General features: G+C 47.0%; 1 protein-coding gene and 1 pseudogene across 1 annotated transcript; both read left to right on the top strand.

Annotated features, from left to right (window-relative positions):
- The first annotated feature begins 54,186 nt into the window (after positions 1-54,186).
- On the top strand, positions 54,187-115,641 carry VAX2 (ventral anterior homeobox 2). The gene is made up of 3 exons (XM_053402206.1): positions 54,187-55,058; positions 102,704-102,891; positions 114,850-115,641. Exons 1-3 carry the CDS (start codon positions 54,749-54,751, stop codon positions 115,333-115,335), a joined length of 984 nt encoding a protein of 327 aa, XP_053258181.1. The 5' UTR covers positions 54,187-54,748; the 3' UTR covers positions 115,336-115,641.
- On the top strand, positions 108,504-108,970 carry LOC128420577 (gamma-aminobutyric acid receptor-associated protein-like 2; annotated as a pseudogene).
- Positions 115,642-121,858: the final 6,217 nt, after the last annotated feature.

Below are 121,858 nucleotides of genomic sequence, written 5' to 3' on the forward strand. Positions count from 1 at the left end.
TAATTCATATACTTCTTCCAGTCTTCTGTAAATCTCTGGTCCCGCAGGTTTCGAATCCTTCCTGTCATTTTGTCGAATTCTGCGTAGTCCATTAATTTCATCTGCCATTCTTCTTTCGTTAGAATCATCAGATTTCATTTTTGATGTTTGAGTGGGCCAGGCAAAAATGAAGGAGGGGGTGCAGCCTTCCACTGTAAGCCTTTTTTCCCCTCCTGCGCAAGCTATTCTGAGCAGGAGATCCTCTTCTGCTGACCTCCAAGTTGGGCAGAAATAGGAAGGGGCCACAGCTCAGTGGGAGAGTGTCTGTGTTGGAAGCAGGTCTCAGGATCAATTCCTGGCAGCTCCAGGCAGGCTCGGGAGACACTCTTCCCTGAAACCCTGGACAGCTGCTGCCGGTCAGTGTAAACAGTACTGAGCAAAATCAACCAATGGTCTGACTCAACGTGAGGCAGCTTTCTATAAGGACCATGTCTTGAAAGACCTACACTGGCTCCCAGTATGTTTCCGAGCACAATTCAAAGTGTTGGTGCTGACCTTTAAAGCCCTAAATGGCCTCAAAGGTCCAGTATACCTGAAGGAGCATCTCCACCTCCATAGTTCTGCCCGGACACTGAGGTCCAGTGCCGAAAGCCTTCTCAGTAGTGGCACCCACCCTGTGGAACGCCCTCCCACCAGATGTCAAAGAGAAAAACAACTACCAGACTTTTAGAAGACATCTGAAGGCAGCCCTGTTTAGGGAAGCTTTTAATGTTTAATAGGTTATTGTATTTTAGTGTTCTGTTGGAAGCCACCCAGAGTGGCTGGGGAAACCCAGCCAGATGGGCGGGGTATAAATAATAAATTATTATTATTACCATGTGCATGTAGAACAGACTGGGTCGTGCCATCTGCCTTGTCAGCAAAACTTTAGATAATCCCATGAGGTGCCAGCTTGCCAAATCCCATACTTTTACTCCTCAACCAATGGCATCTGGGTCAAAACCAGTGTCCTCATCGCCTCCTTGCCATAAGAAGTCAACATCAGCGCTACACAGTCAACACCTTCCCCGCCAGAGTCATCTCGCCGCAGCTGTCTGTGCTATTAACACAGGTCCTGAATGGGGTAACTGTGCCCCTGAAGGACCGGGTGTGCAGCCTGGGAGTCATTTTGGACTCACAGCTGTCCATGGAGGCACAGGTCAAATCTGTATCCAGGGCAGCTGTTTACCAGCTCCATCTGGTACATAGGCTGAGACCCTATCTGCCTGCAGACTGTCTCGCCAGAGTGGTGCATGCTCTGGTTATCTCCCGCTTGGACTACTGCAATGCGCTCTACGTGGGGCTACCTTTGAAGGTGACCCGGAAACTACAACTAATCCAGAATGCGGCAGCTAGAGACTGGTGACTGGGAGTGGCCGCCGAGACCATATAACACCGGTCTTGAAAGACCTACATTGGCTCCCAGTACGTTTCCGAGCACAATTCAAAGTGTTGGTGCTGACCTTTAAAGCCCTAAACGGCCTCGGTCCAGTATCCCTGAAGGAGCGTCTCCTCCCCCATCATTCTGCCCGGACACTGAGGTCCAGCTCCGAGGGCCTTCTGGCGGTTCCCTCACTGCGAGAGGCCAAGTTACAGGGAACAAGACAGAGGGCCTTCTCGGTAGTGGCGCCCGCCCTGTGGAACGTCCTCCCATCAGATGTCAAAGCGATAAACATCTACCTGACATTCAGAAGACATCTGAAGGCAGCCCTGTTCGTGGAAGTTTTTAATATGTGACATTTTAGTGTATTTTTCATCTTTGTTGGAAGCCGCCCAGAGTGGCTGGGGAAACCCAGCCAGATGGGCGGGGTACAAATAATAAATTATTATTATTATTAACACTGTGCTGTCTAATAAATAATGTCACCAGCAACACAGTTTCCAGCACCCCAGCTTCTTCTCTAACTTTCTCTGAGGCATGAGTGAGGAACATGAGAAAATAAGAAGGGACTGCTGGATCAGGGCAAAGGCCCATTGAGTCCAGCATCCTCTCCTCACACTGGCCGATCAGGAGGCTGCGGGAATACTCACAAGTAAGACCTGAGCCCAAGAGCCCTCTCCCCTCTTGTGTTTCCCAGCATTGCTGCCTCCAAGTGTAATAATAATAATAATAATAATAATATTATTATTATTATTATTATTATTATTATTATTATTATTATTTATATCCTGCCCTCCCCAGCCAAAGCCGGGCTCCGAGCGGCTAACAACAATAAAAGTAACACAACATTCTAAAATCAATTCAAAATCAAATCAATGGCAACCATTGGGCTAGAGTTCGGTGAGGATTACCAAAGGAGGGGGTCCGACTGTGCCTTGGCCAAAGGCCTGGTGGAACAGCTCTGTCTTGCAGGCCCTGCGGAAAGATGTCAAGTCCCGCAGGGCCCTGGTCTCTTGTGACAGAGCGTTCCACCAGATCGGGGCCACGGCCAAAAAAGCCCTGGCTCTGGTTGAGGCCAGCCTAACTTCCCTGTGGCCCGGGATCTCTAAGATGTTTTTATTTGAAGACCGTAAGGTCCTCCCTGGGACATACCAGGAGAGGCAGTCCTGTAGGTACGAGGGTCCTAGGACGTATAGGGCTTTAAAGGTTAAAACCAGCACCTTAAACCTGACCCTGTACTGAACCGGGAGCCAGTGCAGTTGGTATAGCACCGGGTGAATGTGATCCCGCGGCAAGGACCCTGTAAGGAGTCTTGCCATGGCATTCTGCACCCGCTGGAGTTTCTGGGTCAGTCTCAAGGGCAGCCCCAAGTAGAGTGAGTTAGAGAGACACAGTAGAGCCATTTTGGCTAGGGGCCATCCCAGCCCTCTCATCCTCCATGAATTTGTCCAATCCTCTTTCCATCCATTCCATGTCTCCCCTTCAGCAGAAAGGAACAGTTTTGGTTGAGAACAACCTTCTCTCTCTGCTATGCAGCCCAAGGGGAGGGCAGAACTTCTTTATTATTTATCCATTTATTTATTTATTTATTTATTTATTTATTTATTTATTTGCATTTGTGAATGGAGAAATCTGAGGGTTCCCTTGGACAAAAAAAAAAGGACACCAGCCAGGAATAGCAGAGCAAAACAGCAGCCAGTAGGCTTGGTCATTATTGAAGATTGTTGTGACAAGACTCCCACCTGCCACAAGGTGGAACAAGATGGAAGCCCCAAACAAAAGCCCCAAACAAACTTTTATTACGGTAGCTGCTAATCCCCATGTTACACCCCCCTCAAACTACATCATGGTTACATCATGAAAGGGGAGGTTTGGTGGCAGTAATCTGAGCATCCTGGACCCTGCCCCATGGTTCCCCTTGCCCTCCACCAAACACCCATCAAGTGGAACAAAAGAGATATTTACATTTCCCTGTTTCCCAGCCAAGTTCATCACACCCTTTTGTCGTCTTCTGGGTTTGTTATTTCTGGAATGGCTACCTGTCTGGCACTCAGGTATCAGGAGGCCAGGGATTATCCCTCAGGCAGAGGGGTTGCTGAGGAGCTGAGCTCACATGTCTATATGAATTTCTGAAGTTTTCCCTGTGATCCAGTACAGAGATACATTGATCAGTGAATTCTTACATTTGGTATTGTGCAGCAGAGGCCCTTTGAATAGATAGGAAGAAACTGTGATGAAGTGTTTTGTGGGGACAAGTCACAAAAGTGATTGTGCTGATTTTGGTAGTGGGCTGCATGTGCATGATCTCTGCAGGAGGGGCAACCCTCCCCCCAACCTGTACATAAATTCCTGCGACACATTCATATCTCACTTTTTTCTTCAAGGAGCTCAAAGTGGCAGACATCGTTCTCCCTGCCCTCATCTAACCCCTACAACAACACCCCTGTGAGGTAGGTCTGGCTGAGAGGCAGAGACTGGACCAAGCTCACCCAGTGAGCTACACGGCCGAGTGGGGATTTGAACCCAGGTCCTGGTCCAATTCACTAGCCATGCTGACTTCCCTGCGAGACTTGGCTCAGTCTTGTTGCAAAGGATGAAATCACACCTTCCTTTTCAAAGTACTTTAGAGTCACTTGAGAGTCTTCCTTTGCTTCAGTTAACACACATCCCCACATTCTCCAGCTACACCATTCCATGTGCAAAAGCCGCCTTTTCGGAAGTCCGGAAGACCCAGTTTGAAAACTGATGAGGGTGACACCTGGTGGAAAACGGGTAGAAAGGCAACAGGCTAGCCTAGCCTTCAACAGCTCTTTCCAGCTGATAATGGTGGGTGTGCAATTTGGTGGGGGGCGCTGTGGGTAAAAGCCTCAGCGCCTAGGGCTTGCCGATCGAAAGGTCGGCGGTTCGAATCCCCGCGGCGGGGTGCGCTCCCGTTGCTCGGTCCCAGCGCCTGTCAACCTAGCAGTTCGAAAGCACCCCTGGGTGCAAGTAGATAAATAGGGACCGCTTACTAGCGGGAAGGTAAACGGCATTTCCGTGTGCGGCTCTGGCTCGCCAGATGCAGCTTTGTCACGCTGGCCACGTGACCCGGAAGTGTCTCCGGACAGCTCTGGCCCCCGGCCTCTTGAGTGAGATGGGCGCACAACCCCAGAGTCTGTCAAGACTGGCCCGTACGGGCAGGGGTACCTTTACCTTTACCTTTAGGACTCCAAATGGAGATTGCATGAGGAAGCTGGGACCAGCTGGCTTTGCATTCAGCCGACCCAATTCCTATTTTTTGCAGAAACGAAGTCAGCTGAAGGGATTATGGTTTCTATGATGACGAGTTGCCTTTGCTCCCTGGAGTTTGCAGTACTGATTTGGTATCGGAAACGCTATGTGCATGTCCAGATGGTGACATACTGGGTCCCACTCACTCAAAATGCTTTCAGAATATATCTCCCACTCGATCTGCCCTCACAACCAGTGAAATTCCTATAGTTCTGGGGAGTTCCAGCTTGTACAGGCACAATGCTCTACCTCCTGATAGCAGCAAGATGCCCAAGAATGCACCATGTTGGTGCTCCATCATTTGAATTGCCATCTGGGCATTACAAGAGGCACCTATAAAGTCCTAAGATGTCTTAAATCCAAGGCACCTGACATTTCGAAAGCACGTCAAAGTGCAAGTAGATAAATAAGTACTGCTCCAGCGGGAAGGTAAACGGCGTTTCCATGCACTGCTCTGGTTCGCCAGAAGCGGCTTAGTCATGCTGGCCACATGACCTGGAAGCTGTACGCCGGCTCCCTCAGCCAATAAAGCGAGATGAGCGCCGCAACCCCAGAATCGGCCGTGACTGGACTAATGGTCAGGGGTCCCTTTACCTTTAGGTCTAAACCACTGAGCCTAGGGCTTGCCGATCAGAAGGTCGGCAGTTCAAATCTCCGTGACGGGGTGAGCTCCCGTAGCTCGGTTCCTGCTCCTGCAAACCTAGCAGTCTGAAAGCACGAAGTGCAAGTCGATAAATAGGTACCGCTCTGGCGGAAAGGTAAACGGCGTTTCCGTGTGCTGCTGTGGTTTGCCAGAAAGCTGCTTAGTCATGCTGGCCACAAGACCCAGAAGCTGTACGCCGGCTCCCTCAGCCAATAAAGCGAGATGAGCGCCACAACCCCAGAGTCGGCCACGACTGGACCTAATGGTACCGTTACCATTTTCCTTTCCAGTTACCTTTACCATTTTCCGTTGTGACACAGCACACAGTTTGGCTGGGGAACTCCCTCCAACTGGAGACACTGATGGCCACCGACCTGGGTGGCTTTAAGAGAGGCTTGAACAAATTCATGAAGAAGAGGGCTATCAACGGTTACTAGCCAGGATGACTCTGCTTCAGGTGTGCCAACTCTATGTCCACTGGAATGGGGCTCAGCCCCCACCCACCCCCAATCTTGAGGGGACAGAGGAGGCCTGGCAAGATGTCACCCCGACATGGCACAGCCTGGCAGCATGCTGCCCAGGGCTACACAGCATCTCTGGATGACAGATGGCCTTCTGGGAAGTTGCCCCGGGCCAACCAGCGCAGCCTGGCATTTGAATGTTGCATTGGGAAGGAACCTGGCTGGCCTCTCCCAATGCGACAGAGACAAGGTAGTATAACCTAGAACAATTTGTCGTGGAATGCTACTCAATATTTATCAGATCAGATTCAAACATATATAGTGGGATCTGTTCCAGAGGCCCGTTCGCAACATGAAAAGAGCACAACCCGCAGTGGCGCGTCTGCGCACGCGCGGGTTGCAATTCGGTGCTTCTGTGCAAGGGTGTGGCGTCATTTTGCACTTCTGCACATTTTGCCCTCCATCTTTCCCAACATTAGGGTCTTTTCCAGGGTGTCTTCTCTTCTCATGAGGTGGCCAAAGTATTGGAGCCTCAGCTTCAGGACCTTTCCTTCCAGTGAGCACTCAGGGCTTATTTCCTTCAGAATGGAGAGGTTTGATCTTCTTGCAGTCCATGGGACTCTCAAGAGTCTCCTCCAGCACCATAATTCAAAAGCATCCATTCTTCAGCGATCAGCCTTCTTGATGGTCCAGCTCTCACTTCCATGCATCACTACTGGGAAAACCATAGCTTTAACTATATTTACCTTTGTTGGCAAGGTGATGTCTCTGCTTTTTAAGATGCTGTCTAGGTTTCTTCCCTGGCCATTTTGTGCACCATTTTGTGGGTTTGCCTCTGGCGCCAAAATGTCCTGAGCTGGCCCTGACAAAGACTTCTAGTGGACTCACGAAAGCTTGGTGATGTTTGAAACCTGATTTACGTATAAGCTATACAAGCTATAGCTTAGGGCCCCACTTTCTTGGGGACCCCCCCAAAAAAAATTAAAGGGGGGGAACTGGATGTACATTTCCAAAATATAAGATAAGAAACAAATAAAATAAAACCTACATACAGCAACAGTGTTTTGTGTTGTGTAGGCTCCTGTGATGTAAGTCATGGTCCCCGCCTGCTAGCCTGCTCCCTAAAATATCAGTGGTTAGATACCTATTAGATCCATAAATGACCATATAGCACATATTCAACTCAAAAAACAGCGACAATTTGTTGTTGACAAAGGACAGCTGGACATATAAAGGGTCCCATTACCTTCAGTAGCTTAGGGCCTCATCAAACCTAAATCCGGCCCTGGATGTTTCCATTGGTCATAATAAAGAGACTTTGGGGTTTTTTCTAAAATAAAAGTAGCTGTTTAACCCTTAGTCATGCGTGCTAAGACCATCTATTTCTTCCTCTGCTTACTTCTTTTTCTTTGGCATGCAAAACATTAGCAAGTAGTGCTCCAGGAAATGACATCATTCTATCATATATCATCATATAAGCCACACACCCTGGCCATTCCTGCTCCACTGAGTTGGGTTCCACCTTGTAGTACCAAAAATGCCATAGTTTTAACTCTGTTTTCTTCTCTCTGCCCTGGATCTCCCAGCACTCCATCAGATGCCCTCATCGGTTTCTAACATTATGAGAGAGGGAGAGAAAAATTCTACCCACTTTCTCCACACAATAATAAATAATAATAATAATAAATTTTATTTATATCCCGCCCTCCCCAGCCGAAGCCGGGCTCAGGGTGGCTAACAACAATAAAACAATACAAAAGTACAACACAAACAACACTCTAAAATCATTCATTATAAAATTAATTAAATTCAAGCCACTGGCCACCATTGGGCCAGAGCTCCGCGAAGATTGCCGAGGGAGGGAGTCAGGCTGTGCCCTGGCCAAAGGCCTGGCGGAACAGCTCTGTCTTGCAGGCCCTGCGGAAAGACAACACAAAATTGCATGCGTTTCAATCATTTCCTCCCTTGCTCCCCCCCCCCAACTAAAAAGCCCAAGCATCACAGTTTTAATAGTTAATTGGTTTTGTTCAAAGGTGTTTTTGCAGGATACAGTATGCCAGTTAATTGCTGTAAGCTGCCGTGCGAGGGTTATGCATTAAATATAAATACATTAAGTGAACAGATCAGATCAGAATTAACAGATGGATCTGTTCAAAATTCATCAGCTTAAGTGACTGACTGGATCTACCTTATCTTTCTCCAGCCCCAGCCCTTCAGCCTCCCTTTACTCATAGGGAAAACAGGATTCTGTCTAATACCTAGCCAGACCACTGCTCCATCTAGCTCAATATTGCTTGATCATTGCAAACCGCTGCTGACATTCCCAACTTGTGGGAATGTTCAGGGATGCAGGAGAGGATATATTGTCTGAATTTAGCCTTTCCAACTTGTGTTAACAAGTTCACAAGCCTCTATAATAACTGTTCTGGTATTTCCGCCTTATTCCCTCATAAAAGATAAGACACGACATAGTCTTCTATAAAAGTATAAAAGGTTTACTCACACATCATTCTGTTTACAATAGGATCCCAGAAGGCAGACTTAGCTTAGAAAAATAACATACACCTAGAAACTATCTCATAAGGAGACAGTCCCTTTGTCCTCTCTTGGCTGGAGGCCAAGAGAGCATCTTTGGCTAAGCAGATGTTGCTTCTTTGATGCATGTAGTCATAGAGAGAGAGAGATGGCTGCCCTGCCCTGTGCTTTTGTCATTACCTGCACAGGTGAGGCCACGCCCACCTCTAGTTACATGCAGAGGAAGTCTGTCCCAGCCCAGAAGGAAACAGGAAGTTTACCTGCTGGCTGGACAAACATTCTTCCCCATGTGTAAACATGTTCACTCCAGGAATGTTGTACTTGACTGCTCTTGTGTTTCACATCCCACACAACTAAACACCAAGAAGAACTTTCTGGCAGTAAGAGTAGTTTGACAGGAAACGGCCTCCTTCGGGAGCTTGTGGACTCTTCTTCCCTGCAGGTTTTTAAGCAGAAGCTGGATGGACATCTGTCATGGATGCTTGAGTTGAGATTCCTGCATTGCAGGGGGTTGGACTAGATGACCCTTGGGGACCCCTTCCAATTCTACAGTTCCAATATTCTAGGATCTGGTGGCAATACAGTCATACCTCGGGTTACAGACACTTCAGGTTGCGTTGGGTTTTTTTGGGTTACGGACCACCGAAACCTGGAAGTACCGGATCGGGTTACTTCTAGGTTTCAGCGGTTGCTCATGCACAGAAGCACCGATTCACAACCTGCGCGTGCGCAGATGCGGGTTGCGAATGCTGTGAGTTGTGAACATGCATCCCGCACAGATCACGTTCGCAACCTGAGCGTCCACTGTATACATAGTCCATGTACAATTACAGATCAGTATTGAATAAAACAGGCATGAAATAAAACCAAAGGCATGCATGAGGCCCAGCTAAGGAGCAAATGTCCAGAAGAGACCGGAGGACCACACCTGTGCTGCAGGTAAGATGATGGAGACCAGCAGGCTCCTTTCACCTGCCCCCTGTGGAAGACCAGGGGATGGCTGAAAGTGACTGGAACATACTTCCCTGCTGTTCAGTAATGCAGTGATACCTACTTGCTTGCCCTCTGAAACAAACTTGTTAAAAAAGCAAATTGGCCAGGCATATTATTTGTTTATATTTGTCCTGATAGTTCCTGCACAACCAAAAGCCATATCTAGGTGGCAGTGTTGGAGCAGAGATTTAGACGTTGAGACTAAAATGTAGACATTCCTTCCACAATGAAACTGTCTTGAATCTTGATGAACGGATTTTTTAAAAAAATTAATTATTATTTTTTATGCTCACACGGGGCTGATCCTCCCGTAGGAATCTCAAAGCAGCAAGCTAGTGAACTTTGTGGACCTAATTATTTCATTTGTTGTTGACTCGATTGATATAATTATGACCTGGCAAGGGTTCCAATTGGGCTGGCTTCCCCCAAAGCCATCCCCACCTGCCCTACACATGCCATCATAGGGGCAGCATCCATCTATCAATGCTGGCCTGCAGGGGCTGGAAAAAGCTGGAAAAGAACTGACTGAATCCAGTTTTTGTACAAGAGCAACAGGTTTCCTCATCTAAACGTGATTCTCTCTCCCTCCCTCTCCCTCTCTCTCTCTCTCTCTCTCTCTCTCTTCCTCCCTCCCTCTCCCTCTTTTTTTTTTTACACCCTTCTTTCCTCCAAGGAGCTCAATGTTGCTTACATAGGTCTCCTCCCCATTTTATCCTCATAAGAACCCTGTAAGGTAGGTTGGGCTAAGAGCAAGGCAGGCCTTGGGGATTTGAACTCTGGTCTCCCAGGTCCTTGTCTGATACTCTAACCACTGCACAACACTGCCCCTCACAGACCAAAGGAATCACAGGCCAGCTCTCTGGTGCTCTGCAGTGCCATTCCTGCAACTGCCATTTACCTTCCCGCCAGAGCGGTACCTATTTATCTACTTGCACTTTGACATGCTTTTGAACTGCTATGTTAGCAGGAGCAGGGACCGAGCAATGGGAGCTCACCTTGTCGTAGGGATTCGAACCGCCGACCTTCTGATCAGCAAGTCCTAGGCTCTGTGGTTTAGACCACAGTGCCACCTGCATATGAAAACATTTAAAAATGTTTTTAAAGCAATGAAACACAATAAAACAACCAGATAGTGTGTCTGGGTAGACAACCTTTTCTGCAAGGGTCTTGCTGTAGCTGCAAGCAGCTCAAGGGGGCATGAATAGTTGCCCTCACTTCGCATTTTATCCTCACAGCAACCCTTTGAGGTGTGTTATGCTGACAGAAGGCGACTGGTTCAAGATCACCCAGTGAGTTTCACAGCTGAATGGGCATTTGAACCCAGGTCTCCCAACCCTCTAGCCTAACAGTCCATCCGCTGCAACACACAGTATCTCCTCCTTAGACCCAAATCATTTTATGATGTCCTATACAGCAGAACAAGATGTTTTCCTGAATATTCCCCACATATTACTATTTTTCGATCTAATCTTATTTTATTTCGGTGCTGGATGTTTGACGTGTCCATATCTGGAAGTGTTTGGTTGCTGTTGTGCCACAATTAAGAATTTCGTTTAACAAGTGTTTGAAAGCTGACAAGGCAATGGCATTTAACATTTGACAATACTGGATGGTTAAGAATTTATGGGATTACATAATTGGCACCTGACTCCATCATTTTTTTTATAAGATATTTATTAAGATTTTTTAAAGTATTACAATAAAAATGAAAAAAATAACAAAAATACAAAATAAAAATAGTTAAAAACACACAGATTTTCCTTTGCTTATTTTCCTTTAGCTTGTTTCCCGGACCTCCTCATACCTCCCTTTTTTGTATTCCACTTCAAATTGTTGGTTCAGCAAATCCTTACCATTAGATTTTTACCTATTTATAACCCTTTTTTCACATTCTCTTAAAGCATTACAGCTGGAAACCACTTAATTTCTATCCAACATCATTCTAACATTCATTAATTTTACAATATTTCTGTAGATAGTCTTTGAATTTCTTCCAATCTTCTTCCACCGACTCTTCTCCCTGGTCTCAGATTCTGTCAGTCATTTCTGCCAATCCCATATAGTCCATCACCTTCGTCTGCCATTCTTCCAGAGTGGGTAGTTCCTGTGTCTTCCAATACTTTGCAATGAGTATTCTTGCTGCTGTTGTAGCGTACATAAAAAAAGTTCTGTCCTTCTTTGGCACCAATTGGCCGACAATGCCCAGAAGGAAGGCCTCTGGTTTCTTCAGAAAGGTATATTTAAATACCTTTTTCATTTCATTATAGATCATTTCCCAGAAAGCCTTAATCCTTGGGCATGTCCACCAAAGGTGAAAAAATGTACCTTCAGTTTCTTTACATTTCCAACATTTATTATCGGGCAAATGATAGATTTTTGCAAGCTTGACTGGGGTCATGTACCACCTGTATATCATCTTCATAATATTCTCTCTTAAGGCATTGCATGCCGTAAACTTCATACCTGTGGTCCATAACTGTTCCCAGTCAGCAAACATAATGTTATGTCCAACATCTTGTGCCCATTTAATCATAGCAGATTTCACCGTTTCATCCTGAGTATTCCATTTCAACAGCAAGTTATACATCTTTGACAAAATCTTAGTTTTGGGTTCTAACAGTTCTGTTTCTAATTTTGATTTTTCCACCTGGAAGCCAATTTTCTTGTCCAAATTATATGCCTCCATTATCTGATAATAATGAAGCCAATCTTGCACTTTGTTTTTTAGTTTCTCAAAACTCTGCAGTTTCAGTCTATCTCCCTCTTGTTCCAAAATTTCCCAATATTTCAGCCATTTGGCCTCCATATTGAGCTTTTTCTGTGCTTTTGCTTCCATTGGTGACAGCCACCTTGGGGTTTTATTTTCCAATAAGTCCTTATATCTTATCCAAACATTAAACAATGCTTTCCTGACAATATGGTTTTTAAATACTTTATGCACTTTAACCTTGTCATACCACAGATATGCATGCCATCCAAATACATTGTTAAAACCTTCTAAGTCCAAAATGTCTGTGTTTTCCAGAAGCAGCCATTCTTTCAACCAGCAAAAGGCTGCCGATTCATAGTAAAGTTTAAAGTCTGGCAGGGCAAATCCACCCCTTTCCTTTGCATCAGTTAATATCTTAAATTTTATTCTGGGCTTCTTGCCCTGCCAGACAAATCTAGAAATATCTCTCTGCCACTTCTTGAAACAGTCCATCTTGTCCACAATTTGCAATGTTTGAAACAAAAACAGCATTCTAGGCAATACATTCATTTTTATCACAGCAATATGACCCAACAGTGAAAGCTTCAAGTTTGACCAAATTTCTAAGTCTTTTTTCACTTCCGTCCAACATTTTTCATAATTATCTTTAAATAAGTTCCCCTTTTTAGCTGTCATATTAATCCCCATGTATTTCACTTTCTTAACCACAGTCAAGCCTGTCTCATTCTGAAACCTCTCTCTTTCAATCGGTGTTAAATTTTTCTCTAAAACCTTAGTTTTTAACTTGTTCAGTTTGAATCCTGCCACTTGACCAAATTCTTGAATTAGTTCTAAAACCCTTTTAGTACTAGATTCTGGCTCCTGTAACGTCAATACTAAGTCATCTGCAAATGCTCTCAGTTTGTACTGTTTGGCTCCAACCTGTATACCTTTAACCAACCGGTCCCTTCTAATCATATTCAGCAGAACCTCCAGGACCGATATAAAAAGCAATGGGGAAATTGGGCACCCCTGTCGTGTCCCTTTTTCTATCTTAAATTCTTCCGTCACCACATTATTTACAATTAATTTAGCCTTTTGTTCAGAGTATATTGCACCTATACCATTTTCAAAACCTTGGCCTACCCCCATCCCCTGTAGGTTCTTTTTCATAAAACTCCAAGAGATATTGTCAAAAGCTTTCTCCGCGTCCACAAATATCAGAACTGCTTTAGTGTTTATATTCACTTCTAGTTTTTCCAAGATATCAATTATGTTCCTCAAATTATCAGACAAGTGTCTTCCCGGGAGAAAGCCCGCTTGGTCTTTATGAATCTCTTCCATCAATACTTTTTTCAATCTCTTGGCCAAAATGTCAGCAAAAATTTTGTAATCCACATTAAGTAACGATATAGGGCGGTAGTTCTTAAGCTGAGTCTTTTCAGTCTCTGTTTTCGGTATAAGTGTAATATACGCCTCTTTCCACGACTCTGGTGCCCTCTTCCCTTCCAGAATTTCATTGCAGACTTCCTTCAAAGGTTGTAATAGCCACTCTTTCAAAGATCTATAATATCTAGAAGTCAGCCCATCCGGTCCTGGAGATTTGCCCAATTGCATATTTTGAATGGCACCTTCTACTTCCTGTTCAGATATTTTATAGTTCAACATTAATTTGCTTTCTTGGGAGATTTTTTGTAATCCATTTGTCTTCAAAAATCGGTCTATGTCCATTTCTTTCTGTAGCCCTTGTGTGTATAATTGTTTAAAATACCTCTGGAAACAGTTTCTAATCTCAATTGGGTTATGTATGTTCTTTCCTTCCACTTCTAAGTTTGTAATAGTATTTAATTTTTGTCTTTTTTTCATTTGCCAAGCCAGCAATTTCCCACATTTGTTAGCTGATTCAAATGTTTTTTGTCTCATTTGTTTAATTTTCCATTCTATTTCCTGATTCATCATTTCCATATATTGTACTTGATATAATTTTATTTCTCTCAAAATCTCCTGCGACTTTGGTTTTGCTCTCAATTTCTTCTCACTTTCTTTTATTTTCTCCAAAATTTTATCTTTCTTCTCATTTTGACTTCTCTTCTTTATTGCATTCTGTTGTATCAAAAACCCTCTCATAACAGCTTTGCTTGCGTCCCAGATTACTCTTTTTTCTACATTGGTATTCATATTTATTTCAAAATAATCTCTCAAAGTTTTTTGGGCCTTTTTATACACTTCTTCATCTCTAAATAAGGTGTCATTCATCCTCCACCTGAAGGAGCCAGTTGATATTTGCTTCATCTCCATCCTTATAGCGTTATGGTCGGAGCAAGTTTTTGGGCAGATTTCCACTTTCTTTATCTTTGGTGCCATTCCTCTAGTTACCCATATTTGGTCAATTCTAGTCCATGTCATCTTGGCTTCAGAAAAGAAGGTTCCCTCTCTTCCCAAGGGGTTCTTTATTCTCCAAATGTCCACTAAGTCCATATTGTCTGTCATCTCAAAAAATGTTTTTGGTAGTCTACCATCCTTGGTAACTACCTGTCTTTGTGCCTTGTCCATGTTTGTAGATACTACTCCATTCATGTCCCCCATCAAAATCAGATTGTAATCCAAATAGTCCAGTAAGGTCTCATGCAACTTTTTAAAAAATTCAGATTTCCCCTCATTCGGTGCATAAATTCCTACAATCAGAAATTTCTCTCCTTGAACTTGAATTTCAATTGCCAGGAATCTTCCTTGTTCATCTTTAAAGATTAATTTTGGTAATAATCTCTCCTTTGCATATATCACAACTCCTCTTTTTTTAACTTTGTCAGATGAGATAAACTCCTGTCCCAATCTCTTATTAATAAGTAGTTTCCTGTGTAACCTTGTTACATGTGTTTCTTGTAGACAAATCAAGTCCAATTGTTCCTTTTTTAGTAAATGAAAAACACTTTTTCTCTTCCGAGGAGAGTTCAGACCGTTACAATTCCAACTTAAAAGTTGCAAAGCCATGATGGGGTTACTTCACTTTGCCTCCGACTGCACCAAGTGTCTGTTCTTGTTCTGTCAATGGTGTCTCTTTCTCTGGACCGTGCAATCCAAAAGATAAGTTTGCTATGTCTAGTATTCCTTTTTCCAGTGCTTTTGGCTCTTCTCCGGATTCCGCTTCTTTCTGTAGATCTTCTTCGTGATCTTTCAGAAACCTGTCTTTATCGTTAACTGATCTTATTTTTATCTTTCTTCCTTTGTATTTAAAGGATAGGCCTTGAGGAAATTCCCACCTAAAGAGAATTCTATTTCTTCTCAACAGGGCAACTAGGTTTCCGTAGTTAAGCCTTAAGTCCAGAAGATGTTTTGGAATGTCCTTAAATATCTCCACACTTGAGTCGTGAATTTCCAAAGTCCTTTGATAGTGCAGGTTCAAAATTTTGTCTCTCTCCTCTTTTGTTCGAAGCGTAATCAAGCAGTCCCTCACCTTGTTCCTCCTTTGTCCTCTTCCAAGTCTAAATGCATTCACTATCTTAAATTCTTCCTTCCCCAAGTCCTGTTGCCAAAAATCTGTAAATTCCTGTGTAAGAAAGTCAGCCAGATTATCTTTCTCACATTCTGGTACAGCCCTGATTCTTAAATTTCTTTGTTTCTCTTTCAATTCAATCATAGACAATGTCAAACCGTGGTCCTCCAATTGCTTATATACTGGTGGTATCTTCTCTTGAGTAGCAGTTGCAATATCTTTTGCTTCTTCAGCTATCTTTTGAGTCGAAGCAGATTCCTGTAATAATTTTTCAATAGACTCTGTATTGGTATTCACCTTCTGTCCCAAATTATTAATGCTTGTAGTATTCAAGTCAATTTTAACTGTTGCTTCAGCTACTTGTTTATTTGTCTCAGCTACCTGCTTAGCTAAATTTTCCAAAGATTCATTAATTTTTCCAAGTGCATGTGCCAAAACATCTTCGGACGACATAACTTTTGGTTTGACCTGTGGAGGAGCAGCCCCTGATGTTCCAGATGCTCCAGATGTTGAAGCCCTTCGCTGCTGCGCAGTGTCTGTCCGATAGTGTCTGCCAGACCTAGTAGTTTTTTCCTGCGCCAGCTCTAACTTTCCTCTCCCATCTGCCATAACACTCTCATGAGAATTCAAGGTCGATCCCACAGTTGAAAGTTTGTTTTGAAATGGAATTTTCCTCTAACCCAGTTGTTATTGTAACAATGTCAATCCTCCTCTAGGGGGACACAGTAACAGCCAAAGCTTGCAACTTTTAAAAACAAAGATAGTCCTTACAAGTCCCCCAATTCACTTAAAAACAACAGTTTCAGTACACTTAGACAGTAACTTTAAAACCAGGAGAAGTCCAGAAACACTATCTCTTTTGCAGAGCTAGCTGTCAAAAGTCCTCTGCTTACCGATAGGCTTTCCACTGAATGGCTTTCCTTGTCTGGGGGCAGTCCGTTCCCAGGTTTTAGGCAGCAGATTTTAGCTTCCTTTCCCCCCCTTTTTTTGCAGGTAAATACAACTCAAACCTTCCCCCCTCCTCTCCTGCAATCTGGAGGGGAGATCGCTTTCCTGATGTAAGATTTAAGTCTTTTTCCAAAAGTCTTTCCAAGTTTCCGCTTTACAGTCTCTTTGCTTTGATCTGTTTACAAGAAAAGAAGGCAGACTTCCTGTTTATACCTTCCCGTTTCGGTGTCGAATTAACTTGTTCTTTCTCCTTTTAAATCCAATTTAATCCTACTCACGGGTAGTTGCTTTCAAAGTCCAATTGTCCCAGGAAAAAGTCAGCGCTCTCCGATAACGGCTGTGTGGCTTCACTACGCGGAAGAAGCAGTCGACTCTCAGCACTGCGCCGCTCACCCCATCCCACTCCGGAGCCCTTAAAAGGGTCCCTTCGCAAATTGGGGGGGCGCAAATGGTGCCCGCCGAGTCCCCATGTTCACAGGCTTCCCGCACCTGTGATTTTTAAAGGGCCTCCGCTTTGCCGCAGCGGTAAGACCTGATCCCGCGGAGCTGGTCCCTCCGAGACTCAGAGGGAATCCGCCATTAACAATGGCGCTGACCCGGAAGTCCTGCACCTGACTCCATCAAAGCAGCCCAATGATGCCAAGAAGTCTGAAGTCTTCTAATTCAGAGGTGGGTGGAATTTCACAGCCTTGACAAATATTCATTTCAGGTTTAGCATAATGAAGATTATAAAAAGAGTATAAGGAGGCAGCACACTGGTTAATTATCATTTATTACTGGTAGCTTCTTCATCTACCAGCTCAGAATATTGGTCCATCTAGCGCAGTATTATCTACACTGACTGGTAGCAGATCTTCAGGGTTCGAGACAGAAATCCTTTCCCAGCCAGGGGTTGAACCTGAGCATGTGCAGAGTGTCTTTTCTCAACCAGCCAGGAAGCAAGCCCAGCTCCTTCCCATTCAGAGCAGAGATGAAGCATCAGTAATTGAGCTCCAGTGCCTGTTGATTTATGAATGAATTCCTGGAGTGAGCAGAGGACCATCTATGTCTGAATGAGCTTCATAGACTGGATGAACAAGGTGGGAGGAAGTTTGTTACAGCACTCATGTTAGCAGTAGACTGGAGGGGTGTAATGGAAACCCCACTTCTCCAACTTGTTCCCCTGAAATCTCGCTGTGTGCTCCCTGTCGGATGGATTTAGATGAGTAGGAGAGGATATTTTATTTAGTAATTATCCTTTCTCTTTCTCACTTATGTGAGAATGCAAATATTTATTACAGTAAAGTTTAAAACCACCATCTAGGCACAGCTTATCTTTAGGAGCTATGAGGACAAGGTTGCAAAACCTTCTAGAACAATTATGATATTTGAGGATGTTTAGGGAAGCTTTTAATGTGTAATAGGTTATTGTATTTTAGTGTTCTGTTGGAAACTGCCCAGAGTGGCTGGGGAAACCCACCCAGATGGGCCGGGCATAAATAAATTATTATTATTATTATTATTATTATTATTATTATTATTATTATTGGCAGACTTGGGTTATTTTCTCTTGTTTATGTTTCCCTCATAACAAAGAACTCTCAGACTGTAAAATAAACAAGAAAATCCAATGTTTACTCACATCAAAATCTTGCCAGGATTCAGCAGCTACAGTGATGAAAATCAGGCATGCAATAACCCTTAAACGTTACAATATCCAAAGTCCTTCCTCCCAAAATATGGGCATGTAAACCTGTGTTCTTTTCCTTCTTTTCATCTCTTCCCCTATTTGCTTGTATGACAGTTCAGTAGTTACTGAGCATTTACATGAACATATACATTAATATATGCCATTCATACGTCAAAATAAGCATCCAAATGAGACTGCCAATGGTAGGATAAACGTTCAGAGGTGGAAAGAGAAGTAAAATCTTCAGACCACAGAGCAACAGATAGTGGGTATTTACCCTTCCAGTCATAAAGCACAAGTCTCTTTGCTCACAGGATCCACTTTCATTGTCCACCTGTTAATCCCCACATCACATCACAGGTAAAGTCATGGGTCGGCAAACTAAGGCCCGTGGGCCAGATCAGGCCCAATTGCCTTCTAAATCCAACCGGCGGACGATCCGGGAATCGCCGCGTGGATTGACAGCGTGCGCGTTCTTTCCCTCTCTCTCCCATGGCAGCGCCACCACTGCCTCCTCCCTCCCTCCTCCTGGCTTCTCCCTGCCCTGCCTAGAGGAGGAAGGGGGCTGGGCTTTCTTGGTGCCAGCAGCAGCCCCTCTCCAGAGCCCTTTCACGCACCTCTCATTGCCTTCCGCCACCAGCCCCTGCCGCTCACAAGACACAAAGGAAGAAGCCACTGGGGCTCGTGGGGCTCTTGCATCATTTCCCCTCCCCCGAAATATAGTCCAGCCCCCCCACAAGGTCTGAGGGACAGTGAACCGGCCCCTACTGAAAAAGTCTGCTGACCCCTCTGATTGAGTAAGGTTGTGTCTTACATTGAAATCAAAGTGCCTTTTAGTATGCTGTGGCCATGCTGTTCTGCTGTGCAAGATCTACCTGCTTCGAGGGATGGGACTTGCCTGCACATTATATTTTCTGAGAATCCTCCGGAAAAACAATCTCTCAAAGGACCTGTTGATGGCATTTTACCATTGTACTGTGGAGAGTGTATTAACTTATGGTCTGTGTGTGGTTTGGGAGCTGCACGATCAGGGGAAAAACAACGCTGTCCAGGGTTGTAAAGACTGCGGAGAGAATAACTGGGTGCACTCTTCCCACCTTGGATCAAATCTATGCTTCCAGGTGCCATAAGAAAGCTGCAGAGATAGCGCAGGACAGTGCGCACCCCGGAAATGATCTCTTTCAGCTTCTGCCTTCTGGAAGAAGGTCCTGGGTTATAAAGACTAGGACTAGCCGCCTGAGAAACAGTTTCTATTCAAATGCAATTTTGGTTTTAAACACAGTGTAAGGTCGTTTCTGTGGGACACGGTTGGTGCTGTGGGTTAAACCACAGAGCCTAGGACTTGCCGATCAGAAGGTCGGCTGTTCGAATCCCCGCGACAGGGTGAGCTCCCATTACTCGGTCCCTGTTCCTGCCAACCTAGCAGTTCGAAAGCACATCAAAGTGCAAGTAGATAAATAAGTACCGCTCCAGCGGGAAGGTAAATGGCGTTTCCATGCGCTGCTCTGGTCCGCCAGAAGCGGCTTAGTCATGCTGGCCACATGACCCGAAAGCTGTACGCTGGCTCCCTCGGCCAAGAAAGTGAGATGAGTGCCGCAACCCCAGAGTCGGTCACGACTGGACCTAATGGTCAGGGGTCCCCTTGACCTTTACCTAAGGTAGTCTCTATGGGAGTATATTGTATTTAATTATGGGGTATCAGAGTTTTTAGGCTGTGATAGATGGGATAGCAGGCTTGTTGGTTTCTAATGTCTGATGTAGATTTTCAATTTCGTTGTTCTGTATGGGACAATGACAATAAAGATTATCACATCGTAACGGCTATTTCAAGTTCCCTCAACTGTACCACACTCGGTCGGTCGGTCTGCTGTGGGTGGCATGGAGTGAGGTTGAGAGGAACTTGGCCAGAGAAAAAGAGACAGTAACACTTCTACAGTTTCAGAAGCTGATCCTCAGAAGCTGTCTGTGTTGAATTCTTTGGGTAGCGATGCTGCCTTGAGACAGCTTTCCAGTATGGCTGGTGTTGCCACTTTGCTTACAGCTTGCTTTTCTGAAAACAGAGCATTCCAGAACATGTTGCTTGACCAAACTCATGCCTTAAGAAATGCCTTTATTGAGCTCATATTCCAGGTGAAGCCCACAGCAATCTTGGATGGTTGATGCAATAAGGTCCCATATGACGACACACTCTGCCTATGTGGCCGACCTCAGGAGGAAGGCATCAGACATGACTTGGTAATCTGCCCTTTATGTAGGGATCCAAGAGATCAACTCCATTGCTAATTCCTGGAAGCAGGCTTACTATGGTTCGCTTCATTTTCTGTGACGCTAACAGATTTGTGGCACATAAAGTAGTGCTTTATGCTCCAGCTGCAAGGAAGATTAGAGAGAGCTAGACAATATTGCAACAAATTGTGCTGGAATTTCAGAGGTCTAGTGGAAGTTCAGCTAGGTATGAGGTAGCAGATGATGATGATGATAAAAATGTGGTTTAAATTTGCGACCTTTCAAACATTAGCTTTTAGGATATCGCTGCTGAAACAGACATATGGTAAAATGGAACGGGTGTGAGTGCCTGCAGAATTTTAAGGGAGTGGCTTATACTCGGGTATTGTCTCCCCCCCCCACCCTGAAATTTTAAAGGTGTGGCTTATATTCTGGTGCGGCTTATATTCAGGCCAATAGATGACTTCAGTTTTATTGCAGTGTAAGGATAGTATCGCTATTTGGGGAGGCAGAGACACATACCATTGAAACAAAATGCTATAACAGCACAATCGTACAAAACGTCTACTCACAAGAAAGACCCTTTGAGTTCAGTGGAACATACTCCTGTATAGGATTACAACCTAATTTATCCTTCCTGTCTGTGACATTTTGAAATGGGCACCTAGACAGAAGTCCTATATGGAAGCTGGCCAGGTTGGACCCATGTACGTCAGTGGGGCTAATCATGTTAAATCCAAGCTTAATGGCTTGTAGATTGGGAGACTCGGAGGCGGGGAACGTGCAAGACCCCAGTTCCCCTTCTTCGGCTTCCATTAGGGTCCTTCATTTGTTAGCTACACATTTCAGGCTGGGTAGATTTCAGTTAACTACTGTGGGGCAGGCCCTCTTGGTTGGGCCATTTCCAGCTTTGGAGGATCCCTATGCATCATAAAGGTCCATAGAGTTAAAGCTCTGGTTTTCCCAGTAGTGATGTATGGAAGTGAGAGCTGGACCATCAAGAAGGCTGATCGCCGAAGAATGGATGCTTTTGAATTCTGGTGCTGGAAGAGACTCTTGAGAGTCCCATGGACTGCAAGAAGATCAAACCTCTCCATTCTGAAGGAAATCAGCCCTGAGTGCTCACTGGAAGGGCAGATCCTGAAGCTGAGGCTCCAAGACTTTGGCCACCTCATGAGAAGAGAAGACTCCCTGGAAAAGACCCTGATGTTGGGAAAGATGGAGGGCACAAGGAGAAGGGGACGACAGAGGATGAGATCGTTGGACGATGTTCTCAAAGCTACCAGCATGAGTTTGACCAAACTGCGGGAGGCGGTGGAAGACAGGAGGGCCTGGTGTGCTCTGGTCCAGGGGTCACGAAGAGTCGGACACAACTAAACGACTAAACAACAACAAATCAATCATAAAATTAAAAACGACAAGTGAAAACTTAATAAGGCACCCCAAAAAGAGAGTGAGGGGTTTGATTAGACCAGTGGTTCCCAAATTTTGGGGGGGCCACCACCCACTTGGTTCCAAACACCTATGCCCATAAACTCATCCCTTATAACAAACGTTATTCAGAACAGCAGTTTGCATGACACACTAGATAGTAACACAGTGAAATTTAAAACAGTGCCAATTAATTGCATATTTATTCACAATCCAGTCAAAACTCTTTAGTTTAATTAATAACAAAATGGATGAACTTTTCAGAGTCTGATAATCATTTACACCTCCAGCACCCAGCTGCCTCCATACTGTGAGTAAACTTCTTTTTACTGACTTTAAATAAGATTGTCATGTCTATTCTTTTAAGAGGGACAAAAGGGAATGACCAGGAATCCTATATTTAGAAGCTCAAATGAACTTGCAACAAGCAAACCGCTGTGCATTTAAAGGGGAATGTTTAAAACTCTGCTAAGATACAGAACTTGCTAGCGCAAATTAGGAAGGATATTATTAATCAATATATCCTCTCCTGTCTCCCTGAACATTCCCACAGGTACTGTCCCCTGGAGGTATTCCCTAGGGGGGGCTAAGAGGCAAGGGAATCATCATCATCATTTATTATTTATACCCCGCCCATCTGGCTGGGCTTCCCCAGCCACTCTGGGCGGCTTCCAAAAAAATATTAAAATACTGAAATACATCAAACATTAAAAGCTTCCCTAAACAGGGCTGCCTTCAGATGTCTTCTAAAAGTCTGGTAGTTGTTGTTCTCTTTGACATCTGGTGGGAGGGCGTTCCACAGGGTGGGTGCCACTACCGAGAAGGCCCTCTGCCTGGTTCCCTGTAACTTAGCTTCTCGCAATGAGGGAACCGCCAGAAGGCCTTCGGTGCTGGACCTCAGTGTCCGGGCAGAATGATGGGGGTGGAGACGCTCCTTCAGGTATACTGGACCGAGGCCGTTTTGGGCTTTCAAAGTCAGCCAACACTTTGAATTGGTCTCAGAAACGTACTGGGAGCAATGTAGGTTTTTCAAGACCAGTGTGATGTGGTCTCGGTGGCCACTCCCAGTCACCAGTCTAGCTGCCGCATTCTGTATTAGTTGTATTTTCTGGGTCACCTTCAAAGATAGCCCCATGCAGAGCACATTGCAGTAGTCCAAGCGGGAGATAACCAGAGCATGCACCACTCTGGCAAGACAGTCTGCAGGCAGGGAGGGTCTCAGCCTGAGTATCAGATGGAGCTGATAAACAGCTGCCCTGGACACAGAATGGACCTGCGGCTCCATGGACAGCTGAAAGTAAACTGAAAGTAAAACGGAGTCCATTGAAAGTAAAATGGATCAGTTCATCAGTTCACAATTGGATCCCTGAAGGCAGACTTAGGTTACAAAATATCTACACGTGGAATCTATCCCATAAGGAGATAGTCCCTTTGTCCTCTCTTGGCTGGAAACCGAGAGGGCATCTCTAGCTGAAGAGCTGTTACTTCTTTGACAAAAGCAAGACGGAGAAGAGAGAGGAAAGAGGAGTGGGGCTGTGCGCCTTTTGGTTTTGTTACCTGCACAGGTAAGGTCATGCCCACCTCTAGTCACATGCAGAGGAAGTCTTGTCCCAGCGCAGGAGGAAACAGGAAGTTTGCTACTGGCTGGTACAAAGCATCCCCTTGCATGTCTACTCTAGGAACGTTGTACTTGTCTTCTCTGTGTTTCACATCCCATAGTACCCCCACTTTGGGAACTTCTGATTTATAAAATGAGAGGAAACCTTCATTGTGGCCTGAACTGCTGCCATCAGAACACGCACGTGTTATTTCTTTCATATGACAAGACCTGTATCAGTTAACCCCCAAAAATGCGGTTTACCAAATCACATCTCTTAATCGCTTAGATTTGCCTCTCTAAACTGAGAGAGAATATGTGGCATTTGGGTCTGGTGTGCATAAAAACAGGTGGTGAAATGCCAAAAAGAAATTCAAAAGTGTCTAAATATGAGGGTCAGACTCAGGGAAAATGACCCACCTACCCAAAAATGACGTGAGGTTGTTGGGGTTTGAACATATTTTATTTGGGATCTGGACCCTTAAGTAATGTTTAGCAGAGAGAGAGGGTGGCGAGTTTTAATCTTTCAAGTCCACTATCATTCTAAATTTCCAATAGTTTTGAATTATTGTCGTTATTTTTTCTTAGTTACAATTTTATTGTTTTATCCTTTCTGTAAACCGCTTTTAGGCTTGTTACAATCAAGTGGTGCATAAATTTCATTAAATAAATAATTACTAATAATAGATAGAAAGATAAGATGCTTGGTCCTCCAAAAAGGAGGAAGGTATCTCACTTCAGTCAAGTTTAAAAACGGTTCCGAGACAGCGGTGGGATTCTGCAATGTTCTTAAATATTTCCTCATGGAAATCGAAGTGGGACTCGAAAGCGTTTTAATCTTGCATCTCCGGCACCAACACCTCTCTTAAAACGGGTCATGGGATTTGAAAACCGTTCCGGCCATTGGAAACCGCCTTGGATAGCATCGGGTTAGCAAACCGGTCCAGCCACCCCTATGGGCGAACAGCTCTTCAGAGTCCCAGAATAAGCTCCTTTTAAAGGGGGGTGCTGAGGAGAGGACCTGGGTGAGGGGGATTTTGCAGGGACTCATCCGGCCCCAGAGCAGCTCCCCCAAAACCCTCGTGTAAATCCCCCGAGATTTCTTGAGGATATTGTGGACTGCGGCTCAGCTGGGGCTCATGTCCAAGACATGTTGAAGCAAAACAGCAAAGGCGTCTCCCTGCTCCCCAGTGTTGAATGACAGGGTCCCCAAGACCAGTCAAGTTTGTTTGTTTGTTTGTTTGTTTGTTTGTTTGTATATTGCATTTGTTGTTGTTTAGTCGTTTAGTCGTGTCCAACTCTTCGTGACCCCCTGGACCAGAGCACGCCAGGCACCTCTGTCCTCCACTGCCTCCCTCATGCTGGTAGCTTCGAGAACACTATCCAACCATCTCGTCCTCTGTCATCCCCTTCTCCTTGTGCCCTCCATCTTTCCCAGCATCAGGGTCTTTTCCAGGGAGTCTTCTCTTCTCATGAGGTGGCCAAAGTATTGGAGCCTCAGCTTCAGGATCTGTCCTTCCAGTGAGCACTCAGGGATGATTTCCTTAAGAATGGAGAGGTTTGATCTTCTTCTAGGTTTAATATTGCATTTATATCCCACCTTTTCCTCCAAGGGGCCATATATTGCCCTCCCCTTTCCTCATTTCATCTCCACAACAATCCTGTGAGGTAAGCTAGGTTGAAAGGCAATAGCTGACTCCCAAGGTCACCCAGTGACTTGCATCATGGTCCATTGGGAATTCGAACCCTGGTCTCTCCCAGGTCCAATTCTGACACTCCAGCCGCTGCCACACTGCCTCTCAGAAAGAAAATGTTCCTCTCTTAGGAGGAAAATCCCACAGACTCCTCTCCTCCGCCTGTCTGCAGTAAATACCCAGACAGAGTAATTCAGGGTAATTCACACACGAATAATTCAAGGGATAATTAACCATTTTTCACAAACACAAAATTTGCTGCCTGAAGCATCTCTGCCTAAGGATAGGACCGGCCCTGTGGAGTTCAGCCCCATAATTTATCAGCTGCAACGGGAGCTTCTCCTGCTCAAGCACGCTTCCCAAGGAGGCCCTTTCAGCTGGATCATGCCCGTTGTGGTTTCTGCAGCTAATACCGTATCGAACCACTTCGGGTGTCACACGCTTTTCTGTTGCCGTCCTCTTCCTACTTACCTCGGAGTAAGCCTCATGACGCTTAAAGGGGCTTCACCTGTGAGTCTGCACGCTTTGAGCGCTTCCCGTGTCTGCTCAGAAGCTGAGTCCCGTGATTCTCACGGGAGCTTACTTCCAGGTAAATATAGAGTTCCACTTTCGTAGAATCAGGGAGTCATAAAATCATCTAGTCGAACACCCTGCAATGCAGGATCCCTGACAGATGGCCGTCCAACTTCTCTTTCAAACCTCCGCTGAAGGAGAGGTCGCCACCTTCCGAGGTGTCCCGTCCGCTATCCAACGAGATTCTTGCATGGCTGGGGGGTTGGAACAGATGACCCTCGGGAACCCTTCCAACTGCACAGTGTTGTGGTCCTATGGTTCTGTGCTCGAACACCTTTGTTTCGTTCCATGAATTGAACTTGCTGCAGCAAGGGTCTGACAGGTCGCACCTACCTGACAGGTAAGAGCGCATCCTTTGGGGCCCTTGGTATTCCATCTCAGGATGCCAGAATCATAAAATCACGGAACTGTAAAGTTGGAAGTGGCTCTGGAATGGAATTCAGAAGTGAGAAGCCTGGAGAGCAAATCCCAGGAATAAGATCTCCTGTGCAGGCCCTCTGTGGAAGCCAATGGGGCTTGCGCAGGAGAACTTCCGGGTTGGTTCTCTGCCACATCTCCTCGGCGCTCACAGTTTGTTCTAATAAAACTAAATACCATAACGGTCTGTTTAGTTAAAGCTATGGTTTTCCCAGTAGTGATGTATGGAAGTGAGAGCTGGACCATAAAGAAGGCTGATCACCAAAGGATGGATGCTTTGAAATTCTGGTGCTGGAGGAGACTCTTGAGAGTCCCATGGTCTGCAAGAAGATCAAACCTCTCCATTCTGAAAGAAATCAGTCCTGAGCGCTCACTAGAAGGACAGATCCTGAAGCTGAGACTCCAATACTTTGACCATTTCATGAGAAGAGAAGACTCCCTGGAAAAGACCCTGATGCTGAGAAAGATGGAGGGCACAAGGAGGAGGGGACGACAGAGGATGAGATGGTTGGATAGTGTTCTCGAAGCTATGAACATGAGTTTGACCAAACTGCGGGAGGCAGTGGAAGACAGGAGTGCTTGGCGTGCTCTGGTCCAGGGGGTCACGAAGAGTCGGACACGACTAAACGATTCAACAACAACAACCATAAAGGACAGGGCATGTGGTGTAAAATAGAATGGGGGGTGCGCCTTTCTCCGCTGTTTCGCATTCGCTTTCAAGCTCATCCCCACCCCGCGCAATAATCGGTGGGAACTATAATTTACACCCTCGAAGATTCCTGGGAACTGCAGTTTACTCCTTCAAAAAATCTTGGAAAACCGTAGTTGATCCTTCGCAGAGTTGCAATTCCCAGCACCCTCGGCAAACTACAATTTCCAGGAAGCTTTGGGGCACGTGTGCGCGCTTGGAACTGCTCTGCGGTTCTGGTTGCGCGCAGACGGGCGTGCTCTCTGTGCTGGCGAATATCAGAACGGGTGACACATTTGCCCTTTTTGTCCCCAAAAAAGGAACAGATCCATAGCTCAGCCGCCTGCCCCCACCCCCACCCCCACTTTCCTAATAAATGCAAGCCTACGCGCACCTGTTTGCAATTGAAATATATGGATTTGCTCCCAAAAAGCGGGGGGGGGCGAGAAATGCGCACTTCATCGTGTTGTAGTTCAAGGGCTGGCGAGAAGCGCCCCCGGAAATTTAAAGCGTTCACATTGCAACCCTGTATCTACTCCGCTAAATTCAATGAGACTTGCTCCCAGATAAGCGTGCACGCAATTGCAGCCATATAAACTCCCCCCTAAAATATGTCTCCGCCGCAATTTGTATCCCTGACAGGTTCATCCTATAGAACCCTACTTCGAAATTATGTCTCACTGTGTTCAATGATATTTATTACCAGTATTGCAGCCGAAACCACTTACTTCTGCCACACACGGACACACACCAAAAAATCTATTATCCGTATCAATATATTCCTATAAAGTGTGGGGGGGAGAGAGAGGGGTGATGGGAAGACGCCCTACACTTAATTCTTCTTAAATTGTAGCACAGTTCCACATTGAGCTCGTAAGGGATCTTTCTGCGGCTTTTAAATGAATTATTCCGTTAAAACGTCCTCCTCCAAGGACGAATTCGTTTTAAAAACAGCGTCGCTAACCAGCAGCGACAATAATAATCCCGACACTGTTTAGGACGGATCTCGAAGAAGGAAGTGGAAAGGAAGCAGATTTTCACAGCTAATAAAACAGATTTCAGAGAAACTGTCCAGCGGTTGAAGATACAGGGTTGCTGTTTTATATCTATATACGCCTTTTGGAAATATAATCTTGCACGGTTCTTGCAAACGTTCCTCAAAGAAGTATTATACAAAATTCCATTTTTCTTTCGTCCTGCTAGGATAAACATGGAGAGCTTTTCGCTTTCTCCCTTCCAGTCAAAGCCATTAACTTTTCAGGGCGCCCTTGATTTAAATGGGGGGGGGCTGAAACCCGTGATAATTTCTCCCGCCGTAATCCCGGAAAAATCACCTTTATAATTGCCGGATTGGGGTCTCAGGCCGAGAGGCATCCTCACAGAAAACCACCTTCCCAAATTGTGGCGGGGCACACACCATAGGAGCCAACTCCTGGGCTCCGAAGGGCTTCGCCTCCCCTAAAATATTTGATGGGGAGCCCCCCCCCAATTGATGGGCATTGTCATTCAAATAGTGTGCGTGCATCGCGTCATGTGATGGAATATGTGGGGCGGGGCTTACTTGCCTGCCTGCCGCCCCCCATATATTTTATTCAAGTTGGCACCCCAGCCACATACTATACCTCTAAGGCACATTGCCTCACCCTTCTTCTCAAAGAGTTATGGGTACCGGAGTTTGTTGTGGGAACTGCGACCCTGTAAAATCACAGCACCCCCAATTATTTGAGGGGTGGGGGAATGTGCTTCAGGTTTACACACCCCTTCGTTTCTGTCTCGGAGAAAGGATTCCCATTTATGGTGTTGGTGTTGTTTATTATTCGGCTTTCACCTTAAAGTCCCATTATGGATTTTTGTTTGTTTGTTTGTTGCATTTCTACCCCCCCCCCCCTCACAAGGAGCTCAAGCCCTCCTCCTCCTTTAATTCCCGGGTCTTCTCCCGGGTCCTCCTATTCCGTCTCCCTAACCACTATGCCACACACACACTCTCCCGCTCTCCCAGGTTTTCTTCTTCCTGTTTCGAAATTCCCTCCTTTCCCATATATTCCATTTTCTCTTCCTCTTTTTCTCCCCCACCCCAGTACCCTCAATAAGATGGGGGGGGAATCTGACGCGTTCTGGGCCAACCCTCCCTCTCCCTGCGCCATCCTCTGGCCAAGGGATCCACAAAAACTATTGAGAAGCATTGAAAGTATTCAATTCTGCCCCCCTCCCCTTAAGAAAGCTCAACAAGTTTGGTGCGTGATCTCCTTAAAAAAAGGGGGGAAAGATCAATAGCTTTGGCTGCCCCCCCAAAAAAAATCCTGGCTACGCCCATGCCTCTGGTCCTTGAGTGGGGCTGGGGAAACGCTTCACCCCACCCGTGGCATGACTATTGAGAGCCCCTCCTCTCGCGCCCAGCTGCGCCTCCCACCGCAGCGCTGCTGTCCCGCCGAAGCCGGCCCCTCCCTCTGCCCCCCCCGCAGCCGCAGAGCGAGACCAATGTTAGTAAACACGCTCAATGGGGGCTTTCATCGAAGACAGACAAAAGTGCTTCTTGTGCTGCTCCGGAGCACCTGGGACGAGACGCCACTGGAGACGCCACGGGGGGGGGTAGGAAGGGGGAGGGGGAGGGACCTTCTGTGTCTGGAGGTCTGGGCGAACGGGGGTGTGGAGGGAGCAAAAAGGAGGAAGGGGAAGGGGGAAATAGGGGGGGTTGTTCCTCTCTTCCTGCCTCCCCCCCCCCATTTACTTGCACTTTCTCCCAGCCCCCCCCCCCGCTCCCCACTAGTGCATTTAGCGCAATGACAGGCCTAGACAGCATCTTGAGAAGTAGAGACGTCACCTTGCCAATAAAGGTCCGTATAGTTAAAGCCATGGTTTTCCCAGTAGTGATGTATGGAAGTGAGAGCTGGACCATAAAGAAGGCTGATCGCTGAAGAATTGATGCTTTTGAATTCTGGTGCTGGAGGAGACTCTTGAGAGTCCCATGGACTGCAAGAAGATCAAACGCATCCATTCTCAAGGAAATCAGCCCTGAGTGCTCACTGGAAGGACAGATCGTGAAGCTGAGGCTCCAGTACTTTGGTCACCTCATGAGAAGAGAAGACTCCCTGGAGAAGACACTGATGCTGGGAAAGATGGAGGGCACAAGGAGAAGGGGGTGACAGAGGACGAGATGGTTGGATAGTGTTTTCGAGGTTACCAGCATGAGTCTGACCAAACTGCGGGAGGTAGTGGAGGACAGAGGTGCCTGGCGTGCTCTGGTCCATGGGGTCACGAAGAGTCGGACACGACTAAACGACTAAACAACAACAACAACACACCCACACACCACTTCAGACTTGTAGGGTTTATTCCCAAGAGCAAAACCTTCCCACCAGGTGCCAACCTGAATAAAATAGGAGGGGCAGGTAAGGTCCCAACTCTCCTTCCTCGGGGGTTTCTAAGTAGAGGTTGGGTGGCCCTGTGTCAGGGATGCTGGAGCTGAGATTCCTCCCTTGCAGGGGGTTGGACTAGATTGCCCCTGAGGGTCCTTTCCACCTCTACCGTTCTCCGATTCCGTGATTCTATAATCGATCACAAGACACCATTAGAATCATCACCATCATCATTTTAAATTTGTATACCGCCTTTCTGCCTTGCAACCCTCAAGGCGGTTTACAAGCTGAAGAAACAAAAAGATGTACATCTTATAACAATCTAGAGCAATACAGAAACGTGATAATAAAACAAAACTTTAAAATAAGCAACCTACGTCAAAAAAGTAACATTCAACCATTATTAGAATAGTATAAAATAATAATGTCAACGTATAAAAGTTAAACAGAAATCCACTCAGCAGGTACAATAAATAATTTCTAAACTATGATCAGTAAAACAATGGCAAGCCACGGTACATAAAATAATACAATGCAAACTGAGAAGCAGAGACTAGAGGGTGGGGCATGGCAGATGGAAGGATGCCTTGCCTGAGGTAGTCTCCCCCCTCAGAGGTTTTCCTCCAATGCCTGTCAACTTGGGGGGGAGCCCCCTCAAATATTTTATTGGAGGGACCAAAGGGACCTCGTCCCCTAGGACTTGGTTTCTATGCCACTAGGTGACCTTGGGCGGACAGTCCTGGCCTCCCAGCCTGAAATAGGAACCTAGGAAGCGGCCTTATCCCGACCACAGGGTTCATCCACCTAGCTAGGCATTGTGGACACTGGCTGGTAGCAGCCGACCAGGGTTTCAGGCAGGGGGCGTCTCCCCCAGCCATACCTGTTGCTGAGCTGAGAGCCTGCGGGCCTACATCGCAGGGCTGTTGTGGGATTCACTGGAGACCAGGAGACCCATGTAACTGCCACCTCCTTTATGCAGAAAAAGGTTGACTATCAATAAAGTAGTGATGTATGGAAGTGAGAGCTGGACCATCAAGAAGGCTGATCGCCGAAGAATGGATGCTTTTGAATTCTGGTGCTGGAGGAGACTCTTGAGAGTCCCATGGACTGCAAGAAGATCAAACGCATCCATTCTGAAGGGAATCAGCCCTGAGTGCTCACTGGAAGGACAGATCCTGAAGCTGAGGCTCCAAGACTTTGGCCATCTGGTGAGAAGAGAAAACTCTCTGGAGAAGACCCTGATGTTGGGAAAGATGGAGGGCACAAGGAGAAGGGGACGACAGAGAAGGAGATGGTGGGACAGTGTTCTCGAAGCTACCAGCATGAGTTTGACCAAACTGCAGGAGGCAGTGGAAGACGTGTGCCTGGCGTGCTCTGGTCCAGGGGGTCACCAAGTGTCGGACACGACTAAACGACTAAACAACAACAACATAAATCAAACAACTCCGGCTCGGATTATTCCTACGAGGCCAAACGACAGCAAATGCTCTTCGATGCTCCCTCGTCGTTTTGCAAATGAATCTTGAAATATCTCCAAGAGCTTATTTTGGGGCGGAGATCCCTACGTAACGCCCGGCCTCCGTGCCGGGACCAGGTCAACCCAGTGGCTTTTGCTTTCATACGTTCTCTGCAGTTTGCAGGAGATTATAATTTTTATTTGCCTTTTACTTGCTACATTCAAAGTGGCTCGCAAAACATGACACCCCCCGCCATCCAGCAAAAAAATATAACCATTCATTCCTTCATTCCTTTAGATGGAAAAGCAGAGGAGCCATTCACACAAAACGCGCGTCCCTTTCCCAACCACACCTGTTTTTCGTGGGATTCACAGCGGTCCTCAACACCCACCCACACAGGGAAAGATGGTCTTAGTTTTATTATAAACAGCCATTCATCAAAAGCTGCACCCGGCTATTATTTTCCAGCTCCCTCTGACATTCTCTAGGGTCTAATATTAATCCCTGCGCACGTGTGAATAGGGAACTGACGCGCATGGATTGAGGGGCAAAGGAAGGCGCGAGGGGGATGTTGCTGTAGGGCTCGGGGAACACAAATGCGTCAGAGAGAGAAAAGGATAAGGCAGAAAGGAGAAAGGAAGGTCACATCCGGCGTTTAGCTCCGAGGCTCTCTAATGCTTCGACTTAAATCTTGAGAATTATTATATTTTCTTCCGGGATATAATTCTGCTGCTAAGAGAGCGGAGAAGAGGCTCTGCCCAGGAGCCAGCGAGGCTGTGGCTGAAAATAAAAAGGGGATTATTATTTTTGGGTGTTTTCGTTTGAAGTAAATCCTGCGAGGCAGATTTTAACCTGGAGTCCATACATCGCCGGAAGCGTGTGGCTGGGAAAGGAAAGCGGGGAGCAGCGGCGTGGCCGGGATTTTTGTTTGGGGGTGCTAGGACTTTTGTTAGGGGGGCAGAACCGAGCTATCTGCAAAGAGATCGGTCAGTTAGTTAAGTATTTTTATTTTTTTACTTCATGGGGGGGCAGCTGCCCCCCTCTGGTTACGCCCATGGCGGGAGGTATTTTTATGGGGGGCAAATCTCAGAAGAAAAGTGGGGTCCACTTTCGCGCCCTCCAACCAGCCCATCTTATTCCTCTTTTCCGAAGGGCGTGGGCCCGATTCTCCTGCCCAAGTCCCCTTCCCCTAATCCGACCCATTTCCAGAGCCTTAGTGCAGGAGAGGGCTGGATCGTACCCCTCACACCTTTCCTCCTCCTCTTCTGCCTTTTCGGTGGGGATCTTCCTTTCCTCCGAGTAAGCTCCCAACTCCTCCCCGCCCTGCGCGGTCCCGATTCACCTCGGAAATACAAACAGAAAAACCTTTGTTTTGTTTGTTTAGAACAGAAAGGAAAGACATCATCACACGCCCAGGGCCAATTTCGAGACATTTGTCGGGGGTGGGAGCGAGGCCCCACAAAAAGCTACCTGCTTTTTAACCTTATTCCCCACCACCTCCGATATAATATTTATTTATACCTCTTCCTTGTCCCTCCAGGCTTATTGTATAGTCTTTTAACGCCTTCCAAGGATCCTGCACAGTTTACATTACACAGAAAAAAGCACTTTGTACAAAATAACTCGCAGATACCCGCTGCCCTGCTCTGTCCCTTGATCTGTTTTTGTGTGGTTCGGTATTATTTTTTTTGCTAATGAGTAATGATGTTAATTTCCTTGATTTTTAGCCACGTTGGCATCCAGTGAGATTCACACGGTTGCCTGGGCCCCGATCCTCCAGAGTCACTGGACTATTCAGTCCGGACACTAAACTCTTCGCAGATTTCAACGCGAGCAAGAAAAGCGTTTTAAAATGCACCTTTACAGACGTCTACTCGGAAGTAAGCCCCACGGAATTGCTTGCAGGAGCTGCACTTCCCTGGGAGTAAATCCTATCCTGAGCTAGACGGAGCAAGGGTCTCTTGACAATGAAGAATGAATAAGAAATCTCGAGGGATCCTTGTGACTTTGAAAAGTAATACTTTTCCTTGTTTAGGGAAAGTCAGAACAAACATAAAGCCATATATATGTATGTATATATCTTTTGGTGAGGGCGCGTGTGTATTTAACGTATGTATTACATTTGGCTGCCGCCTGCCCTCCAAAGAGCACAAGGCTGTATACCTAGTTCTCCCCGTCCCCAATTTCGTCCTCACAACATCCCTGCGAGGCGGGTTGAGAAAGAGCAATTGCTCAAGCGCCACCACTTTAGCTTGGCAGCCCCTGCACTTTGGAACTCCCTGCTGATTGAACTCTTTTCGGGGCCTGCTAAAAACGTTCTTGTTTAGGCAGACAAGATCTTGTTTAACCCAGATCCTTAGAAAGTTGATGCGTGTTTGTCGTTTGTTGTTATTTTAACTTCTTGGAAATTTTACATTATTGTTGCTGATTTTTCTTATTGATTATTGCTTTATCTCTTTTATAAACGTCTTTGAGGTGTGAGTTTCTACAACCAAGTGGCAAGTGTGTGTGTGTGTGTGTGTGTGTGTGTGTGTATACATGCCAGCTTCATGGCTGAGCATTGACGGACAGAGTGAAAAGAATGTTTTGTTTTGTTTTGTTTTGTTTTGTTTTGTTTTGTGATGTATACACTTTGACACTTGAGATATGTGTGTGTGTGTGTGTGTGTGTGTGTATCTCTGTGTGTGTGTTCGACCTTATTTATGTGGTTGTAAGTTGCTTTAAACTGTTTCTAACATTGTGTTTTAACTGTATTAAAACAATTATTAAATTTGTATACCTTCCTTCATCCCTAGATCTCAGGGCGATTGGTTGTATCAATCAATACGTTTATTGTTCTCTAGCCAAAGGCCCTGGCAAGTTCAAAGCAATAATATTAATAAAATAAGGCAGAACATACACCCTTAATATAAACCGATTTCCATGGTGTTAAGAGAAAGAAGATACTACAGGCACCAAGGTGGAGCTTAAATCTAGTTTAATTTCAAATTAAACCTCCGAATCACCGCAACAACTTAAAGTGATTTGATTTAATTCATTTTTCCTTATCTTTTTTGTGGATTAAGTTTTAATTGTGCAAACCTTGCATTGGGACCTTAGGGGGCGGGTGAGTAAATTAACGATGGTGATTGTAAAATGTCCCCAGAACCTGCAACACCGCAAAGAATGTTGGGTGGGGCGTCACCTATGCAAAGAAGGGGGAAATGAGAGCCAGTATGGTGTAGTGGTTAAGAGCGGTAGTCTAGTAATCTGGGGAACCGGGTTCGTGTCTCCGCTCCTCCACATGCAGCAGCTGGGTGACCTTGGGCTAGTCACACTTCTCTGAAGTCTCTCAGCCCCACTCACCCCACAGAGTGTTTGTTGTGGGGGAGGAAGGGAAAGGAGAATGTTAGCCGCTTTGAGACTCCTTAAAGGGAGTGAAAGGCGGGATATCAAATCCAAACTCTTCTTCTTCTTCTTGTCGCACGACAAGGGACTCGGCTACATTCGTAAAGGTAAAGCGCTTTATATGCATTATAACACTGTGACACCAGAGGGCGCTGTGGAGTCCCCGCTTTTGCCTACCGGATTTCCCTGTATGAAGTTTACCACGCGTTTAACTGAAACGCTTCTTTAATGTGTATAGATCCAGCCAAGGTCTCCAGACCAGGCTTGCCAGAGTCAGACACCAAGGACCCCTGGCTGGAAGAAATCCGGAGTCTCTCTCCTCCCGCACCCAAATTTCTCAGGGGGAGCTCTGGGTGGGTAGGCGGTCAGGTCCTGTTGGCGGGCCTGATCCAACTTCCAGGCTCTTCTGATGGAAAGAGCACCGGGGAGTGGAGAGGGGGGGCGCCACTCAAGTGGCTGCAGCCTGTGTTTAATAGAGGCCAAAATGCGCTCGCAAAGAATGATCATAGATACTTGGAAAGGTCTTACTATCTGGGGGGGGGGCGGATATCAACAACCTCAGATATGCAGATGACACAACCTTGATGGCAGAAAGTGAGGAGGAATTAAAGAACCTTTTAATGAGGGTGAAAGAGGAGAGCGCAAAATATGGTCTGAAGCTCAACATAAAAAAAAGCTAAGATGGTGGCCACTGGTCCCATCACCTCCTGGCAAATAGAAGGGGAAGAAATAGAGGCAGTGAGAGATTTTACTTTCTTGGGCTCCATGATCACTGCAGATGGTGACAGCAGTCACGAAATTAAAAGACACCTGCTTCTTGGGAGAAAAGCAATGACAAACCTAGACAGCATCTTAAAAAGCAGAGACATCACCTTGCCAACAAAGGTCCGTATAGTTAAAGCTATGGTTTTCCCAGTAGTGATGTATGGAAGTCAGAGCTGGACCATAAAGAAGGCTGATCGCCGAAGAATGGATGCTTTTGAATTCTGGTGCTGGAGGAGACTCTTGAGAGTCCCATGGACTGCAAGAAGATCCAACCTCTCCATTCTGAAGGAAATCAGCCCTGAGTGCTCACTGGAAGGACAGATCCTGAAGCTGAGGCTCCAGTCCTTTGGCCACCTCATGAGAAGACTCCCTGGAAAAGACCCTGATGTTGGGAAAGATGGAGGGCACAAGGAGAAGGGGACGACAGAGGACGAGATGGTGGGACAGTGTTCTCGAAGCTACTAACATGAGTTTGACCCAACTGCGGGAGGCAGTGGAAGACAGGAGTGCCTGGCGTGCTCTGGTCCAGGGGGTCACGAAGAGGCGGGCACGACTAAACGACAACAATCCTCAGGCGGGGAGTGGGCAAAGGAGACCGGGAGGGAGGTCCAAGAGGTATGTGTGTGGCAGGAGTGCCAGCCTGGCCCCGGGACTATGGCGCCATGCAGCGTGCATGACCCTGGCACCAAAATTTGTGCCCGGCCCCTTCATGGGGAATTTTGCGATTGCTGGGGCACGACTAAACAACAACAACAACAAATGATCCGTGCCAGAACAGTGCTAAGAGTAACAGTAGTGACACGATCTTTGCCCGTGAATACATCTCAGTATGTATATGAATGCACAAGGAAGCCAGGACCAGGCAGGCGAGCGAAAGACCCAGCGACACGCTTGTGCTCCGTACACACGTGCACGCTCAAGGGGCCTACTCTCTGCGTGTCGGACGCATCAGTCCTGCATAGCCATTCCGAAGCGAAACCTGCATCGCGCCCTTGCTTGCTACAACCCGCGTGAGCGCGGGCGCGCACCACCAGCGGTAGCCTTTGCCTCTTGGCCTGTCCACGCTGCTCTCTGTCTCCGCGTGATCAGCACCGTAACTCACGGCGCAGACACCCCTGACCTACGCGTATCCCTTATTTTAGACGGGTGGGGGAGTCCTGCGCGCATGCGAAGCGGCCCCTTTCACCTTTCAAAACCAATTGCTATAACTCGCTCCCCTCCCCCACCCGCCAGCTGTTTGCTTAAACAAATAAAGCACATAACCCGCTGCAGCCAAAGAATCTGCTAGGCGCTTTCCAGGAAAAGAGTTTTCTGGGGCAGCTTGGAGGCTTCCGGAATCATTTGATTCATTTGGTTCTTTCGCTGTATTTCCGTCGTGGACACAACAGCTGTAAGGTAGATGAGACTGAGAGCGTCATCGTTTGCACTCTAGCCATTGCACAGCTGGCTCCTCTAGCGCTACTGAACAAGAAGACGCTGGAAATTCCTCCCTTTGGACTGCAAGAACATCAAGAGGGGCCTGGCACGTCTGAACAGCACCGTTTTGCACGGGATCCAAACCCGACGCTTCTAATTGTTTGCTGATGCGTCCTTCAGGTATATTCACTCCAAAGAAAAAAATCAGTTCGCATTTTGGGCTGCCAGTAAGTAAAGGAAGTGAGGGAGAGTAAAAGGAGGGGTCACTTATCAGATGCACGTGTGAATCCACCTCAAAGTCCTTTTGGCATCGGGCTGTGAGTCGATCAGTTTTCTTCTCTGTCATTTATCAAAAAGAGGGGAACTTGGCGAAGAATAAAACGTTGCTAGCCAGGAAATGAAGGCTGAGAATCACAGCCCATCACTGAAATCTAGAGCAATTGGAATATAAACGGCCTCGGTCCAGTATACCTGAAGGAGAGTCTCCATCCCCATCCTTCTGCCCGGACACTGAGGTCCAGCGCCAGGGCCTTCTGGCGGTTCCGCTGCTGCGAGAAGCCAAGTTACAGGGAACCAGGCAGAGGGCCTTCTTAGTGGTGGCACCCGCCCTGTAGAACGCCCTCCCACCAGATGTCAAAGAGAAAAACAACTACCAGACTTTTAGAAGACATCTGAAGGCAGCCCTGTAATTTAGGGAAGCTTTTAATGTTTAATAGGTTATTGTATTTTAATATTCTGTTGGAAGCCGCCCAGAGTGGCTGGGGAAACCCATCAAGATGAGCCGGGTATAAATAAATAAATTATTATTATTATTATTATTATTATTATTATTATTATTATTAAACAGACGCAATGCTGTATCACTGCTAGGTAACACAAGAGACGCATTTATCTTTTACGTGCGATGTGTACGTATAATAAATCCGTACATGGGCAACACTGATGAACCAGTCTTAGGAACATACGAAGAGCTGGATCAGGCCAAGGGCCCATTTCGTCCATGTTCTCACAGCATCCTGTTCTCACAGTGGCCACCCAGGTGCCTATTGTGGGAAACCCGTAAGCAGGATCCGGACTCCAGAGGCCTCTCCCCTCCGGTGACTTCCAACTGATATTCCCAAGCATGGCTGCCTCAGACTGTAGAGGCAGAACATAGTCATCGTGGCTACAAGCCATGTAGGTTGGCGGCAATCGTTGCCTCCTGTGGGAGGGAGTTCCACAGTCTAACAATGCATGAAAAGGAGCTTCCTTTATCTGCCCTGACTCTTCCAATAATCAGTTTCTTTGAATGCCCAAGAGTTCAAGTGTTACTCAAAACGAAAAGTACTTTTCAATTCCTTTGGTTGCGATGGAGGGAGAGAGATTATTTAGATTGCAGTCTCCTGCCCCAACTGTCTCTTCTCAAGGCCTGTGCCTCGTCGAACCGCTAAAATGTGGGGGTGGGGGGTGGGATGGGGTTCCTCGCGTGGAAATCTTTCCAGGAGAGGGCTCTCTTCCCACCTCTGGGGAGTCTTTGCTCACAAGTAATGAGGACGCGGGGAGCGTGTGAATAGCCCAACACGCAGACGTGTACAAGGCAAACGTCTGAAGGGAGTGAGGGATCTTTCCCATATACACGGTGGAAGGGAGGTGATCTGGTGGGAGGAACCACAGGACGATTCACAAGAGGCTTTGGATACTGGCAGGATACAGCCCGTTACAAAACTCTGGTATGAATGCTCTTTTATGTACAAACTACTTGGGGTTTTTTTATTATTATTTTTAAGCTGTTAAATAAAGAAAAGCTGACTCCAGCGTTTGACAACGCAGATATATCATCATCACCATCATCAGAACTATGGAGCTGGGAGATTAGGGTTCAGATCTCCACTCAGCCAGAAAGCTCACTGGTTGACTCTGGGCCAGCTATTATAATGCTCGACCTAGCCTACCTCACAGGGTTGACGTGAGGATAAAATTGAGAAGCACGAACTACGTGTACTGCTTTGGAGAAAAGGCAAGCTATAAACATACTGAAAAAATAAATAGAAATAAGAATTATATTTGCACCCACTTACTCTTAACCACTTAGGGAAGTGAGAGCTGGACCATAAAGAAGGCTGACGGCCGAAGAATTGATGCTTTTGAATTATGGTGCTGGAGGAGACTCTTGAGAGTCCCATGGACTGCAAGAAGATCAAACCTCTCCATTCTGAAGGAAATCAGCCCTGAGTGCTCACTGGAAGGACAGATCCTGAAGCTGAGGCTCCAAGACTTTGGCCATCTGGTGAGAAGAGAAAACTCTCTGGAGAAGACCCTGATGTTGGGAAAGATGGAGGGCGCAAGGAGAAGGGGACGACGGAGGACGAGATGGTGGGACAGTGTTCTCGAAGCTACCAGCATGAGTCTGACCAAACTGCAGGAGGCAGTGGAAGACAGGAGGGCCTGGCGTGCTCTGGTCCAGGGGGTCACGAAGAGGCAGACACGACTAAACGACTAAACAACAACAACAACAACAACAACTCACAAACCATCCATGCAGAGCTTCCGAGTTGAGCGATCTGTTCCTCCAGGCGTTTGCCGGAAGGGCAAGAGAGAGTCTGGAGATGGTGCGATGAGCTTTCGGGGTCTTCTTCTGGTCCAGATGAGCCTCCTGAGGAGTAGGACGTCCTCTCAGGGAAGGAGGAACCTGCAGTGGAGGCTGCCCCCGCTCCCCGGAGAAGGCCCCAAGTTGCCAGCTTGCCCCGTCCATCCAAAGCCTTGCGCTCTTGCGCGATCCCGAAGCTGCACCTGGCAACGGATCTCTGCCCTCCCGCTGGGAGCAAAGTTCAGGAGGGGTCTTCTGCAGGAGGAGGGGCCGAGCACAGCCGAGCCTGGCAGCAGGCGGCCATGTCCTTTTCACAACCCGGGACGCGGTTCATTCACCTCCTGGCATCTGGAGTGGGGGGGACGTCCCTCCCCGGCGGTTTTTATTGAGGGTGGCAGCAGGTGGGAGGAGGAGGAGGAAGGGAAGGGATCATGTTCCTCAGGATGAAACCTGGATTAGCCCCAGCAAAGGGGCCTCGTGGGAAGGAGGAAGCGCGCAAGGCTGGCTGATCAGTGCAGAGAAGCGGCTGTGTCGCACAGTGGTTAAAGCACCCTTGAACCCGGACATATTCAGACGCGCGCGAAAGCCAACCCTGCTGAGTTGCCTCCCTCCAGCATGTTGGGCATTGGAGACGGAGGGACGTTCTCCTGCGAAAGCCCCCTGGAAACGAAGGGGACCCCTCTGAGTCTAGTTTCGCCCCGTCTCTTGCCATAACTCCCAGCACTTCGAAGCATATGGTTGGGGGAAGATTCCATAAAGCTTGTGGAAGAGGAAGTTTGCAGCGGTTTGGGACTTTCTAGTTGAGAGAAAAGGGGGTGGGATGATAGAAGTTAATGCAATTCTGCATGAATGCGGCAGCTAGACGGATGACTGGGAGCGGCCGCCGAGACCACATAACACCGGCCGGTCTTGAAAGACCTACACTGGCTCCCAGTATGTTTCCGAGCACAATTCAAAGTGTTGGTGCTGACCTTGAAAGCCCTAAACGGCCTCAGCCCAGTATACTGAAGGAGCGCCTCCACCCCCATTGTTCTACCAGGGCACTGAGGTCCAGTGCCAAAGGCCTTCTGGCGATTCCCTCACTGCTAGAGGCCAAGTTACAGGGAACCAGGCAGAGGGCCTTCTCGGTAGTGGCACCCGCCCTCTGGAACACCCTCCCACCAGATGTCAAAGAGAAGAACAACTACCAGACTTTTAGAAGCCATCTGAAGGCAGCCCTGTTTAGGGAGGCTTTTAATGTCTAACAGACTATTGTATTTTAATATTGTGTTGGAAGCCGCCCAAAGGGGCTGGGGAAACCCAGCCAGATGGGCGGGGTATAAATAATAATAATAATAATAATAATAATAATAATAATAATAATAGAGAAAAGTTTCTCCTTAACACTACAACTGTTGGATAACCACTGATGCCGAATGTTGGGAGATTCAGGAATGCCAAAAGCAAGCCTTTCTTCATGCAGAGGATAGTTAAACTGTGGAACTCTCTGCCACAGGAGACAGGGGTGGACACCACATTGAATGGCTTTAAAAGAGGATCGGACAGATTCCTGGGGGAGGAGAGGGCTCCCCATGGCTACTAGCCACTAACCCTTTGCTCTGACCTTCACGATGAGCTGCAGCAATGCTTTCGAATACCAGCTCCTGGAAACCACGGGCGAGGAGGGGGCTCTTTTGCTTTTTGCAATTCAGGTCCCTCTTGGCGTTTGGGTGACCCTCTCCACCGGACAAATTAGGTAAGACTTGCCCCCGCTTTAAAAACTATAAAACCTTGCGTAACTGCCCAACTGGTTTGTTTAAAGCCCAATGGATCGGGTTGCTCCCACACACAAAAATGTCACTTAGCCACCCTGGATTTATTCTTCTTCCGTGACAGTGAGCAGGATATAAATTAAGATACATATATGCAAAAGGAAAAAATAAATAAAAATAAAACGGAGGCAGGTCAGGTTAGGAAATGGAATCAGGGACATTTTGTGTCCCCGGACACATTTGGCTCGCTTGCCCTCGGGGTCATAGCTGTCAACTTTTCCCTTTTCTTGCGAGGAATCCTATTCGGAATAAGGGTATTTCCCTTTAAAAAAGGGAAACGTTGACAGCTACGCTCGGGATTTGCAAGGATAATAATAAAATAATAATAATAATAATAATAATAATAATAATAATAATAATACCCACCATTCTGACTGGGTCGCTCCAGCTTCTCTGGGCAGCTTCCAGCATATACAGAAACACAATAAAACATCAAACATTTGAAACTTCCCTATAGAGGGCCTCCTTCAGATGTATTCTAAAGGTCGAATAGTTGCTTTTCTCCTTGACATGTGAGGGGGAGGGCGTTCATCAGGGTGGGCGCCACCACCGACAAGGCCCTATGCTCAAAGGCTACAGTAGCTCAGTTGATCAGCAGCAGTTTTACACCCCAAAGGCCCCAGGTCCAGTCCTCAACATCGGACTGGGAAGGCACCCCTCTCAAACCCTGCAGACCCAGTCAGTGTAAATTAATGGTCTTCAACTGGCGGGTCGGGACCCAGTTCCGAGTGATGGCTCGATCTAGGGTGGGTCTTAACAGCATTGCTACCATCCTAGTAATATATGGTTTAAGACATGGGGATTTGGATTGAAGTTGGAGCCTGGTTTTAAAAAGATTGAAAAGTGTAGACCAGCTTTTTCCAACTTTTTTTGTGGGGGGAGGGGCTGCCACCCGCTTGCTTCCATAAACTCACCCCCCAACTGTATAAAAAGCATTATTATTTTTTGTTTCCCCGACCTGCTAAGGAAGGTAATAACACAACGAGATTGAAACCAGTCATAATTGAAGACACATATATTCAAAATCCCATTAAAACTGTTCAGTTTGATTAGTTTAGCAAAACAGTGACTGGCTTTTCCATGCCTGATAGACATTTACAACTCCAGCCCTGCCCCACCACCAGGGGGCAGCACCGTACACTGGGGTAGTTACCCAAAGAGGCCGGTGGTCTGGTTCAGTAAAAGGCGGGTTTTCTCGGCCACAGGACCTTTTCTGTCTAGCTGGTATCAGCCGAGGGTCGCCTCCTGGCTCTCAAGAGCGACTGAGCAACCCTCTGGCCTCTTTCTGTCAATTAACTATAACATTTTGAGAGTATTTTTCCCTATTCCCTGTAAATTTACGTCCGCCTTTCCTCGTCTTCTCCTTTTTAACCAGCTTCTCTCACCTCAGAATTAAATCCACTTTAAAACCTTTGGGTGTTTTTTTAAAAAAGCTATCTCGTTCAGAATGGCTAGGGCAACCCAGCCAGCTGGGCGAGGTATAAATAAAAAAATCATTATTATTTCAGTTTGGTTCCCAAACAGACCCACGAAGGTAAGCATAAGAAATTGCAAAAAGCAATTTGATTCCATGTCTGAGTTCTGAAAGAGAAGATGACGTTTCGTTTTTAAGCATTTTTTTTCAATAAAGAGCTCTTGATTTCGATGGAAATAACTTTCGAGTAAGCACGTGTAGTTTTGTAGTTTAATTTTAATCTAATTGTTTTAATTCCCAGGTATGTTATGTTAGACATCTCAGTAGTGCTTGGAACACGTTGTTCCCAGAGATCCATCAGCGGGCCGCTACCTTCAGACTAAGACCTGCTACATCTGATCTACAGGTCAGGTGAACGTGTGAACACGCTGGTAGAGTTGCTGTAGTTCATTCCCTCCATTTTGAAACCATGAGCTCTCTCTGTGTGTTATTTTATTCCCCTTAACTTCTCCCTACCTTCGCTTGCCCCCCGCCCCCTTCTCCGCGTGGAAAACCCCCAACAGGAAAATCATGAACAATGGGATTTCCCAGTGATTTAAGCATGTCTGGATCCTGTCCCGCGCTTCCTTCCAAATAAGAATTCTTAGTACGGTAGACCTAAGGCAGGATGCTCTCCTGCGCAAGACCTCCAGTGACTGGGAAGTTCGCCTTCATTGCAGTGGGGCTGGCGCCCAGCTAGTGTAAGGTCTACAGACAGATCTTCTCGCGTTTCGTTCGTTTCAAGCGGACTTGCGCAGGAGAACTGCCTGTCTCATCCTCATTGACCGTTCCTCGAAGGAACCTCGCTGCCTGCCTCTGATCCATCTCAAAATATCCTGCCACAATAAATCTCTGTATTTCCAATTTTTTAGCAGACGCTTCTATCCCTCCTTTCTTCCTTCAAGGAGCAGCAGGGCACGTGGTTCCCAAGCGGTCGCCCCCCCCCAGGCCCTGATGCTTTGGGAAAGCGGGGGTCCTATTCTGCCTTCAGACCCTACTGCGGGCGCGTCAGTCTTCTCAGGTGAAACGCACACAATTTCAGACAGCCCCGTTTGTTGGTTTAAAATCTACGGTGCCTGTTTAGGATATTTCATAGTCAGTTTTACAGCTGAAGCCTGATCCCGTTCACTTGGGCAATTTACTCCCATTGACTCCACCCGGACCTTCCCTTCCAGCAATTCGGGTTAAGATGGCAGCCTCTAAATCGCTTAACGTGAACCAGGATCGTTTCCATGCAACCTCCGCCTCAGCTGTGGTTCTTGCACCGCAGGGGATTGGACTAGATGACCGGAGGGGGGTGGTCTCTTCCAACTCTACAATATTATGATCCCGTGATTCAATCGCAAAGTCAGTTGCTGGCATAAACCACAGGTCGTCTTTCCCACGCCTTGCCCATCACTTCCGGGGCGCTGCGATTTGTCTCTCTTGGGTGCAGGATTAGCGAGTTTTCTAGTATCTCTCAGTGGTATCTCTCAGCAAAGCAGCTCTGGCGAGTTAACGCGGCGAAGTGCTTTTTAAAAGGCTCCACAGTGCTTGCTGTTAAGACAGAGGCTCTTGTACCCATTTTACAGACGGGGGAACCGAGACGCGTTGGCGGTCGGGGTGGGAATTTCAAGCGCACACGAGGCAGAAGCCGGAGGGAAGGGAGAATGCAATAGTTCCCCCCTGGTTACTATTCAGGTCTCTAATAATCAGCGTCGCTGCTTTTATTTTTCAGGGTTAAACCTGAAAGGGGTTCGGTGGATAATAGGACGACGCCCAGGCGAACTTCCCAGTAGACTGGGCCCTAAATATTGACACCCAGGAGAATTAAGGTCACCCTGCCTTGGAGAAGCTGAAAGCAGCAAAGGGTTGTAAGCAAGATTGCGGGGGGGAGCGTCCTGGATGACGAACCCGAGGCACGGGTATCCTTCAGTTAAAGCGGCCTAACCCCAATGCCTGTTGCGCGCGCACCAGGCATCTAAAGCATATTTAAAGCGCCCGGCTCCCCGCAACGAATCCTAGAAACCACAGTTAGTTTAGGGTGCTGGGAACTGTAGCTCTGGGGGGGGGCTGCGGTTCCCGGGACTTTTGGGGGCCACTCGGTGTGCTCTAAATGTGATTTATGAGTATTGCTTTCAATGAAAAATGCAGTTCAAGCCTACGCACTGGACTTACTCAGAGGCAGGTCCATTGAGGTCAGTGGGACTTACTCTCAAGAGTAAGTGTGCGTAAAAGGGGCTGCTTAATTTGCACCCAGGCTGCTTAGTCAACACCACCCAGGATGTGAATGGATGAGGCACGTCTACTGTTCGGCGGCGGTGACACTTTAATCCTTTTTCTCTGCCTGGATTTTCCTGGAGAATATTTTTCTCTATTTAGCAGCACATTAGCGTTCTCTCTTTCTCCTTCCTGCCCCTGCAGCAACCTCCCTCTCAGAGCCGAAACATCCTATAATCTAGCCAGATTGCTTTCAGTTTGTTGGGGGTTTTTATTTATTAAAAACCATTATCCGTCCCAGCGCTTTCTCAAAACCCGCAGCCCAGTCAAGGCTCTCAGACCGGCTTTTCTCCCAACAGAATTGCAGCTCCATCTGCATTTGCAGGGTGGCTAAAACATCCCTCCGCAAGATGAATTCTTCCCCAAATCTTGAGGAATGCCGCCATTCGAGCGACTTTGTTCTTTTGGCCCTGCAAAAGATCTCATAATTAAGACACTTTCCAGGTCGGCGTTTTCTAGGCTGCGAAGTAGGCAGCGAGAGGGAAAAGAAGGGAGACGTTTGTCAATTTCTTGCCCGCCCCCCCCCCCAACTGTAATTGACACCAATCCGTCGACAACGTCTCCCACTGCAGCGAACGGCGGGCTGCGGTGCTCTTGCGCGGTGCTGTTCATTGCAGCAAGGCTGTGCGCAGGAGACCTTCCGGCTGGATCGCGCCCGTTCAATGAACCAGCAAGCCAGATTCGCGCCTCCGGATCTTCGGGGGTTTCTGGGAAGGGGGGCGAGCAAAACAAACCCCCTGTTCGACTGCATTCCTAACATTACAGAATTCAGAAGAGGTTTTTGCAGCACCCTGTTCTCATAGTGGCTGAGATGGTTGTTGTTGTTGTTGTTGTTGTATTACGACTACTATTACATCGGTTCTGTCCTCACGGTCTGCCTTAAAATGAAATCTATCTTGAAGGGTAACGCTGCTCGTGAGGACCGCCTCTCCCTCCTCGTTTTCCTGCAGGCCACTGGCCTCGGCTTCCAGGCTGGACAGGCGGAAACGCACTGCGGAGGGAAGGGCGCGTCTCCTTTCCCGGCCAGCTCCGAGGCCTGCTGCTGCGTCCCTTCCTCCGCTCCCCCAGCAGGATCCTACCCGAAACCCCTCACTCCTCTCTTCGCTCCAGCAGCGCTGGAAACCGGGAGAGTTCTATTATCTGCCATCTTTTCGTCTTCCCCTCTTTAAAACAGGAGCAGCGATGGCGAATCGGCGAACCGCAGCGACTGCAAAGAGGAGCTTCTTTGGAGAAAATGCGAAGATGGACGGGGAAGAGGGGGGGCTATGCTCATTCCCACCCATCTCCTCATCTCAGTGGCTTTAAGACCATAATTTGACAGGAAGCAGCCAGCATCCCAATATCAGAAAATGCTGAAAAGCCTGATCGGGGCTCCGTCCCAGCCTCGTCTTGAAGCTGCCTTAGTCTGGCAATTCGGACTGGCGAGCGCTTTGCTGGCTGGGCAGCCAGGCGGAGCGAGGCCGCTTTCTCGGCTCTTCCCTACCTGGACCTACTGTTTGAGCTCGGGGAAAACCGATTTCTTCGCCCCCTGAGCTAGCGGGCTTCCCTGCCTCTCTCTCCGTAAAGCTTCGGATAAAAAATATTTTTTGCCCGGAATTCTAAGAAAGAATTAGGCCTCCAGAACAGGCACCGCCTTCTGCAGTGCGTGGAAGAACAACCCAGAATCTGGTCGCATCTTTAAAGGCTCACGCCATTTTATGGTGGCGCAGGCTTCCGAGAACCGGAGTCCGCTTTCAGTCCACGCAAACTTATACTGTATCTATTTATTGAATTGTTATACCCTCCTTCGTCCGTAGATCCCAGGGCGATTCTCAGCATAAAAAAGCGAGATAAAAACACAAAACACATAATAAAAAACAAGAACAAACTAAACCAATAACCCCCTCTTCCATAATCAAACAATGTGATGGCGTTTGAGGCGCCCCAATATTCCTGGGCGGTTTAGCTACTACAGGATTCTAACACAGCGATCTTTAATGCACGCCTTTCTTTTGGGCAAGTCTCTCCTGCAAGAGTTCAGCCTTTATAAAGTTATGTGCGGAACACGGTGTATAATCATAATTTTATTTGCCCAGGCGTACAGCTCAGACGTGCAACAGGCGCGTTATACCATCAGCCGTAAAGTTACCAGCCTAGAACATCTTGTTGCGCGTGTGGACAGGGCATCATCGCGCTAAAAACTCCAACCTCCCTTATGGCACTGAGAGGCAGGTATACCTGGGCGCACCGGGCTGCTCCTGTTTCCTACGCGGAGCAGGCGATTTTGTCCGAGTTCACTTTGCTTTGGCCTGGTTTGTTAATTGCCTGGTTAGCGACCTGTTGCCTCTCTGAGCAGTCCATTTTTGGCCCACAAAGCAGGGACGTAAGTTTGAAAAGTGATCTGCACACAAACGATGCAACTGAACATAGTGAAACATTCAGCAGAACGGAAATGCCACGGGGGCACCTTTCTAATTTACAGAGGAACGCTGAGATTTCCTGGGTTTTATTCCAGGTGGGGCTCAGGTTCCTCGCGTTGGCGACCCTCCACACCTGAAGATCCGAACATTACCCTGAACGTCTCTTATGCCCTTACATTTCTGTCCACAGTTTCGTCCAGGCGGCTTCCCGGCGGTCAGGCACTGACCACCCCCCCTGCTTTAGCCAGGTGGGGGCCTCAGATCTTCTTGGACTCCCCATCTTGTCTCCATCTCAGATGAATTACCGCTGGGGTGCCTCCTCGGCACATTTAAGCCTCAGTCTGCCCAAACCGAGGTCACAGAAGGGACACAGGCGATTCCTGAACAGGAGCGCAGCCAGATCCTATGATTGTTTTCAAGACTGCCTTAAACTTCCTCTCTGTGTGTATACGCCCTGAACATTGAAAACAACAGCAGCTATGGGGAGGCATAGAAATGTTTTAAATCAATCCATAGCAATCCTACACATTCTGGTTCACAGTCCCCACCAGCCTATTGAAATGTGTGAGTGGATGGCGCACCTAAATTAAAGAGCCAGCGCACCTAAATTAGCATTTTAGGAACCGAAGGTTTGCTTAAGGAGCTACGTGAAGTTCTCTCCATGTCATCCAACCGGTTCCCACTGTCTGCCTACACAGAGGGAACTCGTGATTTTGAAAGAAGATACAGGCAAGAGACGTTATGTGACCTCATTCAGACGCCATACCGGAAATACACCAAAACGCAGCCGAGGCGAGGTCGGTGTGCTCCGAGAAAGTGACACACCAAACTTCCTTCTGCCCAGGCAACTTCTGCTCCGCGCCTCTTCTTCAGGCTCGACCTCACCTTGGCTGCTGCCAAGGTCAAATCCAGCAGCGGTCAGAGAGACAGGAGAGTGTGTGTGTGTGTCACTGACTTTAATGAGGCCTGAGCTGGTCTCTTCAGAATCACAATGAAACCCTCAGAAAAAGGCGTTTATTTTCACTTGGAGGTGTGGATCGCTGGGGATCCGGGTCTCCCTGGATCGCTGTTGCCTGCCGCTGACTCGAGAGGAGACCTGAGTTCCACCTGAGACTCCTAATTCCTTTTCAGTGTAGAGCGAGGGTCACTCTTGCCCCGAAGGAGACCCCGTTCTCCCCCTTCTCGGAAGTCTTTCCCCTGTTGCATTCCAAGAGGATACAAAGTTTAAAATTAGTTCTAGTTACAGGTAGGTAGCCGTGTTGGTCTGCCGTAGTCGAAACAAAATAAAAAAATTCCTTCCAGTAGCAGCTTAGAGACCAACTAAGTTTGTTATTGGTACGAGCTAGAACTATGGAAGGCACCACATTGAGCCGCATGAAACGAAAGCCCATCAACCGGTACCTGAAGAAGTGTGCAGGCACACGAAAGCTCATACCAATAACAAACTTAGTTGGTCTCTAAAGTGCTACTGTAAGGATTTTTTTAAATTTAAAAATTAGTGCAACGGAAGCAATGAATGAACGTAAAATTGCAAAGAGGTCGCATCCAGTTTCGCACGAGAAAAGGAAATGAACGAGGGGTCCCTAATGCTGTTTTCTTGGCAGCGTTGAATGGGGCTAGTAAGAAATACTAGCTTTCTTTCTTTCTTTCTTTCTTTCTTTCTTTCTTTCTTTCTTTCTTTCTTTCTCCAAACCTTTATTAGGCATTACAGATACAGACCATCTTAAAACATCCATATATGTACAAATAAACAGCCATATAAGATTTTTAGTAACAGAAAATTTCATTGGAGTGTCTTCCTGCTAAACTGTGCCATTCTCCACTCTAAGAGATACTATTGACAGAAACTCAGCCACCTCCGGTTTAAGATCAGACAGGTAGAATCTGATATTTTAATTGTGCCATGATGTTAGACTACCCAAAAAGAGAGATAACACGCGTATATGTAGCTGGTTGTACAGTGGACAGTAGAAAAGAATATGTTCTACAGTGTCCCGCACATTCAAATAACATCAGCAATGTTTATCATTTCTAGGGATGCTTAAATATCCGCCCTTAACAAAAGCTGAGGGGAAAACGTTCAGTCGGGCTAACGTAAATGTCCTGCGTTGGGCTGGAATTATTAACTTTGAGATAGAAGTGATCCTGTTATCGGTTGTATTTAAACCACAGAACTTGGGGGAGCAGATTTTATTTAGAGCTGACTGAATGTTTTGTTTTTCAATGTCCCTTAATCTAATTTGGATATGGCGATAAATATATTGATCACTAGAATTATACAGTACAGTAATTCCAAGTCAATACCAAAAGGTCTAATTTTGCTGTGCATGAGTTGGAGCCATCTGGATTTATGGGAGTCCTTAAGTAAATCGGAAAGCAGACTGGAAGGCTGGGAACGACAATGGCAACGCAGCCAGTATTTTATAGTGCTAGCCTACACTTACTTACTATATATTAATATATATTCTGCGTTACCTATTATAGATTAGTAACTAGTATACTCACCAGTATGTTTCCTGTATATTAGCATATATTCTGTATTACTTACTACATATATGTTCTATATTACTTACTACAAATTAGTATCTAGTATACTTACTAGTAATTTGCTTACTAGTACCTATGAGTAAAAAAGGCTGCATCAGAAGGTTAGCATGTAAGTAAAACTTCAAGCTAAACATGTATTTAGCTAAATGTGCCTTCTCCCAAAAAGACTGACGGGCTAAGAGGAAGGAAGAGATGGACCGTGATTAATAGATGATATACAGGGAGATAATTGTTTTTCTTCTGAGTCATTTTGTCCAACAGAGCAAACAAGTAAATAGATTCAGGATCGGGGCATATTTGGGAACACTTTGCTTCGATATAGGGTGCGGTTGGCAAGAGGCGGCGATGGGCGCCTTGCCAAAGAGATTTCTGGTACATCGATGCCGCAGCTGCAGCCCTCACGTGGAAGGCTAACTCGCCCCCCCCCCCTTTGCTATTAAATGTCTAAGAAAGCAGCCCCGTCTGACAGCTGAAAATGTTTATCCTTTTAAAAAAAAATTCTATACATATATTCCACCGACCGACCGTTCCAGCTCCGGGAAATAATCAGCAGGTGAGAAGCATTCAAACGTGAAGGGGATGGGATGCCATCCTGCAGACACGCGGGGTTATGATCCTGCCAGCACTTTCAAGCGCCGTTCACTTTAATGGGAGAGCTAAGCGCGTGCGGGAAGGAACGACGACGGCAGAAGGAAACAGAAGTACGTTTGTTCCTTTGCTGTTGCCACACATACGTTTTTTAAAAGCGAATATTTTCTAGAAACTGATATTCCAGGCGGGCACCGTCTCGACTGTAAGGCGTGCAAGCAAACTCCCTCGGAATCGGTAGTCACTCCGGATTTAGGTCAGCGTCCCTGAAGTTACCGCAACTGACCAAAACTGTAATAGATCAAATGCTGACCTCCAGCTAGAAGAGCGGCAGACGGTGGTCTTCGGTCTGGGTCGGTGTCCTCGGGGGGCCTTGACTTTTTACCTGTAAAAGAAGCGAGTCGTTTGCGTCTCGACGTTTCCCGTGACTAATAAAAGCTGATCTCTGCCTAAACCAATATCTGGAATTTTCTTCATTCCCCCTCTCCTTCCCCCGCTCTGCCTGGTAAACACGTTGTGCGGGGTTTATTTTGATTTTATTTCCGATTTCAACAAGTGACTTGAAAATAAAATACGTTATCCGACGAGGACGCATTCAAGCATTCCAAGTGGCTTTTAAAGCGCTTGAAAAATGAAAGGAAAACGGATCTCTTTATGTCTTGGTTTATTTTGGTGTGTGTGTGTTAAATCTTTATTAATAATAATTATTGCCTTTCTTTCTCTGCAAGGATACAGGGAAGGAATAAAGTAGCAGGGAGAAGCTTGAGCGCCCAAGTCCTTACGAGGCGATGCAGCCTTTGGGCCCAATTTAGAGGGAAGTTCTCCTGCGCAGTTCTCCCTCCGTCTTCGGAGGAAATGCGCTGGAGCTGTGGGGGACCCGGGTCATTGCATCGGGGCTTGCGCAAGAGAACTTCTTGTTGGCGAGAGCCGGGTTTGAAACCGGCCTGCCTAGGTTTGGTTCCCTCTTTCCCGGCGCGCTTTTTTACACCATCCAAGTCAAGAACGAAGGCAGCCTCTCCCCGCTTTCTTTCAGTTGGAGAGTTTTAACTGGTCTGGATACGCAAAGAGGCCGAGATTGTGCTCTGGGCTATACATTCCTGTGCACAATTTGGTCTTACACCCAAGTAGACTATCGTAGGCTGGCGGTGCAACTTGGGTTCCAGCGTCATCTCCAGCAGAGTTTTTCGCATATCTTTTAAATGCGCAAAACGTAAACACCCGCACGCTTCCAAATATTTTATAATTTTTTTGTGGAGAAACCATCCCAATCTCTGAAGTTAAGAATAATACTAGTAATTTAAGGCAGCCTTTTGAACCACAGTTCGCTGCAACGGGCCCGCTGCCTTGAATGCTGCGGGCAGGTCAAGCAAGGGCCATCCTCGGACATTTCCTACCATGCAGCAAAAGCCCTCTAATAATTTCTAGGGCCTGAGGGAAGGGAAGGATCCAGGCCAGAAAGGGATTCTTGGGATATAACCCTGGGAACGCTTACCAGGAAGCACGTAAGCTGGATTTGCTTCTGAGTAAACATGCAGAAGAAACATGCCCTGTTTATTTGGCGATCGGAAAGTGAAATCTCCATGATCCTCAACTTGGCCCGCGCCTGCCACGCCAAGCCAGCCAGCGGAGGGTCCCAGTCTAGGTAAACCTGCCCCTTACTGGCCTCCACTGAAAGCAATGGGGCTTCAGGAGTCGAGACTGGCTTGTTCCCTCGACTGGGTCCCGAGTCCCGTTAGCTGGCTCTGGAGTCAGTCGGTGGAGGAGCGTTGCTGAGAATTACACCGGTGAAAGCAAGTTCAGATAATGTATTTTTTGGCTGTGGCTTTTACCGCTCTCTAGATACGCAGCCGGGGAGGCCATACAAATAAAATCAGAAGCGGGCGGCTGGACCTAAGAGGCTGTATCATTTATTTCCAGAGTTGCTCATCTCTCCTTTCCCACCACCCACAGTCCAGAAAGCAAATCACTCCGGGTGGAGGCGAAGGGGAGGGGAGAGGCACACATCCCAGGATCATTTGTCAGTCAGGTGGAAGGCTGTCACTCGAGAGGAGCAGGGAGGAAAATACACACAAGCGGCCCATTTCGGTCCTGCAAAAGCGGCTCCCTTGTGTTGGAGCAACATTTGCAGAGATGGCGGGAGACGTTTGCGGGGGCTTAGAGAAATCACTCCTCTCTATAGACACACAATTCAATCAGCTCCCCACCCAAATAAACCCGCCTCACCCACATTATCCTCCTACCAGCCCCCTTATATATATATATATATAAAAGGTTGCTTAGAAATCCGAAAAGCACCCTCGATTCCTCTGTCTCTTTTCCTCTCAAAAGCAAATGCTTCAGGATCACGCCAACCCTTCCATTTCCCTTTCAACCGCCCTGCTAATCATAATAATCAGCGCTCCCCTAATGAAGCGGGAACAGAAGGCACCTTCCAAAGTGGGCGAGACGTTTTCACCCGTCTGTTGAAAACAGCGACAACAAAAACACCCAGAAGCGCCATTCACCTCTCCATCCATCCATCTCTCCGGAGGGGCCTTCCTCGCCCTTGGCGAGAGCAGAGGAGCGCGCGCCTGGGCCTCGCTCGGCCTGCTGAAACGGACTTTGCCCAAACTGGCCAAGCATTCAGAGCCTGAAACGGACTAGCTCCCATGTATTTGACAAGAGCAACAGCTTGAAAGTGGCGCACTTTAATTCACTTTACAGTGCTCACAGTTGCCCGAAAGGGAGAGCTTTAAGCAAGCCCACCAATTGTTCCTTACGCTGCATTATTATTATTATTATTATTATTATTATTATTATTATTATTATTATTATTATTATTCCTTCCCTGGCGATGCTTCTTTTGACAAAGTCCAAACCCGGGGGGAGTTTTCCTTTGCGGAGCGGGGGGTGAGAATGCGTGCAGAGCCGAGTGGCGATTCTTTGTTTTGCCAATGAATGGCGAGGGACTCGCGAGCAGGAAATTACGTGTGTGGCCGCCAGTCCATTTGAAATCGCTCCTTTCCCTTCCACGCCTGGCTCGTTATCCCCAGCTCGCTCTGCTTCCCTCCTCCCCCCCCCGCCCCTCAGAGGAACATTAAAGTGCCAGGGACGGAATGTGTGTGCGTGTAGGGTTGGGGGGGGGGAGAGAAGGATTTCCTTTCTTCAACAAATAAATGGGAATTGGGAATAGGAAAAAACAACAACAACCAAGCGGTGGGTGGAGAGGAATTATGGATTGTCTCCTTGCCTTCCCTCTTCTTTTTCTTCCTCCTCCTCCTCTTCAGCGCCGGATCCCTCCCACCTCCCCACCCCCACCCTCCTCTGCCCGCCCCCGCACGCCGAAATTCTCTCCATCCACGTTGCCAAAGACGCATCGATCTCCCATCCGCGGAAGGTCCAACCTGGAAGGATGTGAAGTGCGGGGGGGGGGGGGAGAGGCCGGAGGGAGGGGGAGGGAGAGGGAGGGAGGGAGGGCTCGCTTAGCTGCGCTCTCGCCTCTCGCGCCTGGTCCTCCTTTTCTGCCTTTGCTCATCAGAGGGAGACGGAGGGAGAGAAAGAGAAAGAGGGAGAGGGAGAGAGAGAGAGGAAAGCAAGAGAGGGATGGAACCGGGCGGCAGGGAAGCTCTCGCCAGCAGGCCGGGCCGGTGAAGTTTGGCCGGGGCTGCCGAGCCGAGGGGCAGCGGCAGTTCCAATGGGGGTGGGGGCAGCTCAGGAGCCTGGATCCGAGCGGGGAAAGTTTTTAACTCTTCGCCTGCCCGATTGACATCCTTTGGCTCCGCACCTTTTGCTAAAGGAGAGCATTCCCGGGAAAACAGCTCGGAAAAGGAAGAAACCAATCGAGGCGAGGGGTTTCTGGACACCTCAAGACGGGGGAAACTGGGGGGCAGACCCGCCTCCCAGCACCATGCTGCTGCTGCTGCCGGCCTGGGTCGCCTGGCTGGGCTTCCCGGCCCCCGATTGCTGACCCTCCACTTTCGGGGAGCGCAAACGGGAGGCAGCAAGAGGAGCGGGGGAAAGTGGAGGGGGCAGCCGGCGGATGTTCCATCCCCGGGCCGGGGCGCCCCCAGGCATGAGCGATGGGGGGAGCGAGGCTGGCCGACGCGCCCTCCTCCTGGGGGACCCCGGCGGCGCCCCGGAGCGAGCCCGGGACAAGGAGGCGCGCGCAGCCGCGCTGGAGAGCGCAAAGTTGCGCGGAGGGGCTCCTGGAGGAGGAGGTGGAGGAATCAAGGACCTGACGGCGGGGACCTCGGCTGCCAGCCCCGGCTCCTCCAAGGAGTGCGCCCCGGAGACGGAGAGCCAGCCCTCGGCGGGCGAGGCGGACTACTGCCGCCGGATCCTGGTGCGAGGTAAGGGAAAGGCTCCCCCGACTCGCGGAGGGGCGCGCGGCGGCTCTTGTACCCCGGCCTTCCACCCGATCCCAAACCCAAGTCCTTCAACCGAAACGCACACCTGCTGCATGTATCCCGACCCACCCACCGCGCCGTCAAGATCTGCCTTCCCCTTCTCCACATCTGTCGCCACAGTCCGGCTCCAGAGACTTCTTCACCCAACCCCACGTTGGACCCTTTTTGCACGCTTCCTGCTCCACCTGTTCTTTTGGGGGGGGGGGATTTTAAAAACCAGAACACCTCTGTCTTTCTGCAAAGATGCGCGCCAATCCTACCATCGCCCTCCAGCTACACTCTGCCCCCCATTCCTTCTCCCTCTGCCCCTCTCTAAACGCTTCCTGTCCTTTCCCCCTGGCTCTCCAGACCCCAAACCCCGCTGTGCGCTCGCTTCTCCTTGCCCCAGCCTGCTCCGGGTCACTCTCTGCTGCCAGTCTCCTTCGCCCTCTTGAGACCCGGCCGGGTCTCGGCTGCCCAGTTCACTGTCTCCAACTGCGGCTGGGCTGCAATGGTGTCCTCCCACCGCCCAGCCAGCCAGCCAGCCAGCCAGCATCTCCCTTCCCCCTCAGCATCTCACCCCTCCTTGAACGCTTTCCCTTCTCCAAAAAAGCGCCCCCCCCATGAATCCCTACTTTCCATCACATCCCTCCCCCCCCCCAAATCTGGCCCCATATGCTCCTTTCCAGGACCCTCCCGATGGAGCAAGGAAGGGGCACAGCTAGCGACAGGAGTCCGATCGCATGGTTACTGCTAAGGGCGCGGGTGGGGGGCTGATTTGGGCTGGAGGTTTTCTCTGGCGCGGGTGGGGGGAGGTTGGGACATTCCAAGCAGGCAATGGCACGGGGGTGGCATTTGCAACAGAAGCAGCAGATGGAGGCGATTATTTTTTAAGGGAATCGGTCTTGCCCTCGTCTCTTTCTCCCCGGACCTGACCCCTTCCCCCGGAGCTGCCCGTCTTTGGGGGGCAACGCGTGTGCGCGCGTGATAATAATTCCAGGTGGCTGCCTTGGCTGGCAAGCTGTTGTCGCAGGAAAACAGCGTCACTGCAGCACCAGCAAGTCAAAAGCTATTTTCTCCCCGCTTCTCTCTCTCTCGAGCACACACATCCTGCACTGAGCTCTTGGAAGGAAGGCAGAGGCTGAAAACGTTCCCCTGGGTTCCCTCTGCTCGTGACCCTCCCCGGCTCTGCCCGCTCCAAAAGGGGCTCAACCCTTTGCCCAAGTCTTTCGAGGATGGGGACGGGACCCCGCAGAAAGGGGGCTGCGCAAGGGGGCGGGGGGGGGGAGAGATCCTTTCACTGGAATCCAAGCCTGAGATTTCAAGATGAAAATGCTTCCCTCCCCCGTTACGAAGGCCGAATTATTACCCTGTAGACGCACAATAGACTGAATCCAAAGGCAGCACAAAGAATATTCTCTCAATTCAGAGCTGCTTTTGCTGAAGATGGCAGTAGCAGTTATGCAGGACTAGAAGAGTCACACAGCCAGCAATTTCTCTCTCTCGATTATCTTTCAGTCTATTGGTCTTGGGTGTGTGTGTGTGTGTGTGCGTGCGTGCGTGTGTAAATCCTAAAAACCATGGCAATCTTTATTAGATGCACGCCATAAATCATAAATCTCTGTCTTGGTTTGGCTTGTTTTTTCCCCATTCTTTCTCTCGTTTTTCCCCGATGCTTATCAGATATCCTTGTTATGAGATTTAGTCTGGAGGCGCGTGAATCTATTTCTCACAAACACAATATTTCAGGTACAATTGCTATATTTTTTACTCGATTGACCCGTCCTCTTTTTCCGCCCGCCCGAATCTAATTATTTTCGTTTCGTGACGTTTCGTTGTTTTTCTCCTTCGTTGCGTTTCGTGATGATAGATAGATGAGTTGTTGTTGTCGTTTGTCGAGGATCCACGGACTCCTCTCGCCCACAGTTGTGCTCAAAGCAGGTGGGCAAAATTAAGTAAAAGGAATCGCGGGTGATAACTGAGAAATGCATCCATGCAACTTCTTGCTTTTCTTCCGAGGCCTTCCGAGGCCTTTGGAGACTCTCGGAAAGAAATCTCGGGCGGGCTGGAGGCCTGGCGCCTGGCGCGGGCCGGCTGGTGACTTCTACCGCAGGGTCCGGATCCTCTCTGGAGTTGGCCCGTTGATCTTTGCAAAAAACACCCCAAAGGGCTGCGGTGGTGGAGGAGCCATAGCCAAGATGCATCTCCAAGAGAGCAGGGAGGGAGGGTAGGAAGGAAGGAAGGAAGGAAGGAAGGAAGGAAGGAAGGAAGGAAGGAAGGAAGGAAGGAAGGAAAATCAAGGGCCGAGAAAGCCCTCCTTGTCTGCTGGGCCTGAGAAACCACGGCCCTTCATTGTTTGAGTTACTGCCGGGTTTTGCGCCCTAGAGCCATCAGTCCTTCCACGTACATGCACGCGCCACACACAACTGCTTATCTCCTTTTGCAACGAGGTCTTCCCAACGAAACCTCAAAATATCTGAAGCGAATAGGCGTATTCTCCTTGCAAAGATTTTAAATATATTTTTGCAACGGCGGGAGCGAAAAGATCGGAGACCTGTCTAAAGTGGCGACCAGCCCTGTGTCCCTCTCAAGCTCGCCCGCAACCCCTATGTCTTTCTGGCACCCACCCAAATTGAAGAGGAGGGAAAAGGCGGGAGAGGCTTGAATTCTGCAGATTTGAATTGTGTGTATGTGTCTGTGTTAAAAGATAATTTGCCCCTGAGAGATTGGCACGAAGCCTGGGCCTAAACGGCGAATATTTGCAGAAAATCCCACAGGAGAAAAAGGAATCTGGGCATTTCTGCTTCCTGGGTCCTGCCTATATCCCTTGTTCTCCCGTCGCCGTCTGGCCCACCCAGTGAAGCCTCCAGCCATCTTTTTTCCATGGCGCCCTCGCTCTCATCCGTTTCTCTTTCCGTTTTCCCAGCTTAGCCTCGAAGCCTGCGCGAATTCAAGGTGGTTTTTTAGAAAGATTTCCGCGTCACCGTCTCTTTCTCCGTCCTCCTCGCCTGCTTGCTGGGAATATATGGCTGATGGGTGTTTGAATTGGCGGATGGATGGAAGGATGGCTAGATAACCGTAGAGCCATAGGTCTGAAGGCAAGTACTGTGCGTTTGTACACACCGCCGAGTCACTCTGGATGGTCAAACAGGACGGATCCACGCGGCCGTGCAGACTCCCTGACATTTGCACGGAGAAAATTGCAAAAAAACAAAAACAAAAACCGTGGCGCGTTCCAGAGTCACTGCGAGAGGAACGTGCATTATTTGTTTAAAATAAGTGATTGATTTAAATTCACATGCACACACATATGGAAATAAATTTAATAGGCAACAGAGAGAGAGAGAGGCTCGCTTGTACCCCGAGGCCTGGCCGTTTGGCACGCTTTGTTTGAAGTTATTTTCAACGGGAGTTGAAATCAGCTTAGATCCAGATAACCTCAAATGGGTGATGGGATCTGGTCAGAAGGGGCAAGATTCAGTCGGATTGCCCAGGCACTTGGGATAGTTTCGTTGGTTTCGGTGGGAGAGTCGAGGGTCTCCTATCGAAATCTACGCGAAGGCGCTTACTTTGGGGCTGGATCGTGCCCTGCTTTGGTTAGGCAGCTTACAGTGCAATTCTGCACGTGTCTACTCAGAAGTAAGTCCCATCGTTTCCCGTTAGGTTCTTTACCCTCAGGAAAGCGTGTGCGGAACTGCAGCCTTCGCATTATCTAACCCTGCAGGGTGCGGTGGCTTTTGCCAAAGATAGTATTTGTACCACTGATGATTTTATTGTTGTTGTTTTTTTAAAAAAGTAGGATTTGTATATTTGTATGCGTTGCTCACGTAAGAAAGCAGACGGGAAGGTGAGGGAAATGGCAGGGGTTTGAGTTGACCTTCGCTGTCATTTGAGGACGCAATCGAGGCTAAAAGAAAACAGCTTTGAAAGTCATATTGATTCTAGGGCACCAATCCACCGGGAAGGTCTCCTGCGCCAGAACCGGTGGAAGTAACTGCGCTTGTCTGCGCAGGAGATCTTCCGCGCTGACCTGCCCAGAGTTAACGCTCGGATCCCTTACACTGGAAAAACAGAGAGGAAATCTGGCCTTGATCAATAGAGCAGTTATAAAATATAGCTGGTTGCGCAAGGGGTGTGTGTGTGTTTGTGTGCGTATTCGTAAGCCCCTCTTGCACCTTCCCCTTCTCTCAATTTCGCTCTCCACCTACATGTACGACCATTTGCGAGAGACAGTTGTGTAACCCGACCTCTTAGGCCCATGATCTTTTTATGTAAGTTGCATTAAAACGCGCGCGCACATCCTCCTCCCTGAGGTCCCCGAGTCTCGCTCACCTCTGTTTCCCCCCTAACACGGAGGCACCCCTTAATTTTCTTCTCTAGAAAAATGCCCCAAATACCAACCAACCTTCCTTCTTTCTCTAAGGCTTCCTCTTTTAGTTCCTCGCTTCCCTCTCTGAAAGACCCTTGTTTAAAAGCCACCACACGTCCCCTGTTTCTTTTCCTACTGACAGAGAACAGTAATGATGATGATGATGATGATGATGATGATACAGTAATAACAATACAATACAGTAATAATAATACAGTAATGATATTGTTATGTATATGCCGCCCATCTGACTGGGTTGCCCCAGCCACACCGGGAAGCTTGCAACAAAACGTTAACACACATATATCCTTAGTAGGACCCCCACTCTCCCTCCCCCGACGTGGTCAACAGATGACCTGCTTCTGAGGGCATCTGGCCTGGCTCTGGCATCACACACAAGGGCGGGGGGGGGAGCGCGGAACAAGCCAAGGAGGCCTCTTGTATGTTTCAGTTTCATCATGTCAATTTCGCCCTAGGAGCTTATGGGGAGGTGGGGTTTGTTTAGTTTCCGCGAGGCACATGGCTTTGTGTAAGCGCAGATCTCAAATTTTGCATCTTGCGGGGGCGGGCTGCTGCTGCAGGGAATTTAGGGCGGGGAGGAAAGGGGACCCGCGTGTGTTTGTGTGTGTTTGCGTGCCTACGTGTGTGGAACTGGAGTGTGTTCCAGGGTTTGGCCTTATTTTAAAGCTGACGTTTGGAAGATGCACCGGATACCTTGAGAGAAGCCGGGGTCATCCCGAGGGCACCGGGACGCTTATACTACAAGCTCCTGCGCTCCCTTGCCAAACACTTTAGCAAGCAAAAGCCTGGACGCTCGTTGGGCTGGGACGTGCCTCATCAGATCCTAATCAGCCTGGCTTGAAACTAAGTTATCGAGACAGATTAGGCCGGTAGGTGGGTCGGCAGGTAGGCTGGCTGATTACTGCACAGTGGAATTAGAGGGGGAAACGAGGGTCTCATTGGTAGCTAGAATCCGCACAGGGCAAGCGGTACAGGCCGCAAAAGAGCCGGGCGGTGCTAAGTACTTCCAAGTCACATTGATTTAAATGAGAGGGTTAAGCGCGCGTTGAAATCCCAGCCGTGGAAAGCGCTGAGCTCTGGATGGATCGGGCCCAGTGCTCGCTTGCCAACAAAGCCAAGTGCATTCGCCTACTTTCCTTGTCTACAACACGCCCCCCCCCCACCGCCCAGGACACGAGATGCGGTTTTATTTCTGCTCAAATTGTGTGCTATCTGCCGTGTGTAAGCAGATCGGTGATTTATTTGCAAATATCTAACACTGCCTTGGCGAGGTTTGGGTGGGGGACACACGACTTCTTTAATTTATATATAATTTATAGAGGACCCGTCCTATATCCACTGGCGTAAATCGCTTACAGTTCATAACTTTAATATGTGATTTTAAAAAAAATGATAAAATGGAAATATTTAGGCCTTTTAAAATCACACACCATTTCCTTCCCGTGGATTGTGGCTGGACTGGACTTTACATCCGAGGAACCCAGCAGCGGTAGGCCCCTGGCGTCCGAGAAGACCCTGCTCAGGAGCCCGACCAGCTGGATCGAGCCCCATCTTGGTGTCGGCCGAAGAGGAATAAAGGAACAAACCCTAATTCTGACCATATAACGATTTCTAGGGCGCTTTTCTCTGTTGCGCCAACGCCTGACCCTTTTCGAAACCTGCTTCCAGGCGCCCGCGGTGCCATTTTGAGGACGCGCAGCCGCGTTTGCTCTTCCAAACAAGCAGCCAGAGGCCTTCGTGGACCATTTCTCCCACGCCACTTGCCTTCCCAACTCCTCCTCTCCTCCCCCTCTTCGAAACCGGAACGCGCTTCCCTTTTCCTGCAGCATCTGATTTTGATCCGGATTGCAAAAGTTAAAGGAGAAATGAAGAACCGGAGGAGATTCCGCTTCGCGCTGTCAGATTTCCTCCATTTTGCCGCAAAGGCACCCCCCCCCCCAGCTCTGACAAAATGGAGGCAAAAAGGGTGGTAATTCCATAAAAAGGACCAGGAGAGACAGTCCTAAGATCCCTTGGGATCAATGCCCAGAACTCTGCCGGATTGTGATCAAGGCCCGAGCGCGCAAACGCAGCTCACGACGCTTTTACGCAGAGACGAAGACCCACTGATTTCGGTCTTAGATTCACTTTCAAAACCACCGCAGGTTTATATGTGTGTATCTGAGTGTGATTTATATTTATAGCCTTTTTTGGCCTAGCGACTCTAATACATGATCACTATGTGTCTAACTGCTTCGGTCTCAAAAATCGAGATTTGAGGATGTTTTCCTTTCCGAAATCCGGCCTGGAATTTTCTTCGGGAAGCAAATCCTCTCACTCTCTCGCAATTTCCGCCCCTACTTTCTCTCTTTTAATTCCGATATAGATTTCTTTGTTGCTGCTTTTGTGAGAAAAATGGAAAATTGTTGCGGATTCGGGGGCTAAATGTACAAATTTCATATTAGCAAATATACACCGGTGTCCCGTCCCCCCCAAAAAAACTCAAAAACACTCGGAGCGGATCTGTCCTCGAGGCCTGTTGCTCAACCCCACCCAGGGAACACCGTAGCGCTTTTGCGCAGTAATTTCCGCCGGGCTTGCGGAGACCTTCCCGCTCGGTCGCTTGAGAGCGCCGCTTCCTTATTTATCTCAGACAATATCATGAATTTCATATTTTTATTATTACCTCAACTTCGAAAACTGTGTAACAATAGTCACTATTAAATGATAGATCCCAGATAGTGTATTTCTTTGTTTTTGAAATGATATGAAGTGTGCATGTGTTTGTTTATGTGTGTGTCTCTGTGTGTATGTATGTGCGCTCCTACTCCTTCCTGTGGAGACATTCTCCCCCTAACATGCTTTGCGGGGGGGGGACGAATTGAACACAGTCCAGGGATGCAATTTATCCAGGGATAAATTATTGGGCGTCACCGAAATAAACAGGAATTCACTGAGACTCGCTTCATGCCTGCCTTTGTGGCATGAAAACAGAGCTTTAATTACTATCATTTATTTCGAAATTATTATTTTTTTCTATCTTCAAAAACTGCGGGTAACTGCTAAGAGAAAGTCGACTCCGCCTCTTCCCTCCCCCGTCATGTTATAACTGTTTTTATTTCACATTTACAAGGGCACTATGAATATTTCTGGATAATTAATACACCCCAGTTTTGAAGACTTTTACTGAGTGATCCAAACGCAGCAGAGCAAAGAACCAAGCGGCTAGATATTCCTTCGGAACATAAAGAAGTCCAGTCCAAGATCAGTCAAAAGGATGGGGATATTTTCGTGGAAGCGAAGAGGGCTGATAGCCATGGGTATTCACATGTAATCAGAACCGAATAAAATAAAATTTGGTAGGATCCTGCCAGTTACGACTTTGCTTTTTAATATACACCAGCAACACCCGTAGCGGGGCAGTCCATTGCCTTATCTTATACTGTATTCCCATGTGCCCGTGTATGTAATCATTATATGGATAAATTGTGTGTGTTGAGAGAGAGACGTTATCTATCTATCTGGTGCTGGAGCAACATGAAAAGTGCTATACATATGATAATGCAGGGAATTCTGTAACACCGCGCTGGTAGATAATATAGACGTAGCGCACACACGACCTACAGGGTTCGCGCACACGTATAATTTGCGAGCGCAATTCTTCAGACGAGGCATCCACGCAGAACCGAAAGGACCCGAGGCGCAAAAATAAGCGCCAAGGGATCCAGTCGATCCAAGGCCTCGGGGCCACTTCTGCACGAGCCGGAGGAGCGTTTTGCTCCGCGAGGGGGTCTCTGGGCCTCTGCCCGGTCCACGGACTCGTCGGGATCTTCCGCCCTATGGCCTAGCCCATCTCCCACAGAGGAACACCGAGGGCTGAGGACCCGTATCCTGCAAATCAGCTCTCCAAACTCCAGGGCTTCGGCTGGACTGATAAAAAACAGAAACCCCCAAGAGTTTGGCGGTACCTAGAAAATGACATATATTTATTAGGGCAGAAGTTTTCGGGGATCTCGTTCCCCTTCGGTCAGATACAAGAGCCGAGCGGTGCTGGGAATCTACAGGCTCCTCGCGGGAGAGAGATCTTTTCAGAGCCCACCCTAATCTCCAGACTGTAAACTTGTTTTAACAGGCTTGAATCTTTAATTTTGATATTGTTGTCGCCCGCCCTGGGGCCTGATGGTGAAAGACGGGGAAGAAATCCATCAAATGGCGTTATTATTTATTTATTCATATTAGGATTAGGATTAGGATTATTCACAGGTGCCACGTACCACGTTCTGCATTTGTAAGAACTCCGTATTTTAGTGTGGCAGCACCTGCACTTTGGAACTCCCTGCTTATTGATAATCAGGCAGGCGCTTTCTTTGCGTTTTCGGCGGCTGCTAAAAACATTCCTGTTGAGACAAACCCACCCGGATCCTTAGAAAGTTGAGCGGAGTTTTAAAGCGGCTTTTAGTCTAGTGTTATTTTAACTTTTTGAAAGTTTCATGGTTATTTTAAATAACAAAACTGCGGTTTGTTTTTAACAATCAAACGATGTGTAAAGCTTATGAAATTTATATTAATAATTATAGAGATAATATTTGTAATGATAGATAGATAGATAGATGATAGATAGATGATAGATAGATAGATAGATAGATGATAGATAGATATAGATAGATAGATAGATATAGATAGATAGATGATAGATAGATAGATAGATAGATAGATAGATATAGATAGATATAGATAGATAGATAGATATAGATAGATGATAGATAGATAGATGATAGATAGAGTGGTTCAACCCTTTCCCTTTCATCTGGAAATACCACTAGAGTTTCCTTCCTTCCCAGAGAGGTGATTTCGATCACAGGTGGGAAAGAATAGAGATATAATAGACGACAGAAGAATAAAACAGAACCCACAGACGAGGCGCCCTTTTCGATGCGCGAATATGTCAAGATATGGTCCGCTGTCCCGCCACGTTCCTTGCTTTTTCTCGAAAGCGGATACCCTTGATGTCTCTGGACTTTCTCCTCAAAGGCAGATGAGATCTGGCTGGCCGTTGAAAGGGCCTGTGGATCGAGGCCTTTGCATTCTCCTCCCCCTCCGGCTTCAAGGGATCTAACTAGATAGCTGCCTGGGTTTTGCGCAGCGACCGCGTCATCTCCTCGTCACGGCCCGATCCCCTGGAATGGCAAGATCGGCTTGCTAGGGGAGTTTTCTCGTCGCCTCCCTCGATCCTCGGCTTCAGCCGCCTCCAGAAAGCGGCACCATATTTCTCGTTTGATGGGAAACTGATACCAGGAAAGAAGAACGAGGGGCAAATCCAGACACGCGGATCACCAGCTTCCAGCAAGCGGGCGGGTGTGGATGTGGACAGGAACCTGTGAAGGTACCAAAGCCGCGGTCAGAGCTCTTTTACTCCACGGACCTCCGTTCCAGGAATTTTGCATTTTTATTTTTATTTCACACAAAGTCTGCCCAGCGCCCGCTGCGCTAAGCGGCCCCTTTGCCCATAAAATGCTCCTGTGTGTGTGTAAATAACACACGATCTGTAATTTATCAATCGATCGATCGATTTTTCCCTCCTCAAAAATCAAAGTTTTCACTGATCCTTCTGCCATAACTCCGAAATGCAAATTCCTTATTGCAGTGGTTGTGTTTCCCACCACCGAGAAAAAACACCTCGTTTCTACCGCAGAAACCATTATTTAGGTATTAAAATATTTGTATACCGCTGGGTCATATCTCTCTCTCACACACATATACATACATACATACATACACATAGGCGATTAACTGCAATTAAAACATCAAACCATGCAATAAGACCAGAAAAAAATTAAAAACATCAATTAAACATTGTGGAGAGATGTATTTTGAATTGCCTGCCCAAGCCTGGTGGAAAAGACAAGTTTTCAGCAGTCTTTAATAATAATAAGTTGGCACGATAAAGTGGGATAAATCAGTTTCCTTCTCCTCTGTTGTTACCAACCCATAGATCTCCCTAGACAAGTTGAATTCTAGAATTCGCTGGGAAATATCAGAGAAGCTCTGCCGCCTTCGCGGTCCTGCGAGGGGAAAAATCTGCGCGGCCATAATTCCGGTTGCACAGCCGAATCCCACCCTTTCCTGCGCCCCTTACGCTGTCTCCATTCCCAATGTGGAGGAAGAACCCGCAACAATCACGAAGAGAAGAGAGGGAGGGAAAAGGAGGAGAGAAAGAGAAGCCAAACTGAAAAGACTATTGCGCCATCACCACGCACGAACACTCTTGGCGCCCCTACTTTTGAAAGATCTCTGTCTGGTTCTTGGCCCGGGGTGGGAATAGCGGATTCACACGTGCGCTCGTGACCGCTGAACCTGGCGCATTCCCCCAGCTGGGAGACGATGGCTGCCGCTGGGTCGTTTCTAGTCCACCCCCCAAAAAAGTGCATTTATGGTGAAACGGCTTCCGGAAATTTTATTTCATTTTATGGGAAGCGTTTGATAAATGACACTTGGGGACGCTGGACTTCTCTGGGGTATTCCATTACGTGTGAAGCGCACCATTCAAATTTCATTCCCCGCTTTACAACTTCCTGATATATTTGGGGCGGGGGGAGGGAGTGTCACTGAGAAGGGAGGTGCGGGTCAGCTCGCCAGGCCCGATCTTATTTTACTTTTTAAGAAGGGCGTGGGGAATCCTCTGAGCATGTGCAGCTTCGCCTTTTAAACTCGCTTAAATTATACCTCCATCATGACTGTGGGAATAAAAAAAGGGTCGGTTTCTGCAGCCCCGAGGTCGAGTACATTTCCTTTGGAATTAAGAGCCGTTGTGTTGCTCTGCAACAGTTGCAGGGCAGGAAAATATGTTTTAAAAGGAAAGATACTAAAAGGAGCGTCTGTAGCTATATGTGCATTCCTGGCTGCAAACCGAGATGGCAAAAAGGTAGAATTCAGGCCGCAGCTGCACCGGTGTGCCTAGCCTGGAGTGTCCGTCCGGAGCTGCTGGCCGCTGCAAATTTTGGAAACGGCTGGGCTGCGAGGTCCTGAGTTCAGTCCTGTTGTTGTTTAGTCGTGTCCGACTCTTCGTGACCCCCTGGACCAGAGCACGCCAGGCACTCCTGTCTTCCACTGCCTCCCGCAGTTTGGTCAGACTCATGCTGGTAGCTTCGAGAACACTGTCCAACCATCTCGTCCTCTGTCGTCCCCTTCTCCTTGTGCCCTCCATCTTTCCCAACATCAGGGTCTTTTCCAGGGAGTCTTCTCTTCTCACGAGGTGGCCAAAGTCTTGGAGCCTCAGCTTCAGGATCTGTCCTTCCAGTGAGCACTCAGGGCTGATTTCCTTCAGAATGGATACGTTTGATCTTTTTGCAGTCCATGGGACTCTCAAGAGTCTCCTCCAGCACCAAAATTCAAAAGCATCAATTCTTCGGCGATCAGCCTTCTTTATGGTCCAGCTCTCACTTCCATACATCACAACTGGGAAAACCATAGCTTTAAATATACGAGTTCAGTCCTAGGGAAGAGTATACGGTAAAGGCCCCGACTTTACTCGAAAGTAAGTGCAAGGTGGGGTGCTTCTTGTGTTTTCTTTTGACCGTCTTTCTCACGAGCAAGCCCCCTTGAAACGAATGAGAGACGCAGAAGGTGCATTTCTTTAATACTTACATCGATATAGCCCGACTTTCCTCCCAAAGGAGCTCCAGGCGGCGAACAACCCAAACTTCTAAAAACAGTACCAGCCCAGATAGGCAGACATGGAGGGACCACTCCTTTTTTAAAAAAGTCATTGTGCAAGAGGCAGATCTTCTTCAGTAGTCTGGAGAATTGAGCAATTGGTGTGCCTCTTGCGAGGAGAGAGGTGGACACTTGACCTGGCGTCCTTCCTTCACACGATCTGTCCCCTCCAGGGCGGGGCCGTTTCTGGATAACACCCAGCGCTGTGATCTGCGCCCTCGGCTCCGCGGCCTGGTCCAGATCATCTGCCCAATACATTTAATAGCAAAAGAGGATGCGGAGGTTGGGTCCGCTCCCACCACCAACTTCTCTGCAATATCTTGATAGTAATGCTGGCCTACCAGGCAGAGTTGGTGTGAAGATAGCTCAGATGAAATACGTTAAAGCTTGAGATGCGCGCGTTACAGTTGGTACAGCTGCAGCCCTGACCCCCCGCTAAATAAATCGTATTTAGCGCTGCGCCGCGCGCCGCCGCCCCTCTGTTTTTCCGAGAGAGACTTGGCTCTTTCAACTGCTCTTACCAGCAAGCATAAAATGACCGTTGCTTCCTGCTAGTCGCCTCGGAGTATGCAAAAAGAGGCCACGCTTTTCCAGGAGGGGTGTGTGCGATTTATCTTCTTTATCTTCTCTATATCTCTCTCTATATTAGCATTCTATTTAGCTATATATTTGAGCTTTGATTCTTGCACTGCTTCAGGGGTTTGGACCAAGCGATCGTTGGTGGAGATCCCTTCCAATTCTACAGTTCAGTGATTCTATATCCCACCACAATGCATCCCAACAGGAAAAACAACAACAATTGCAGCATAATAATATCAGCCACTTACGACACAGAATGTCTCAATATGACTTATGCAAATGCCACACCTACAATCGGCACAGGGAACTAACCACCTTCATTTACTAAGAGTGCCCATCTTGCAATATTATATAAAGGAAAAAGCCAGCCACACCCTGCTAAAATATGAACCCCCAAACAGGCAAGGGGTATGGTCCCAATTAAAATTCTAGCGTTTTTAATCTTGTATTTTTATGTTGTGAACTGCGCTTAGGGCAGTATATAAATTTAATAATGGTGATGATGATGATGAATAAAGAGGAAGAAAGTCCTTGCCTGGCAGCTAGAAGTGGAGAAGGATGGCTGGGGAGAGCACCCCAAATATTATTATTATTATTATTACTATTATTATTATTATTATTATTATTATTATTATTATTATATTTATTTATTTATTTATACCCACCCACTCTGGGCAGCTTCCAACAGAACACTAAAATACAATAACCTATTAAACATTAAAAGCTTCCCTAAACAGGGCTGCCTTCAGATGTCTTCTAAAAGTCTGGTAGTTGTTTTGCTCTTTGACATCTGGTGGGAGGGAGTTCCACAGGGCGGGTGTCACTACCGAGAAGTGAGCCACTCCTGAACAGGCCTGTTTCTGCTCTCCAGCTTCAGAGGGGGCACATGAAGAAGAGGCTCCACAGGCACACAGGGGCTAGCTTCCTTCATGTGGGGATAAGCAGACCTTGAGATCTTGGGCTCCTCAGGCACACCAAAGCTTTCCAGATCAAAACCAGCACTTTCAACTGAAGCCAGAAACCAGTCATTTAACTCATGCTATTCAAGGTTGCTCTCTCTAAGCAGATATAGGGTAGGATGACCAGGTTTTATATCACATCCGATATATATGTGGGGTGGAAGGGGCTTCACGAAACGACACCTTCCACACCTCCAGTTTGGTATATCTGGGTTGTTGATTTTTTGACATGTACTGCTGGAACTGTGTAGATGAAGAGGTTAATAACGTATTTTGCAAATCTGCCTCTTCATGCATCTTTCTGTTCTTTACAGATGGCAAAAGCCCCACAGTAATTTTCAGTACATAAAATGCCAGTGGACAGCGTCTATTGGGAAGGTCTCCTGCACAAGACCCATTGCTATAAATGGGAGATGTGTAGTAGTAGCACTTTCCACATGCATAGCATCCAGTGACTTCAGAGGGACTTGTGCAGGAGATGCTCCCAATCAACCATAACCAATGATTCCTTCTTAGATACCACGTGGAACACTTCAAGATGATTTGTTTATCGAGCGTTCCTTAGGATCTGTTTGCAGGGAATTTAGATATTTGCTCCTCGATGGGCATTTGTTCTGATAAGTTTGCAGGGAGGTTAGACAACAAAGAGTGTTAACTTCACACTTTCCAGTGTGGTTCTCCATCACATCCCTTATTGCAAAATTCTGATCTTTTGAGACAGCAGGTTGGTTGTGCAAGACCTCCTAATCAATGGCTGGTATTCCAAGAAAAAAGTGACAGTCTGGAAGCCTACGAAATTTCCTAGTTTGTAGCCAGTCATCTGTCTTCCTCAACTCTGAAGAGTGAACAACAAAATGTCCTGTTGTCTAGGCCAGACAAATAGCTGCAGAGGATTTTCTTGCTTCTGGAAACAACATTTGGAATCAATGGCATTTTTTTCTGGGTTGTGTCTTTAGGATTGGAAGAAATGGAACTTTAGTCCCACTAAAATGATCTGGGCTGCTCTCGATAGAGATGGCATTCTTTGGCTTCCTCCAAAAATATTCTCTCTCTCTCTCTCTCTCTCTCTCTCTCTCTCTCTCTCTCTCTCTCCCTCTCCCTCCCTCCCTCTCTCTCTCTCTCTTTCCCCCTCTCTCCTGCCCATTAAAACAAATTAGGTTAGGGGTTAGAGACATTCTTCTTCCCCACAAGTTCATCCTTTGCACCCACATCCTTCCTATGGGGACTTGTGGGTGCTGCCAAGTCATCGCTCACCTGCCGTCCTCTCACTCTTGCATTTTAAAATATTTTGTGTTTTTATACAGTGGTACCTCGGGTTACATACGCTTCAGGTTACAGACTCCGCTAACCCAGAAATAGTGCTTCAGGTTAAGAACTTTGCTTCAGGATAAGAACAGAAATCGTGCGGTGGCAGTGGGAGGCCCCATTAGCTAAAGTGGTGCTTCAGGTTAAGAACAGTTTCAGGTTAAGGACAGACCTCCAGAACGAATTAAGTACTTAACCTGAGGTACCACTGTATTGTATTCTTATGTTGTGAACCTCCCTGAGATCTAGGTATGAAGGGCAGTATACAAACTTAATAAACAAACAAACATGCAATTTATGGACTTCCACGATGTTAAGAAAACCAGCAATTTATTTAAAAAAATTCTTTGTCACTATAAACAAGAGCAGGCAGGTAAGAGAAGGGTATGATGAACATTCCAACCCAGATGCAGAGTTCTGAAAAGCAGGTGCAAAACTATCCAGCAGAAAAGAGGGTAAGTCATAGAATCATAGATTTGTAGAGTTGGAAGGGGCCCCCAAAGGTCATCCAGCCCCACCCTGTGCAATGCAGGAATTTCAACTAAAGCATCCATGACAGGTGGCCATCCAACCTCTGCTTAAAAATCTCTGAGGAAGGGGACTCCACTACCTTAAACAATGCCTCTGTTACTAGGCTGTGGCCACTGAGGAAGGATAGAAAATCCAGTATTTGTTTTCAGGTAGACGGAGGCAGAAAATAACAAGCTAGATAAGGAGGATAAAACAGGGGGTGGGAATAGATGGGGAGGCTCAGATGGGAAGGGATGTTTTGGGGCGTCAGCTGAGCAAGGAGTCTGATTAACAGGTGGCAAATTGATGGACTGGTCCACATTCTTCTTCTTTATTTGCATTTGTTCGTAACTTTATGCAGAAGAATCTGGAGGCAACTGAGTAACAAGATAAAATGCAAACAGGTGTAATCAATGCTGCAAAGCCACCTCAAAGCAACAGCATGCAATGATAAATTCCTTTCCCCCCCCCAAATTTTTTTTATTAGTTTTTCAACAAAGTTTTAAAACAAACAAATAGACAAACAATACAAACAAACATAAATCTTCACTCTATTCAAACCAAACTTCAGTAACTTTGTTAAGTGACTTCCTCGTATCTCCCTGGTTGAATTTCAGTGTAAATTATTTTAACGGTTTCCCAACACCAATATTCTTTAAAAATTAACTTAGTCATTAACATCTTTCTTTCTTTCTTTCTTTCTTTCTTTCTTTCTTTCTTTCTTTCTTTCTTTTCAATTAAGCATTACATCATCTTAATTCATCACTTAACATATTAAAATCCCAGGCCTCTCTGGTATTTACAAGCTTTTTCCATTAAATTAACTTAACATGTTTAGCTAAATAATCATTAAATTTTGTACATTCTTCCTGGTAGTCCTCCTCCTTCTGGTCGCGGATTCTCCCAGTCAGGTCGGCTAGCTCTGAGGAGTTCATCATCTTCATCTGCCAATCTTCCACTGTTGGTATTTCTTGTGTTTTCAAATTCTTAGCTAGTAAAATTTGAGCAGCAGTTGTGGCATACAAAAATAATTTAACATCTTAATGCTTCCTAGGATGCTCAGCCAACAATACAAGTCCTGCCCCCATCCTATTAAAAGAGGTGGAGAAGCTAACTTAACCCCCACACGGGATTCTTCAGCTATGATTCCTGCATTGCAGGGGGTTGGTCTAGATGACCGTTGGGGATCCCCTTCCACCTCTACGATTCTACGATTTTATGAAAAGCCCGAGAAGATGAACATATCTTAGCTTGTTGCCAGGCTTGGAGTCATCACTGTACTCCTTTTGGTGCCTGCTTAAAACGTTTTTGCTCTCAGCATGTAAAACTTACGTTTGCTTTATTTCTTTTTGGCTACTGCTGATTTCAATAATCTTTCCGATATTTTAAAGACCCGCTTTAACAGCGCTTTAGCAATATTTTTCCTGTTTAGTTTTATGTTCTTGCAAACCACTGAGAGGTATTTGACACGCAAGAAGTATATACACTTTGTTAAATAAATAAAACTAAATAAAATAAATGGCTGTGGTGGGGATTTTCAGTTAGTCCAAGCGGGTCTGAGTGAAATTTGAGGAGCTGTCTTTGTTTGGGAGATCTTTGGGGGGGGCAGGAATGAGAAATGGGAGGGGGGAAGTCAAGGTGGTGGAAGGGAAAGGAAATAGAAAACTCTCTAAATTTGTTTTGAGGAGATGAACTGAGAGCCCTTGAAGGTGAGACGAAGCTAATATTTCCCTAGAAAGAAGAAGGAAAGAATCTGGGAATAATTCAGTGCGGAATATTGTGAGATAGTTGGTGTATGAACTTGAATTAAGTTCTTGTGCCTGTTTGTTCTTTCTTTTACTGCACATTTTAATTGCAAGGTTTGCTTATGGAATTGTTTTCTTGCTTGCTTTAATTATGCACTTTTTTGTTAATTGGTATTTTATATTGGTAAACTGCTTAGAAGCCACTTTGGCACTTCAGGAGTATATATAACAATAGTCTGAACATACGCAAGTCTGAGAAAACACACCATGCAGAACTGAATATCTGAAAGCTCACCCTTATTTATTTAGTTCATAAAATCTGTACGCTGCTTAATTGTCAAAAAGCAACAACAACCAAATCTCAAAAAAGATAAAACAGTAAATAATAATAATAATAAAAACACAATAATTTGAATGAATGAATTTTATTATTTCGGTCACAGACCAGTTCCAGCCCACATACAATATCAATAATTGAAGGCTTTTGGAAAGCTAAAATAACAGTAGACTGGAAACAGATTAAAACTCACACCAACTTTCTACCTACATAGGTGAGCAGGCTTGTCTGAACAAACATGGGAAGTTCAGGATGGTGGTGGTAGCAACCTAGGAGAGGCTACTGTTTTTGGCGGCGGCTGAGCTGTGGAATTTCCTCCCCCAGATGTCTGTCTGGTGCCTAAACTGTACAGCTTTAATCATATTCTGAAGATGCACCACTTCAGCCTGTCTCTTACCCCTGAGACAACCTATTTTTAGAGACCACCTTAGTCTTCCCATCGCAAATGGTTTTAACGGATCTTAATCTTGTATTTGTATATCGTGGCAACTCTACCTGGGACTTTATGGAGAAGGGCAGGTAAGAAATCAAAATCAATGATGATGATGATGATGATGATGATGATGATGTAGATTTGAAGATGCAAGCACATGGCTTGAACCTTTCCAGATCATCTGCCTCTTACGAACTAAATGTTGTCCCTAAACCCAAATCCTGAGACAAAGAATTCTGCCTCAAAGAATTCCCCATGCTCACACACCCTCCAACATTTCTCTGATGAAAATAGGGATGTCAAATATCATAATAATGTTAATAATGTTAATAATGTTAATAATAATAATAATAATAATAATAATAATAATAATAATAATAATATTGTTATTTATACCCTGCCCATCTGACTGAATTGCCCCATAAACTCTGGGCAACTTCCAATATATAGCTATCTCCTTAAAGAAAACTTCCCTCTACAGGGCTGCCTTCAGATGTCTTCTAAAGGTTGTATAGTTACTTATCTCCTTACTTATCTCCTTGACTCGGGGGTTGCATAACTCCATAGCCTCCCACATTTCCCCGAAGAAAATAGGGACATCCTAAGGAAAAGCAGGACATTGCTGGATCAGATCAGAAACCGGAGCGGCTTCTGTAAATCTGGTAGTGTCCCTGGAAAACAGGCACACTTGGAGGGTCTGTGTTCAACTTGCTAAGGGCATTTCTGTCTGAACTCTGGAATCTTTGCAGTGAAGTTCTGGTGGGGTTTCCAAGGCAGCTTATGAAGGTCTGATGATGAATAAAAGGGTTGTGTGCTTTGCACACCGCAGTTCACTTATGTAATTGTTGATTTCTTCCCGTAAGAATGGCTATCCCCCATAGCTCTTGAAAGCTGCGTTTATCAATTATATATCTCCTTCAAATCGCATCAGATTTTCCATTCGCAGAAACCCTCCCTCTCTCCTTTCCTCAGCAAAATTACCTCAAATGCTCAGCTTATCTTTTTCTGTCTCCCTGGACTGGCCGGGCCATCATACATAGCTGGAGACATTTTGCAAAGGCGCAAATTCGTATCACTAAAAATCTTCTGCTGTTGCAGCGAACTGAACCTGGGCTGATCTCATGTGGCGTCTCTGTTCATTCTGAAGCTTCGGTGTCAATGGCTTCAATGTACACACCTCAAATTTGCACAAGGCCCTCAGTGACATTTGTAAAGGAGCTCCACCTGCATGATTTACTGACACGTCTTGTTTATATCATTTGTTTCTGAAAGTTTTATAAACAACTTTTAGCCTGGTGCTGGTTCCTGGACTGCTTTTCTTTTGCACATTAAAACTTCTTTTTTGGCAGCAGATGAAACTTACTTCCAAGTAAATGGGCTTAGGGGCCATATCTGGTGTACTTTCTCCTGCTAAAGTTCTTTCAAATGAGTGGGAAAGTCAGAAAAACTCAAGAGAGTTCCTTCATGGCTTCATTTCCAAAGAGCTTCAGGAAAACCATTATTTGGAGTTGCAATCATGAATAAAAAAACAACTCCTGTATATCAGGATTGGATTGGATTGGACCCAGACTTTGCTGAGCTTAGAGTAGGCCTATTGCATACCCTCCAAGTGTCCCTATTTCTTTCTTTCTTTGTTTCTTTCCCTCCCTCCCTCCCTTCTTTTCTTTCTTTCTTCTTTGGGCTTCCCCAGGTCCCACCTATCTGATTTTCATTTTACTTCATCTTTAGCAGTTTACATATATCATAGTTTCTAGCCATCTTTTTTTTAATCACACTTATAAATAATACTATTTTAAAATACACTATCTTCTACTTCTAACCCTACAGTCTAAATCCACTTCCAAAGCTATTCAAAGATTTAAATATGAACATATTTTTTCAAATATTCCTTAAACTTCTTCCAATCTTCTTCCACTGTCTCCTTTCTCTGGTCTCGGAGTCTCCCGGTCAGTTCGGCAAGTTCCATATAGTCCATCATCTTCATCTGCTATTCTTCGATAGTTGGTAAATCTTGTTTCTTCCAGTTCTTCGCTAACAATATTCTCGCAGCTGTTTTTCCTCCTCCCTCCCAGGGGGTTGGAAGTGGCCAGGGCAGGGTGCGTTGCGTGAACCGCCTCTCAGCTGTAGGCTGAGGCGGTGGGCAGACACAAGCCCTCGAAAAAGCAGCACAGAACTTGCAGGCAGTTCACTCACCGCCTCCCCCTTACAATACTATAGTAAAGGTAAAGGGTAAAGGGACCCCTGACCACTAGGTCCAGTCGTGGCCGACTCTAGGGTTGTGGCGCTCATCTTGCTTTACTGGCTGAGGGAGCCGGCGTACAGCTTCCGGGTCATGTGGCCAACATGACTAAGCCGCTTCTGGCGAACCAGAGCAGCACACAGAAACGCCGTTTACCTTCCCACTGGAGCGGTACCTATTTATCTACTTGCACTTGACGTGCTTTCGAACTACTAGGTGGGCAGGAGCAGGGACTGAGCAACGGGAGCTCACCCCGTCGCAGGGATTCGAACCGCCGACCTTCTGATCGGCAAGTCCTAGGCTCTGTGGTTTAACCCACAGCGCCACCCGCGTCCCATGTGCAGAATGTAGGCACTCTATATATAGAAATGAGCAAGCCAGTGATATTTTAGGGAGCAGACTAGCAGGCGGGGCCCATGACTTACATTATAGGCGCCTACACAACACACAAACACTGTTGCTGTAGGTAGGTTTTATTTTATTTGTTTTTTTAATCTTATAATTTGGAAATGTACATCCAGGATTTTTCCCCTTTAATTTTTTTGGGGGGCCCCAAGAGAGTGGGGCCCTATGCTATAGCTTGTTTAGCTTATATCTAAATCCGGCACTGACAATGCCAATATGTGCGGGAGATCAAACATGGGAGAAGCTTCTTGATGTAGAATACGATGTTCCTATTTTCATTGCAGAAATGTTTTTTGGGGGGGAGATGCTATTGAAACCTAACTGCATCTTAAGAGCCGCTTCTGAGGCCCCAGTTAGCTGCCTGCATACAAAGGCAACTAGAGTGAGGAGCCCACAGAACAGGACCTTTTTGCTGGTGGCCCCACGGATCTGTTATTTGATTCTGCTTGAAGTTTGGCAGGTTGCATCTTTCTATCGGCCTTAAAATCCTTTCTTGTAAAGGCTAGTCTGTGATGGTGCCTGGGTGTTTTGTTATGGTCATGTCACTCCATGCTTGTTTTAGAAATATTTAGCACTGTTTTGAAATGCCTGTTCTCAGCTTGCTTTTAAAAATTGTACTATGGTTTTTATTTGTGTATATTTTTGTAATCCACTTTGGGTAACGTTTAATTTGAAAAATGGTCTACGCACACACGTATGTATATGTGTGTGTGTGTGTGTGTGTGAATAATTATAATAATAATAGGAGTTAACAAGCCTACTATTTTCAAATACTTATTTAATGGCATCAACGAAGTGCTTTACATAAAATATCTCAAGGTCATTTCACAATAAAATCATCAGCTGTAAAACGATTACACAGCTTCACACGTAAAAACAATTATAACAATTTAAAAACAGAAACTTTTCATTGGTTAAAACAATTTAAAAATAATTTCATACATAAAAACAATTAAAAAAAAACAAGTTCATATGTAAAAGCAGTTCCAAATCCAGTACAGAATACAGTTTGAGATGAAGAGCTCCACTTCAAAGGATTTTGGGGAGGCTAGCCATATTCTAAGCATGGCAAAATCAGGACCCAACCCTTTATCATTAATTAGTTGTGGCTACCTTTCCCCAAAAAAACATACGATATCCCTTGAATGTTACGTTAGAGTGACGATCCGAATCCGTATCTCCCTACTCAAAGCGCAGCACTGTAACCATTAAATCCCACTGGCACTACAAAATACATTGTCATTGCATACACACAGAGAGAGAAATATGTTGGGCATTTTCAGAATTCACACATGCCCCAAACAGAAACGAAAGGCGTTCTGCTTTCTAGTGTCTCCTATGAAAATGGCTCTTTCCCACAATCAGTCCATCAGTTAATCAATGTTTTTATTGTACAGCATCACACAATTGTTTTCTTTTAAGAATAATAGATCTGTCAGCTCAGTCCAGGGCCTTTGCAATTCAGCATCTCAAAACGAGGACAAATGCCAGTAGCATACAACCCACCAACATATTCCTCAACTTTTGCTGCTGACAAAATTCCCTTTTATCTGAGAACAGAGAAATCCTGGCACAGCCAAAAGGCCATATCAGCGAGGAATGAACCCCAAGAGGCTAAGGAATGCAGATACAGATCAATATATTCATCACAGCCTGATCAGCAACTAAGCCCAAAACTCCCACCAAACACAATGTTATTATTATTATGAATAATAATGGCAAGAGTAAACTGATTATTTTTATATCTGCCAAATTTTACCTCTGAATCCATTTTTCTGAGGACAAAATGAACTAAACCATTTTAGAAACCTGCCCAATCTTAAATATAGGTAAAATGTAACTCGCGAGGTAGACGTTCAAACATTTTTCTTCTTCTCCAAAATATAAAATCTGACTCACCATGAAATCTGCTTGAAGTACTGGCCTGTTGACTGGCCTGTTTTTCAAAGAGCGTTTTAGTTTTCATTCTGGCTCAACCAGAATTCCTGCAAAAAGCTCCTCATCTGTTCATAATTTTGTGGATCTGCCAAAAGAAGGAAGAAATGGATATAGGTTGCTCCTGTAGATCATTTCCTTCCCGAACCTTCCACAGTTTAAATGAATAATTTGCCTATGGTTATAACGAAAAAGGTGTCAGTTTTCAGGCCTGACATGTTTCCAAGGAAGAATAAGAATAATCTTAGGAGCTAAACTTGAACCTCTCCAGAAATTTGGTTGTTTCCTGCGTCCAGAAATGGCAGCCCCTTTTCCCAACCTTGTGTTCACCAGGTGTTTTGGACTACAACTCCCATCAGCCTACCTGGCACCCAGTTGGAAAAGGCTGGACTATGGAGCCTTTTGGGGAAAAACACAGGTTTCACCAAACTCCACAGGGTCAGTTCCCTCCACTCTTCTGCCCATCACTCTGGAAGTAAAACCATTTTTACATTTTCTTTGTCTGCTTATGCACATACAAGATGAGCTTATAAATTGATGGATTTGGTCGATGGTGGGGTCAAGCACTTTTAGCCGCAAAATTCGCAGGGCAGATCACAAACATAGGCATAAAGATACAATAAATGGAGTCTTCTCAGATGTTTCCTGGGGCTCCTAAAACCATTGCACTCCCCTTGGGTGTGTACTTTGCTGCTGGTGTGCATCAGTGTTCCCAACTACCTCCCCTCAGTTATTCAATTTATTTCATAACATTTGCACCCTGCTTGGCTGCAAAAAGAAACCTCAAAGCTGTTTGCAAGAAGAATAAAACAAAAAATAAATAAATCCATAAAACAGCAGTTAAAAACATTTTTTAAAAATCAACAATGAGCTAAAAGAAAACAGATTAAAACACGCCAGCATATCTGGGTACGCTTGTCTAAACAAAAACAAAATCAAAATGTTCTTAGCAGGGGCCAAAATGAGGGAGGGCGCCTGCCTTAATGTCAATTGGCAGGGAGTTCCAAAGTGTGTGTGCCACTGCACGAAAACATTGATTTCATATAAATGAATATTACGTGTGGCGCCTACTGCAGCAGCACAGATTGAAGAGTTGGGCATGCAGGTGGTGAGGCGATTTCACAGGTGATAGTGTTTCCAGGCCACATTGTGATCTTGCACGCAGGTGTTTGCTTCCCTGTGCAATGCAATAATTAAAAAAGTCAAGATGCAAGTTTTCTGATACACAAAAACAGCAGGTTAAATGTCTGCATAAAATATGTGTGTGTGTGTGTGTGTTACCCGGACTCCCTTGAGATTCGTTGTGAGCCAAGCAAACCAATTTCCGTTTCTTTTTTGAGATAGAAGTTTTCAGAAATTGGCAGGGTTTTGTGTTTTTTTTAAAGTGTTTCATGTCTAGCTCCACCAACAGCCTTCTGGTGAAGCAGGAGGTGAGTTTAAGGTCAAGGCAGAGGTGAATGAACAATTGGAAGCTACATGATGGTCCCTAGGGGAGGAAGGAAGTGGGAGCCCTGTTTGGTGTACACCCACCCACTGCGATGTCACCACTACAAGGAAGGCACTTCTTCACACAGCACAGAGTTAAACTATGGAACTCTCTGCCACAAGAGGCAATGACCAACCTAGATGGCTTTAAAAGAGGATTAGACAAATGCATGGAGGAGAGGGATATCGATCTCTCCTAGGCTCCTTCTCCATGGCCGGCGGCAGTCATGCTTCTGAATATCAGTTGCCGGAAACTACAGGAGGGGAGAGGGTTGCTCTTGTGCTCGGATCCTGCTCACTGGCTTCCCATTAGGGCATCTTGCCGGCCACAGTGAGGACAGGATGCAGACCCAGGTGGGGCCATTGGTGTGATGGCCTGGGACTCAGGCTCGGACTCGGAGCCGGAGAAGTCTCAGTCCGCACCGGATCCTTTGCCTCAGGCGGCATATGAACCAGGTCTGGGGCCTCATTCTGAAGAGTCACAGTCTGCACAGGTTCCCCTGCAAGAAGCACCAGCTGGCCTGAGTCAGGGGCCTGAGCCTGCCCTGGCTCCAGATGCGGGGATGACCTCGTTGCCTCCAGCTGGGCCATCACTTACAGCTGCTCCACTACCGGTTGGGTCAGGGGAGGCCGAGGCGGCCCCTGGGTCTAGTAACGCACCGACGTCTCCCGAGCTGCAGAGACTGAGGTCTGAGAGAAGGAGAGACCTGAGTACTCGCAGGAGGAGTGCTTGCCTTCGGGCGAGACAGGGAGGTGAGTTGCCAGGCGATCAGGACCAGCCGTTACCCCAACAGAGATAAAAGACTGTCGGACCCCGCCCCAGGTTGCAGGAGCAATGTTGCTGTTTGCCAGAACCTGCCTGTGATCCTGTACCTGTCCTTGTCTGGTTTCCTGCCTTGGCCCTGTCAGACTGACTCCCAGCGGAACCTTTGGAGACTGGACCTGGACTGTGTTACTCAGGTTACCCCCGGGCCCAGCAGAATTGTCCTGGTCCAGCTGGGATCATTTGTCGACAGTGCCGTTGCTTGCAGACAGGTGGGCTGAATTGCCCGTGGGTTCTGTTCACATCAAAACTGGTTTGTGAAGAAGCACATTACGGCACAGAAAGAAATGGGGTGTGTCTGGACTGGGGGTGGCTTTGGTTGCACAACGCTAAAAGCGACCTTCAGTACGCATGGGCATAGCCCAGGGAGTGCCCCCCCATCAAGTAAATAAATAAAAATACTTAACTAACTGACTAATCTTGTCACAGATAGCTCAGTTCTGCACCTTAACATAAAGCCTGTCCTCCCCCAACATAAATCCTGGCTTCGCCCATGCCAGTATGCAGAAACTACTGGACTTTAGTGTGTACACAGCAGAGTTTGCTTGGGATTTCTTGCAAAATGATATTAGGAGGGACCTCTGGGATCATGATGCGCTTGCGCAGAATAGAACACATATCACAGCATCCTGGATGTTGAGGGTAAGGCTTTGTACACATTATTATTATTTCCATCGATCTCAGGGTGGTTCACTAACCCATTTGTAGCACAAAAGATTCCCATTCCAGAATCTTTCAGGCCTATCTGCAATCTGCTTTCAATCTAGATTGATTCTAGATCCCGCCACCCATAAGAGTGGGGTTGGTTACCTGAAACACCCCTAAGTTGTCCATATTCTTACACATGTCCCAGGTAAATGAAGAAGGAAGCGGCAATCACGATTTCGATCTATGTCCAACCACAATGTTGTCAGGTCCCATTGCTGGGGCCACCAGCATCCGTTTTCAAATGCAGTCACTGCAGAGCAATCACTGGTGGCTGGCAATATTTTGGCTTCTGTCAGGGATTCTTTAGTTGTGATCGCAGAATTGCAGGGGTTGAACTAGATGGCCTTTGGGGTCCCTTCAAACTCTACACTTCTATGATTGTATCTATGACGTAATTCTTGGAATCCATCAATTCGCACCCGTTGCCCAAAACCTAAACTCAGAAAAACTTGTGAAGAAAACATGTGAAGAAAACTTGCTTCCAGTTGCATGCAGTTTCCGCCCCCCACAAATCAATTTAACTATTCATTATCCAAATCCCTTTCCCCTAAATTAAATGAATCCAATAAACTATTCCTCTTGTTGTTGTTCCTCTAAGCCAGGGTGCATCAGAACATTTCTGCTTAGAGATACATGTCGGCGGCAGTGGGGACACCTTTTTGCTCTGCTTTTGGATTAGGATTGGCTGAGTCGTGCTGAGGGCTGAGGAGATTGACAGAAACGCCTTTATAGAGTCAAAAGACGTGTGCAATGGGGGGGGGGCAGGAAAAAAGTGTGCGGCTTTGAGATTTGAAGGAGGAAATGTTTAAAAATGGCTTGGCGTTTTGCAGTGTGGGACAGCTGCGTCCCAGTAACCAAAGTGGATCAGCTTGCAGCATCAACCTGCATGATATTGTATTTTTGGAATGAAAGCAGGTTCTCAGGAATCATTTTTTATTTTTTTTTGCAGTAGATCTACACCAGTTGCTCCCACAGTAGGAGGGACGGCCCCTGGGGGCAATTCTGTAGTGGGGTAAGGTAAAGGTAAAGGGACCCCTGACCATTAGGTCCAGTTGTGGCCGACTCTGGGGTTGTGGCGCTCATCTCGCTTTACTGGCCGAGGGAGCCGGGGTACAGCTTCCGGGTCATGTGGCCAGCAGGACTAAGCTGCTTCTAGTGAACCAGAGCAGCGCACGGAAACACCGTTTACCTTCCCACCGGAGCGGTACCTATTTTTTATATATATATATATTTTATTTAGGATTTTCTTGTTTTACAGAAGTGTAATGCCTCGTATTTTTTTTCCCCCATGTAACATTTTTACAAATCCGTTTCATTTGTTGAGGCATTAGGGGGAGAAGAAAAAAAAAGGAAAAAGAAAGGGGGTGGAGGGAGGGAAGATGGACGGGGGTGGGGTCGGGTGGCGGTGTTTCTATTATGCTTAATGTATGTAGAGTTTGGTGTCAGCGTTGTTTGTGTTGTTCACTTGTGTTCCTTTGGTGGTGAGAGAGGTTGGGGTTGGCCTAGGGTGTGATTGTTTGTTTGTGATTGGCTGTGGTGATCTTTGTTTTCGTGTGTGAGTGAGGTGGGTGGGTGTTTTGGATCAGGTTAGCCATATTGATCTGTATGCTGTTGGTGGATTATTGTCATTGTCTTGTTGGGCTGTGTATGTGATAAAGGGGAGCCATACCGGGGTGAAGGCGTCTTCTTCTGTTTGTCCCCGTGTCAGTTTCAGTTTATTAGTTAATTTTTCTAGAAGGGCTGTTTCCCATACTATTTGGTACCATTGGTCCATGCTTACTCCTGACGGGTCTCTCCAGTGTCTGGTTATGGTGTTTCTGGCTGCTGAAAGTAGGTGGGTTATGAGTTCTTTGTGGTGTAAATGGGCGTTGTTGTCTTGGAAGATGTTTAGTAGGGCCAATTCTGGGGTGATATCTAATACTTGTTTAGTTATTTTACATATTTCTTGTATGGCTGTTGCCCAGAATAGTTGGATTTTGGGACACTCCCACCACATGTGGAGGTATGTGCCTGTGGAGGTGCACCCTCTCCAGCATTTTGGTGAGGTTCCTGGGTGTATTAGCGCTAGTTTCCTTGGTGTTAGGTACCACCTGTAGGTGAGTTTCAGTGTGAGTTCTTTTCTTTTCGTTGATATGGATTTAAAGGGAGGTTTAGACCACACTCTGGTCCATTGAGTTGGGTTAATCTCATAGCCTATGTCATTCTACCATTGTTTTTTTATTGCGTCTAGGGGGTTTGTGGGATTTTGGAGTAGTATTTTGTATATTGCGGATACCGTCCCTTTACTGTTTCCCTTTGTTGTTAGGAGGAGGTTTTCGAAGGTTGTCAGGGGCCTAGTTGCTGCTAATTTTACTGTTGGGTTGTTTAAGAGGGCATGTAGTTGGTGTTGTGTTAACCAGGGCATTTGAGTGTCTTCTAGTTTGTCTTGTATTTCTTGTGTTGACAAGGGTTTGTTATTTTTATAAAAGTCTATTAGGCGATATAAGCCTTTGGTTCGCCAGGTTTTTATCTGGAGGTTTTGTGCTGCATGATGGAATAATGGGTGGTACGCCAGGGGGATTAGTGGGGATGGGGTTGGGGATAGTTTGCCTATTTGTGTTTTCCATGCTTTGAGCATGGTCTGTGTGTACCTGTTGAGTGTTGTGGGAATTTTCTTTAGTTTGTTTGGGAGGAGTGGGTATGTTGTGGTGCAGGTATTTTCAATTGTGTCCCTCTCTAGGTGTACCCATTGTTTTGTCTCATCTTTGAGTATATATGGGATTATATGTCGTATTTGGTTGGCAATGTAATATGCTTCTATGTTGGGGATTCCCCATCCTCCTTCTGAGGTGGGGAGGTGCAGGCATTTGGGGCTTATTCTTGTTTTTTTATGTGAGAAGATAAAAGAGTGTAGTTTTCTCTGCCAACTGCGGAGTTGGGTTGGGGGGATCCAGATTGGGAGGGTTTGGAATAGGTAGGTTAGTTTTGGGAGTGTGATCATTTTGATCATGGCTATTTTGTCTGAGAGAGTGAAATTCATGTTATTCCATCTCTTTAGGTCTTTGTTAATTTGTCGCCACAGGGGCTTGTAGTTGTGGAGGTGCAATTTATTGAGGTTTCTGGTTATTTGTACCCCTAGGTATCTGAACTTGGTGTGGCAAAGTTTTATTTTGGTGACCTTCGTGAGTTCTTTTTGGGTGTGAGGAGGGGTGTTGAAGCACATAGCTTCTGACTTTGTGAAATTTACCTGTAGGCCCGACACCATTGCAAATGTGTTGAGTTCTCTGATTAGGGAAGTTGCTGTGCTTATGGGGTCTGGTGTGGTGACCATTAGGTCATCTGCAAAGAGCCCTAATTTATAGGTCCTGCCTTTTATTTCCACTCCCTTGATGTCTGTGGCTGCTCGGATGCGGATTGCTAAGGGTTCCAGAGCCAGGATAAATAAGAAGGGAGACAGTGGGCATCCTTGTTTCGTGCCTCTTTGGATAGCTATAGTATTAGAATCCATATTATTAGTTCTGCATCTTGCTGAGGCTTGGGAGTATATTTGTTTGAGGATTTGTAGGAAGTTGGGGCCAAATTTCATGTTAGTTAGTACTGCTAATATGTATTTCCACTCCAAGCAATCAAAGGCTTTGAGGATGTCTAGGGACATAATTGTCAATGGGAGTTTCGTTGCCTTGCTGTGTTCGATCAGGTTCAGTAGTTTCCTGATGGGGTCTGTTATATTGCGGCCAGGGACAAAGCCAGTCTGGTCTGGGGCTATTAACTTGTGTAGGAAGATTTTTAGGCGGTTGGCCAAGATTGATGTGAATATCTTGTAGTCTTGGTTTATTAATGAGATTGGGCGGTATGATTCTACTTTAAGGCTATCTTTTAGTGGTTTTGGGATGGAGACTATTTTGGAGTGGGTCCAGGTTTTGGGGATGGGACCCCCTTTTATGATGTCGTTGAATAGGCGGGTCATGTAAGGCATCAAGGGTTCTTTGAATTTCCTATAGAATTCTGCTGTGAAGCCGTCTGGGCCTGGGGCTTTGTGTGGTTTCAGATTTTTGAGGGCCGCATCTATTTCCTCTGGGGTGATAGGGCTGTCCATGAATTCCTGTTCCTCATCAGTTAGGGTAGGCATGGTCAGTCCTGCTAGAAATTTTTTGATTTCCCTCTCTGGTGGGTTATGGGAGGTGTATAGGTTGGAGTAGAATTCTGCAAATTCTGAGATTATTTCTTTGGGGGAGAATGTTATGTTGCCGTCTTTTTTGGTGATGCAGTGTATTCTTGTTTTGAGTGCTTTTTTCCTACATCTATTTGCTAGTAATCTGGAGTTTTCCCCCTCCATATTCATAGAAACGTTGTTTAGAGTATAGAATGTTGATCATTGTTTTGTTGATTTCTAAGGAGTCTAGTTCTCTCCTTTTTTGTTCTATAAGTTTGAGGAGTTTTTTAGATCCTGTTTGTTTGTAGCGTGATGAGAGGACTGTGATGTCTTGTTCTATTTTGCTAATTTTTGAGGAGGTTTGTTTTTTAAGGAATGTTTTCTCTTTTATGCAAGCTCCTCTGGTGACCGCTTTCATTGCGTCCCATAGGAGGGGGGTTGTTATATTGTTTACATCGTTTTCCTTGAAGTAGTTTTGGAGGGTTTTTGTGAGACTCTCTCTAATTTGTTTGTTCGTAGTTAGGATGGGACTGAAGGACCATGATGGGGTGGTTTGTGTTCCTTCTCCTATTTTAACGATGACTTCTACTGGGGCGTGATCTGTGATTTTAATGTTACCTATGTTTGTTGATTCTACTGAGGGGATCAGACCCTGTGTGAGTAGAATGCTGTCCAGTCTGGACACTGTATCATGGCGTCCCGATTGGAATGTATGGCTGATGTCTCCTGGGTTTTGCTCACTCCAAATGTCGTAGATGTGGGAATGTTCTGGGGTGCAGGAGAGGATATATTGACTAATTATATCCTTATCCAACTTGTGCTAACAAGTTCCCACAATATCAGCAGAGTTTATAAACATTCCCCTTTTAAGTTCGCAACGGTAACGTGTGCACAGGTTCGCTAGAACCTCTATAATAATTACTCTGGTAATTTCCCCTTTGTTCCCTCTTAAAATACAAGACACAACACAGTCTTTATAAAAGTATAAAAGAGTTTACTCACGTTCTGTTCACAATATGATCCCAGAAGGCACACAGGCTTAAAAAGGTAAAATACATTTAGAATCTATCTTGTAGCAAGATAGTCCTTATCTCCTCTCTTGGCTGGGAGCCAAGAGAGCATCCTTAGATGTTTCCTCATCGAAGGAAGATGGCAGAGAGAGAGAGATGGCTGCCTGCCCTGTGCTTTTGTCATTTACCTGCACAGGTGAGGCCACACCCACCTCTGGTCACATGCGGAGGAAGTCCGTCCCCAGGAAGTTTACCTGCTTGCTAGACAGACATCCCTCCCCATGTTCTCACATGTACACTCTAGGAATGTTGTCATTGACTGCTCCTGTGTTTACATCCCACAGTAGAGACCCCTGTTTTTTAGCAATTTTAGTAATTTGTAAGAGTTCCTAGTTGTTGGAGGTTTCCTTCAGAGGAAGGTTGCCCATGGGGTTGTAGGGTGGATATCTTTCAGGGATATACCTTTCATATTTAGATTGAGGTCCCCTCCTAGGATTGCTTCCCCTTCAGAGAAGGAGAGGAATTTGTTTAGTGTCTTCTGGAAGAATTCTAATTGTTTCGCGTTTGGGGCATATATGGAGCCGATTGTCAGTTTGATTTTGCCATCTAGCGTCCCTTTAGCAAAAATGAATCTGCCTTTTTTGTCCTTGAGGACTGTTGTGGCAGTGAAGTTCAGGTCTCTACTAAGTATTATGGCTACACCACGTGCTTTCCCTGAGCCTCGTGCGACCCACTGTTGACTGAAGCGGGGGTCGCTCAGGAGTTTGCTGCCTTTGGGTGGGTTGTGTATTTCTTGTAGGAAGGTGATGTGTGGTTTCATGGTTATGTATGAGGTGATGCGCTTTCTTTTGATGGGGTTTCCCAGCCCCCTCACATTTAATGTAATTGCTTTTAGGTTAGCCATCTTGCTTATCTATTATGTGGGGCGATTCCCTGCCAACCCGTTCGGGTTGTCTTGTGTCTCTCTCTTCATGTTGTTTAAAGAACCAGTGGGGTTGCGCTGACCTAGGGTGTGGTGGGTGGGGGGCTAGTGGGATTAGAGTAAGATTTGGGTTAAAGAGTAGGGGGTAAGTTGTGGAGAGTTTCCTATATGTAGTCATATGGGTGTTTGTTTGGGGTATTTTGGGCCATCTGGCATTTAGCCGGTTGGTCCTAGGTCTCAGCTGGTGTGGAGGGCCGTGTTCAAGGGAAGGCCATCCCCCCTGTTGTTTGCGATGGGGGGTGATCAGCGAGACAGTGTGAAGTGACTTTGTAACGTCGCTGTCAAGTATAAGGTTCATAAGCAATGTTGCCAATGTTTTGAGCAACATTGTTGGTGTGTTGGGGTGGGGATGTGGGTGCTGGTACGCTCTGGTGCCACCATAGTGCTGGTTGGGTATCAGATTTTAGCCTGATTGTGGGTTGTGTTATTAAGGTTGGAGTTGTTTTTCCTTAGTATGGAGTATGGGGATGTTGAAGGTGTGGGTGATGGGGAATGTGGTTGAGGTCGTCTGGACTGGTGTTGGGGTGGGGATTTCTGTGGGGGTGCGGGGCTGGGGGGGATGTTGATGGTGTTAACTAAATCTATGTTTTGGGGGGGAGAGAGGGGGAAAGGGGGGGAATCACCAGTCCTTCAGTTTGTGGTTTTTTCCTGGTTGCTTCATTCAGCTGGGGTTGTTGTTGTTGTTGTAGGGTTGTCCATCTGCGATGAATTGGTTTGGTTAATCTTGGTCTGGTTTCTTGTGTCGTATGGCCGGCGGGACGGTTCTGAGCATGATGCTTGCCTGTATTGGTTTGCGTTGTTGTGCCACTTCTGTTGTTTCTTTTTCTTCTGTACAGTCGTCCAGTTGTTTGCTGTTGTTTCCTCGTGGTTGGGGCTGTCACTTGGTGGGTTTGTCGGTTGCCATTCCGGTGGGAGGTCGAGTTCAAGGTTCTTTAGTAGTTGCAGGGCCTCAGATATGTTGGTGGCCGTGTGTTGTGTTGTATTAGTTGTTACAATGAGGCGGAAGGGGAAGCCCCATCGGTATTTGATCCCTGCTTGTTGGAGACGCTGGGTGAATGGGCGCAGGCTTTTCCTCCAGCTTAGGGTATCCTGGGATAAGTCCTGTAAGGCCAGGATGGGGGTTTCTCCATATCGAAGGTTGGTTAAGTTTCTGATGTTGTTCCATACCTCTTCCTTCTTTTTGTAGCGTGTGAAGCATACAATGATGTCTCTTGGGGGGGCGCTGGGTTTTGGCATAGGTTTTAGGGCTCTGTGAGCCCTCTCCAAGTCATCTGCCTCGAGTTTCAGGCTTGGGATTGTGTTTTTCAGCCAGCGTATAATTAGGTCTGCTGGGCTTTTCTCCTCTGTTTTTTCAGGAAAGTTGCGGAAGCAGATGTTACAACGTCTATTGCGTGGCAAGTCCCCTCCCCCATGTGAAATGAAGACACCGGACACAGAATTTTAGGTTAATGGGCATAAAAAGGCCACAACTTTATTGATTACAGAATTGGAAGGTATTGGCCTTAGGCATTGGCTCCTATCGACTACCCGGCATGGGGACCGGGGAGGGTTGTCCACAAACCGTGGGAGTCCTGTTGAAGTACGCCAACTAGGATCCCACGGGTGTCACCGCTCGGGGGCGTGCCGGAGGCCCTTACCTCCCTAGGTTTCGGACAAGGCCACGCCCCTCGGAGTCCTCTACCGGACTACCCTTACTTTTGGGGAAGGTGATGGCGCTTCCTTCCCCCCTTCATTTGCATAACAATTGACCCCTGCCAATGCCTAACCGCCAATACCAAAAATAAGTTGTGACGTTTGCTACGAGGTAGGCGAAAAAACCAAAAGGCTTGAAGTGCGCCAACTTGGAAAAATTCCTACCAGGCCCCTTGTGGCGACCAACCGAAGTCCATAGCAAGGTCAAGGCTAGCTAAACCTAAAGGGAGGGTGGGATGGGAAAACCGCTCAGCTGGAAAGGGGGCAAAGAGGGCGGTCCCCGGCCGTGCCTAGTCATAAATAGGCTAGGCCACGCCTCCCCAGCCCGCTGATTGGCGGGCCGGGTCGCTGACACGCCCGGGGATTCCCTAACCACGCGGGGGCAAGGGCCAGCCCCCGCGTGTGAGATGTGGGAGGGATTTCTGCCCGCAACCCCCTCTCCTCCCAGGTCGGAAATGGCTTTGCGGTCTTCAAGGTCGGCTTGCTTAATTTTCATCTCTCTGTGTTCTGCTTCCATTTGGTTTACCAGTTCGTCCAGTTTCTTGTTCACACGTGCATTCTCCTCCCGGTATTGCTCTATTATTCTTTCTTGCATTTGGTTCTTGTTCTCTAGAGCTTCCACTTTGGAGGTTAGATTGTTGATTAGTACCTGCATGGGAGCCATTGTGGCCTTCAGTGTTTCTTCTAATCGTGCTTCTAATCTTGCTTCCATTTCCCTCAGGTCTCGTTTCGTTACTGGGCGGTCATCATCTTGAAGGGGAGTTACGGTCTTAGCATTGTTTGCTATCTCCCTGGTTGGTGTCATCTCAGTCTCCCTAATGGTTTTGGTTTGAGGTTGGCTTGGCATCCTCTTGGAGTAGAGCGGTGGTTAGGAGTTGTGGCAGTGGTGGTTCCTGAGTATTGTTGGGTTGCTGAGCTGATCAGGCGTTGCTGGCTGGTGGCTTGTGCAGAGCGTTTGGATTAGGTGGTCATTTGTGTCACTTCTAGCCTGTGTTTTAAGAACTTCTGTAGGGCTTCTGTAGAGGGAGAGAAAAGGAGAGGAGGAGGGGGAAAGGTGGGAAAAGGAAGGAGAACAAAAGAGAGGGGAGAGGGAGGGAGGGTGAACTGTGGCAATGGTATGGGGGAAAGTCTTATTTTAAAAGAGGGGTGGGGGGAGAGGGCTCCCCCCTCAAAAACAATCTGACGAACAGGCTAAAAAAAAGGGGGGTTGATTTTTTTAAAGTAAAGGGGATAGAAAACAAAATTGGGGATGGAAAGTGAAAGGCTGGGCTCAGGGCGGCTAACAAGCAATAATAAAAATAAGTTGAATGAATACAACTTAAAAACAAAATTAAAATACAACATTAAAAGAGTTCTAGACTCGTAATCTGGTGAACCGGGTTCGCTTCCCCGCTCCTCCACATGCGGCTGCTGGGTGACCTTGGGCCAGTCACACTTCTCTGAAGTCTCTCAGCCCCACTCACCTCACAAAGTGTTTGTTGTGGGGAGGAAGGGAAAGGAGAATGTTAGCCGCTTTGAGACTCCTTTGGGTAGCGATAAAGCGGGATATCAAATCCAAACTACTATTCTTCTTATTCTTCTTCTTCTGATCGGCAAGCCCTAGGCTCTGTGGTTTAACCCACAGTGCCACCCGTGTTCCCTGTAGTGGGGTGCTAAGAGGCAAAGGGGCAGCCGAGGGGTTGTGGAGGTGTAAATGACTACCAGACTTTGAAAAGCTGGTATGGTAGGTGCCAAACTCCCTGGGGTGCCAAAGCACCCACAAAATCCCCCACAATGGGGCTGGGCCCCCCAAATTTCAGTGCCAGGGCCTTGCATGCTGCATGGCACCCTCAGCTCTGGGCACCCATGGCCTCAGAGCGAAGTTGGCACTCCTAGCTGGTATCACAGCTTCAGGTTCAGCAATTTTGTTGAATCAATCAAACTAAATAGTTTTAACTGGATTTTGAATAGACAATTAGCGTGCAATTAATTATGACTGCTTTGGATTTTATTGTGTTATTATCTTCCTTAGTGAGTCAAGGAAACTTCTGTTATGAATGATACTTTTTATAGGGTTGTGTGGGAGATATGGGCATAGACAAGATTCATTTTAGCGGGGGCAGACTTTATGCGGTGGGTAGGGGGAACAGAATCAAGTTATCCATGATGCAATTGGTTGGTTAATTAAGTATTTTTATTCATTTATTAGATCGGGGGGAAGCTTCCCCCTGGCACCACCAGGTGGGGGATGACTTTTGGGAACTTTTGGGATTTTGACGAAGGAGGCGAACTAGACAACCTTTGGAATAAATCTGAAGGCAGCCCTGTATAAGCAGGTTTAAATTTTTTTAATGTTTTTATATATGTTAGAAGCTGCCCAGAGCAGCTGGGGCAACCCAGTCAGCTGGGCGGGATATAAATAATAACATTATTATTATTATTATTATTATTATTATTATTATTATGGAATAAGACGTCCCTATTTTTACCAGAGAAATGTTGGAGGGTATGGTATAGTATCAGTTTTATTATTCTATGCAGAATATGGATAGATATCTTTTCAAAATGAGAGCAAGAGCATCAAGTCATACTGAGGACAATTCTAGCTGTGTTTTCCAGCGTATTTCTTATCAATGAAAAATTTGGTGTGGTGCAAGCCATTTTTGTGTAGTCAAGGGGGAAAAGTTTGAGAACCACTGCCCTAGAATTATGTGCAGTGGTACCTTGGCTCTTGATCCGCTCCAAAACCAAAGCGTTCCAAAACCAACATAGAAAGTAATAGAAAACAGATTGATCCATAAAATGAAAGCAATAATCGATGTACGGTACTATAAAATAAGACAGTATTGTAAATAAATAAATAAGTAAGTAAGTAAGTAAGTAAGTAAGTAAATAAATAAATAAATAAATAAATAATTTTTTTCTTACTTGCACTGATTATTATTATTATTAGAACATTAGAAGCCAAAGGTCTGGTTTGAAAAGGAAGGTTTTCGCCTGACGTACACAATTTTGTTTTGTTTTAGCTGTTTACTTTTCAAATTTTATTGACCCTTCTCTTTTTAGATTGTTGCATTTAGTGTTCCTTCCATGCTATATGGAAAGGCAGGGGACAGAAGTCTTAAACGGACATAGGGAACAAGCATGTTTTCCTCAGATGCTCCTTTGAAGAAAGGGCCCTTTTGTGCAAAGGATTTTGCATGAATAGCGGAATGGCAGGTGATGGTTTGACAGGCTACTTTCTGCCACGGCCCTGGTCTATAATTATCCAAAAGAGAAAGGGTGCAATATTCCTCCTTCTTTTTTAAAACAACAATAACAACCCAGTAACAATCTGTTATACGTAAGATTGAGACCTTATTAAAAGGGATGGGCATATTTCCACAAAATAACAGTGCCAAAATCTGCAGGCATCGCAGCAGAAACTAGAACGGGGTTGAGGAAAATAATACCTTTCCCCCCAATTTTTTTAATCAATTTTCCACATTATTAGACAAACAAACAAACACAAATCATAACTGAACTTAATCCATCGTTAATATCATAATTAAATGACTTCCTCAAATTCCCTTGACTGAATTTCATTATATATCATTGTAACAGTTTTCCAAAATAGTATTTCACAAGATTTACTTAATCCTCTTAACATCTTTATCTGTTTTCATCTTGACTTTAAACATATTGTTTTTTGATTTCACATATTTAGATCCTTGGCCTATCTGTTATTTTGCAAGTATTTCTATTTAATTTATCTTAGCATATTTGGATAAATAGTCTTTAAATTTCTTCCATTCTTCCTGATGCTCCGCCTCCTTCTGGTTGCGAATTCTTCCTAATAAAATTCTTCTTGGCTAATAAAATTCGAGCAGCAGTTGTGGCATACAAAGACAATCTAGCATCCTTTTTGGGCAATTCCAACCCTATTATTCCAAGAAGAAAGGCCTCTGGTTTCTTAACAAATGTATATTTCAACATTTCCCCCCCCCCCGAGGAAAATCATATCTTATTCTGATGGGGAATATGACATGGTAGTTTTCAGTCTAGGACGTGTGTTTTTTATGCTTCGTTTGTTTTTCGTTTTACAATATGTATTGATCTATTGATTATCTATCCCAGCTTCTTCTCCAAGGACCTCCTCATTTAAAACCCACAACAACCATGTGAGGTAGGTTAGGCTGAGATAATAATAATATAATAATAATTTATTATTTTACCCCGCCCATCTGCCTGGGCTTCCCCAGCCACTCTGGGAGGGAGCAGCTAGCCAATGGTCACACAAAGTCAGCTTCATGGCTGAATGGGGTTTTGAACCCAGGTCTCGCAGGTCCTAGTCTGACACTCTAACCACTAGGGCACGCTGGCTCTTTATATACCTTCAATTTTTAATATATCTTTATGCACTGAAGCTTAATCTTTTAAAAGAAATCTAAGCCATTTGGATAAAATGGTATACAAATTCATGAAATGGATTTTAGGGCCTGTTTTAACCTTCTTCTTCTTCTTCTTTTGCACAAGACGTTTTATTTTATTTATTCCAAACTTCGTTGAAATTGCTTTTAAGGAACAATTGCTAAGCGTAAGGTTTTGTCTTCCAGGACAAATGCATATACAGATGTTAAGGCTTGCAGGCAGACCTCTCCGTATGGCATCGAAACAGACTTGGAGAATTTTTTTACATTACAGATTAAGCTCCCATCCGCAGGGTATAATATCCTTCAGATCGAGAGCGTTGAGATAATTTCTCCATTATGGCTGCTGCGACTGAGTTGGAAGGGAGATTACGGCACCATTGTTAATAAACGATATAAATTGAGGCCATCGTCTTGAAACTCAAGATTTTAAAGCGGCTGCGTCCCCTTTTGGTTTGTGCTTTCACTGGTTTGGCAAGCTGACCCCAAAAAGGGGGGGAGGCAGGAGTCTAGAAAGGTTTTAAACTGTTAAGTCAGTATAATAAGTTATCAGCCCTTCCAAAGACTTGTGAACCCCCTCTTCTAATAAATAATAATAATAATAAATTTTATTTATACCCCGCCCTCCCTGGCCAGAGCTGGGCTCAGGGCGGCTAACACCAGTAAAAACATACCAGTAAAGGGGGGGGGGACCAATTTAAAATACAGGTTAAAATGCAATTTAAAATGCAGCCTCATTTTAAAAGTAGCCCATAGATCAAAACCATAAGGGGAGGGAAACATAAGGGTCAGACTGAGTCCAAACCAAAGGCCAGGTGGAACAGCTCCGTCTTGCAGGCCCTGCAGAAAGATGTCAAGTCCCGCAGGGCCCTAGTCTCTTGTGACAGAGCGTTCCACCACGTCGGGGCCAGTGCTGAAAAGGCCCTGGTCCTAGCTGAAACCAATTCAACCTCCTTGAGGCAAGGGACCTCCAAAGTGTTGTTATTTGTGGACCTTAAGGTCCTCCGTGGGGCATTCCAGGAGAGGGGGTCCCGTAGGTACATGGGTCCTATCCGCAAAGGCAGTCCAAGGAGAGGGTTAGAGGTGATTTCTGAGAATTTGTTCCTCCAAGCGCTTTTTAGAAAGTCCAGCCCAGCTCGAAAACAGAGGCTCCTGAGCTTTGGGGGAGCCATCGGCTCCTCGGTTCCAGAAACTCGTTCCCAATGCCCCCTCTACCCTACGAAAAGCATTTATCCAGGGGGTTGGACTAGATGACCTTTGGGTTCCAACTTTACAATTCTGTGATTCTGAGAGTGGTTTGCATGACCCACTTAAGGAAGGTCATGGAATCGTAGAATTGGAAGGGACCATTCTATTCTGACCCCCTGCAATGCAGGATAACGCAATAAAATTCAAAAGAGTAAAACTTAATTTTCACAGTCATTCAGACTCTTTAATTCAACAAAATGGATGTACTTGATCCAGCAATAACAGCTTTTAACAGACTTTTAAAAGTCTGATAGTCATTTACACCTCCCTACTGCCCCAGTGGATGCGGGGGGTGCTGTGGGTTAAACCACAGAGTCTAGGACTTGCCGATCAGAAGGTTGGCGGTTCGAATCCCCACGACGGGGTGAGTTCCCGTTGCTCGGTCCCTGCTCCTGCCAACCTAGCAGTTCGAAAGCACGTCAAAGTGCAAGTAGATAAATAGGTACCGCTCTGGTGGGACGGTAAACGGCGTTTCCGTGCGCTGGTCTGGTTCGCCAGAAGTGGCTTAGTCATGCTGGCCACATGACCCGGAAGCTGTGCGCCGGCTCCCTTGGCCAATAAAGCGAGATGAGCGCCGCAACCCCAGAGTCGTTCATGACTGGACTTAATGGTCAGGAGTCCCTTTACCTTTACTGCCCCAGTACACATAATTATATGTGTGCACCCCCTCCCAGGTAATTCCATTGCCCCCCAGGGAGTGGCACCTCCCACCCATGTAAAGGAAAGGAAGGGGTCTGGAACAAGAGGCAGTTTTGTTCCCAAGTGCAAGTTGGACTGGCAATCTTTAAATCTGTGCTTTAAATATTAATTTGTTCGTTAAACGTCTATCCCCTGCTTCCTCCCAGAGGAGCCCACAGTGGCAAATACAAAAGTGATAAAAATAAATAAAATAAAAACGTATTTAAAACACTTAAGAACAGTGGCAGCTGTGTCCCATTTTCTCTCTCCATGGAGCTCAATGATCTACAGTGTAGGAATCCCTGCTGAAGTTGAGAAGTGTAGTTTGTGAAGTATGAATGGGGGTGGAGATAACAGAAGGAAAGTTTTCTTACGATACGATACGATAATCTTTATTGTCATTGTCCCATACAGAACAACGAAATTGAAAAAATCTACACCAGGCATTCAGAAACCAACAAGCCTGCTATCCCATCCTGGTTAGCCCCCTAAAAACTCTGATACCCCATAATTAAATACAATATACTCCCAGAGAGACTACATTACACTGCGTTTAAAACCAAAATCGCATTTGGGTAGAAACTGTTTCTCAGGCGGCTAGTCCTAGTCTTTATAAGCTTCTTCCAGAAGGCAGAAGCTGAAAGAGATCATTTCCGGGGTGCGCACTATCCTGCGCTATCTGCAGCTTTCTTATGGCACCTGGAAGTGTAGATTTGATCCAAGGTGGGAAGAGGGCACCCCATTATTCTCTCCGCAGTCTTTACAACCTCAGACAGCATTGGTTTTTCCCTGACCTTGCAGCTCCCAAACCACACAGAGAGACCATAAGTTAATACACTAAGAAGCATTGAACTGTGGAGTGGAAAGGGATCCCCAAGGGTCATCTAGACCAACCCCTTGCAATGCAGGAACCTCAGCTAAAGTATCCGTGGCAGGTAATCCATTAACATAAGGAGGCAGGATGGCCATGAGGTTCAAATGGGCAATGGGAAGTTATTCCTCACACAATGGATATTTGACCTATGGAACTCACTGCCACAAGGGGCACTGGGTTAGGTGGCTTTTTGAAAGGGTAGGACAAATCCATGGCGAATAGGTCTGTTAATAGTTAACGGTCTGGATCCACAATTGGAGGCAGCAGTTGCTGCAAGTCACAAGGGCACCTGGTTGGCCACAGTGAGAACAGAATGCTGGACTGGATGGACCATTGACCTGATCCAACAGGCTCTTCTTATTGTTGAAACCATTCCCTCATCCATGAAAAGCAGGCAGCCTCATACTATAATCAGCTGATCAGTGTTGACTTCAAGCTTCTCTAGGGTTACCCAGGCTTCGTTATTCTGATCAGTAGCTGATCCAAGCGGGGCTTGAAGTCCCCGTCCATCAGCTGACCAAGGGTGGCTTCAAGCACTGCTTGGGTCAGCTTGGATCTCCCTGTGCAGCGTGACTTGAACTCAGGCCCAAAATCAAAACCACTAGAATGCCTCTATTACACAAATCCAATTGAAAAAAAAACCGTAAACGTAATAGGCCGTAAAACAACAACTGTAAAGTTATTTACTAGAAACTACTTCTCAAAATCAGATACAGCTTCTCATAATGTCAAAATCAACATCATGACATAACGTATTAAAATGTAGCTTATACCACCAAGTCCAGCATGTACAAAATGCAATTCCTATTTTGTCAGTCCCGTAGTACATTCACATTCTAATTTCTTCATCTTCTCTTGTCTTTTTCTATCTAACGTATTCCTTAGAAGAGTACATTAAATCATTTGAACACTGGCACTGGTAGATGATGGCACAGGCAGACAAGACAAGGATTCCTGGATATTCCCCTGTTTTGCCCCAAGGAGCTTCATCAGCTGTGTGTGGTTTGTTACTGTATAAAAGAGCTTGTTGTTGCTGTTGTTGAGTCGTTTAGGCGTGTTCGCCTCTTTGTGACCCCCTGGACCAGAGCACGCCAGGCCCTCCTGTCTTCCACTCCCTCCCGCAGTTTGGTCAAACTCATGCTGGTAGCTTCAAGAACACTGTCCCACCATCTCGTCCTCTGTCGTCCCCTTCTCCTTGTGCCCTCAACCAGGGTCTTTTCCAGGGAGTCTTCTCTTCTCATGAGGTGGCCAAAGTCTTGGAGCCTCAGCTTCAGGATCTGTCCTTCCAGTGAGCACTCAGGGCTGATTTCCTTCAGAATGGAGAGGTTTGATCTTCTTGCAGTCCATGGGACTCACAAGAGTCTCCTCCAGCACCAGAATTCAAAAGCATCCATTCTTTGACGATCAGCCTTCTTTATGGTCCAGCTCTCACTTCCATGGAACTTATTCGTGATAAGGCCACCATCATGCATCATGGGAACAGAGGATTGACAAGTGGCCTGCTGTGTGTGTGTGTGTGTGTGTGTGTGTGTGAGAGAGAGAGAGAGAGAGAGAGAGAGAGAGAGAGAGAGAGAGAGAGGGAGGGAGGGATGTTTGAGCTCAGGCAGCCCAATTCACCCCTTGCCACCCTAGTTTTGTTTTGCTTTTCCACCAGGCACCTTCTGCCTTTGTTGTTTGACTTGCAGTGTGTGATTTCAGCCGGCAGATGTCCCTTTGCCTTGATGTGTCTGTTCACATCCTTGCCTTGGAGGTAGTGAAAGGTTTTTCAGGGACTGATGTCTTCACCCTATGCAAAACTGTTCACACCTTGGCTAGAGAGGAAACAGGAACTGCTTAAGGCAGAGCTTTCCAAACTGCATGTCATGAGGACTTGAATGCTCCCCACACACCTCCCAGGGCTGGAAAATGGTTAATTTAACCTCCAGTTTGCTAGTAAAACTGAATTACTGTATCTAAAAAAGTGTGTTGCCAACATGAAAAGTTTGGAAAGCTTAAGGGCTCCCACTGGTGTGCAGCTGGCTGAAGCTACAGCACATCAAAAGGCAGCATCTTACAACAAAATACAGGATATATTTGCATTTTGGATAAGGGTTGTGTGAACACAGATGGAAAACCCACCTCTGGGATTGCATAAGGAGTGTGAACAGAGCCTTAGAGGAGCGTCTAAGGCCTCATTCATGCCACACATTTAAAGTGCTAGGATACTGCCAAAGATCTCTGGGAGCTGTAGTTTGCTAAGGGCGCTGAGAGGTGTCAAAAAGCCCCTCTTCCTCCTCTCACAGAACTACAATTCCCAGAGTTCCCTGGGAAGAGGCATTGATTGCTAAACCACTCTGGGCGTTTGTGGACAGGCATTCTCAATCTCTTTCAAGCCACCACAACTGGGACGTATTTTGAGATGGCAGCAAAGCAATCTCTCTCTCTCCTGCTCATGCAATATGAACCGAACTCAATTTCCAGAGAAGTAGAATCTGCATCCCTCTCTTGCAGGAAAAGCAACCAAGAGTCCTGCAGTGCCTTAAAGGCGAAGAAACGTTTATCATCACATTAGTCAAGCCAAGCGATTTATTATGGTCACAGACCAGTAATTACCCTGGCATAAGATTTCATAGACTGCCGTCCACTGTATTAAACGCATGAAGCGTTCTCCTCGGTTGCAAGTCTACCACTCTCCATGGGAACAGAGGAAGAATTGTAGACAGTGAGATATCAGAGGGAAATGAGTTGCAGGAAAGTTCAGCCCAGATAATTTTGTAATTAGCGGTTGTAGAATACAACAAACAGCCCTGCTGGCTGAAACAGAAGATGCTGGCATGGGGGATGAAATATAGTCAAGAGTGGATTTCATGCTCTTGATTCAGCTCATAGTGGTGAGGAGGAATGAAAGTTCCCCCAGAATGTCTGCTTTATGTACATTATTTACACAGTGGGCCCCACGTGATTGGCTAATTCCGGGATTCTCCTGTAGGCCAATCAGGTTGCGGATTCACTTCCACCTGGAGCTGGATTGGGTGGCTCCTGTGGACCAATCAGACTGCTGCATTCTGGATCCTATTGTTCTAGGGCCAATCAGACCGCTGCATTCTGGATCCTATTGTTCTAGGACCAGTCAGACCGCTGCATTCTGGATCCTATTGTTCTAGGACCAATCAGACCGCTGCATTCTGGATCCTATTGTTCTAGGACCAATCAGACTGCTGCATTCTGGATCCTATTGTTCTAGGACCAATCAGACCGCTGCATTCTGGATCCTATTCAACTCAGTACATAACACCCCTCCCCTCTAAGTTCCAGTCCTGCCCGGGAGGTTGCATTCATAGTCCTCAAGGTACGCTGGCTGCCTACGTGTGCGTTGCGGCCTGGTCAGGGGTTCGGGTTCTGGCTCGTGTTCCAAGGATGCTGGCTGTGATGGGGCCGTTTGTTCTGGCGCAACCGGCTCGCTCAGTCGTGGCTCTGGTTCCGGTGTCCTTTCGGCCTCGCAGGTCCTCTCTGTATTTACTGATTCTGCCTCGCCTGCTGGCCCCTCATGCTCTATGGGCCTCACTGCCCCACTGTTCCCTTGGGACTCCTCTGACCTGTCCTCCTCCTGGTTTTCTCCCAGGAATCGTCGCCGTATCTGGTCACAGTGGCGGCGCCAGCATTGCCCCCCATCTGTTAGCACCTCGTACGACACGGGGCCAGTGACCCTGGTGACTGTGGCGGGTACCCATGCTGGGCCTGCCCCAAAATTATTTGCGTAGACTGGGTCCTGGGCCACGAAGGTCCGGGGGTTCCTGCTTCCCCCCCCCACTACCTCATCCTGAGCTCTGTCGGGGTGAAGGCGGTCCAGTCTGATTGCAAGGCGCCGACCCATGAGTAGTTCAGCGGGGGCTCCTTAGCACAAGTAGTGTGATAACTCCATCACGCTGAGTCCACAGGATAGGACTGAACTGGTTGATAAATTGCAATTTAGTAGTTTCACACTACAGTACAGTCCTCCTTCAATAGGGCCACCTTACATTCAAAAAACCCAATAAGCCTTCCGTGACAACACAACTTCCACCCTCCTTCATTCAAGGTATTTAAAGGGACATTGGAGGGCGATCTGTCAGGGATTCTTCAGCTGAGATTCCTGCATTGCAGGGGGTTGGAGTAGATGACCCCTTGGGGTCCCTTCCAACTCTACAATTCTATGGTTCTGTGATTCGAGGAGTGTATCAAGCATGCAGCAGATCAACCCTTATAGCCTCAGCTGTGGCCAAATGCCTGTTGAAAAAGACACATTGTTGCAATATGCCGGAAGGGGCATATTTCCAGCACGAGGGAGTTCCACAGCTGAGGTGTCACCACAGAGAGGGCCCCGTCTCACATCCCAAACCCTAGCGCAGGGCTAGCCTTGCTGATCTTAAAGCTCTATTTGCACTGCAGTGCATTGTGTGGACCTCTGGCTTCCAAATCTCATGCTACAATAAATACATTGGTTGATTTTATTTATTTACTCTATAGGGATAATGGGAAAAATATAATAATAATAATAATAATAATAATAATAATAATAATAATAATAATACCCCACCATCTGGCTGGCTTTCCACCAAAATATTCCAAACAAAATATTAAAATGCAATAGTCTGTCAAACATTAGAAGCTTCCCTAAACGGTGCTGCCTTCAGATGTCTTCTAAAAGTCTGGTAGTTGTTGTTCTCTTTGACATCTGGTGGGAGGACATTCCACAGGGCAGGTGCCACCACCGAGAAGGCCCTGAGTGCTGGACCTCAGTGCCCGGGCAGAACGATGGAGGTGGAGACGCTCCTTCAGGTATTCTGGACCGAGGCCATTTAGGGCTTTAAAGGTCAGCACCAACACTTTGAATTGTGCTCGGAAACGTACTGGGAGCCAATGTAGGTCTTTCAAGACCAGTGTTATGTGGTCTCGGCGGCCGCTCCCAGTCACCAGTCTAGCTGCCGCATTCTGGATTAGTTGTAGTTTCCAGGTCACCTTCAAAGGTAGCCCCACGTAGAGCGCATTGCAGTAGTCCAAGCGGGAGATAACTAGAGCATGCACCACTCTGGTGAGACAGTCCACAGGCAGATAGGGTCTCAGCCTGCGTACCAGATGGAGCTGGGAGACAGCTGCCCTGGTCACAGAATTGACCTGCGCCTCCATGGACAGCTGAAAGTAAATTGAAAGTAAAACAGAAATCTATGGTGCAATCTAAATCGATGGTTTTTCAGCCAGAACTTGCTTGAACTCAATTCCAGCACTTCTCAGGTGGGCGTCATTGCACCTCTTTTTCTAGAAAAACAGCACTGGGAGCCACCATATTTGAAATTCTGCACACACCTCTGGCTGCCTCACCTCAGAAAGGATATTGTAGAGTTCAGAAAAGTGCCCTCAAAATGATTGAGAGGTTGAAGCGACCCCCCCATGAAGAAACGTTGCCATGTTTGGGACTTTTTAGTTTAGAGAAAAGGAGAGTAAGTGGTGACACGATAGTAGTTTACAGAATGATGCATGTCAGGGAGAAAGTGGAAAGAGAAAATATTAAAACCCATCCCACATGAAAGTTCTCATAACACCAGCTCATAGGAGCAAAACTCGTAGGGGGCCCCAATAAAATATTTGAGGGGGCTGCCCCACAGTTTATGGGCACTGCCATTCAAATGGTATGCATGAACTGTGTTATGTGATTGATTATGAGGGGTGGGGCTTACCTGCCTCCCCCCCAATATTTTGTTTAAGTTGGCACACCTTGGGGAGCCAACTCCCATCTCTTGCGGGGGCCCAATTAGTGCCATTGCCTTCTGTTAAGAGTTTGGGTGTAATCCTTGACGCCTCCCTTTCCATGGAGGCGCAGGTTGCAGCAACAGCAAAGGTGGCATTTTTCCATCTCCACCGTATTAAGCAGTTGGTCCCTTACCTTTCCCGCCCTGATCTGGCTACAGTGATCCATGCGACGGTCACCTCCAGGCTTGATTATTGTAACTCGCTCTACGCAGGGCTGCCCTTGAAGCTGACCCAGAAACTCCAGCGGGTGCAGAATGCCGTGGCTAGGCTCCTTACGGGATCCTTGCCGTGGGATCACATTCATCCAGCGCTTTACCAACTGCACTGGCTCCCAGTGGAGTACAGGGTCAGGTTTAAGGTGCTGGTTTTGACCTTTAAAGCCCTATGTGGCCCAGGACCCATGTACCTATGGGGCCACCTCTCCTGGTATGTCCCGTGGAGGACCTTAAGGTCCACAAATGACAACTTTTTGGAGGTCCCAGATTGCAAGGTGGTTAGATTGGTCTCAACTAGGGCCAGGGCCTTTTCAGTACTGGCCCCGACTTGGTGGAACGCTCTGTTACAAGAGACCGGGGCCCTGCGGGACTTGACATCTTTCCACAGGGCCTGCAAGACAGAGCTGTTCCGCCTGGCCTTTGGTTTGGACTCAGTCTGACCCTTATGTTTCCCTCCCCTTATGGTTTTGATCTATGGGCTACTTTTAAAATGAGGCTGCATTTTAAATTGCATTTTAACCTGTATTTTAAATTGGGTGTGTCCCCCCCCCCCTTATGCTTTTACCTTGATTTTATTGGTGTTAGTCGCCCTGAGCCCGGCTCTGGCTGGGGAGGGTGGGGTATAGATAATTTTTTTTAATTTACCGTATATTTATTTATTTATTTATTTATGGACATCAAATGAAGCTGAATATTGGAAGGTTCAGGACAGATAAAAGAGGCAGAGGAAGCACAGAGTTAGACTATGGAACTCCCTCCCACAAGGCAGGGATATCCAGCAACATTAAAAGAGGATTAGACAAAGTCATGGAGGAGAGGGCTGTCGATGGCGACTAGCCAGTGCTGCTAGGCTATGTCTTCCACAGTTGGAGGCAGCCATGCTTCTGAACACCAGTTACTGGAAACAACAGGAGGGGAGAAGGTGGTCTTGCGTTCAAATCCTGCTTGCTGGTTCCCCAGGGTCAGACCCTGTGAGAACAGGATGCTGAACTAGAGCGGCTGCTGGCCTGATCCAGTGTGGGCTCCTCTCCTTTTCCGATGCCCTCCCCTCAAGGCTCTGCCTTTGCTTTCACCCCCAGATGCCAAAGGGACCATCCGGGAGATCGTCCTTCCCAAAGGTCTGGACCTGGACCGGCCGAAGAGGACCAGGACTTCTTTCACCGCTGAGCAGCTCTACCGGTTGGAGCTGGAGTTTCAGCGCTGCCAGTACGTGGTGGGCAGAGAGAGGACAGAACTCGCCCGGCAGCTCAACCTCTCCGAGACGCAGGTAAAGGATGGGTGCCTTTGCCGAAGAAGGTGTCGCTCTTTTCCGCCCCACACTGATTCTTCCCCTGCTCCTTTTCATTCTCTCTTCCTCCTTCATTCTCATTTTCTCTCTCTCTCTCTCTCTGAAATATACTCGGAGTCCTGGAGTGATTTCAAGCTCTTTATTGCAGCTTGTGAAACAGTGATTGAATTGACCCCCAAACCTCAGGCTTTTATAATAATAATAATAATTTATTATTTATACCCCGCCCATCTGGCTGAGTTTCCCCAGCCACTCTGGGCGGCTCCCAATCGAGTGTTAAAAACAATACAGCATTAAATATTAAAAACTTCCCTGAACAGGGCTGCCTTCAGATGTCTTTTAAAGATAGGATAGCTGCTTATTTCCTTCACATCTGAAGGGAGGGCGTTCCACAGGGTGGGTGCCACTACCAAGAAGACCCTCTGCAAGGTTCCCTGTAACCTCTCTTCTCTCAATGAGGGAACCGCCAGAAGGCCCTCGGTGCTGGACCTCAGTGTCCGGGCAGAACGATGAGGTTGGAGAAGCTCCTTCAAATATACAAGACCGAGGCCGTTTAGGGCTTTAAAGGTCAGCACCAACACTTTGAATTGTGCTCAGAAAACGTACTGGGAGCCAATGCAGATCTCTCAGGACCAGTGTTATGTGGTCCTGGCGGCCACTCCCAGTCACCAGTCTAGCTGCTGCATTCTGAATTAATTGCCGTTTCTGGGTCACCTTCAAAGGTAGCCCCACGCAGAGTGCATTGCAGTAGTCCAAGCGGGAGATAACTAGAGCATGCACCACTCTGGGGAGACAGTCCATGGGCAGGAAGGGTCTCATCCTGCATATCAGATGGAGCTGGCAGACAGCCGCCCTGGACACAGAATTAACTTGCGCCTCCATGGACAGCGGTGAGTCCAAAATGACTCCCAGGCTGTGCACCTGGTCCTTCAGGAGCACAGTAACCCCATTCAGGACCAGGGAATCCCCCACACCCACCCACCCCCTGTTCCCCAAAAACAGTACTTCTGTCTTGTCAGGATTCAACCTCAATCTGTTAGCCGCCATCCATCCTCCAACCGCCTCCAGGCACTCACACAGGACCTTCACCGCCTTCACTGGTTCTGATTTAAAGGAGAGGTGAGTCCACAATGAGTCCCGTCTGATTGGCTGATTCTGCTTTCCTCCTAAAGCCTGATTGGTCTTTTCCTGCAGGCCAATCAGTTGTTGCATTCTAGGATCCTACTTGCCTATTGTTCTAGGATCCAAGCTTAGTACATAACTCTCTCTCTCTCTCTCTCTCTCTCTCTCTCTCTCTCAGCTTTCATGACACAATGGGACTCTTTTGTCTTATTTTGAGCTTTAGCAAGCAACAAATGTCACTTTGACCACATCAGTACCACAAGACACTCAGCATGAGTCACCCCAGGCAGGAAACTCGAGTCATGTGGCTGTGTGGTGTAATGGTTAGAGAGTGCTGGACCAGGACTTGGGAGAGACCAGGGGGAGGGGAATTCTGTTCGGTCACAGAGATGCTGTATAAAAGCATCTTTTTGAGTGTCCCACGCCCCTAGCACTGGAAGCATGTCCTGAGGGCTGAGTCCTGGGGTGCCCAGAAGCAAATGAGCTTCTGGATCTTGCGAAATACTTGGAATCATAGAATTGTAGAGTTGGAAGGGAGCACCAAGGGTCATCTAGTCCAGCCCCCTGGAATGCAGGGATCACAGCTAAGCATTCCCTGATTTATGGCCACCCAGCCTCTGTTTCCAAATGAAGGAGAGTCCATTACTTTCCAAGGGAGTCCATTCCACTGTCAAACAAGCCCCCCGCCCCCTAATGTTCAGACAGAATCTCTTTTCTTGTCATTTGAATCCATAATAATAATAATAATAATAATAATAATTTATTATTTATACCCTGCCCATCTGGCTGAGTTTCCCCAGCCACTCTGGGCAGCTCCCAATCGAATGTTAAAAACAATACAGCATTAAATATTAAAAACTTCCCTAAAGAGGGCTGCCTTCAGATGTCTTTTAAAAATAAGATAGCTGCTTATTTCCTTGACACCTGATGGGAGGGCGTTCCACAGGGCGGGCGCCACCACCGAGAAGGCCCTCTGTCTGGTTCCCTGTAACCTCACTTCTCGCAATGAGGGAACCGCCAGAAGGCCCTCGGAGCTGGACCCATAGCTGTCAACTTTCAGATTTGAAAATAAGGGACCAGCAGCCTCACCTGTCCCAGAGACAGTCTACGGGATATCTAACAATCCAGGATAGCAGCGGGAAGCAGCGGGAAACGGCACTGGAATAAGGGAATTTCCTGCAAAGAAAGGGAAGCTATGGCTGGACCTCAGTGTCTGGGCTGAACGATGGGGGTTGAGACGCTCCTTCAGGTATACAGGACCGAGGCCATTTAGGGCTTTAAAGATCAGCACCAAGACTTTGAATTGTGCTCGGAAACGTATCCATTGGTTCAGGTTGTCACTTTGGGAGCAGCAGAAAACAAGCTTGCTCCATTTCCCGTGTGAGAGTTCTCATCACCCCAGTCTTCTCTTCTCCCAGGCTAAACATCCTCAGTGCCCTTAAACGTAAGGCTTCCTCTCCATCCCCTTTATCACTTTGAGGAAGAAGCAAAAGGCCCCATCTCACTGTGGCACTAAACACATTTGCAAGATGTTTTGCTGTCTGAGGACAGTAGAACACTTAGAGCAGGGGTACGCAACCTAAGGCCCGGGGGCCGGATGCGGCCCAATCGCCTTCTCAATCCGGCCCGCGGACGGTTCAGGAATCAGCGTGTTTTTACATGAGTAGAATGTATGCTTTTATTTAAAATGCATCTCTGGGTTACTTGTGGGCCATAGGAATTTGCTCATTTCTTCCCCCAAAATATAGTCCGGCCCCCCACATGGTCTGAGGGATGGTGGCCTGGCCCACAGCTGAAAAAGTTTGCTGACCCCTGACTTAGAGCCACCTGTTCTGCATAGCGTCGTGAATCCTACCGTACTTCAGTACAAGCAATGGGGCACTGTGCTGCACCCTAGGGAGACCAGCAGGGTAGAGGACAAGGTACAGCTACCTTCTCCAACAAAAGGGTCTGGTCAGAAAGCTCAGGAGAAAGAGCCACCCAGCCTTTAGTGCCTGAGGCAGTTGGATCACTCTGCCTAATGGTAGGAACTGCCCTCTGCATTTTTGCATGTAGTTAAGTCCTCAGCTGCATCCCTGGCAGAACCAGGGATTAATTTTTGTTGACTGCTTATTCACACGCCAGTTTTTCCTGCAAGGAGCTCAAGGCAGCACACATGGTTCTCTCCCTCCCAGTATGTTTCCACCCCCATCGTTCAGGCCGGACACTGAGGTCCAGCGCCGAGGGCCTTCTGGTGGTTCCCTCCCTGCGAGAAGCCAAGTTACAGGGAACCAGGCAGAGGGCCTTCTTGGTGGTGGCACCCGCCCTCTGGAATGCCCAGATGTCAAAGAGAATAACAACTACCAGACTTTTAGAAGACATCTGAAGGGAAGTTTTTAAAGTATGACATTTTAATGTATTTTTAATCTTTGTTCGAAGCCGCCCAGAGTGGCTGGGGAAATCCAGCCAGATGGGCGGGGCACAAATAAATTATTATTATTATTATTATTATTATTATTATTATTATCCCTCCTTATTTAACCTCCACAACAACCCTGCCAGGTAGGTTAGGCTGAGAGGAGTGACTGACCCAAGCTCACCCTGTGAGCTTCATACCCAAGAGGGGATTCGAACCCTGGTCTCCCAGGTGCTAGTCCGTAACTCTAACCACTATCCCATGCTGACTCTTCAAAGGATGATGGAGAAGGTGGCCCTGGAGAGATGCTTCCAGGCAGAATGTGACTCTAGTCAGCTGAGCAGCCCCAGGCTGGCAGAAGTCACATTCTTATGATGTCGGAGCAGCTTATTTTATTTATAGCTGCACAACGAAGTCTGCTCTGTTAAAAATTAATCGCAATAATAGCAATTAACAATTCATTACCATGAGCAACAGAGATGATGGAATGACACTTTGCATCTTTCACACACCCTGTGGCTTCCTACATGGCAAAACTCCCGCAAAGTGGAAAGGGCTTTCATGCAGGAATTGCTCTGAAATCAGCACTCAGACCGTCGCCCTGAACAAGCAGGACCTTTGCTGCTTTGTCATGTGTGGAAAACGTGCAGCTTCTTAAAGCATCTTTATGTAGATAAGAGCCAAATAGCAGGCAGGTACAGATCTACTTGCAGATTTCATGTGACTCGATGGGTGTCTGCATAGGAACGTATGGCAGTTCATAAGAATATAAGCCAAGCCTTGTTGGAACATGGGATAAGAACGGCTTATGGGTCGGTAACTGGCTGAGGATCAGGAGGAAGAAAATTTGGGCATCTCCAGATTGCAGGACCTTGCTCCCCACCCCACCCTTCCTTTTTTTTTTTTTTTTTTTTGCTGCGGGAGTGGGGGGGATATATTCTGCAATATGTCATAGATGCAATAATAAAAATGCATTAGTGGTGGATTAATACTGACTCATCCACACTTCATTCCACTTTATTAGTTGCTTTGTGACGCTCCCCCAAGGTTATTGTGCTATTGCCTCCTGGAGGGGCTCTTTTGCACTGTAGAGCAACAAAAAAATAAGCTGGATCATTTGTGGTGGTAGAAAAGGTTGTGGGTTTTCAGCAGCAAGTTAAGAGAAATGCGCTGATTGGAAACAAAGCAGTACGACGACCACTCTGAAATGTTTGCAGTCACAAACATATTGAAAATGATGTTGCGTATAACCAGCCTAGGGTTACAGGACGTCTGGGTGGGTGAGAATGTATTTAATTGAAGAGGAGGAGCTGGCTGCAAATTATAGAATAGGCATTCTGGGGTCTGCCCTCCTTTGCTCCCCTCTCCCAATTAACCTCCATCTCCAGAGGTCTCCTCCCACAATATCGCCAGGCTTCAGGTTTGGGCCCTGAAATTTCAGGGTCTGGGCTGCTCCAGACCTGGCAAGCCTAAACCACCCTGGTATCATCATGAGCAGAAATAATCATGAATGCATGATGAATGGGCACCCCCAGGGACCCTAGGAATAAATGGACAGTACTCACAGCCCTGCTGGATCAGGCTAAAGGCCCACACAGTCCAGTATCCTGGACTAGGCCAGATACCTATGGGAAGCCCACAAGGAGCCCCTGAGTGCAACCGTGGTGTAAGAAGTGGGGTCCCTCAAGGGGCCTGAACTGGAACTGGTAGTTATTAACTTGCTCATGAATGACCCCAGAGTCAGGGGTTGGCTGTGAGGTGGCCAGGCTTGCTGATGACCCCCAAATTGTTCAAGGTGGTAAGAAGACAAAAGGGACTGCAAGGGGCTCCGAAAGGATCTCTCCCAAGTGGGTGAAAGGGCATTAAAAGGGCAAAAGTGGTTCAATTGGGAAGAAAGTGTTCCCATCAGGACAAATACCCCTAACATCTCAAACAGGCACTGATTGGGTCTGAGCTGGCAGTGACTGACCAGGAAAGGAACCTTGGGGTCTGGGTGGACAGCTCAGTGAAAACCTCGACCCAGTGTATTACAGCTGTGGAAAAGGTGAATTCCAAAATACTGGAGCGTTAGAAAAAGTTCAGAAAAGGACAAGTGAGGTTGTTGTTGTGACGGTGGCACTACAGGCCCAACGGACCAAGAGGAAGACTGACAGGCCGGCCCCTCCCTTCCTTCCCCCGCCCGTCCGCACCGGCGCCATGAAGTGGATGTTCAAGGAGGACCACCCCTGGAGCACCGATGCGTGGAATCCACCAAGATCCGGGCCAAGTACCCTGACCGCGTCCCGGTGATTGTTGAAAAGGTCTCGGGCTCTCAGATTGTGGACACTGACAAGCGGAAGTACCTGGTTCCATCTGACATAACTGTGGCTCAGTTTCTGGGGATCATCCGGAAGAGGATTCAGCTGCCGTCTGAGAAGGCAATATTCCTTTTTGTAGACTGTCCTGCAATCCAGCCTGACAATGGGATAGCTTTACGAGAAGAAGGACGAGGATGGCTTCCTGTATGTGGCCTATTGTGGAGAAAACACCTTTGGCATCTGATTGCATCTCCTTCCCTCTTGTGTTTCGTAAATAGCCTCTTGTTTGTTATCATGACTGGGGCACATCCTGCATCTGTCACTGGGTTGATTAAATATATGGATAGATTTTTGTTAGCCTGGTAATTTGCTGTTGTTTAGTTGTTTAGTCGTGTCCGACTCTTTGTGACCCCTCTGGACCAGAGCATGCCAGGCACTCCTGTCTTCCACTGCCTCCCGCAGTTTGGTCAAACTCATGCTGGTAGCTTCGAGAACACTGTCCAACCATCTCATCCTCCGTCGTCCCCTTCTCCTGCTTTTTAAGATGCTGTCTAGGTTTGCCATCGCCTTTCTCCCAAGGAGCAGGCGTCTTTTAATTTCGTGACTGCTGTCACCATCTGCAGTGATCATGGAGCCCAAGAAAGTAAAATCTCTCACTGCCCCCATTTCTTCCCCTTCTATTTGCCAGGAGGTGATGGGCCCAGTGGCCATGATCTTCGTTTTTTTGATGTTGAGCTTCAGACCATATTTTGCGCTCTCCTCTTTCACCCTCATTAAAAGGTTCTTTAATTCCTCCTCACTTTCTGCCATCAAGGTTGTGTCATCTGCATATCTGAGGTTGTTGATATTTCTTCCGGTAATCTTAATTCCGGCTTGGCATTCATCCAGCCCAGCCTTTCGCATGATGAATTCTGCATATAAGTTAAATAAGCAGGGAGACAATATACAGCCTTGCCGTACTCCTTTCCCAATTTTGAACCAATCAGTTGTTCCATAACCAGTTCTAACTGTAGCTTCTTGTCCCACATAGAGATTTCTCAGGAGACAGATGAGGTGATCAGGCACTCCCATTTCTTTAAGAACTTGCCTGGTAATTTATGAAAGTTTTATTTCCCCATTGCACATTGTACTCATAGCTGTAAATTCCATAGTCTCTCTACTATGGGACACATATACTGACATTATTTAAATACTGAAGCAAGGTAGCTGAGGGATTAAAGTGAGCGGGGGATTTTGAAATGAAGGTTTGACTAATTATTAATTATTACAATTTCATAGTAAGGGCGCTTCTAGATTGTTCCAAACAGTCTCAAGATGCTAATATGTTGATTTTGGCTAGTGTCTTCCTCTTGATGAATTTTGCTAGAGGAAACTGATTAAAATTCCTTTCACGAAAAAAGAAAAAGAAAAGGACAAGCGAAATGACCAAGGAGCGACTCTCCTATGGACAGTTAAGCCTACCCCAACCTTTGACCTGGAAGCCCAGTTTCCCAGAACCTGCCTCTGTCTGTCTGTATCTCTGTGGTGGGGAACTGTGGAGAGGGCTAGCTGTCCTTGAACTCAGATCCCAGCCCAAGGTGCAACGCCTGCGCCCCCTCCCCACCGGATCCGGGGCTTGAGCAAACACTTCCTTTGAACGCCTCTGCTCACACAAACCGGCCTTTTCACAAGCCGATCAAAGCAGGCTTGGGAGCCTTGCAATTACGGCCGACGCTGTTTGGGGTTGCAGTTCCAGCTTTTGTTTCTCCCGAAGCCGGGAGAAAATGCGCTAGGGCTGCCTCTCCCTCCGTGTGTGTATTATTTGTGCGATGGGGGTCATTTCAGAGCGCCCCCAGCTCAATCTCCTCCCCCTCCCACGATGGCTGATGTGGTTTTATTCCTCCACCCAGGCCCAGTTAATTGAGGGGATGGGGAAAGTAGGGTGAAAGGGGGGAGAGTCAGAGCTTGGCTGCTGATGGAAATAATTATACGCCCAGCCTTTCTCTCCAGTTCCCCCGGATGCCTAATTAAGTCTTCTCACTCTGACAAGACCCTTTCTAAAAAATAAAATAAATGTCTCCGGATCCTGCTTTTGTCATTGCGACGACAACAAAAAAGGAGAAACGCTAGACTGGAGCTGGCAGCCTCTGCCTTGGTCTGCCTTAAGACAATGAGCTGCAGGTGGCTTTCCCCCTCCCCCAGGTGATGCCCAGAACGCCAATGTGTTTTCCTTTCTTCGGGCGAGAGGCGATGGGCGGCGTGAGGCCACCAAATGTGTTGAGAGAGAGCCAAGGAGGCAGGAACAGAAGCCGTCGCCAGCAGTGTAGAAGCCAAACCGCCCAATTCATGCTGGGAAGAACAGAAGACGAGAACCCACTGGATCAGGCCATTGGGGGCGCATCAAGTCCAGCATCCTGTTCTCACAGTGGCCCACCACCAGACACCTGTGGGGAACCTGCCAGAGCGCTCTCTCTCCTCCTGTGGTCTCCCGCAACAGCCAAGAGCAGGCAAGAATGTTTGAATTCCCAGGCTTGATTCTCAAGAGTCGCCAGGTTGGTGGCTCGGAGCCAGAAATAAAGGCCAGTGGATTAGCTGCCAGGTGAAATGGTGTGATTCCTTGTATGTGAAGTCTATTCGAGGGGGAAGAGGTTCTCTATAGATGGGTCAGATGCCCTTTAATCCTTTAATTAAGTTTGAAAGTTGCTGTTGAGTTCAGGTCGTGTTTGCAGGCTTCCAGTAGGGATCCGGTAGGGATAATAATAATAATAATAATAATAATAATAATAATAATAATAATTTATTATTTATACCCCGACCATCTGGCTGGGCTTCCCCAGTCACTCTGGGCGGCTTCCAACAAAACACTAAAATACAATAACCTATTAAACATTAAAAGCTTCCCTAAACAGGACTGCCATTAGATGACTTCTAAAAGTTTGGTAGTTATTTTTCTCTTTGACATCTGGTGGGAGGACGTTCCACAGGGCGGGTGCCACTACCGAGAAGGCCCTTTGCCTGGTTCCCTGTAACTTGGCTTCTCGCAGGGAGGGAACTGCCAGAAGGCCCTCGGAGCTGGACCTCAGTGTCTGGGCAGAACGATGGGGGTGGAGATGCTCCTTCAGGTATACTGGACCAAGGCCATTTAGGGCTTTAAAGGCCAGCACCAACACTTTGAATTGTGCTCGGAAACGTACTGGGAGCCAGTGTAGGTCTTTCAAGACCGGTGTTATATGGTCTTGGCGGCCGCTCCCAGAGAACAGGATGTTGGACCAGATGGGCGATTGGCCTGATCCAGCAGGCCTCTTCATATGGGCTTCAGTTCATCCTGACTGCGCCACTCACCAACCTCCCCCCCCATTCCTCTCTCCCATCTATCTAACCCCCTAGGCAGCGGTTCTCAACCTGTGGGTTCCCAGATGTTGTTGGACTACAACTCCCATCATCCCTGAGCTCTGGCCTTACTCACTAGGGATGATGGGAGTTGTAGTCCAACAACATCTGGGGACCCACAGGTTGAGAACTGCTGCGAGCTTCCCCTTTTCACCCCACACAACTGCCAAGCTGACTTTTCCTCTTCCCAATCCCCTTTCTACATGCAAATCCGGGATTGTGACGCGGCGTTACCAACCCACCAACAGGGGCTGCGCTCTCACTTCATGCAAATCTAGGATTGCGGCGCAGCACTGCAAATCCTCCCATGGGGGCTGCGTGGTGACCGCCTTACGTTTTTATGTATATAGGAAGAAACGTACCGGTCTCATCAAGGAAACTCATTGGGGAAGGACCATAATTCAGTGTGAAATTCAGAAAGTCCTGGGTTCAATCATGGGAATGGAAAAAGCTGTCTTGTACTCATTCAGACCATTGGTCCATCAGGATCATCCACAGTGATTGGCAGAAGCTCTTCAGATTTTCTCCTAGCCCTGCCTGGGTTTGAATCCAGGAGATCCTTCCTTCAGGGCAGAGGCTCTGATACTGAGCCATGGCTCTTCCCATCTTCAGTTGGGACTGGGAATGTCCCCTGCCTGAAACCTTAGAGGGCCTGTGCATAGAGGAAAGTGTTTTCTCCCTCTTTAATAACACCTGAACCCACAGACACCCTATGAAGCTGAATGTTGGAAGAGTGGTACTGATGAAAGGAAGTCTGTTTGGTGTTCAACATCATGGCCTGATTTCCTCCTGCTCTTTCAGGCCAGTTGGCACTTGACAGAAATCTCCACTTAGCCACTCTTGTGCTGTCCAAGTGGTGGGCTTCCCCTCGGGGTGTGTTTGTGTGGCCCAGTCCATTTGAAACACAAGTCGAGTCTTTAGAGCATCTTCCTTGGCACCTGCCTCTCTCCTCTTCCGCCATCACTCGCCCTTTCTGGAGTCTCTTACAATCCTCTTTAGACCTCGTTGACTCACTCAGATTAGTGTCGCCCAAGCCCTATTTATAGCATCGCAAATCCCACAAGCAACGGCGATTTTGCCACTCACTCGTCGGACTGCTGGCTGCTCTGTATCCAGCAAGGCCTGGTTCATGGAACGCAAACCCCCAGTTTCATGGAGATTTACTTAATCGTTGAACTTCTTTCTTTTCTTTTTTTTTCATTATTTATAAATTTTATTGGTAATTTTATTTACAACATAACATAACCCCCCCAATATAGAAATCCACCCTCAATAAACGTGAACATAACATACAATGAGCATAACATACAACAATATAAACAACCAAATAAAAGACTTCCTTTATCCTGTATCTGGCCTCTTTATTTACTTCTTATAAGCTGTTTCCTTTATGAGTAATTATTAATTTTTTTCTAATTATAACTTAAATATCCACAAAGTCTCCTGCAGACAGGAGCGGCAAGGATCCTAATTGCTAAAAACTGGGGAAAAGAAACTGTGCCAACAAAAAAGGAATGGCAAGACTGTTAGAGTATATTGAATTGGCTAGATTAACAGACTAACAGAGGCAATTAGAGATCACACTGGACAAGAGTTTCAAAAAGCATGGGGGAAACGCAGAGAATACTTCACAAAAAAGTGCCCTAAAATACATACCTGGACTCATTTTGATTAATCATTGAATTTTATACGCTGCTTGATTGGAAAAACAACCTCCGCCACCACTTCAAAGAGGTTCGCAAAAAGGATAAAACAATAAAATTATAAATAGGCAAAAGTGGAATCAATAATTTAAGACATCTGAAAAGTTAAAATAACAATAGACTAAGGCAGCCATGGATGTGGCGCACGGCAGTGGCAAGGAGTGGCAGCCAGGTATCCATGGGCACCCACAGCAAACATTGTGTGGGGGCCTGGGTCCCCAGGGCCCCCTGGAGATGGCACCAGTGGCTCCATCTTCCCTAACAGACCTCCCCCACCTAGCATAAAGGTAAAGGGGACCCCTGACCATTAGGTCCAGTCGTGGCCGACTCTGGGGTTGCGGTGCTCATCTCACTTTATTGGCCGAGGGAGCCGGCGTACAGCTTCTGGGTCATGTGGCCAGCATGACTAAGCTGCTTCTGGCGAACCAGAGCAGCGCACGGAAACGCCGTTTACCTTCCCACCGGAAGGTACTTGCACTTTGACGTGCTTTCGAACTGCTAGGTTGGCAGGAGCAGGGACCGAGCAACGGGAGCTCATCCTGGCCTTCTGGCGGTTCCCTCGCTGCGAGAAGCCAAGTTACAGGGAACCAGGCAGACGGCCTTCTCAGTAGTGGAACCCGCCCTGTAGAACGCCCTCCCACCAGATGTCAAAGAGAAAAATAACTACCAAACTTTTAGAAGACATCTAAAGGCAGCCCTGTTCAGGGAAGCTTTTAATGTTTAATAGGTTATTGTATTTTAGTATTTTGTTGGAAGCCTCCCAGAGTGGCTGGGGAAACCCAGCCAGATGGGTGGGGTATAAATAATAAATTATTATTATTATTATTATTATTATTATTATTATTATTATTACTACTATTATTACTATTATTATTATTATTACTATTATTATTATGGAACGGAATATCCCAACAATGTGTTGTGTCCTGACTGAAAACTGCCCATGGCCTCTATCTCTCCTGCCAGCTGACTAGTGTTGACCGGATTCAACATGGGTGCTGCTGTGTGACCTCCTCTCACCTCTCTCTCTTTCTCCCCCCCCCCTTCCCAGGTCAAGGTCTGGTTCCAGAACCGCCGCACCAAGCAGAAGAAGGACCAGAGCAGGGACTCAGAGAAGCACGCCACTTCCACCTCGGAGTCCTTCGCCACCTGCAACATCCTGAGACTCTTGGAGCAGGGGAGGCTCCTGTCGGTTCCCGGGGGGCCCCCCAGCCTGCTCTCCCCTGCCCCCAACCCCGTCGGCAACCCCTCCGGAAACGGGTCCTCGATGGGTGCGTCAGGGAACACTTCGCCAGGCCTGGGTGGCGGGGGCAGCCCTCCGGGGACGGGGGCCTTCAGCTTGCAGGTCCCCTCGCTGGCCGCCCCCTCGGCGTCCCCTCGGCTGCCGGCGGCCCCTCTTTGCTTCGGCGGCCCTTTGCTGGGGACCCTCCACGAGCTCCCCAGCGGATACGCACTGGGCACCTCCGCCTTTGAGCCTTACACGCGGCTGGAGAGGAAAGACAGTGGTGCACTAGCCAGCAAGAAGCCCAGCCCTTAAAGAAGAGAGATGATTAACGATAATTCATTCATTAATTAATAATAACGACGACGAAGAGAAGTGTCAAAAGGACGCCCCCCACGCCGCCGTCCCCCTGACCGCCCGTCCTCCCACCCCACCTCACACTGAGTCCCACGCACCCAACCCCACCAGGGGCTTCTCTTTCGCAAGGGTGTGTGTGTGTGTGTGTGTTCGAAGACTGTTTACCAAATGTCAACCATGTGATGTGTGCCTCTGCGTGCGTGCCTGGGTGTGTGTGCGTGTGTGTGCTCCTTTCACGGAAATTAAACGACATCGACAGACAAAGCTGGCTTGGTATGGTGACTCCTTCGGCAGGGGCGACTGGACATACACGGGGTTCGTAGGGTCGTAGAGCTGGGTGGCGGGGGCGGGGTGAGGGGTACCCAAGGGTCATCAAGTCCAACCCCTGCAAAATGGGGGGGGAGAGGGAAGAGGCAACTTTACCCCAAATGAGGAAGGTGGTAAAAAGGAAGTTGAGAGGCAAAGCCATTGGGGTCAAATCACTCCAAAAGGCTGTTGTTTAGTCGTTTAGTCGTGTCCGACTCTTCGTGACCCCCTGGACCAGAGCATGCCAGGCACCTCTGTCCTCCACTGCCTCCCGCAGTTTCGTCAAACTCATGCTGGTAGCTTCGAGAACACTGTCCACCCATCTCGTCCTCTGTAGTCTCCTTCTCCTTGTGCCCTCAATCTTTCCCAACATCAGGGTCTTTTCCAGGGAGTCTTCTCTTCTCATGAGGTGGCCAAAGTCTTGGAGCCTCAGCTTCAGGATCTGTCCTTCCAGTGAGCACTCAGGGCTGATTTCCTTCAGAATGGAGAGGTTTGATCTTCTTGCAGTCCATGGGACTCTCAAGAGTCTCCTCCAGCACCAGAATTCAAAAGCATCCATTCTTCGGCGATCAGCCTTCTTTATGGTCCAGCTCTCACTTCCATACATCACTACTGGGAAAACCATAGCTATAACTATACAGACCTTTGTTGGCAAGGTGATGTCTCTGCTTTTTAAGATGCTGTCTAGGTTTGCCATCGCCTTTCCAGTGAGCACTCAGGGCTGATTTCCTTCAGAATGGATAGCCTTCCAAAAGGCTAGGGAGCTGTTTAAGAACACAACATTAGAAATTCAAATTGAGTCTACATTGCAGATCAGGAAAGGGACCATTGAGGACACTGGTATGCTTGATGAAGAGGGTCAAAAAACCATTAGAGGCAAGAAGGCTTCCTTCAAAAAAACTGAAGTCTTCTTCTGCAAAAATGAAATATACTCAGAGTCGCAAAGTGATTTCATGCTCTTTATTCAGCTCATAGTGGTGAGGAGGAATGAATGCATGTCCCCTCAAAGTATCTGCTTTATATACATTATTTACACAAAGGGCTGCACATGATTGGCTAATTCCGGAATTCTACTGTAAGCCAATCAGGTTGTGGATTCACTTCTATCTGGAGCATGATTGGGTGGTTCCTGCCAACCAATCAGACTGCTGCATTGTTCTAGGACCAATCAGACTGCTGCATTCTGAATCCTATTGTTCTAGGACCAATCAGACTGCTGCCTTTTGGATCCTATTGTTCTAGGACCAATCAGACTGCTGCCTTTTGGATCCTATTCAACTCAGTACATAACACCACACAAAACCCTGGCAAAAAGTGTAAGCAGGCAATGGCGGATGCATCCAAAGACTTTGAGGAATTGCTGAAAGCATTAAAACCAACAACTAAAAGTTCCTTCAGTATATTAGCAGCAGGAAACAGTCTCAGTTGGCCGAATGGGCCCTTGGATGGGAAGGGTGTCAACGTGGCCGAATTCTGCTTGCTTGCTGGTTTCCCATGGGGGCATCTGCTTGAGAACAGGAGGCTGGACTGGATAGGCCCCTTGACCTGATTCTGCAGACTTCTTCTCATGTTTTTAAGGCAGGAATCACAGCAAAATGGTGGGGTGTGCAGGCCGTCCTCGTGAGGTTTCCCCTCGGCCCATATGGACCCAGCTAAGGGCATTTGTGATTCTCTCAGAATCAGTCTGCACAAGCGCTAGAAACCCTAATCCAGCCCCACCCCAAACCTTTTGCTCTCTGGATATTTTGGACTACAACTCCCAAGCCCAAAATTCCTTGAGAATGACAGGTTGGGAAAGGCTGTCCTAGGCCCTCTCTCCCATTCCTCAAAAAAGCAAATGGCTTCTCTTGGCCTGCTGCCAACAGACCAAGGGGCCTCAGTTCACGGGCAGATCACCTGCTTGGAATGCAGAAGGCCGAAGGTCAAATCCCCGGTGTTTTCAGTTAGAAGGACCAGATGGAGTGTAATGGGGAAAACCTCCAGTTGAAAACATGGAGAGCTGCTGCCAGCCAAGGCTGGCAGTACTGGGCTCAATATATAATGGGGGACCGTGCATTGAGACTCCTGCATTACAGGGGGTTGGACTAGATGACCCTCAGGGTCCCTTCCAGCTCTACCATTCGATAGTTCTATGTAGCCTAACCTGGTGCAAGCAGGTTCCCATAGGGACCTAGCTCATTGGTAGAGCACGTGCCCTGCCTGCAGAAGGTCCCGGGTTCAATCCCTGCTACTTCCAGATAGTGCTGGGAGATATTCTTGCCTGAAATTCTGGAGAGCTGCTGCCAGCCAGTGTAAGACAACACTGAGCGAGATGCACCAATGGTCTGACTCAAGACACCTTCCTGTGTTCCTATACAGCACGATTGCATCATGCTCGGGGGTTCCGTTCTGGAGGTGGCACATATACCCCGAAACACCACCCAAGTTTCCTTCTCTGGCTTCCCTTGCTGTCAGCCACCCTGCCTTCTGCCCTACCAGTCCCAACAGGTGTCAGGAGTGAGCCAGCACTAAATCACACCGAGCAAGTTGGAGTTAACTATTATCAAAAACACAATGTGCACAGACTTGGCTGAGTGTCGGGCCAATGAACACAGCAGCTTATCCCCAGCTGGTCTTGCTCCATGGATCAGTTGCTGAGACAAAAGGTCCCAGCTTTCCCACAGTCATCTAAGTCCCCTCCTCTCCAGGGTTTTCCCCAGGCAATCGGAGACTATGCCTGCCCGCAGCTAACCTCTCCTCCGCCCTTTTCATGCCTCTCCTGGTCCTGGGAGACCAGCAGGGATGGGAGCTGGTCTCAGCAGGAGGGGGAGACTCCTGTGACTCTTCCTCATCCAGACTCCTCTCTGCCTCTTGGTCTCCCTCCTCTCCTGCTTCAGCTTCTGCCTCTGAGTCTATACTTCTCTCTGCAACAGACTCTACCCGCTCACTAAACCCTGTTACCCCTTCAGCTTCTGACACCTGGTTCAAGACAGTGTTGTGTGGAAAGGGGCCTTTAACCCTTTGCTCTTGTTGCCATCCTGATTTGAATCTGCTCCCCTCCCCTTACCAGATACTTGCAATGGGAGGAAAGGGGCCAAAAAATGTTTAATGCCCTGCCCCTGCCAGGTTATGCATTTTTCAAACATATCTATATGTCGCTTTTGCATAGCAGAACCATACTCAAAGTGGCACACAGAGAATCAAATATGGCAACAATTCAAGATAGTGCATTAACAGTTACAAAACAGAACAGAAAAGCACGCTAATGTCAACAAGGCAAACAAATATCTCATGTTAAGAAATGCTGGAACACTAGTGGCCACTAATTTGGATGGCTTTAAAAGAGAATTAGACAAATTATTGGAGGAGAGGGCTGTCGATGGCTGTGGGAATGTTCAGGGATGCAGGAGAGGATATATTGTTTGATTATATCCTTTCCAGCTTGTGTTAACAAGTTCTACAATTTAGCAGAGTAACATTCCCCTTTTTAAACTTGCACAGCGGATGCATTTGCTTAGGCTCGCTAAAGCCTCTAAAATAAGTTACCAGGTAACTTTCCCTTTAGTCCCTCATAAAAGAAATAGGCACGACACAGTCTTCTATAAAAGTATAAAAAGAGTTTACTCACTCATTCTGTTCACAGATGGATCCCAGAAGGCAGACTTAAGTTACAAAAGTAATATACCTGGAATCTATCCCACAAGGCAGCCTTTCTCAACCTGTGGGTCCCCAGATGTTGTTGAACTACAACTCCCATCACCCCTAGCTAGCAAGGTCAGAGCTCAGGGATGATGGCAGTTGTAGTCCAACAACATCTGGGGAGCCACAGGTTGAGAACTGCTGGGAGATAGTCTCTGTCCTCTGCCAAGAGAGCATCTTAGGCTAAGCAGATCTTGCTTCTTCGATGAATGTAGTCAGAGAGAGAGAGATGGCGGCCAGTCCTATGCTTTTGTTACCTGCACAGGTGAGGCCACGCCCATCTCTGGTCACATGTACAGGAAATCTGTCCCAGCCTAGGAGGAAATAGGAAGTTCCAACTGGCTGGTCCAGACATCCCCTTTTTATGTCCACTCTAGGGATGTTGTACTTGACTGCTCTGTGTTTCACATCCCACAATGGCTCCTAGCCAAGAGGTCTGTGTCCTGCCCTCCGCCGTCAGTAGCAGCATTGCTCCTGAACTCCTGTTGCTGGAAAGCTCAGGATGGGAGAGTTGCTCTTGTGCTTTTCTGCTTATGGGTTTCCCATGGAAGCATCTCCAGAACAGGATGCAAGGTTAAATGAGCCATTGGCCTGATCCAGCAGGCTTTTCTTATGTTCTTATGAAACAATGCCTAGCCCTAACAATAAAGTATGACACATACAAACAGCAGCAAAAACAATACCCCACACAGCAGGGTGTGGGGCAAGGCAAGTGGAGGAACTTGCCCTTGATGGTTCCAGGAGACTCTCCCCAGTAGCAAACTCACATCCTGCGGCAAACTCTGTAACAACTTCCATGCCTCCTTGGGCCCTAATCCTGGCATCAATTGCTGGATACCACTATCAGGCTCTGCCTTGCCTTTCCATTCGTGCTGCAATCTCTGCCCATCACGACGTATCCATTTTCCAAATCCTTGCCCCTGACAAGCAAGCTGCAGTTTCATTATACATTCAACCAATCTTTTATTTATACTAGGATCGCTGCCTTGCCTGTCTAAGAAAAGTCGATGCGAGGAAGCTTACTGTGACTTAAAATAAAAAAGAGGAGAAAATACAACAAAACATCAGGAACCAGCAGGGAAGTAACACAGCAAAAGGTGTAGAGCACACACACAGATGCACATGCAGAACCTTCCTGGGTGATGCCCAGGGGCTGATGGGAGTTGTAGTTCAACAATGGCTGGAGGCACTAGGTTGGCACAGGCTGAGCTCATCAGTCTTTACTTAGCTGGTACCTATTTTGGGGCAAGGTGAGATAACCTATTTGAGTCAGTTTGAAATCAATATCCTGCTCCACATCCCAGGATAGACAATCTGAAGGGGAAGAATGGAGCGCAATGTCCCAACCTCGGTTATTTACCTATTTTTATATATTGCATTCCCAGCCCACCTTTCTCTGCAAGGAGCTCAAGATGGCACACACGGTTCTTATCCCTCCACTCCTCCCATTTTATCCTCACAACAGCCCTGTGAGTAGGCTGGGCCGAGCGACTGTGGCTGGCCCAAAGTCACCTAGTGAGTTTCAAGGCCAAGTGGGAATTTGAACCCTGGTCTCTTCCAGGCCCTAGTCCAACACTCAGCAGGGCTGCTGCCAACTAACCAGCCAGATGGACGCTTGGTCTGGCTCAGTACACAGCGGTTTTATTTGAGGGATTTCACTATATGAGAAGTTCAGGAGAGCCCATGAACATTAAACCTGTTTCCTTCCATGCTCTCTCTTGTACCTCTCCATCCATCTCACCCATAAAGGTCTACTACATCATCATCATTTTGCAATCTTGCAAAGCGTGTATACAAATACTTTGCTAAGAAATGCAGACTCCCATTCTCAGACTCCCATCACCTACTTCTCTCTGGGTAACTCAGGACCATTCATTCATTCATTCATTCATGTAACAATATAGAATTCAAAAAGGGATGCGGGTGGTGCTGTGGGTAAAACCTCAGCGCCTAGGGCTTGCCGATCGCATGGTCGGTGGTTCGAATCCCCGCGGCGGGGTGAGCTCCCGTCTCTCGGTCCCAGCTCCTGCCCACCTAGCAGTTCGAAAGCACCCCTAAGTGCAAGTAGATAAATAGGTAAAGGTAAAGGTACCCCTGCCCGTATGGGCCAGTCGTGACCGACTCTAGGGTTGCGCGCTCATCTCACTCAAGAGGCCGGGAGCCGGCGCCGTCCGAGGACACTTCCGGGTCATGTGGCCAGCGTGACAAAGCTGCAACTGGCGAGCCAGCACCAGCGCCGCACACGGAAATGCCGTTTACCTTCCCGCTATAAAGTGGTACCTATTTATCTACTTGCACTTAGGGGTGCTTTTGAACTGCTAGGTGGGCAGGAGCAGGGACCGAACAACGGGAGCTCACCCTGTCACGGGGATTCGAACCACCGACCTTACGATCAGCAAGTCCTAGGCACTGAGGTTTTACCCACAGTGCCACCCGCGTCCCTAAGTAGATAAATAGGTACCGCTTTATAGCGGGAAGGTAAACGGCGTTTCCGTGT

Source organism: Podarcis raffonei, chromosome 9, assembly GCF_027172205.1.
Source record: "Podarcis raffonei isolate rPodRaf1 chromosome 9, rPodRaf1.pri, whole genome shotgun sequence".
Lineage (NCBI taxonomy): Eukaryota > Metazoa > Chordata > Lepidosauria > Squamata > Lacertidae > Podarcis > Podarcis raffonei.

Coding starts and splice junctions, on each gene's coding strand:
- VAX2 (XM_053402206.1), top strand. CDS start 54,749: ATGTTCCATCCCCGGGCCGGGGCGCCCCCAGGCATGAGCGATGGGGGG. Junction 55,059..102,703: donor CCGCCGGATCCTGGTGCGAG/GTAAGGGAAAGG, acceptor TTTCACCCCCAG/ATGCCAAAGGGACCATCCGG. Junction 102,892..114,849: donor TCAACCTCTCCGAGACGCAG/GTAAAGGATGGG, acceptor CCCCCTTCCCAG/GTCAAGGTCTGGTTCCAGAA.